This window comes from Excalfactoria chinensis, chromosome 2 (genome assembly GCF_039878825.1).
Source record: "Excalfactoria chinensis isolate bCotChi1 chromosome 2, bCotChi1.hap2, whole genome shotgun sequence".
NCBI lineage: Eukaryota > Metazoa > Chordata > Aves > Galliformes > Phasianidae > Excalfactoria > Excalfactoria chinensis.
The window spans coordinates 56,749,754-56,893,932 of record NC_092826.1 but is presented as its reverse complement, the minus strand read 5'-3'; the positions used below and the strand labels follow the sequence as shown (position 1 = coordinate 56,893,932).

Genomic DNA, 144,179 nt, shown 5'->3' with positions numbered 1-144,179 from the left:
GTATATTCAATAACTTCATATTTGTTCTTGCTTTGCCTTTTGTTTAAGTGGCTTCTGAAATCAAAAGCAGAATTCATAAATAAGACACAACTTCCCCTCAATAAAAAAGGGCAGACAGTCCCTTCTGATAAGACACTCCAAATTAAAAATAATTAATGTTCTTAATATTTTACTAACAATGCCAAGGCTACAAAATATAGCCCTCTACAACAACACATTATATAAACAGCTAATATAAAGTTGTCAGCGCAGCCGTGCTATCAATGTTGGAGGTGTAACAACTTAGTCTTTGAAGGAAAAAGCAGTATATTTTTTTTTCCAGAAAAAAAAATAAATTAAAATAAAATAATTTAAAAAAAAAATAATATATATATATATATATACACACACACACACATATATACACACATTTTTCTGCAAAACTCCTCCTGGAAGCCATTAATATATTTATGAAATCATTTAGCCCTCACCACGTGATCTCAATATAGCATCCACTCATCTCTAGCCAGCACAGCAGAGGAAAAGAACACAAGCTGTTCCATTTGCTTCTCACGCTGCTGCCACAGCACAGTCTAATAAGGATAGGAAATCTTACATTTTCACAGACTCATCCTTCTGCATTTCTAAGCAGACAGAGCAACTATATACATGCATGCCTCTTTACAGATATGTATGTATGTATGTATATGCATGTAGTAAAGGCATTTACTTAGAGCAAAAAGGTACAGAGGACAGCTTACACTATATTATGAAAGTCTCAGAGATTCTAAGAAACAGCTGGAGATAAATGAAACACTGAAAAGAGCTAACAATTTCTTCTTGGAGGGTAAATTCAGAGTGTGATGTGATTAAAAAGAACCTTTCTGCTATAAGAAGCAGTGTATGCAGGGGACAGTTTTTGGAAGATGACACCCGTATGTAGAATCACAGAATGGCCTGGGTTGAAAAGGACCACAATGATCATGTAGTTTCATCCCCCCTGCTGTGTGCAGGGTCACCACCAACCAGACCAGGCTGCCCAGAGCCACATCCATCCTGGCCTTGAATGCCCCCAGGGTTGGGGCATCCACAGCCTCCTTGGGCAACCTGTTTCAGTGTATCACCACCCTCTGTGTGAAAAGCTTGCTCCTAAAAACTTCCTACTTAAAACCTGCCCTTCCCTTTGTTTCCTTCAAGAACCAGAAATGTTTGAAGTGACCATCAGAGACACAGTATTTATCCCAGCATGATAGCAGAAGACAGTTCACAAGCTCTGTCTTGTGTGTGACTGACTGGGTACCAATAAATGGTGTAACCTAGAGGAAAAACATTTTCTTTTGTGCAGCACAGCTGGCTTCTGCACAGACCACAAAAAGGAGGTACTTCTGCAACATCTGAACTAATGAAGCCCATATCCCCACAGATCCACAGCTTGTAGCGCTGAACTTCAGCACAGGAAGGTGCCAGGGCAAAGATTAAAGCCTTTCCTAACATAAATGAATTTAAAAAGCCTAGCTCTTCTGCTCTTCATTAAGTGACAAGCTAGAGTGCTTAGGGGAACTCTAACAGTCTCCTTCCACTAGGTACCTAGTTCAGAGAACCCTCAAGAAGAGCATCTTTCAGCTTCTACTCATGGTAAATTTCACTGCAGTTGTCTGACATACAGTGCTACTGCTCAGGGAGGGAGAACAGGCTTATGTGGCACGGGCACATCCATGTATGACAGAGCCACATAAGCTCTACTTCCTTACAGTATCCTTTCTTATTACTTGAGAAGTAACTATGAGGTTGCAAATACTGTTTTTAGAAATTGAGAATATGATATTCTAGTACTTTATCATATCTCCTACAGAGATACAGGTTCAGAAAATCTGAGAGGACTTATCTGTATTGCTAGAGGAGACAAAGTAAAGATCTTTGTGGACCTAGTTCCTCCTGCAGCACTGAAGTAGACTATGAGGACATTCGTGACTTCAAACTCAACTCAGTCATAATTTTATTTCAATCCTATACTATTAGGGACCAAATTCACAGTTTTACTAATTTCTTGTTGTCTGGTATGAAGCTTTGCAAATAATTATACTTTTGTCTTTCCCCACTTATTACTAAAAGACACTCTAGTTTCCTGTATTACAGATAAGCTGCTATTTACCAGCACAGCCATAATTTAATCATCCAGGCTAAACAGAATTTCATGTTCATTATTAACCAATATTCTGGTAGGTCTTGGCAAACTGCCCTGCTGGGAAGTCAAATTCTTGATAGATACTGGTTGTAATAATCCACTACAGCTCATGCACATGGTATGTTTAAGTATCCAGGCATGACATACCTAATGCTTTCATACAAAGCATTGAAGTGATCATAAATTGAAAACATACAGAGAAATCTATCTTTATGATGTACAAGGAACACTGAGCAGCACTATCATTTCAGCTAAATGCATCCAACTAAGGTATAAATTTTATTATGAATTAAAGTAGAAATTCTTTAGCATCATCATAAGGCTCACAATTCCAAAATATAATGCCAAGAACGGGAGGGGAAGTTGTTTGTTCAGAACTAAAGATACTAGACTCCTTCACAGCATATGTAAACACATACAAGACAAGTCAGTCTAAGAGGTCAGTCTAAGAAACAGAACACTTCAGGACAGCACTGTTGAAGCAGTCAACATTTCTGTGCTCAGCTGAACAAAATGCAGGATTATACAGCAGCAACCCCCTGCTCCATACCCACTTTCTTCCAAGTTCACAGCTATCTGAAGACCAAGATACCAGATAAGCAAAAACACTGAAGGCTCTAAATAGAACTGACGTGGCAAAACAGCCTTTAAGGACCATAATTGCTTAAAAGACAATTATATCTTGATGATATAATCTAGCAGAGTAAAACAGAGGTTACCTACTTAGATACTACTATTATCTATTAGTTCTTTCCCTCGAGGTATCTGAAGAGTCCATTAATCCTCTCCCTTAAAGTACCAAAAACCAAGTAAGCAGCATAACCTGACCCCCTCCACCCCTACCCACTTTATTAAACTCAAATTTTGATTTAAAATCCACATTGGCTGTTTTTGTTTGTTGTTTTTTTTCCCCTCCAAAGGTTTTATTTCATTCAAAGACAACGGCAGCAATGAGGGAGATGGAGACTGTTGCTTTTTTCTTTCAAAGCATTTTCCTTCTTGCCTTAAATCAGTGGCCCTACAAATAATATTTTCTTGCTAGGCAAAGTATTTAAACAAGAGTTCCTTACCTTTGTCTTCTAAAGTAAGACAACTCCCATAATTCATCTTGTTTTCACTTCCCATCCACATGCATAGTGGTAAGCGATCTGTGGAATTTCCCCCTTTGACACACAATGTCTTGGACAGAATTCCCTGTTCCTTGACTCCCGTTCCCCCCAACACAAAACTCTTCCACCAATACATTTACTAAGAAAACCTCAGTTTCTGCTCTATGTCACCTATCTATACATTTCTAGTACATATTGACATAAGCACAGTGCAAAAGCTATCCTTATAGACCGCGTTCCTTATTCCTAAACCATTTCTTCATTTCAAATTAATACTACTTTAAGAACTGTTTTATAGGACAGTGGGTAGGGGTAATAGAGGCTGATTCCGCAACTTGTCAGCAGTTAATAATTACCATGGCTGTACGAGCTGATATTCAAAGAGATATTAAAACACCAATAACAGGCTAAAATAATTCCATCCAACTGCATGGAAAGGCCTGATCCAGTTATCCGAATCTCAAGACCATACCAGCAACAAGAAACAACACACCAATATGTTGCTTGTGTTTACAAACAAGAACTGCCTGACTGACCACATGGAAAACTAAATACAGCACCACAAGGAAAATGGACAGGGCATAAAGAGCCACTTAACCTGTTTCCATGTCCTGTTATTTAAAAAGCAGTCATTGCTTTCCCAGCCCTCCCATTCCATTTTGCAACTTAAGCCTCTTCAAAAGAGCCTATGCCTACAGAAGAAACATGTCTTTGACATCCACGCAGTTACTCTTTAAATCAGAGTATCTGTCTACGCCTTTCCTTAAGTGCAGTTTGAAAAACAAGCAAACTTTAAACTTATACTATAATCAGTATTGAGTGGCATAACTTACAATTAAAAACTAAAACCATCTGTTTTTTCTGGAGTTAATAGAAGAACACAACCAGCACAGTTCACGTGCCTCAACTTTGTTTTAACAACACATCTGTTAGCATCACTGTTTGCGCATCCTATGTTGCGTTCCTCATTCCCTAAAGGATTTCTTTTGTATGAAGTTATACAGCAATTTGCAGCATAAAGAACTGGTTTCAACTGTCAAATGACATTAACTCAGAGATAGCAATACACAGAAACCACAAGTACAGTATTTGAGTTACTGGTTGGAACAGGAGGAAAAACATTAAGACTACTTCAATTTCCATATACAAATTTTATTGCAATACCTGTATTCTAAACGTACAGATGCAATGACCCATTACAGACTTTAAAACCTGCCCGCATAGAAAACTGAGAAGCTTATTCTGTATTACAGCCAAAGTTGGTAGGACTTCAATAGGTGACAGGAGGCTTCCCCAGTCTCTCTCCAAGAACAACCAGGATCCACCATATTTTTGGTCCAAGATGTATGCTTTAAGTTGGCAGCTGAGTCTATGAACGAGTGTATTTACCCCAGATGTGCAGCATAAATACAGAAGCAATAAAAAGGAGACTCATGACCAAAACTGGAACAGGCCCACTAAAAATAAAGGAAAAAAAATAAATACATTAACACAAAGCCCCAAAAGGTCTGCTTTGTCCAAAGGCCGGTCACTACCAGCCAAGCAAACTCATCACTTCATATGCAATTGTAAGAGAAAACTCTTATTCCATTCCCATAGAAATATCATAAGATATACAGAAATGAGACAGTCACCTTTTATTTTACAAAAATACTGCTTCCGCTCTGTTTTTAGAGACAGTTCCATAACAATTAGGATATGTAAAACTCTAAATCACATCACATTAACAACTTCCACTTCTTCAAGCGGTAATTCATGGTTCGTTATTAGTCATCACTGTGAAACCAATCTGCAGAAAATGATTATCTGTATTTACTACTGAGCCGCCCGAGCAGAGATGTGGTAAGATACAAGAACCAACAGAGTCCTCTAGCGGCTACTCAAATTTTGGTGTGAAAATCACATTGGTTGTCTTTTTTTCCCCCAAAGGTTTTATTTCATTCAAAGGCAACGGTAGCAGTGAGGGAGATGGAGACTGCTGTGGTTTTGGTTTTTCAAGATCTACACGGTGTCAAAGTTAAGTCCATCATCAAATCATTACCCCAAGTGTACCCCAATTTAACAGATTTGTCAGCTTTTCCCCCTTCTCACACTACCTACTGTTCTCTCAAAGCTGCTCTGCACCCCTTACTTCACCCAACTATGCGTCAGATGTAGAACATTATATTGGGAGAAACACTTGACTTCTCTTAACCAGTCACACTTGAAAAATTACCCTTCTGTTCACCATTCACAAGCAGGTAAATATTACTTGAATACAGAGGGGAAAAAAAAACACTCAAATTTGATTACAATGGAAAGGTTCACTAACATTTTTCTAACAGATGCAAATTGCCCTCTGCCTTTGAATTTTAAGTCTCAGTCATTACTGATCACATTTAGTGGCCCTGAGTATGAAGAATCCTGCATACAGATGTAAACCACACTGGATATAAACCAATCACATAACATGCAAAATAGACTGCACACACAGAAAGCTAAGTAAGTATGCCCTATTACTCCTTTGTACATCTGGATCTTCTTAGCTCACTGTGTACACTTTAAATACATACTAAATCTGGTTTAAGCATCTCTAGAAATCTGGAGTTGTGCGTTCTCAGATGCACCTTTCAGGGGAATGCATACCACGCTTTAAGCCCAATTTCATTTCACCACGGTTCCACCACAAACACTGCCTATAGCTCTTCAAGTAATCAAGTTCAAGACAAGACAGAGGAACCACAGGTATGGGTGCTATAGCAAGCAAAGCAAGTTTGGCTTACTCTTCCTTTCAAAGCACAAAACGCTCATTCAAATATAATCCTTTCTTCAGATTTCCCTCAGCTCCTTTTGTGATAATTACTTTTAATGGTATTTTATAACATCTTGCATTTCAGAAAAAAGAACGTACTTTCCTGAGACAAAACTGGCTTGTTTATTATTTCTGATGCTGAGAACAGATGCCAGAACCTTAAAGCATCAGAGGTATCATTATGCACAATATAAAACATTTGTTCTGCAGTGGAGTTATCCTGATCACAGATAGCATGAAACAATCCTCACCCTAATAATAAAGAGCTCTTATTTGAAATTAGAAGAGAAAGAGCAGTCTTCCAACCCCACATCGCAGAAGACAGCCCAGGCTTGGATTTATACTACTTCAAGCAAAAGTAATCACAAATTATGCTAAAGCTTTCAACTGAGGCAACTGCAACCCATCTATAACCCATTTTCATTTGTTAAGTGTACTAAATGGTACAGATCGTATCAATGGGAAATCAATAAAGAAAGCAAAAAGAAAGAAGGAAGCTGCTCCCAAGCCAAGTTTAGGAAATCTTACAGCTCATTTACAAGCAATCTCTAAAATAAACTCTCATTTAAGATGTTTCACCCTTTAAAAACCTAGCCATACAGCTACCCATACTAGCCTGTAAAAGATACTTTCATCATTCTAAAACCTTAGAATTCAGAGCCACTGATTTAGAAGTAAATGGGAAGGTCTGCCTACAGACCTGCTTGCATTGAAGATTGGAACAGCGCACCATCTAAAAACTGACCACACAACAACTAAAGGATTCACAAGGAAACATGCTGAAGCTGATAATTCTACTTTGACAGCTTACATCACTGTTACATTTTAAAAGTTCTATCTATCAGAAGAATAACTATTTTCTTCTTCATTTTTAACCGATTTTTGATAGGCCACATGACACAGAAAACACTTGCCTTACCTATCAAAACAAGCATGCTCTAAAACACCACTACTGCTCATTTTCTTTCCATTGTCTCTGCCTTGCTTCCTTCTATGATTCTTCAGTAGCAGGACACCACTACTTTGGCAGCCTGCAGGAAGTTTGCTAAGAACTGTTAAGTTCATATAGAAAAGGGAACACGCAAGATAACTTCAGAGGAATGGCTGCTCTTGGAATAATCACCATCCAGAATATCACGAGCCCTTCTCCAAACCTTCATACAGACAGCTAAGGAACCCCAAAATAAAATACTTACTGATTCTAGGAAAAACAAAACACAAAACAATAAGCATAACCAAAGGCATCCCTGAGTACAGTTACTTCAGCCCAGTAACAAAACACTAGAGGCTGTAAACTCTACAAAAAGCATTAGCTCACACTTGATGGTATGACTTCACACATGCGTCTGTTAGCTGAAATACTCCTGACTTGGCTACTCATGCATAAGATTGAGTTTGGGAAACTGATCTGACTTAGACTGTCCCAGGACTAGAAAACACAGTGCCCCTCCTGCTGTGAAGAGAAGCTACCACCAGATTACTGATTGTAACCTGAGAGTGTTCCTCTCGTAGTAACAGAGACAGACAAGGTACAGGAAAGTTAGTTAGTTGGAAAGCTTTCCTGAAATAAGCTTTGGTGGTGGTGGTTGCTTTTAAATAAGAACACCTGAGACTATGTAAACATAGCAAATCTGTAGCGTTAGGTTTTCAAGAAAGTGTGAAATATCACAATCCACCAATTAGCAGGGAAAGACAAAAGTTTAACTAGGAGAAAACGACTTACGTCAGAATGACACTACTATTTTTGATGCCTGAATTCACTGAGACAAGTAACCTTTCCAGTTTCACAGTCGTAAAAGTCTGTACCTCCCTCCAGGTCTAAAGATTAAACATCAGGTTTCCTGCTGAACGCACCTAACCAGTCACCAACTCACCATACTTTCCTCTGCAGACGACAGCACTGATCTCTCAGCTCATAAACTGAACAACTAAACAGCTGAAATCCGTCACCCCACATTCAGACACCCAACTTACACTTTGAGCCCTGGGGAATCCTCAGTGTAGAACCGCCACATCCCACCAGTGCCTGTGGACGTGGCACGGCCTGCACTCCTCGTCCCACAGCTGGCATTCTTCCTTTAGGGTGGAACAGAACAAAGCAAAGGCCACAATCCGTTAGCTCTGTCAGCTTCCAACACAGAGCAGCCAACACACCGAACCAATGAGACAACCACATCAACCTGAGCAGTGCAACGTGCTGCGGGCACGATGCCCGCATTAAACGAGGGCCGAGCAGCTGGACCGACACCAGCCGGACAGACGGGCCCACTGACAGGTCCGCAGCGGGGCACGGCCCGGCCCAGCCCTCCCACAGCGTCGCTCCGGCAGTCACTCAGCAGGCCGTGAAGGACAAGGCAGTGCCAAGCCCGGGGCTGCCGCAACACCTACCTCTGCCGGACGGTAGAGCCGGCGGCGCGGGGAGCCACGGCCTTGCTGGGAGAGCGGCCGGACGTGCCGACGTTGGTGGCGCTGGGGCTCGGACCGGGCTGCGGGGGGAGGAGAGAAGCGGGGTTAGTGAGAAACGGCTGTAAGGAGGAAAACGGAGGGAAGAAGCGCAGAGCGGGGAGCTCCCCGCGCTGGAAGCAGCAGCACAGGAGCGTAGAACCTCACCATAACGGCGGCGCTAGCTGCAGTCGGTCAGTCAGCCGGCAGGCAATGCTCCCCACAGCCACGTCCCGCAATGGCGCCCCGCCCACTCAGGTCCTCGGGGCAGCCCGCGGCGGTGCCTGACGCAGCGCCTACCTCCTTTCCCTCCTCTCCTCGCGCTGCCGAGCCTCTTTGCTAACGAGACGTCTTCACACGAGTCTTCTTCCCCGCAGACGGCCAGGCTGAGTTGTCAGCTCCGAGAAGGCAACGGGACGTGCCGTCCGGCAGTGCGCGGGCAGCCCGACCGAGGAGATGGAAGGGAGGCCCGGCAGGACGGGCTGACGTGGCCTTAGAGCCTGTTGGCGACGCATGCGCGCTGCCGCTCGGCGCCATGGCGGAGCGGGAGGAGGAAAAGGAGGTAGCCGGCCCGTCTGTGCTGTTCCTGCACCCGGACCTGGGGCTGGGCGGCGCGGAGAGGCTGGTGGTAGACGCGGCGCTGGCGCTGCAGGCTCGGGGCTGCCGGGTGCAGGTGTGGACGGCACATTACGATCCCGAGCGCTGCTTCGCCGAGACGCGGCGGCTGGCGGTGCGCTGCACCGGGGACTGGCTGCCTCGCAGCCTGTGGGGCCGCGGGCACGCGGTGTGCGCCGCGCTGCGCATGGCCTTCGTGGCCCTCTACGTCCTGCTGCTCAGCGGGCAGCGCGCCGACGCCTTCATCTGCGACCAGGTGCGGGCGGCCGCCATTTTGGGGGGCAGGGCCATCACCTGAATGATTCACAAGTAATACGCGTCTTGTCCTTTCTCTCCTGGTTTGTGCTAGGTGTCTGCTTGCATTCCGATCCTCAGGCTGGCCAGAACACGGAAGAAGGTTCTGTTTTACTGTCACTTTCCTGATCAGCTCCTGACCAAGAGAGAATCTTTCCTGAAGCGCCTGTATAGAATGCCGCTGGACTGGCTGGAAGAGTACACCACTGGCATGGCGGACTGTATCGTTGTGAACAGCAAATTCACTGCCAGTGTGTTCAAGGAGACCTTTAAATCCTTGTCTCACATAAACCCAGATGTCCTTTATCCATCACTCAACACCGATAGCTTTGAGACAGTGGTTCCTGTGGATATAACTGAGTTGATTCCCAAAAAGACCAAGTTCTTGTTTCTATCTATCAATAGATATGAGAGAAAAAAGAACCTTGCATTGGCTCTTGAAGCTTTGCATGAGCTTCGAGGAAGACTTGATTCTCATCAGTGGAGTGAAGTTCACTTGGTGATGGCAGGTGGCTATGATAAACGAGTCCTGGAAAACGTGGAGCATTATGAAGAGCTAAGAAGAATTGCAACTAAGCTTAACGTTAGTGACCACGTCACTTTCTTGAGATCATTCACAGATGAACAGAAAGTCTCTCTTCTTAATAACTGTGTGTGCGTGCTGTACACACCAAGTAACGAACACTTTGGCATTGTTCCCCTGGAGGCAATGTATATGAGATGTCCAGTTATAGCAGTTAATTCGGGTGGTCCTTTGGAATCAGTCTTGAATAATGTTACGGGATTTTTGTGTGATCCTCTGCCAACTCAATTCTCTGAGGCCATGGAAAAAATCGTGAGAGATCCTCTCTTGAAGGACTCGATGGGAGCAGCTGGGAGAGTCAGGTTTATGGAAAAATTCTCCTCAGAAGCATTCTCAGAACAACTGTATCAATACGTTTGCAGACTAACACAATAAAATTGTATTTTTGTATAACATTTTATGGCTTTGTGTCTGTGACTTACATATGGGGCCAGTGTTCAGTGTGACTATGATGAAGGACCCAGGACTTGCGAACTTCCTTGTTATTCTGTATGTGCTGCCAATCTTGTTAGAAGGCTCAGATTTGTATATTACAGAAAGCACTCGTGGAACAGGCAGAAGGTTTTATTTTGCCTATTTTAGTTGCTTCTGTTAGTTATTCTGAATAGCTCAGCTTGGGGAACAGTTCCTGCATGCTCTTCTCTCAAGGCAGTGCTATCACATGACAGTACTTTTAATGGTTGGTTTTGTTTGTTGTCTTTTTAAAGTGCAATACTGGATTTTAGGCAAGGGATATCTTTTGTATCTACCTCTATTCAAGCACATCTTTATTGGTGGCTTGTTAGATTCATAATAACACACTTTTATGTAATCCATACAATTGAGTTTTGAATCTGAAAATAGACTGAGTATAATTCCCATGGCTACTGAAGTCCAGTTTTATCTGTAAAGTATCATTTTCTGTAGCCTGTAATATAAAAATTCAAGGATTTCCATGTTTAGTAAAAATCTCTACTGCAGAGACACGACACCACTCCTGTTGCTTAGGACTGCAACCAAGGTCTCTGTATAATGTTTTACTTACAGTAAAATTAAACAAAAATCAATGAAGAAATTCTTTCCTTGTCTTTAATATGAAACCTGAATTGCTCTAATGGTTACACATTGTGGCCGGTTAGTAGGTGCTGTGGAAGGTGCTGGTCCAAACATCTCTCAGTGTTACCTTCGTTGCCTATTCCTGCATTTATGCTCCTTTCTCCCCTTGAATCCTCTTAAAACAGATGGAAGTGTTCCTAAGCCTCTGTGTAATTTTTCAGGATGAATACTGTGGGCAGAAGCTGGCCCCTAAGGCTCCCTCTTAGATGCATGTTACCCTCAAAATCCTGCCGGTCAGCAGGTGGAGATGTGGAGCAACCCTTAAGGAGTCTTGAAAACCTCTTGTTTCTCAACCTGCAGTTCTGAAATGAACGATTCTGGAAGTGCTCAGCCAGCTCTTTGTTTTATGCTTACTCTTCTTCCTTTTTGGAAATCCAGTGATAATCTTGATTGTACAAGCAAAATGAACGCTGCTGTTGTCAGCGGTGAATCATCTGTCAACAGAAGCAGCTTCATCGTGGAATAGTTTAGTTTGGTAAAGATCTTTAAAAGTCATGGAGTTCAACCATCAGTTAATACTACTAAGTCCACCACTAAAATCACTGAGTGCTGCCTCCACATCTCTTGAATGCTGCTAGGGACAGGGGCTCTACCATGACACTAATTCCCCAGGCACCTTGTTCCAATGTCTGATCAGAGTTTCCATGAGGAAATACTTCCTAACATCAAATCTAACCCATGGCACAACTCAAGGCTGTTTCTTTGTGTTTTATCACTTGTTACCTGAGAAGAGAGTGACAAACATCTCACTTCAGCTTCCTTATGTAGAATCATAGAAACATTTGAGTCAGAAGGAGCCCTTAAAGGTCATCTAGTCCAACTCCCCTGCAATAAACAGGGACACCTACAGCTGCATCAGGTGCTCAGAGCCCTGTACAGCCAACCTCAAATGCCTCCAAGGGCAGAACATCTCCTCTTCTTAAAAATAAAACCACAAAATAAATACATACATTTTCTAAAAGTGTTATTTAAATGCAAACGCCTAGCATGATCTAGTGCCAGATGATAGATTAAGTTGTGGATGAGTACAATGAAATAGTCATTAGACTACTAGATAATGGAGGTTTGGGATTCATACCCAAAGGTTGTAGAATGGATGGTAAAACATAGAGAAAAGGGTTGTAAGGAGGAATTAATCTTCTGTCCAAAATAGGCAACAGAGTACGGTCAGAAAATATGAAGTGCATTCATGGGTACTAGGTGTGAACAAAGAGGCAAGAAGATTAGCCTTTAAAGATTCTTATTTTACAAGTAGTTTGGGCTGGGAAGTAGAAACTTGCAATTTCCTTATTCAGTTTATTTGTACTACTTATAAAATAATCTAAAAAGCCACAAGCAAATTATTTTATATGCATAATTTTTTCCACATTCCATATTCTAGATAGAAATCAGAATGTCAGCAGTGAGCTAGCCTGCTAATGTTGCCTTTCTCCACCCCCTTCCACCCTCCTTTTAACTATTTTTATTCTTTTTACTATATTACACAATATAAAAAATTTATAGATTTGAACATTTACATGGAGTCCATAAAAACTTCATGCTACATTATCATACTGTTAAACTTCATTCCTTTTTATTATGGCTTTTTTATTCTCTCTCATGGATGAAATGACTGTTTTTTATTTTGAATTATAGTTTATTATACAGTTGGTATCACAGGAGTATTTCTAAGGAAATAATAACTGCAGAATACTGACAAAATATAGGATTATGAAAGGAGGGTATTCAACGGCATGAATGCCAACACAAAGAGTAGAGAAGGAAACGGACATTTTAATTATAGTTGCCTTTATCTGCGTTTATGGTGAAGGTAGAATATGTGACGCAAGATATAAATAAATCAGAGGTTAGCCGATTGATTTATGGATGTGCATTTCTTCATTGCCAGCCAGTTACTTTAAGCACAAGATTAACAGAGTTTGTTCCAGATTTTTGTAACGTTTGTCACATGAGAAGACCAACGAGTTAACCTTATGAACGCTGAGACAAATCTGCTAATACCTTCATGACTAATTTCTGTGCTCTCAAAGAGAAGACAGACATAATGACTGGGAAAATCAAAGTAGAAATCATTTGGAGTTGTTTTACATGGAGAAAGGAAGCATAAGTCAATAAATGTTGAAATCCTTACGTAAGATAATCACAGAATGGTTTGGGCTGGAAGGGACCCCAAAGTCCACCCATCCCCACCCTGTGCCATGGGCAGGGCTGCCCCCCACCAGCTCAGCTGCCCAGGGCCCCATCCAACCTGGCCTTGAGCACCTTCACAGATGAGGCACCACAGCCCTCACTGCCCTCCGAGGAAAGAATTTCCTTCTAATATCCAATCTAAATCCCCTCTCTTTCAGTTTTAAACTGTTTCCCTTTGTCCAGTCATCATCTGTCCATGTAAAAACTCATTTTCCCTCCTATCTATAATCCTTCATCAATTACTGAAAGGCCACAGTGAGATCACCCTGAAGCTTTCTCATTGCTAGAAGGAAGAACTTCAGCTCCCTCAACCTTTCTTCATAGGAGAGATGCTCCAGCCCTCTTTGTGGCCCTCCTCTGGACCTGCAACCATGTCTTTCCTGTGCTGGGTGCCTCAAACCTGGACACAGTCCTCCAGATGGGACCTCAGAAGGGTATATAGTAGAGGGGCTGAGTCCCCTTTCCTTGCAGGCCACCCCTCTTTTGTTACAGCCAACAATACTGTTGGATACAACCTAGATGGCCTCCAACCTTCACCTCTTTAATGACCTTCTCTGCACTGATGAGTGCCAGGTCCAGTAACACTACACGTCTGTCTGGTTTGTGTAATACCTGGACCAAGTAAGTTACCCTGAACAGACCCCAGGAGCCTCTTGGATTGCTTGCAGCTTGTGTTGTTTTCCCAGCAGAAATCCAGGTGATTGGAATCCCCCATCAAGATGAAAGCCTGCAAGTGTGATGCATCTTGCAGCTCAAGCAAGAAGGCCTTGTCAGGTGGTCTGTAATAGACCACCAAATGTCTTTTAGTGGTCCAGTCTCTAATTTTAACCCACAAGCTCTCAAGCAGATCATGGCCATTTTTTGGACAGCTCTTTGGTAACTGCCCACTTCTTAACAGACAGGGCAACTACCCTTCTTTTCCTGCCCCCCACCTCTCTTCTAAAAAGAGCCCATAGCCCCTTTATCATAGTGTTCCAGTTGTGCTATTAATCCTACTGCCTTTCTGTGATTGCAGTAATGTCATAGTTTTCTAATTGCATCATAGTTTCCAACTCCTGCTAATTTCCCATGCTTTTCACTGGCGTAGAGGCACCTCAGCTGAACTATCAGCCACATTACCTTCTTGGAGGCCACCTGGCCATAAGCCTGGATGCCCTACTCTGGACAGTCCTGCTGGAGCTGGGCTGAGACCTGACATATGCAGCATTTAAAGAACATGACAGTAGGCAACTCCCTTCCTGAACCAGCACCACAGCTGAGAAAATCTGTGCCATTTCCCAGTAGAATAACACTTAGGGAGAATACTTTGTCATCTATTCCAGCAGCATCTCATTTTCTGAGTAAAAGTATTTTTCTAGCACTTAAATGTGTATTCAAGACGAGAACTGTTAAGTTAATCAACCAGTCTCCGACTTACAAAGCAAATAGTATTGCAAAACATCACTGATGAATTTTTGATCCCCAAAGCTGTTTGCAATGTTATCATAGAATCATGGAACTGTATGCTTCCAGTCTCACAGTGCCAAGGAGTGACTAATGGTTCTTCTAATCCTTACAAAAGAACAAGAGAAAGTAAGTCCCTGAAAGTACTATACACAAAAGTGCTGTAAGTTTCACAGAAAGATCCATTTTAAAGAAGCAGATCCACTCCACACAAAGCAGGCACAAGAATTATTAAATTGCTAACAGAAAAGAACTGAAAAGATATGGAATGGCCTAGAACGAAACATGGTTCCAGGATCATCTTCGTACTGAGACTCAGGAGAAAACAGAAGCTCCACAGGAGATCATAACAAAGGCAGGGTTCTCAGACATACGTGTGCCTTTCTCCATGGTAGGTAGCTCCTTCCATAAACCAGTCTTTTAAGGGGTGTTTTTCTCAACACACTCCTAACTACATTTGTTCCTTAAAGAAGAAACTCAAAGTTACAGCAGGGAGTAGAGTGATTTACATGCCATTTTCTTTTTAGTAATAGGAGTTAGAATTTATATAATGGATAGGCATGCACGTGATTTATTTTAGCGAACTGAAGGAGGGCATGGTCTCTTCACCTTGATTCCAACTGGATAAATACATTTTGATTTGAGAAGATAGCTTCTGTGAGATCTTATGAACTCAACTGGATACAGTAATATTCTTAATCTATCTTAATATATCTTAATCTAGAACCTGATAGAATGTCACTGGGCTGCCAACCATGTAATATTTTCTACACGCAGGCAATATCATCGGAAGTGCTTTGTGCCTGTTGAGGAGTGGTCCAGAAACACAGAAAAAAATACTTTAAAGATAAACTGTATTATGTTGCCAGGCACCCAGTCACTGCAGTATTGCTATTGCTTGGATGGAAACCCCTCTAGATTATTAGCTACAATAAACAGGCAGAAGATTGACTCCTCTGACAACTTAATTCAAACCTCCTTTCTTTTGCCTGCAGGACCTCTTCTTGGTTCCACCTTCCTTGTTTACAACCCTTTATAACACGTTCTCTTACTCTGGCAAAGAGCAAGGCCATTTACAATGGCAATAGAAAGTTGATTAGAACAAATGATAAAGGCTGTAGATTCAGCCAGTTAAAAAACTTAAAGACCATTAAACAGATGACTGAAATTCAGGCAGCATCTACTTTTGGTCAATAGACTCCCACAGTGGATTTCAAGACAAGCATTTCCTTTTCATAAGTGACTCTGTGTGTTTCCTCCACCACTGTGATCCTTGGCTCAAAGTTTACCACAGAACTGTGTAGTTAATGATTAAGACACAAAAGGAAAAATAGTCCATACCTAAGGGGACTGCAGAATGACAGGCTATACCATACTTATCCAGGGCACTGCAAGCTGAGCAAACTAACTAAGCTCAGATACAAAACTGTCACCTCCCCCAACAATTCAAATGACCATTTCTCTATGCTCAGTGTGGTGAGTGAGGACAGGAGGGATTAAAAAATGCTTTTCCTCTTAACAAGGCTGTTTGTACTCTCCCCATACCGGGCTCCCTTTGCCTATTGCAAAGGTTACTGCAACATCTACAGAAGGGAAGGGTGGGAGAAATAGAGGCAGGTGAGCTCACAGCCAGAAGTTATCCATGGACTTTTCAGATGATATGTTAGTTAAGCTCATAAAACTCACCTTCAGATGAGCTGTGACATAACAATGGCCGGAGGTGACAAACACCAAAATCTTGTCGAGGTAACAAAAGCTAAAGTCCTATTCCATCTTGCTTTTTCCTGTGGTGCTGACTCCCCTCAGCAGCTTCATTAGAACCCCACAAAGCATGCCTAAATTGCACTTCTGTTTAGAATAGATGCTACTATTTAAATTGAACTTCCAACAGGGGTGGGACAGCTTTCTAAATATCCCTCAGCAGTGGGAATTGAAGTTACTGGATCCTCTGCTGTTAGGACTAGCGTGTCCATGCACATGCTTGAGCTCAAGAAAAACAACTACTTTGTGTTTGTAAAGGAGCCCAAGGAATGGTTTTCTTAATGGGACAGATTAGCTCTTGTTCCCTTTTTCCAATGCTCTCATGATAGAGCAGTGTTTTAATGGAAGAGACCAATGGGAACAGACAGGGGCAGAGTGGACAGATATTGGTAAGAAATGGATATATTTGGATGTCACTAGGTCATAGTGCTCAGTTACAAATGGGGAAACTTCCATCAGATTCTTCCCCTTGACAATCACATAGTAAGGATACATTGGAGGGAACCTGCACTCACATCCTTCCAGTTACCTGACTTCTTGGAACTGTATGGGCAAGCTGCATCTGTAGCACCAGCAGCAGCCTCTGCTGCTACTTCCAGGGTAAGGGAAAGGGGAGAAAACCCACACTCACCTTGGTACAATCATCTGCTCAACAGAGTGAACATTCCCCTGCTGGTCTCAAAATCCACACCCATTTCTATAGGGCACGCTAGAACAAGGGGCCATTAGTAGTACATCTCCTACGTCGCAAAAGAAAAGGGACTGCTCCCTTCTACCTCCATTGTTTGTTCAGCTTTCCCTTTTCCTGGTAAATCCTTTCCACCCACCAGCTGTGCGACAGAGCAAGCAGTCTCCTCAGCACTCAGGCCAAGGTACACAGTGCAGAGAGATATGTAGTATGCACTGAGTAGGGACAGTGCAAAGGAAGGCTTGCTGGCAAGGGAAGCAGACGACAATTACCTTCCTGAGGAGAAAATGATGCTGGTATGATTGATGAAGGATCCTTTCCCAACTACTTTATGGCCCCTGGGTCCACAGAGGCTCTGAGTTGGAATCAACACAGGCCCACATCATCCTGCTCTCTTCATCCAAGTGAAAAAACACATAGATGTGTTCAGAATGATCCACCTAGGACTGCACAGCCTCCCTGCAGTAAACAGTTTGTCCAGTGGCTTATCCATAGCCACTGAAGGCAAGAGAAATCTCTCCATTATTTATTGTTAGTACCTCATGATCTGACATTTAATTTAAGTCTACTGTGTCTTGCCCAGCAGCCTCAGCATTATAAATAGGGAAGCACTTTCATTCCCATTTAAGAATTAGCCACAAGGATTCAGATCTACTTTGACGAACCTTTTTGTGAGGCTTGCATTATGTTGCCACATATAAGCAATATTCAGAAGTGTACGGGGACTTCTGTTGTGAAGCAAGTTATCTAACCAACAAAGAAACTATTGTTTCAGGGCATCTATCACGTTCAGGCTTCACAGGCAGGTGTGTTTCCAAGAAGTACTGAAGAGATGAGGAAGTATTTTCTTTAGCATGCGGTTTCAAAGATCTTTATCAAGAGCTTTTCTTGAGTAAAATAACATTTCCTCTGCGTTACAAAAGCTTTTGCAGTGCTTGGAACACTGGGCATTTTGTCACAGTGCAATCAGACACAGGCCAGGTATAATGTACCCTTGGCAAATTCATGTCAAGCACAGTTGAAACTAAAAGGGGAAATTTAGGTGAGATGTTAGGAAAAACATTTTTTTCTCAGAGGGCGGTGAGGCGCTGGCACAGCTGCCCACAGAAGCTGTGGTGCCCCATCCTTGGAGGCGCTCAAGGCCAGGTTGGATGGGGCCCTGGGCAGCTAAGCTGGTTGGGGGCAGCCCTGCACATGCCATGGGGTGGGGATGGGTGGGCTTTGAGGGCCCCTCCAGCCCAAACAATTCTGCTATTCTGTGATTCTATGATTCTATGAGTCCTGGTTGCTTTCTTGTCCTTCTCATGCTCAGAAATGGATTCTAAGAGGACATGCTCTGTGATCTTCCTGGGCAGGGCTTTCACTGCAGGCTTTTCTCACTTCTCTCCTAGGCACAACTGTACTGTGTCCTAACTCACGCTGCTATAACTGTTTGCTTTTTCTAATATTCTAGATGCCAGATTGCAGTTATATATAATAACGACAGTAAGCCAACTCACCAGGTTCAATCAGACTGTACACAATCTCCAGCGTAAGTCATATAAACACATAGCCTCGATTCTCAAAGCAGAAAAGATGGATGTCAAACACAATTATCTTTCAGATGCAAAAATGTACAAAGAAACATAAAACAGGAGATTTCTCCTCATTGAAACAGGCTGCAGTGATCTGTGAGAGGCAAAACAAGCCAGCCACTCTTACTCTAGTTCCAAGGAAAACTCTCAGTCCTTTGTAAGTGTGGCCTGAAGCTTACCTACACATCTTGCAGCTGGAGCTGAAAAGTAAATCAGGCCATCTGGTTTTCAGATCCTTTACCCACTGAACAGATTGGCCACTTCGTTATTAACAGCTTTTCAAATTGGCCATAAAAACACTTCCAGCACTTATGCTTTCATAAATACTCACTTGTATTAGCATTTGAAACCTCTTTATGTACATTAAATGTTTATACTGTGCTTATTATCAACATGCCTGAGCAGCATGATATATGCAGCTTCAGAAACCTGCCTCGGAGAGGAAAAAGAAGAAGGGATCCATATGTTTTCAGCTGCCTGTGCTTAGCTTTCATCTTCAGACAAGACTTGCCCTTCATTTCTGAAAACTGACTTTGCCATGGACCTTGCAGCACTGACCAGACACATAATCAGAGAGCACTCCTTGGACACGTGGAAAGGATATGAGGAAGAGAGCTGATTTAGTCCTCACTAAACCATGTCCCTCAATACAACATCTAAATATTCTTCTTTACTTTTACACCCATTTTCAGTCTCAAAGATAAATAATAAAAAACCAAACAGGCACGTTGCTGTCATTTATTTATCAGCTGAAGTAAGTTTCCATGCTTTGGAAAACAAGGCTATTAACCTTCAGGAAAGGATCTTTGAATGTAGGACTGGTGACTCGTTAAGTGTTATGGGAATTAAAAATGGCTTCACTAAGAGCACTGAGCACTGGCTATTTCACACCAGCATTCAGGCACCACTCCTCACAGGAGAAAACAGCAGCCTTGAGAGCCTTGATTTCAGTGCCTCAAAATCATGTGTGAGCTCAACATGAGATGTGACAGGACCAGCCAAAATAAAGAAATAATGAAAAATTCCTTGGAGAGAGAACAAATGAAAGAATATGCCTCCATTTGAGTGAATCCTCTGAACTTGGACTACTGCATTTTAAGGCAAGACTGCCTCCTCTTTGGCAGAGTCTGTTTTGAGCAGGGCCTTTTCTGATGTCCTTGGATTATGCTACAAAGCCCTGGAATAAGCTAGCCTACAACATGAAGATTGATTGTGCGCACAAACATATTACTAATGTTAAGACTGGAAATGTCACTGTGGTGTTGGGTCTGGACAGAGGAGCTCTGAGAAGTATAGTGTGAAATTCAGATGTGAGAGGTGAGCATCCATTAAGATTTTGCCATCCAATTGTATTTGATGTCTAAGCTTAAAGTGTCTTCAGGCCATTTACTCAAATGCTTTGTTTCTGGATTCTAGTAATAGAAATTGAAATGAGAGTGACTTGTCATAACCCTGAACGAGGCTGCCATATAGAACAACCAGACTTACCTTTAAAGCTCCTTTCTGATCTTGACTGTGAGGCTTCTAGCTCAATCACTTTGTGAGCTCTTCCTAGCTATAGCGTCTTTCATCAGTAGGAAAACCACCAAGTTAAGGGGAGTGACTGTTCCCTCCACCACACGCTCATGAGTACTCATCCTTACTTTAGACAGATAGATGGCCAGGGGGCTGGAGCACCTGCCCTATGAGGACAGGCTGAGGTAGCTGGGCTTGTTCAGCCTGGAGAAAAGAAGGCTATGGGGTGATCTCATTGCAGCCTTTCAGTACCTGAAGGGTACCTATAATCAGGAGGGGAGTAAACTCCTTGAAAGGGCCGATAATAGTAGGACAAGGGGAAATGGTTTTAAGTTGAAAGAGGGAAGATTTAGGTTGGATGTTAGGGGGAAGTTCTTTACTAGGAGAGTGGTGAGGTCCTGGAACAGGCTGCCCAGGGATGTTGTGGGTGCCCCATCCCTGGAGGTGTTCAAGGCCAGGTTGGATGGGGCTCTGGGCAACCTGATCTAGTAAACATGGAAGATTGGTGGCCCTGCCATGCAGGGGTTTGGAGCTTCATAATCCTTGAGGTCCTTCCAACCTGGGCCATTCTGTGATTCTGAGATGCTCAGAACTCAACCAGATCAGTTTCTGAGTTACAGGGTAAGTCCCTGGCTGGACCAGATGACCTCTGGAGGTTTCTTCCAACCTAAATTATTGTGTCTCTATGATTGTGGCTATATCAAAACCTCCCCCACATTTACAGGAGTCACATAGTGTCAGTATGTGACCTTGCATCAATCCCTCGTTGTCACAATATCAGCCTTGCGGAATTTTCTTTTTCTTCCTGTTTTATACTAAGTCAGCCCTGACAGAGACCACAGCTTTTTAAATCAGAACATTACATTGGCTGGCCTGCTGTCAACATGACCCCGATCACGTGATCCTATAGCAGCTCGATAATAGCGTTCCTGTTTTGTTGTGTGTGTGTCAAATGTAGCTCTATAGCAAATAAAATTACAGTCACCTGTATTGTGGAACATTTAAACTTATTTACTTACCTAGACAGTCTCTTATTCAAGTGGAACTACTTTGGAAGTGTCTTGGAATATGCGTATCAGCTATATGTGGCTCGTATGTATCTCTTCTCGGGTGAAATGAGAAATTTAATTATATGAAAAAAAAATGCAAATTGCTGCCAACTGTGTTAACTGTGAGAGAGTTGCATTATCTTCTAACATAAATTGTCAGTGAAGTGAAGAAAAGACGTTTTGGAAGCTGATCTGATTACTGTCAGGGAAAAGTGCTCAAACTCAATTGTTGGCAAATGTCCAGTACCCATCACTGAATGATCATCACCTCATCATTCAGCCTTCTCAACTGACATGCAAAACAACATCCAAATATTCATTGCACATCTGTGCTGGACAGATTATGCATTAGCAATTCAAATCAATTTGATGTACAGGCAGTTTCTGTAAAGGCGTCTGTTTGGGTGAGATGCCTTGTTGTCTGGGATAGATAATAAGGCAACTCTGTCTAATCTTGGAGAACAATCAACCCATCTTGAGAAGGTGACTGACTACGTATGCTCTTGCCCTGACAGCACAAGAACAATGGCCCCATAATGCACTTGACTCAGCTGGTAATAAAATCTACTTTTGATTAGCAGCCATGGCTTGTGTCAATCACCGCGTGATGTACCATTGTCCTCTGGTCCCGAACACAGTTTATTTACAGGGAAACAAAAGCTTTTTGGATATGGCTGCTGCCCAGAGATTGCAAAATAGATTGAGCTGTCAGCCTCACACACTAGATGAAGATTAATGAGTTGTGCAGACAATAAATATGAAGCAATGACCATAAATATGCTAATAGGTATTATCCATATACACTATAATTGCTACAAAAATTAAAAAGTAGTGTGAAGGAAATAGGTCACAGGGTGACAGATAGATAATCTTGGATGCTGAAGATCTTTGGTTCAGTCAGATTCTCTACAGGTTTATTTCCTTCAATTAGACCCTTCAAAAGAGTAATTGTTTAAAAGCTGTTTGAATAATCTCCTTTGAAACGGAGGTTTATGGGAAAATGTTTATGAAAAAGTGACTTGAATGAACATGTTATTAGAATGAAAAAGGTGACTACCGAAAGCAAGTTACGCAGAGATTAATGTCTGCCATCAGCTGCCCAGCTTCGCCATGAAGGAAACGTGTTTAAGTGGTACACTAGTGAGAACTTCAAGGGAGAGGGGCTGCAGTGGCACAGCAGGTTGTATCCAGAGACGTGAGAAAGTCACTTCACTCCGGGGTGAAAGACAGGAGACTTGAGTGCACATCTGTTTGACTGTATTGGTTTGTTTGATATTTTCATCTTCGCACACTTCTTTTCCTGAAGAAGGGAAGGATTCCCGTGACTCAAATTGTCAGAGTACTTCTGAGCCAGCTTCTGGTCTTCCAGTTACTTTGAATGAGCACCTGGTCCAGATAGCACATGATTTCTGGCACTTAAAGGTTTCATCTGAACCTGAAACTGAGACTTTAATATCAGACTGTGTTAGCTGAAATGTGTAAACGTTTCAGTACCTAAGGCTGATGAAACTGAGGCTGAAAATAGAGGTAATCCGACTCGATATTGGTGGCTTTGACTCCCTGTTCTCTGAGGCTCAGAAGTGCTGCTGAAAGCTTCTCAGGTCAGCTCACACCACCTACCTCCTCTCCTCCGATTTTCATCTTCTGAAGAAGGGAAGTTATCCACATACTCTCCCAGACCTTGGTGAGACTGGTTGTCAGGTTCGGTGATAAGGGCTGTTTTCGCTTTCCTTGCATCATTTTCCGTTTCATATTATCAGTGGCTGACAGCCCATAGACCTTTGTGTTTCTTGTGACAACAAACTCAGCTGGACAGCAAATATACTGGAGTAACAGCTTGAAAGTTACCCAAAACACTGGTTAAAGGAAGTAAAACAGGTAGGAAATCATTAAGGAAAGAATCTTATACAAAGTAAGCGGGTAAAAAGGAAGTATGTCCTTCTGGATGGCTGGTGAAGGGAGGAGAACTCTGGAAGCTGTGATCTTGGGGGCTGAGTTCTTGTTCCCAATCCCATTTCAACAATGGCACTGGATCTTTAAAGTGGATGCTGTGATGTCAGCCACGTCACATGCTGTCAGGGCATAGCAAGGGCTGGCTGTTCCCAAAGGGACAGGGAATTATGTATGACAGAAAGGCCAGGAGCACCACCAGATGCAGCCCTGCCCCACCATCCCAAGGAAGGTGAGTGGAGCAGGCTCAGAGATGACAACCAGAGGAAGCAAAGGCTCAAATTATCAAATGAGATTATGGTGATGAGGCAGATTCTATGTCAAGCCAGAAGCATGAGTCAGTGGATCAGGTTCAGATGCAGTGAGAACAATCAGGGTCAGTCACAGCTCGGAGACCACTGGGCAAGCCCAGCCATCATAACCAGGCAGGCCCAAGGAATTCAGGCTGCAGCTGAGAGTCTGGGTCAAGTAGGTATGGCTGTGATGGAGCTGCGGACAGGTGCATCTACAGCATTTCTGAGATAGGGACAGAGCCCACAGGCAGAGGACTAGGGTGGAGGGCCCCAGGGAGGCTACTCAGGGCTTTTAAGACCTGATGGGGAGCTTAGCCCTAACACATCCATGAGAGATTGACCACATTATGCTAAGCTGAACTATTTGCAAAGCAAAGTGTCAGAAGCTTACTAGGACTCAGCAAAGGTTGTTGTTGTTGTTGTTATTATTATTATTATTATATGTATAAGAAGAATATCCCAAATTTTCACAATAAGCTGAAAACATGTAAAACCAAATCCCTTCCAGGTCAGAACTTCATAACTTAACTTTCTGTACGAGCAGTCATAATGAACATGCAGGTAGGCAGAGGTCAGCTGTTTTTAGCACTGTGTCATCTATGCCTACTGATGTGTTCATCACCCAACTCACTGCAACTGCACACGAGGTATTATAGTCATCTCCCTGTGGACTGTTCTGCGGCATACTTAGAATCATAGAATCGTAGAATAATTTGAGTTGGAAGGGACCCTTATAGATCTTCTAGTCCAACTCCCCTGCAATGAACAGGGACACTTGCAGATAGATCAGGTTGCTCAGAGCCCCATCCAGCCTCACCTTGAGTATCTCCAGGGGTGGAGCATCCACCACCACTCTGGCCAACCTGTAAGCAAAGACTTTTCCTGAATCTCTTTAGTAGCTTCCCTCTTCTTATTACACTGAATTTCTTCACCTTTTCTTTAGGAGACTACTAGTAATTCTTCCTTTCCCTGCTTGATCACAATGTCTTTATCAATCATGAATTGCCTTGAGGCACTTCACTCGCAATTAAGCTTTTGTTTTATCTAATTTTTATTGGTTTTAGCTAAACAACTCTATGTGTATTCATTACGCATTGCTGTGTTTTAGAATTTGGTAAAAACTCATCATATGCAGTGTCTCTCTGCAACATCATGAAGTTTTAATTCCCAATTGCTCTGACAGATTTTATCATCATTTCTTGTTGAGGTGTTTTGAATATTAAATAAGCGGTATTAAACAAACATGAAAAGATTTTAGCAGTTCTGAAGGAAGTATATGCAGCAATACTTATAAAGAGTCGTTTTTGTTATATTGTGAATTGAAGTGGGCCTTCAACTTAATTATCCTTTTCTTACATTAAATTTTACTTGCATTTAAGCTGTAACTTTAGATATTCAATTACATTAAACAATTCAAAATGATAAATGAGAGATGAGATAAAGAGAGATTTGGGAGGATGAAGATGCATCGTGACAGAAGGTATAATGCAAGCAAGCTGGTTAATAAAAGCAACAATAATGGAATTAAATAAGACAAACACATCTGAATTAAAGAATAAAAATGAATAAAAGAGATGATCAAAGATACAGAGAGCAGTATTGCTCAGGGGGGATGGGGCAAGCATAGACTTTGTGTCCTCTGTTCCACAACTCAACATGTACAAGATAAGGGCACTACCCAACAGTGAAAATGCTTGATCTTCTTTCTGTATTATTTACCCTGTGAGAGCCTTTCCTGTGGTACTTTGACTTAACCAGATAGTCCTCTTTACCTAAGGAAGACCTATGGATTTTTAAACTGTCTAATCTAAACTACTGGCTAAGAAGTGCTGCAATGAAAGGAGCATATGCCATGTCCCGTTCAGTAAAGATGGAGCTTTAACAGGATTTGCACAAGGAAGAACTAAACAGCTGTGTCAATCTGCTCTCATGACACAAAGTCCTCCAACAGTTCCTTCCATAATGAAATTAATTTCAATCATCCTATTCTAATTGTATTCTGATTTACAACTCTCTGTAAACAATTTTTAGGGGGGTGGGAGGTTGGGGGAGAGAGGGGGGGCGAATAACTGCATCTCTGTTGAACTCTGGGCACTGTAACAAACTCAGCTTGCAGTTTCTACATCAGCACTTCTTTGCTGCCTTTTTGTCTATTATCTTTTTCTTTCAGAGTCACATTAACGCTTAAAATGAAGAAATACCCTTATTAAAATTGCTTTTGATAAGCTCTGTTTGTTTTTTATCTAGCATGTTCATAAAGGTCAGTTTCATTTCCTGAGTGACTGCAGGCTTCAGATGCTTTCCATTTTCAGTTTCGTTTCTTTGCTGTTAGCTGGATAGGGTATAAAGGGGATGGCTGTGAACTACTTTCTGCACCTTCAGCAGGCAAAATGTCTGACCAGAACGTCCACAAAGCCGGTTTCACTTCCTCCGGGATTGCAAGAGATTCTCTTGCCTCATCGATCATGTCTGGTGAGGCAAGAGCCTTTGGGGGAGGCGTTCCTTCTGGAGGGGCTACTGCTACTCTACAAGAAATGGGTAAGAAAAACTGTTTTGTATTTTTCCTTTGCAGTTCTTGTTTTGTTTTGTTTAGTGAATAGAGCCCAACAGAATTATATCCTTGAAAATGAGCTTGTCACATAATCACTTCTCTCCTACATTGCACTGAAGACAGAAGATTCACATATAAAACTGCATGTTATGAGTGGGATGCTGTTGAGGAGGTTTTCTGTGAATGTACATATGCATGAGTATATACGTACATAGGTAGTATACATGAGATTTGGGATGGTGTTTGTGCAAAGTTTGTGCTGTCTTTTCAATCCTCTAAGGAATCATCAATAATACAAAAAAATCATGCTAGCAGTAAGCATCCAGACATGTATGCAAGAACATGATCTGTGTACCAGCATTTCATATAAATTATCAGATTCCCCTTGCTCTTTGCTCTTACACACCCATGTGTATCACAGATACAGGGAGAAAGCATGAAATCTTATGCAGACTCCATAACAGAGGGTAACTAGCTGCAGTTTGAGAGCTAAATACACAAAGGAATATACACATCCACGCAGCATGCATCCAAGTACTAAAAATAGGCATAGCTGGCCTTCATGCAAGCTAACCCTGTAGGTACTTGCTTTTCTGTTCCATACACAGAGCAATACTGACCTAACAGTGGAAGCAACTTGGCACTTGTTTAACCCCGTGTCCCACAGGATGCACACACAGGGCATCCTGTCTGCTGGATCTGGTTCAGCAGGTACCTTCTGAGTATGCATAACTCCCCAGAGGAGAGAGCCCCATGAGATTCCAATTTACCCAGCAGCACAGTGGTTCACAGGCTGACCTTGAGTAAAGGCTTCAAACCCTGTACTACTTTGGGGGGTTTTGGACTCACAACACTCACATGCCAGGAACACATTTACCAACAGTCTGTGAGGTGTCAACAAGTGGGGATCTCTGCTATATCGGCAGCTCCTAGTCTACATGCCAACTGCTGGTCAACTGCTGGAAAATTCCTAGTCAGCTGGTCACAGGACTCTCAAGAAGTACTGTTTAAATTTTACTTGGTATAATTTGATCAGTGAGTTTAGGTTACAGAATAAAATAGCAAAGAGCTTAGGGGATGGTAGCAGCAGGACAGAACATGTGAGACTGACAGGAGGAGGACCAAGGGATTAAAAAGCAGGAAGTGCTATTTTAAGACACACCCCGCTCCATTTGATAACGATAATTTGACCATCACAGAACCCACTACACAAGAACCACCACTAATATCGTAATAAAGCAGACAGCTGCAGAACCCTGCCTTCTGTTACAGATAACAGTGGTACAGCAGTAGCATGCAGGCCCTTAACCAGTGGCGTCCTACAGAAAGCATGAAGTTGCACTTCAGTTCGAGTGCTGGGAATATTTAGAAGAGAGAGAAAGTAAACATTTGACAGCACCTTACTTTGTTCTTGCAACATCTGTACTGATTGTATGCTTTCAGGAAAAAACATTGGTTTTGGTGAAGATAAATCTACAAGACTAGAGGAAACTTTAGCCATGCCTACAGGACACGCTCCAGAAGAGCTTTTATCCCTGTGAAAAATACTTGCTCTGTAACATTGCCAAGACAGGTGTGAGCTTTGGCTCCCTGCAGCAGGAGAGCTTGCCACACGTTCTTTGCCTGATTGAGAGATAAAAGGGCCTGATTTCATTTCCGCAGGTGCTCCTCAAATCTCTTGCTCTTCAAACTCATCTTCTTAACCTTTCCATTCAGGCTGGAAGCCCTCCCCCACATGCAGCAGAGCATGAGCATTGTTCAATATCCCTTTACAGACAACATTATAACAAGCTCATCACCAAAATATTTGAGCATCCTCAAGGAATGTTTTAAGGGTCGTCCCTAGCATTTGTCATTGGTAACGCTTTACTCTTGTCCCAGGAAAAGAAGGGATACCTCGCCCAGGGCCCCATCCAACCTTGAACACCTCCAGGGATGGGGCATCCAAAACCTCTCTGGGCAGCCTGTTCCAGCACCTCACCACTCTGTGAAGCTCTTCCCCTGTCATCTAGTCTAACAACTGTCCACCTACCACTGATATTTTCCCACTAAACCATGTCCCCCAGGCAGCTCCTCAGAAAACTGCAATTCCAGCAGAGACAAACTTTGCACAAACTGTTTTGGACAACCAAATTAATCAAAGCAGTCTTTGTGACTGAATTGTAGATTTTCTTTATACTCCAGCAACACCCACAACATACCGTAGACGTCCTTTCACCAGGATGCCATCTACAAGGCAGTGCATTGATGAAAGAGGTCAAGTAATTAGCAGTCATTGTCTTCTGACTCATTTACCAGCCTTGTTCTTTTTTTTTTTTTCTTTCTTTCTTTTTAAGAAAAGAATGGTAGTTTACAGTTATCCTGAGAAGCCTTCTCATGTCTTTTGTAACTTCTCCAGGTGCCAAAGGCTCAACACACTCCTCAGGCTTTACCAGCAGTGGGATCTCCGGTGGCTCCAGGGCCTCCCAGATGATGTCCAGTGAGGCCACCTCTAGTGGAGGCGGAGTCCCCAAGGGTGGCACAACTTCCACTATCCAGTCTATCTGTAAGTCAGAGTCCTCGTAGTACAAAGGAGGCTTGGTAGAGAACTGGAAAAAGAGTTGAAGCTTTTCATTTTGAAAAGTGTATTTCAAAGTGTAATACAAATCTTTGGTTTCTTCTGTCCTGAGAACCCTTGTAAGCCATGCTTGGATATTCCATATGTTACCCTGTACTGCAACATTGCTTTAAATTGCTCTTGTGTTTCTTTGTGTTTGTCTTTAGCAATGGGTGGCAAAGGAGGAAGGCACTGAATAGAAAGAAGCAATGGTCCTGGAGCATGTCCTGCAAACGGTTCATCCTTTACAGACAGATTCATTTGACACTTTCTTCCCTTCTTCGCTCTCCCTGTACCTGACACGAAAGTCAAAGCATTTTTCACTCTCCAAAATAAAAGTTCTGTTAAAATCATGGACGTTTGCATGAGATCAATGGCGACAAGGTTGGTGATGGGAATAAGGGTCAGGTTCTTCATTGGTTAACTGTGTTCTGAAGCACAGACAAATGTAAACACAAGATAACAAACATAAAAGCATTAAAATTCTGGATTTTTGGCATAGCCTCAGTGTTTATGTGCAAAGATGAAACCATTAGTTTGATGTGGTGAAACATCTTAAAGCCTGGGCTGGTACGTGGCTCTGCTCAGGCCATCCCACATTCTCATCCCAAGGTCTGGTAGAGCAACCTGAGACTACTAAATTACAACTGTGTGTAAACTGCAGGCTCTCATTCCCTTCTGCATGAAGTGGAGCAAGGAACCCGATCACAGCTGATTCCCAGTCAGAGACTCCCTCATGTGCAAATGCTGTCAGTGAGCAGCAAGGATCTAGATCCCCACAAACAAATCTTCAAGCATCTGCTTTAACGCTGATGATACTGAAGTGAGGTGTAATAATGAGACTAATGTAAGAATGAAAGACAATTAGAAAAGATCAGGCACATAACTCATCAGACAAACACAGTTTTCACAGAATCATACAGTCTTAAGGTTGGAAAAGACCACTAAGACCATCTAGTCCAACTACCAACCCATCCCCGCCATGCCCACCAACTACATCCTTCAGTGCCACATCCACACGGCTCCTGAACACCCCCAGTGACAGTGATTCCCCTCCCTCCCTGGGCAGCCTGTGCTACACAACAATCCTTAATCCCCTATCAGTTCCCCTCAACAGCTGCATGATTCCGGCATTATGAGTTAGGACAGCCCTACAGTCCTCAGTGCTCCTACAGGAGAACAAAGGTAAATGCTTCCTCCCAACCACGTCACTCAAGACCACTTAAGCAAGTTCACATGTGCATTATTAGAAAGGAAATATTCATGTTTTTAACAGAAAAATAATTGAAACGGTCCATAGCAGCAAATACGGCAATATAAATCCCTCGTGTCTCTCAATCAATCTTTCACAACAAATAGACAGAAAGGGAGAGAAAGGAAAAGAGGCAGCAGCATGTGATTACCAGAGCAGTAGCAGCAAAACAATATGCTGCAGAAAGAACATAGCTCTCTGCACAGAAATCAATTTCTCCCATGGGATGGGGTCGATAGTTGTCTGACAGGACAGTATACAGGCAATTTAATAGCATTTTATCTAAATGAATCTATTCCTCCACTCCACTGGCCTCATAGTGCCGGAGCAGGATCTCTAAGTAAAATAGATTTATTTCTTTTTTATCATATAACAGGAAAGCATTTATCATGCTGAAGCCACTACCACTGTCTATTAAAAATCATTTATCCCTGTTAGTTACTCATTACCATCAACTCCTTCCCAACATTGCTATTCTAATTAGTGAACTTATGCATGCAGTCCATAAAAATCACTCTCAGTTAATTCTGGAAACATTTTTCTCACTCATATAGTTCCTCAGTCAAATAATTCCTAAACTACAGGTCACCTTTTTGGGAAAAATAAGCCCACGAACCAGGCAAAGTCGATAGACTCAAAGGAATATTTCTGAATATATCTGAAATGACGGTTTTATGCAATAAAAAGCTTAATTTTTGAGCAATGCTTTATGCACAGAGATTGGTTGTCCAGCATATCTGTTTTAATAGCACTTTAATAAATAAAGCTGATCTGATCTTATTAGAGAATATCTGCGTGAAGTAAATGGTAATGAATAAGAACCCCTAATAAGCATCATTCCAGGGATGGATCTTCAGCTCTCTGGGAGTTTGGTATTGTGCCCCAAAGGCTCTTGTAAATCCAGCTGCAGTTCTTGCTCATCATTTAGAAGATTAGGGCTGATAAGCGACATCAAGCCTTATTAGAACGGGCCAAGGCAACAGGAAACATTAATTGGGTAATTTAATGCACAAGGAGACAATAAATGCCTGCATTGTGGTTCAGATCCTGTTTCTCTATTGATTTGTTCGTGTCTTATTTTGTGAAATTCTCACAGATCTTTAGCTGAGAGACCACATCACAAAGTCTATGTTTAAAAATACCGGATTAATTCTGCTATTTCCTGCAACTTTGCTTCACATCCTGTGTTACAGGGGTACCTTTCAGCAGCCCTGTCCTTGGCAAGCTGAAGAATGATGTTCCCCTGCCTTGAGGACTCCTCAAAACCAGGTAGGGAGAGACTCAGGGCACATCAGTTACCCTCAGTGAAATGGTATCTCACCACCTCACTTGTGTTATGATTTCATCTCTTAGAAGAAAATGAGTATATTCCATATCCATGTGGATCAGACAGGGAAGAGCACACAGCAGGAGCACAGAGACTTGGAGGAAACCCCAAGTGTCTTTTCCTTCTGAGAGCTGGGAGCACTTGATAAAGTGCCCGTGTCTTTCACTGTTCTGAAGGAGATGCTGCTGGATTAATGTGCCTCCAGAAGTACAGAAGATGAGAAGAAACTCCTACATGGGTATTTTTCTCCTGTCTAATTTACCCACTGCTAGTGGTAAATTACCCATAATTTACCCGCTGCTCGTGGAGTCACAGTCAACTCATGGTGGATTTTAATGTCATGAATGTCAAAATCTCAATACCAGCTCCCCATCTGGATCCCAGGTTGAGATTTCCTTCATAGAATCATAGAATCATTTGAGTTGGAAGGGACCCTTAAAGGTCACCTGGTCCAACTCCCCTGCAATGAGCAGGGACACCCACAGCTACATAAAGTTATTGAGAGACCCATCCAGCCTGACTTTGAATGTCTCTAAAGACGGGCATCTACAGGGTCTCTGGGCATCCTGTTTCAGTGCCTCATCACCCTATTTACAAAAATCTTCTCCTTTATATCCAATCTAAATCTTCCCTCTTTTATTTGAAACCATCTCCCCTTGTTCCACCACTACGGACCCTGCTAAAGAAGAGGCAGGATCCGCCAGCATAACTTCTCTTCACCACCACACGAACCATTTCCTTAGGGCCTCACATATTGAAGAGTCACAATTAATAATTCAATTTAAGAACACAGCAATTCAAAAGTAATTACATTCCTGTATGAAAAAAAAAATCACAATTAATGATTATAAAAATTAAAATAATAGTTCCCCATCTCTCTCCATAACACTTCTGGGGAAATATAATCCACTGTATTGCTCATCTACTATGGGTGATATTTCATCTCAGGTATCATATTTTTACCTGGGGTTTATTTATTTCTTTAAATGCTTGACTTTGTATGTAAAAATAAATAAAGAAGTGGATTTCCCTTGATGCCATAAAATTTCATAGAAAATAATGGCCCTATGGAAACAAAAAGCATCATCTACAGAAGCATTTCTTAACATTCAGGTGTTGCTTTTTGCAATCTCTTTGCAATTGGAATTTCCACCCAGCCAAGATTTTTACTGGCTAGTTTGAGGCTAGCTCTGCAATTTATGTTTATACATAAACAGCCCTGATTTTAATTGCTATCAACTTCTTAGACTTGATAGATGGTTGCAAACATTTTTTTCTCTCCGGAGACTATTTACTTTGCCATGTATTGACACATTTTTAAGATTTATACTCCACTAAGGAGTGGAGTTTACAATAAAAAGTAATGTATTCCGTGGCTGTGAATGGTAATGTTGCTAAATAATCCAAAGACATTTCACATCTGATAGTTATTTCCCTTTTACTCCCACCCCTAAACTGGTTTAGTTTTACTATAGATTTGGGATTTTAAGGAAAACAGAGAGTTTAGAGATATAATATTTCTTAAATTTCCTTCTGCTAGAGAAGTTATTGGATTCATGACCACACTTCCCTTTTTCCCAGTAGTTACTTTAAAAGGGTAGCTCCTACGGAAAGGTTTTGCTCATCCCTGAGACAAGATTAACCCCTTATTTTCACAGAATCATAGAAATGTAGAATGGTTTGGGTTGGGAGGGACCTTTCAGATCATCTAGTTCCAACCCCCCTGCTATAGGTATAGAGGAGGTTGATCAGAGCCCCGTCCAGCCTGGGACCAGTTTGAACTTTTACGGAGCTCAAACCAACCCATAAAGCACTGCAGCCAAAAGCAAAGGTGTGAAGTACACCATAAAACATACAAGTAGTCAGTAGTGCTTATGCAAACGTAACTCAGCAGATGAATAAAGTAACGTGTGGATCACTATGTCTGAAGCCTGTGTGCAGGTAACAAGCACAGGCCATGCTGCCCAGATAACACCCAAAGGGCAAGGAAGGATTCTTAGGAATTCCTTACTTATTTATTTTCAGTCATTTCAGCTTTTTGGTGTGTCTTTATTTATTTATCCCTTTTGTGAAAAGGTAACTACCGGTCACGTGGCTCTTTTGCAGAGAGCGGGGAAAGATAGCTCTCAGTTTCTCTCTTTTTACCCTATTATTACCATTTCTCAAAGATCAGAGCGTGCTGAAACAGTGAAAGGAAACGTGTCCCACATGGCGCATAACCTCTTCTTTTGCAGTGATCAGGAAATGGACGGGATGGGACACATGGGGGTCTGCAATTTCTCTGGGCTAAGTGATGGTGCACCTGTACAAAAATGATGACTATCAGTGTTTAAATTTACATGGAATCATAGAACCATAGGATCATTATGGTTGGAAAAGTCCTCTAAGATCATCTAGTTCAACCCCAACCCATCCCCCCCATGCCCACTGACCACATCCCTCAGTGCCACATTCACACGGGTTCTTGAACACCTCCAGGGATGGTGACTCCACCACCTCCCTGGGCAGCTTCTGACGCTGCCTCACTGCTCTTTACAAGAAGAAATGTTTCCTAATATTCAACCTGAAGCTGTCCAGCACGTATCACAATATTGTTCTGCGTCTCAAACTCCAGCTTACTTGGCTTTTGCCATTGAGTTAGAGGATGTTTTCACGTTTATTTCATCTGTAGCATAAGTAGGTTACAAAAATGCTGTTTGGTGACTGGTTCTTTTCTGATGGATTTTAAATTACACACGGGATATTCTTAAGAAGTAAGTTGCATACACATATATTATACACATATTATGAACTTGTCTCCCGTTGCCTCCAGTGTTTAGAAATGTTGTACACACAAAGAGGTTAATGCTCTGATTTTCAGATAATTCACTTTTGAACGGCTCGCTCAGAGATTAATAGCTCTGAAAACATCCAAACGTAATGGGATTACAGTATGCTACTAACTGGCTCCTGGGGGTGGGCTGTAGCGGTGCCTCGCTGCTGCACTGCAGCGCAGTGATTAGGTTGCAGTGGCATACAGCGGTGACACATGGAAACTGCAGCTCTTTCCCAACACAACATGGGTTTTTCGCGCAGGTTACTAGTTTCTATTCATGACATCGGTCATAAACTGGCACGGGGCGTGCTTGCAGTGCTCTGCTCTGAGCTTATTAGGAAGAGACCTCTTCTCCAAGGACACTGTACTGACCCAGGTGTGCAGGAGAAGCTCTGTTTGCTGTTCTCCCACACAGAAGAATTGAAGACTCGCATCTGCTGTACCATAGGGCTGGCTGTGTTGCAGACTCCTTAGGGAAACTGTTGCAGGCAAGAATGGTCAGAGGGGTTGGGCACTCTTCAAATTTTCATCCATTTTTACCCAGTAATTTTGATTGATTTGGAGGAAAAAAAAGGTAATGACCCCAAAGAGAGAAAATCTATAGCAAACCTACTGATAAAAGATGAAAAATACTGACTGGGGACTAGCCAAAAAATTTCTTAGTTTCAAGAACTTTCAAGTGCAGCAAAACCCCTTTGATTAGTAGATGTGAGAACAGGTTACATTCACAGTAACCTTGTGAGACAGGAATGATTGTCTGGGAGAAAATGAGCTCAGAAGGAAACCAAGGATGCTGCCCATACAGCTGAGAAGGAACCCAGACGTTCCTAGGTAGCCCAGGTACAGACTGACTGGGTTTTTTGTTTGCTTGTTTCCCCCTTAAGAGCTGCAGAAGCTCAAAATATGACTTGTTAAGTCACTCACATGACAAAACTCACTGACTACCCTCACTTACCTCCCGTCTGCTAGTCTGCCAAAACCAAATACCAACAGTATGATGCGGAGAAGAGATGAAAGGGAAGGTGGGATTCAAGTTTATGAGAGAAAAGCAGTAGCAGTGAATCTCTGTGATGAAGGAAAAGGACCTCCTGAACAAGGAGCAGATGTAAGTATCTTTAGCTGAGAGAGTAAGGAGAACACACAGTCCCTCCATACAACCACTTCTTAACAACCAGGGATGCTCAAAATGCTGTCCAGAAACTGCATCTCGGGGGTATCTGCCACTCAAAGTGTGACTATTGCCTACACTAAAGGATGTCAGCTTTGTCCAGGTGAGTCTTCAAGAATCCAGGAATCCATATTTTCATGTTTGTCCTTGTCAGTGATTTCAACAGAATTTGGAAGTTTAAAGACATATAGAAACCTTCACTGAAGCCGATGCTTCTCAAATCTATGAAAGTTAAGCTTAGATTATCTTTATTACAGGGGTACGAGCTTATCTCATGCAGGCTAGACTATTCCTTCTTCAGGTGTGAGCAGTGGAAGCTTCTGTAGGTGCACCCATGCATCCATCCTGTCCCTTGTAAGCAACAGAAGAATGGTGATAGGAGAGCAGCCATTGCATGCTCATCGTGCTTTGACTGTAACGGTGTATCCGCAGTGCACGAATGTGTTTAAATGGATCCCTTCTTATGATGCTTGCAAAAGCAGGCAAGCAGTTCATTCGCTTCCTATGGAGACATGTTTAGCCCACCCAGGAGTTGTTTTTGAACATTGCTACTGATCGTTACCTGTAGCGAGCTAGCTAGAAAAAGTATTAAACATTCATGTAGTTCAGCTGTGCCTATTGACTCTGCATTTTAAATAGACTCTGCTGCGCTCTCCCAGTGGAAAGATTTATTTTGCTTTAAGAATATATAGGAGTGTTCTTTCAGTACTTTTTCTTTGTTTAACAAGAAGCTCCGTTGCCGTAAACCCAGCAGACAATAAAACCAGTCAGGAGCTTTTATCGAGGATGTCTGACCCATCGCCTGGCAATAATTAGTTCAGGTTAATTACAGCAAATCTGTAGATTTGCAGCCTGGAATCATCTCATCCCCTAAGCTGAACCCTCCAGAGGTTTCTTTTATGAGCTCTGCATCCTAAGGGTGGACTTAAAGTAATGAATTTGTCTCTAATAAGATTCATAGGTTTGTTCCCTAAGCAATGGTGTCAATTATAGAATGTAACGCTGATGGCTTATTTTGCTGAAAATTGAGAAATTGAGAGTTTTTAATGAAGCATGCAGGACTTCTAACACTTTTCTTTAACTCTTTGCATTGATGAAAAGCACAAAAATACAATTATGTGAAATATTGTACCACTTTCTATGTATTTCTCTGTGTGCCAGTAGCTAATTTCCTTCTGCTCTGTAATGGAAAAGGTTAATGTAATGACTCTGAGATTTCATTTGGAAATGTTCCAGAAGAGTGTCTGAGTATTTGCTGCACTTAATGGCAGGAAGTAATAAGTGAGGTTATGTATTGGTGAAAAATGTTTCATGTACTGAGAAGATTAATACTGGAGAGAGGCACAGGGGACACAAGCCTGAGGCTTCCTCCTCAATTCTGACACAATATAATATGTCCATACTTGATACGTGCCCTTCTGTAGTTAGTTCTTAATCATTAACAAAGCAGACAGGAAGCCTCTGGGGGACATGGTCTCAGAGAAAGAGAAGGAACTGGTTTTAGGATCGTCTTCCATAAATGAGAAGCAGGCACACCCAGCTGGGAGCACTGGACCAGGCGCTACTGGTACCAGTATCTACACAGCAATACCATGACAAAACTGCTTCAAGGGTTCGGTTCCATCACAAGTATTTCAATGTGTGAAGAGATTGTACTTAAAGCTTCTGGAGGATCGTAGAACATCCCCAGTTGGAAAGGACCCACAGGGACCATAGAGTCCAACTCCCAGCTCCATTACGGCTCCACCCCAAAATCAGACCATTTGTCACCCAAGGAAACCAAATAATGACAAGGAATAGGAACAAAAGAAGGTTTCTGTAGTGTAGTGGTTATCACGTTCGCCTAACACGCGAAAGGTCCCTGGTTCGAAACCAGGCAGAAACACCACCTCCTTTTGATGGCTCAGACTACCTCAGCTCCACCTGCCACTGTCACAAATGCTGGGCACAAACATGGGACCAGTGGGAGAAGGGACAGGAGGAGACCCATGCCAAAGCCTCCAAGGGGCTGCTTGGAGGACCTTGACCATGTCTGCTTGGGATCTCTAATGCTTCTGCTCTCCTACCTGGACACACTGGCACCTTGATGGCCTCACAGATCCTTCTGACTCCACTTTTCTCCACTCCCCAACATACACTGTGGCTTTAGAGAAAGCCTAGGTGTGGTTATGTATAGCCAAGAAGGGGTTCATTCCTGTGGCAAATCACTGCATAGGGCTATCCATCACGTATATTTCTTCTGTATAGAATAACATAACATCCCAAGTTGGAAGGAACCCACCAGGATTATCGAGTCCAACTCCTGGCTCTACACAGTGCCACACAAAAATCAGACCCTATGTCTGAGAGTGGTGTCCAAACACTCCTTGAACTTCAGCACTTGGAGCCACACACCAGGCAGGACAGATTGCTGCTTTCACTGGAAGTCCATCTCACGCAAGGAGCAGGAACTGAGGGCTGACTATCTCTCTTCGTACCCTAAATCAGTAAGTTCATCAGATTCTCCCTTTTTGTTTGAGCGGCACACATCATTTCCCCCAAGATATCTGAAGGCTGCTTATCTAATGAAGTCTATTTCAGTGCTCATTTGAAGTAATGCAGGCATCCATCAGGCAGAATAATGTTCAGAAAATAGGTAAAAATGCACTAGAGGTGCCAGTTTGGTGATGCTTAAACACTGCTCCAATGCTTCCTTTGTTTGTTTGTTTTTGTACGCTTTTTTGTTTGTTTTTTAAGCAAGAAACTACCGATACACCAAGACATATTACATTTAATGGAAAATATATATGTATTTGATATTTGATTTCTTGTTTTCCCATCAGGGTCCAGGATTGTATTTCTAGAGAAGAAAACCTGCACCTTAAAAAAGCGAAGGGATAGATCACTCCTCTCAGACGGCAAATGATTCAGTGTCCCATGCTGTTTCCTCTGTTTTAGGGCAGAGATCTAGACCTGCAAGCCCACTCTATGAAGAGAAGGTGAGCATCAGCTGGTCAACAGATCTCCCTTCCTCATGCATGCAAGCACGATCAGCTTCAGAACAGCCTGGCAGCTACAGCACTTGTCTCAAACATGTGAGGACCAAACCTGGGCCTAAGAAACCTGTCTTGGCCACTTGTCTGAGTATCCTTCAGTTACAAAGTCATCAGGCAGGGGGTGGCTAGGATGGGCACCTACAGACATGCTGCTATTAACCCTGTTAACCTGGCACTGCGACGTATTGTGCTGTGTAACAAGAAGGACTGCAGAAAGGTTCAGCTGCCCAGAATATTCACCCAGTAATCCTGTATTGCAGTCTGAACTCCCCTCACTTGGAACCTGTAACCTGCTAATTGCCTTATCCTCATTTATATGATAAGTGGTTCATTTCCTTTATTGTGATTGAATCCCCTCCCTACATTACAAGAAAACTGGAGCTGCAGAGAGTGCTTGATTGGATTTCATTGCTGTAGGCCATTTCTTAAACAGGTTACGGGTTGACAAACATAGAAGGAGGATCAATATCCATTCTTTGCCTCATTGACAAGCTAATCTTTTCAGTAAACATTTCATCAGTACCTGCCATTTGTATACACACCTGCCTCACGAGGATGGAGAAAGCTCTGCTTTATAAGGTTTGGGTAACTAATAAACCAAAAGACAAGAACGTAAGTGGAGCAAATCATCAAGATAGCATTTTTAGGAAAATAGTCTCTTGTTGTCTACAGAATCTAACCAAGCACATTTTCAACTGCTCTTAATTGTAATTAGGTTGCGTTACATGCAGGCCCAGTGCCAGCTTCTGGTTCTGTAATCCTCTGATTCTCCTCTCTCATCAGAGGTAAAAGGACTATTTGAATCGGGGTAGCAATGAAGCTACGGCTCTGCTAAATACTTAGAAATCATGAGTCACACTCCAGAAGAAAGCAAGAGGGTTTTGTTCAGTGTGTTTGGAGACATCTTTCTTGTTTGCTTTTGTGTCACACGCTGAAGTCTCCTTCCCCCACAAGCGTGTGGGTTGGAAACTGGCATTGTCTCTTACAGAAACGAGGGCCAAGATTATTGCTATATTTAGGTTTCTCTTACATTCCCCTGTATTAGAATTACACAGTTGAATGATGAAGGCTGCAGAAATTAGCAGTGCTGAATTTCAGTCCATCCTGAGAGTGCGAAAGCATTCACGGCATTCCTACTGAAGGAAAGTCGACAGCAAACATGAAACGTTGGGGACACAAGAAAAGAAATGATATCGCTGTTGATACTTCCGCAATACATTTGTTAACATCTTCCTATCTTCAACACTGAGAAACTATAAACTTTCCTGGTTCTTTTCTTCCATGACGTGTAGAGAACTCGCACAGAGGGCATAGCAATATTGACCAGTCAAATCAACTTTGCAGGCAGGAGTAAACATCAGAGGTAAAGATTACTCCAGGTGTAACTTTGCTGACATAAGAAATATTTCAGTTCTGCATCTTGCTAGAGAAAACTGAGGTCATACAATTATTCAGTGTTTGAAGAGACAGAATAAAGAAGGGTAGTGTGAACATTAGGGAACACGTATGTGTTTCCTTTTCTTTTCAAGGAGATCTTTTAATAAGAAGTCTTTTAAAATGAACATCAACCAACTGGAACACACCTCCCATGTCTGTTCTCTCATCTACATTAGTTCAGGAAGAGCAAGTGGAAAGGAAGAGTTAATACTCAGCAATCTCAGAAAGGACTCGGCGTAATGTGTTTTCAGTGTGTCAGGTGCCCTCTTTTCTCCTATCAAGCCAGTCCATTGTAGGTCCAAGAACTTTTGTTTCACAGTCTTTTCAATTAGCAAAAGCAGTGCTAGGATACATCTTTCATTTGATGCGCAGGCTAGAATAGAAATTTAATAGGGAAAAATATTCCCATAACCATAGGTTAATTGCTAGTAAATGTTGCTCAAGCATCTTGGTTACGTTGATTAATGGCCCCCAGTGAGCAGCTGAAAAATGGCCGGGCTGTTGGACAGATTGTTAGCAATTTTAACTCTTCAGCTATTGTGATGGGCACAGAGAAACAATTGCTAACATTTATAATGTGCTTCACTGAGTACAACAGCATACCGCAATGCAAGTTGCGGTTAGATAGAAACAATCACCGATTTGTTCTTGCATTCAATTATATGGAAGTTTACAAGACAGAAAAAGGTGAGGGCTTTGTTTGGCTTGGTTTGCTTTGGTGTTCTTTTTGCAAAGCATTTGGACACATCCTTGATAAATGCATGGGAGATTTTATATGTAAATACAATATATTCACTTCTGTTCATTACTCCCATTATTATAAAGAGGAGAAGAACAGAGATCATGTCCTAGAACGTATTTCATTTCATAAAGGCAAAGCAATATTAAGCTGTGCTTTGCAACAGGACAAGGCTTGCAGTCCAAAAGCTGAAGGAAAGAATGATGAGGTTTCAGGCCACCTCTGGTCTGCCACAAATGTAATTGCCACAGTTTCCCTGAGAGCACCTGGTAGACCCCAATACTTGTGATCATTCACGACAGTTCCTCTTAATACCTGGACTGACTCAGACCCTGCTAGGACTACGCTGCCTATTGCAGTTTCGGGGGGAGAATCCCTCAGCTGTCAGAGGAGGGGATTTTAACACTCTGGTGTTTGTGAGTGTTTATACCGTGTAAAAACAGGCCACAAGCACCACACTGGGAGGGCGGGAGGGTGAGCAGCAGATTCACTAAGGCAGAAGTTCCTGGTAACAGCCCTACAGCTGTGTGGAGTTGGTCCAGGTCCACCTTCTTTCTGAGTCTCCACGACCCACCTTAGTATTTAAATCCCAGGAAGGGGAAATAAAACAATCCTGGACTGCGAGAGAAGGTAGCAAGAAGCTGAAGGGGATATCTGGCCGATAATGAGACAAATTCACTTGCAGCAGGCTCCTGCAAAGCTCATCAAGAACGACCCGTCACACTGTTTCAGAACATATGCAACAGGAAATTACAGCCTGAAGGCACTTTGTTCGCTGGCAATTTGCAACCAAGAAAGGGAGATGGAGGACAAACCAAAATAATTGAATAAAACTCTTTGAGCTTTATATGTAAGCTCTGCATTTTCCAAGGGAAGTGGGCAAGCAGCCAAGGGGACGTGATATGGCACTAATTATCAAATAGAGGAGAGAAATAATAGCTCTCTTGTTGGTTAAACATGACATGCAAAGCTTTGTCTGTACTTTCTAGGGTAGGTACTGCTGACATGGACAGTGTTGGGCAAAAATACATTTTCACACTGTAACTGACCAGAGTGAGGCATTTGGTAATGGACCTGGGGTGGAAGAAAGAGGAAATCGTCTCTATGCTTCTTGCACTTGGATGCCTTTTCTGATGACACTTCTGAGATTCAGAATGTGCACAACAGGACATAAAGAATGCTAGGTAGTGTAAATAACTATTTTTATAGGGTTACAAGGATGGGGAAGGATCTGGAGAGAAAAATGTATAAGGAGAGGCTGAGGTCCCTGTGTCGTCTCGGCACAAAGCAGAGGAGCTGAGGGGAGGCCTGATGGCGGCTGCAGCTCCTCACAGGGAGCGGAGGGGCAGCGTTGAGCTCTGCTCTGTGTGACAGCGACAGGGCCCGAGGGAACGGCATGGAGCTGTGCCAGGGGAGGGGCAGCTGGGGGTCAGGGACAGGGTCTGCACCACAGGGTGGTGGGCATGGAACGGGATGCACAGGGCAGTGGGCATGGCCCTGAGTGTCAGAGTTCAAGGAGCGTTTGGACACCACTCCCAGATGCAGGCTTTGAATTTGGGCGTTTTCCTGCATGGAGCTACAAGTTGGACTGGATGGTCCTTGGGAGTCCCTTTGAGCAAGGGATAATGTATGATTCTATACAGAATGAATATATGTGACAGGTTGCCCTGTGCAGTGATTTGCTTGGCCTTATCCCATCACCAGCCAGCTCACTCCTACAGAGCATTTTTTCCTTCTCTACTTTCTCTAAAGCCACAGTGTATGTTGGGGAGTGGAGAAAAGTGGAGTCAGAAGGATCTGTGAGGCCATCAAGGTGCCAGTGTGTCCAGGTAGGAGAGCAGAAGCATTAGAGATCCCAAGCAGACATGGTCAAGGTCCTCCAAGCAGCCCCTTGGAGGCTTTGGCATGGGTCTCCTCCTGTCCCTTCTCCTACTGGTCCCATGTTTGTGCCCAGCTTTGTGACAGTGGCAGGTGGAGCTGAGATAGTCCGAGCCATCAAAAGGAGGTGGTGTTTCTGCCTGGTTTCGAACCAGGGACCTTTCGCGTGTTAGGCGAACGTGATAACCACTACACTACAGAAACCTTCTTTTGTTCCTATTCCTTGTTATTGTTTGGCTTCCTAGAGCGAACATCTGCTTTGGGTGCAGGTGTGGGTAAAGCTGCAGCCCCAGCGCTGCTCTGTTTGAGGAACAGCAGGCGTCAATTCTGGGACCACTGAGGAAAGACAGCACCCAATAGAAACTGGCTCACTTTACCCTACTCTACATTAAAAGTTGCACAGGCTCGGTTAAATCCCTTCCAAATTGCATTTTTCAGTCAAATTCATGCAACTGAAAAACAAAACAAAACAAAACAACAACAAAGAGGAAAAGCTTGCGCCGCATAAATCGCAATCCCTCGCATCCCAGCCCAGGAAAGATGCTGTGCTGCTGCCTGCCCTCCTCAACCCGCCTCAGAGAGCGAAGCGAGCTGCTAATCGAAGAGCAACGCCGCCCCCTGGCGATCTTTATGGTTCCTTTCCAGCTCAGGATATTCTATAACCCTATCAGAGAACCGTAGAATGACCGAGGTTGCAAAAGACCTCTAAGATCATCCAGTCCAATCATTCACAAATCCCCCACTTTCCCCTATGTTCTCCCTAGCAGTGCAGCTTTCTGCAGCTTCTAGTGCTAGGTTCAAAAAGGGAAGGAAGTGGCCTAGATCTAGTGGCTTCCTTTGTGCCATCTCTTTTTGCTCCCTCTCCACTCTGTCCGGGGTCAAAAACCCCTCAAGTGCCATCCCACAAGGCCCTTCCCTCAGCTAGCCTCTGGATTATAGCGCTGTCATCTGTCGCAAGCACGAAACACAGAATGACCTATGTGTACGGCTACTATGAAATAATTAATTGCATTATGCCTAAAATTCTAGTTTTGAACAGAAAAGCTATAAAATGATTCAGATCTTAAAACTCTTCAGACAGTTCTAATACAATAAAAATGCACTCACAAAGTGGAATTGGCGTGCATGGTTCCAGCTCTTACTCTGGAGGAGATATGAAACCTCCACTGATCGCTTGGCTTCCTCAGCTAGGAAATGACATCATTTCGCCTGTTTCAGACGGTTAAACAATGGTTACATCCTTGCAGAGCCCAAGCCAGGTTACAAAGAAGTTGATAGGAACACATGCTATGAGCAAGGCAGGTTTCACTGCTTCCAGCAGCCCGTGAGGCCTTTCAGAGTGGGATGCAAACAAGAATATGCCAGCCAAGCCTCCCCCAAATGCCTCTCCTGTGGCCTGGTGCTGTTCCAGAGCCCTCTTGCTACCAGCACCTCAGGGCCTGCTCCTCTTGAACTCTTGCTTACCCCCAAAATCTACTGTTTCAGTTTCAAGTCCTCCTCCTCCCCTTCCTCTGGGAGGTTTACATCATCCTTATTACCCATGTTCGTAGAAGTGATCTTCCGGGGAATTACTTTGTACCATAAAAAGCCACTGCTGGCTTCAGGTAAAAACATATCTATGTATTTCTCCAACTTCACAAGGTCAGCTTCCAGATTTTGGTGAGGTCTGGGGAAGATGAAGGAGTGAAGATGGTGAGTAAGGCTAACGCTGGGCACTTTTTAAAGACCATTCTCAATTCTTACCTACATGCTTTGTTATTATTTAAACCAGCAGACTGGAAATAAAGCCTCAGACAAGGTAAGACTCCTCTTCCTCTTTTTCCTTCTGCAAAAAAGAAACCATCTCCAGGCCTCTCAAGCCAGATATTTTTCACTTATATCAGAGCTGTCAGATCAGGCCGTCTCTTTATTTCCAGAGCAAAAGTGTCTTCTTGTGTGTTCTCAAACATCATGTTCTGCACTTACTTACCCCACAGGAGATAACCTTTCTCGCCACTTCTCTGTCATCACAACTCACCAAGATGTGGCGGAGGTGACAGAGAAACACAGATGGCTGGGAAGTGAGGTTTCCATGTGCATTTCCCCAAATCCTATGGCTTCTGGGTGAGCCACAAAAACAATGTTACCTTCCTCTATGCATTTGGCCCTTTACCTATGCCATAGTTTACTGCGCAGACAGTATGTTTGCAGAAGGCATCAATGTTGTGAGCTTGGGTCATTAAGAACTAGATTGAGTGGGTTGTTTTAATTTTAAATTGCTACTTACTTGCATGGAAACTCTGTAGGGTGTACAAAGCTTGTACTGGGTCTACTTGAGTGGCTTTGAGTTCCTTCCACGTCAGATGATCAGACACCACCTCAAGATGTTCCTTTTAAAAAGCTCTGGAAATTCAATTGCCACTAACGTTCTAAATAAAGGTAACAACCAGGTTGGTTTTGTTTTGTCCTCTCTTCACCAAGATCTTCCCAATTCTGACATAAAAAGCATTATCAGGTGGCAGCACTGAAACACTCCGACTTCATTCACTCAATTGAACATATACGACAACCATTCACAGAGTTATAGGGCCAACAGCAGCAAGTAATTACAACAAAAGACTATCTGAATACCAGATTTATTTGACGTTTCTTAAATGAAAGTTGAAGACGGGAAGGCCCCGAAACTGCAGTTACTAAACGGACAGGTCTGAGTGGGAGCCAAGTGGCTGTTCTTCACTGAGAACACGTCAACTGAGAGAGGGAGCAGCAGAAATTCGAACACAAAGCAGGAGTTCAGCAGAGAATGACATATGGCTGTTCAGCATCGAACCCAAGGCTTAGTTCAAAGTTTGTATAAAGAGGTGATGGTCATCTCTTGCCTATGTTATGATTTATCATTTCTTAGAAGGTCTCCTGGCTTATCTAGGCTAGATTACTTGCTGGTTTTGTTTTGTTTTTTGCACTTGATTACTTCAGTAATACTGTCCTATGTTAATGCCTTGGAAATAAAATTTAAAGATTATTCAACAAAGATTCAGGTAACAGCAAAGACTTCAGTGATTCATATTCAAAAATATATAATTTTCAGAGGTTCGTTGTATGTATTAAATTCTTGGTTACAGCAAAAGGATTGTAACACGCAGCATCACAGTGACATAACCTCAAGCCGTAACAGCGCAGTTTATTACAACTGTGTAAACAAAAGTATGTCTTTCTGCAATGGCACCCTTCATGAGCCAAATCTCAGCAGAAGTCAAAAGGAACCTTTACATAGAAAAGAATTGAAGCACAGTACATGAGCTTGACCAAAGTGCAAACCCACATTTTATAAGAGAAAAAAGAAAATGTCCTCAGAGGCGTCTTTCCAGCACACGATGTATTTCTGTTTCAAATGGTATGAACTGAGAGTAAACATCTCTCAGTTATGATTTGGGAAAGTTAATGTCTACAGAAGATATTCCCTAGGAAATCAAAATAAGTTATCATGGAATGAAATTCATGATGATTTCCCAGAGAAGCTTATTTTGTGTGTTAGATATCAAAGAGAAATGGCAATACCTTGCTGGAAGGGAAGTAATCGATTTGATTATATGACAATGTATATTCTGTAAACAGTAAGATAGTGTTGAGTTTTTAAATATTAGCACCTAAAATGTAAAGCTAAGATTTAAGCATTTCTCGTAGCTTTTTGGTCATGCATGAGTTATAGCTTGCTTGACAGATACAACTTTGCCAGTGTAGTCTTAGTGTCCTGTGAGATCCTTTTAATGAAAGCATGTATGTCAGGATTACACCACACTTTATACGTGTAACTTTCATACAGGAGGCTTTGCATATGTTCAAGCTGTAGGGATGAGACCTCACAGTAGCAAAAGGTACAGAGCAAAGAAGTTGCACTTAATAGCAAAAAATTGGAAAACTTGGAATATGGGATATAGATACAAGCCGGTATCTTCAGTGTACACAGAGCTACAAATCTGCTTGTTTAGAAAGAGACATCCAACATGTGCATACTCACATGCTGACACAGAGTTCATGCGAGCTATTACCAAAAAAAAGAACAAGTTAGAAAACTTTTACCCCTCAGAAATGCTGCATATACTTCATCCTCGGATACACTGAAGTCTCCTCAGAAACAACAGGGACCTAATGCGCAGATTGACTCAAGCAACGTGTAATTGCTTCTTCTGCAATGAGAAGTGGGCAGCAGTATCCAACAGGAAATGCCATTGAATTGTACTCCATTTCAAACACTGTTAAGTCCAAACCTCGGTTCATTTGTCACTAAGCAATAAGACTGCCTCTAAAGAAAGGTTATTTTCTTGGAGGAAGGACGTTTTCTTCATAGTAGCCTGGATTTACTACATTTCCAGCTGGATCGTACCTAGCTACCACAAATGTAGAACCATCACTAGCAGACGCTTTTCCAACTCCCATTCTCTTTGTGTTCTTCCAAACCATTGCTGTGAAATGACCTGAAGAAAGGGAGAGAAACATATGCAGATGCTTTAGGTACTGAATCTATGTTATTCCTTCAAACATGTTGAGGAGGATGGGGAGAAAGAGGCATACAAGACTGTTTTTTTCTCTAACAGGAGAGATCACTAAAGGTATGGAAAAAGACTACATCTAGCATTTAGTCTTGAACAAGCCTGCTCTGACCTGATTCCACATTAGCGTTCCCTGCTCTATATCCTATTCCCAAATAAGAATATCTAGTAGGAGAACCATGAGGAAAGACTTTGATGAATAACTGACAAAAAAGAAATGCCACAAAGACATTACAGTACTTACTTCCTGCAGTAAGAATAGCAGTCCTACCATTTAATCCTTCCCTATTATGCCTTTGTGGGCAACAATTCAAGATAATTTGTTTTTTTGTTGGTTGCTTTGTTTGTTTTTGTGGCTGTTTCTGCTTAATGGCCACCCCTAAGCTGTGTTATCGGTTGTTTCCCCTATGCACAAACAAGCACCATGGGAGAAAAACAAGATTTTCTTCATCTCATACAAGCTTAGTTGTATCTCTTGCTCAATTATTATTCAAGGAACAATGTTCACTGGAGCACTGGGCTGATAACATGTAGTCAATGACCCGTGGCTGATCTCCAAATTACAGCTGAAGTAATCTCTGCACTTGTAGTGATACATCTTGGCAGAAGATGCATGTAGACCACATGTAAACCATGGCACACTGTATTTAGTGAGACACCTCTATCATTTCAATTCAGTGTTTATTTACAAATTAATTTGCCTTCAGAATAAGGTGCCTTCTAAAAACTTTGGAGCTGCAGAAAAAAACAACAAACCCAAGATACCAAAAAGAAAAACCATACCAATATTGCCTACTTCCTTATTTCTCACAGAATCACAGAATCATAGGGTTGGAAAGGACCTCCAGAGATCATTGAGTCCAATCCCCCTGCCAAAGCAGGTTCCCTACACCAGGTCACACAGGTAGGCATCCAGGCGGGTCTTGAATATCTCCAGAGAAGGAGACTCCACAACCCCCCTGGGTAGATTATTCTGTCAGTTTCTAACATAAAAGTTTGGGGAAATTCTGATATAGTTCTCCTAAGAACAAGGTAGATTTTTGAAAAACATCAAAACAAATACAGCAGGCAATTTCTTAAAAGAAAAGCTTCGTTTTTGAAGAGAAGGAGATCGGTCTGAACTTACCTGTCCCTGAAGAAAACCCTGGGTTTTGAAAGCTGTAATTCTTTATTTCGCTGTACCATCTATCAGCAACGTCCTTTCCTGAAACACAGAAGAAATGTGGTATCAGGACAGGTAACACAAACACAAGAGCATTGTTCGCTTACAGTCTGACCAGCAGGATCTTCAGGTCAGGTGTCTGGCAAGATTTCTTCTTTGAAGGATTGGTCAGGAATAGGGATGCTCAGGGATGTAGCTGAGTCACCCTCTCTGGAGGTGTTCAGGAAATGTTTAGATGTTGCACTAAGAAACATGGTTCGGAGGGGAAATATTCATTATATATGAATGGTTGGACTACATGATCTTGGAGGTCCTTTCCAACTTTGGTGATTCAATAATCTTCAGTTAACAGCTGGCAAAACCTGTACAACCCGAGGCACAACTTCCAGGCACATGAAGGAGCACTCTTACTGAATAAGAGTTTTTGAAATGTAGGTAACACGATATAGCACATTACATATCAAGTATTTATTGTTTTGCAACAGCTGTTGCTACCCAGTTACTAATCAGTCTAACATTTTTTGTTAACCATCTCATGCCATCAGTTTTTGGAGTTTTCAGCTCCCTGATACAACCACAATCCATCAGTTTCTTTACTGAGATGCAGGGGACATGGCCATGGTTGGCACAGCCTGGTTGAAATCTAGGGCAGCAATGCACTGAACAGATACAGAAACAGGACCTCTGTAGAGAGGTGCTTTTTGGGTAAGATGGACCTGAAAAGGAGCAGAATTCTGACACCAACAGCTCAGTAAACAGGACCACAAGCCAATTCTCAGATGCTCTTAAAACTCTGCAGAGCTGAAGTTAGAAAAGCTCTCAGACAAAAGAGGTCAGTGTGGCACAGCACTTGGATCTGCATGAGCAGAGGTCCATGCAGTCCTTAACCGCCTGGCAATTTAACACATTGAGTCCATGGTTTGTGTCCTCTCAGAATCTTCTATAATTGTAAGCCTGGAAGGTAGTTAAAGATGCATATCCCTCATCTTGGATGAGTGTTCCTGTCATTAGCTTTCTCCACATCACTTCCAGCAGCTCCTCCATCTTCCAACAAGTTTGAAAAGACTTCAGGGAGCCGTGCTGGGTTTTCTGGCAACAGAGCACAGGAGCCTTTTCTACAGTGAGCCCTCCCACCTGTGGATCCAAGAGTATGAAGATGCTCCTTCACAGCTCCCAACAAACAAAAGTAAAATGACACTCCTGACATCCCGTGGCTTTATGCATTCTCATCAGCATTTCATGCTTCAAACTGCACCTGAGCCACTGTGAATTTCCACTCTGAGCTCTCTAGCTCAGGGTACTACATATCCAGGAGCTGGTATTATACAGGAATCCATGTCCACCACTGGCTCATTTCATCAGAGGTGTTCACTGATCACAGCTATACACAGATCACAACTGCAGCCAGTGGCATAGCACTACATGTCTGTAGGTCTCTAACAGCGACATGTGCCAAAGAAACAACCCTATCTGCTTTTGTTGAGCTGTTTAGGAACCGAACCTGATAGACAAGAGCAGATTCTGACAGTCTGCAATGAATCTGACTGAACAGACAGCACAGAGGGCAGGAGCTCAGAGCAGAACTTGCAGATGCACTCAAATATTACGTCTTTTCCATTACTGTTTCTTAGGAAATTCTTGTCTCAGAGAGGGAGGGGGGAGGAGGAGGCAGGCTTTCCCCCGTGCTACATCAGTAATGAAATTTCTGCTTGGCATTCCAGGAAGTATAACGCAAGGCCAGTTGATCCCAGAGCAAGCTGCCAAAGCTGTCAAGACTACCGTCATGAAGAACGCCGGTCCCTGGCGGACCGTTGGCTGCAGAACCACGGGTGACTCACGGTTTGCTATTTCGCAGCAAAAAGTCTCAAGCTTGCGCTGTTCCTGAAGTCAGACGCTGAGCTGTTAACCTCTTTAGACTTATGAGTGCAATCTGCTCAACCGATGGCGTTGTTAGCCTGGCAGCCTGGCTGTCAGAGCTGTCACTGGAAAGAAAATACCGAGTGAACTGCCATCTCTGAGAGCTTAGTGAACTGGAAGTTCTAGGAACTGATCCACAGCACACTGCTTGTTAGGAACGAGGCTCGCTTAGTGAGTTTATTTATATTTTCTACATAAAGACGTAGTAAACACATCTTGATTCCCAAAGTAAATGTTCTGGGACTAACAACAGCTTCCTTCTTTCCCTGCTTGCCCAGTGACAAATAACAAGCCCAGCAGACTCATATAATGGCTAGAGTCTCTAAAGCAAATACAATACCTGCTCATTTGCTACTTGAAGCAAAGCTAAAAGACTAAAAAACGTGCCAAGAGCAATCTGTGTGTAAATCAAAGGAAAAACAAAAACCATACAGTACAAAAGCTAAACAAAACGTTGTTGAGCAGAAGCACAGAGTGTTTCAGCAGACATGTCAGACCTTATAGAGCATATGCACTTTGTATATACAAGCGCTTAAGTGACTACACAATGTTAATGAACTACAAATGTAGGACTGCACTCTCACTGCTATGAGCACTTCACTCTCCCCTGCAGTGTGACGTAACATGAAGAGTAGTCCAAGAGAAAATCAACACCGTCAAGAGGTGCTGCATCTCCTCTTCTGGTGCTCCATTAGCAGAACCAGTTACTATATTACTTTTCTTTTTTTTTTATACATCCTTCCTGTTTGCGTTGCTGTAAACCACATTTACAGTTTCAACACTTTATAGTTCAGCTCCACCCTTCTCCTACCAGCAGCTGATTGATGACCTGCTTGGTTCACTTCCAATCAGGCTGAATCTCACTCTCACGGGCTGCATCAGCACTAAGGGAGAAGGGGAGCCCAGAGAGCTGGCTGCACATGGGTGAGAAAGTCTTTACCAGCAGTTGAAGTGGAACCGCAGCTCCATAGACTTGTACATCCAGCTGCCAGCAACTGGAAAGACTGGGATCCAGGGGCAGCTACTGGGCAGACCAGATGTCTGAGCCCAACAGCTGAAGGCACCCAAATTCCCATTACTGGGAGAAGAATATATGTATATATATATATATATATTTATTGCCAATAATATTTTATGATATATATATTTTAAGAATCCATTGTTGGAAATAAATGCATCTATATCTTTTATATGTATTCCAAAGATAGATATTCATCCTGATGGGCCACAAAGGGACACAGGATAAGGCCATTGATGCTGTTCATGTAAGTACTGGCTGCACTGTATCCACGTTAATCTCTATGGCCACCTGCACATACATATGTGTACATACACGCTGTCTATGCATGCATGTACATGCATCCTGGGCTCCGTCAGTAGAAGGATCCCTTCCACTTTCTGAGGGGAAAGCAGGAGAAGTGAATTTCAGTTTCCATCAGAAGTTATCTCAGAGGGTGTAATCCTCTATTTTCAACATTTCTCATGAAGGTCCTTTTTCACAGAATGATAGAATCACAGAATGGTTGGAAGGACCCTCAAAGCCCAGCCATCCCCACCCCATGCCATGGGCAGGGCTTCCCCCCAGCAGCTCAGATGCCCAGGGCCCCATCCAACCTGGCCTTGAGCGCCTCCAGGGATGGGGGGATTTCTAGCAGTACTGTGAAAATCTGGTATTGGAGAGAAATAGAGAGCCACAGATGCCTCAAGGAATCATGTTTGTGAGACAGAGTGTGCTCTTTCAGGCATGGGGCAGAATGTGCCTGTGCTGCTCTCGAAACTAGACCAGATTCTGTAGACAAACCCTACAAAATTCCTCCCATAACAGATTTGGGTAATAACATGCAGTGAATTTCTTACAAACTCCTCGAAGTTCATCGGCTGCAGTGTTCTCAGGGACAACACACCCATTCTTCATGACAGCATTCATCCCAACCGGAACGGAATCATTCAGTGCTTGCCTCGGGCCTCCCCATACACGAGAAATGACACGAGGCGTCCTAAGAAGCCTGACACAGTGCAGCTGCCCAGGCAGGCTGTGGTCTCTGTTGTAGCAGTGGCAGATGACAGCTCACTTACATGAACAGAGACAAAGAGAAGTCTGCCACAGAGCAGCTCCTGAAGGACTGGAGGGAGGAAGCAGCTGTCAGCTATTTCTTGGATTACAGGGATAAATATATTTCCAGCTACAGCTTCAGGCTGTGCAACTCCAAAATCCTGAATACAATGTAAGGGATTCCTGGGCCAGGAGAGGGGTAAAACTAAAAGGCTCTTATAATTTAAAGCTTAAATCATCTCTGAAACAAGAGATTTATCTTCTCACATTATCACAGAACCCCATAAGAGTCAAAATAAACAATAGCATCACTTTTTCTAGAGAGCAAACACACTAAGCTGGAGGTCTATTGAGTTTTGCTTTATCTGGGGAGGAAGACAGACTCCCTTTATTAAGCACTTGAATAGATGCCTAATACAAAATTCAGCCTCACTGAGCAGGCTACAAATTAACTATCCAGAGGGAACTGTATGAGAAAAAGAAGAAGTAACCAGCTCCACAGAGATGAAAACCAAGCCTGGACAAAACAGCTTTCTCTGAACAAGGAGTTTTCTTACTCTGATACTCTGACTCATCCTGACACATAGGAAATGTAGCACAGAACAAAAGATGCAGCTTATTTTTCTCAGGAAAGCAGTCAATCCTATGAATAAAAAAAAAATAGCAATAAAAAACTGCTCAAAACTGGAAAGTTATGCATGGAAACAGTGCATAGAAGAAAACAAGTGTGATCCAAAAAAGCACTAGCATTATATAATTTATGGAAGGATCCATGTGTGTTTTTTCCAGCTCTCTGAATGAGAATCCTGTTTCTTTAACCTCGGGGGAAGAGCATAGGCCATCGGCACAAACAGAAAGGAAGAAGTAAGCTCAGTCAGTGAGTCATAGCACTGTGCAAATTTTGCCATACATCTGTGTGTTCCCATGCTGCTCTGAAGTCTTACCTCAGACTCTTGCAATGGACAGAACGTCAAGTATTAGTAGATCCAATTAGACCACCCTGCGTTTCTTTTTCAATATAAAAAAGTACCCAAGAGGGGCTACAGCTGGCGCTTGCAAAGGAATCCAGCAGTACCCCTGGGGCTCAAACTCAGTTACTAAAATTTCCGGGTCCTTAAAACAGGACCTACAGTCCATAGAAATGAGCCCCTGTCTCCTCTAGGCTGCATTGGGAATTCCAGGAGTGGATGGAAAAGCAGAAAGCAAGTGGTCACTTATAATACAAACCACCTGCTCTCTCAGCAGGCGGAGGCATTAACTCTGCGTGCTGGAGGAGGAAGGAGGGAAGAGCCTGCTGAGCATAGCTCTGAGTGCTCACTGCAGGCTCTCAGCATGGCCAAAATTCAGCTCCTTGGGTATCCAAACGGTAGGCTGCCAATTACGTGCTACATTTATGATCAGAAAATATGCAGAGAACTTTTATCTTCAGAAATGAAGGCGGGGAAAATGGCTCAAAGCCTCTGTTTACTGACAAAGCAGAAGAGATCAGACATTGCCTAACACACTTGCCTCGGTCACTTTGGTTTCCCACCATCCTTTTGACCTCCAAAACAGGAACTGCTGCGTAATATGCAATTGCCATTTTTCCACCTTCCTCACCACAGCTGGCCTGTGGTCAGCCCATACTCAGGCTAGGGCAAACTAAGGATAAAGGTGAAGAACAGGGCATTGACACCCTCCTTCCCCTGAAATAGAATTCAGAGTAGGTACACAGCTGGGACATATGGAGCAGCCTAGCCACCAAATCCTATATTTAAGGGGACATAACCTGCTGCCACAGCGCATTACCCCTTCAATGCATATCTGTGCTTCTTGCTCTCATCATATGTAGGTGTCCGCATACCAGAAGCCTGTACCCATGGAACATGGGTTAGACTGCAGTGGCCACGTTTTGGAAGTGAAGGCAATGGCAGTACTCTTGCAATCAGCCGTGACATCCAGCTCACTCATGCTCTGAGCCCAAGGAAAATGAAACCAGCTATTTGTATGGTGTCTGTGAGACAGCAAGAGAAGAAAGTTTACCTGGTTGATCATAGGATGCCCAGGCCAAGTTTTCTCCACATTTTCCATTAGCAGACTCAGAGCTGTGTTTGAGGACCCTCGAGGCCGCCAGTTCTTCTGCATACCTAGCAAAGGGATGCACACATTGTGTTACAAACCACAGCTAAAGTGGATAGAGAGGTGAAGGAAGAGAAAGAGGGAATGCAAACAAGGATTGTTAGAATTATGGAATTGCTAGAGTTGGAAGAGAACTCTAAAGGTCATCTAGTCCAGCTCCCCTGCAATGAACAGGGACGCCTACAGCTACATCAGGTTGCTCGGAGCCCCATCCAGCCTGACTTTGAATGTCCCCAGGGATGGGGTATCCACCACCTCTCTCGGTAACCTGTGCCAGTGCCTCTACACTCTCATTGTAAAAAACCTTTTTCTTATAGCCAATCTAAATCTCCCCTCTTTTAATTTGGCAGCTGGGAAATGGCAAACCACTTCCCTTTGTCCTGTTAGAAGATGGCAGTTTAAGTGAAGTTACTCAGTTGCAAATCTCTAATGCCAGGGATGCTTTAAGCCTATATAGATCTAGGACTCAGGAAAAAGCAAAGTCCAGAGACCATTTTGCATGGTCTTTCATGAGCACTTGTGCCGTGACTGAGAAAGGTCTAAAAGACAGAATGCAGATCTCCCTTCATCCTGTCTGCCCAGCATCTGGAAATCCACAGACGACCCTTAGCTGCAACTTTTAATGAGGAAATTAAAGCATTTGTAAGCATTGCTACAAATGTAAACTCCTGACAATTCCAGGCCCCCTCACTGGAGTAACTGGCATAAGCGATAATGTAGCTTCAAAAAATCAGCATGCAGACAATTCATAAATCAGGCGTACATATGGGAAAGGGGGAAGAATCCAAGTCCCCTTCAAACAGAGAGTAGCCAACGACTCACTGTAACACTAGATGGAGATTTCCAGCATATATTTGCAGTAGTACTGGGGCCTCATCAATGCTTTGCTAGTGTTTCACTATTAGAAAACAAAAAGGGTGCTTAAACCAGCTCTAACTGATAAGCAGAGAACAGTTCCAAAAACTTCAGCATTAACTTCTCCATGAAACAGAAAAATAGACTGAAGCTGGGATTTAGTCAGAGTGAAAAGAGAAAGAGATCACCGGGAGAATTTGAAGCAACAAATGTGTACGCCAGCATAGGGATAAGGAGCATTGTTTCTATGGGAGTTAACACATGAGAGTGTGGGAGGTATTTCAATTGTCTTATTACAATGGGATTAAAAATAACTTCATGTGTAAAAGGATTATTCTCTTTTGTCAACATTGGAAAGGCTTCAGTACAGAGACATTCAAATTCAAAAGACCATTTGTCATTTCTCATGGCACCAGAAATCATCGGGTAGATTTAGAAGTCGAGTAAGACAAAACAATTGTTCCATAGTGTGCTACAAAACTTATCACCAATGAGGCAGATGCCAAAGCACACGGGGATCTGAAAAGAGCTAGAGAAACTCACAGAGCATGTATTCAGGCATTATTAGACAACTATAACAAAAAAGAAGAAAAGAAAATGAAGATACAACCTAATACTTAGGAAAACCATAATTTCCTAGATAATTCTGTACTTCCCAGGAGAAGATAACAGAGAAAGGATCACTATGTATGTCTTGTTCTGCTGCTTCTTCCCAAAGCTTGGATTACTGGCATCTGCCAGACACAGAATTGCTTAACTGAATGTTCTGACACAAGCTAGTACTTCAGTCATTAGGTCCTGATTTCCTTTTGCCCTATTCCTCTAATGAAAGAAATCAAACAAAAATACCACACTGAGCTGCCTCCAGTAGTTCAGAAATAATGAAAGCTTGCCAGTTGTGAGTCTGCTAGATCCTGAACTAGAGGATCACAGAATCACAGAATGACCTGGGTTGGAAGGGACCTCAAGGATCATGAAGCTCCAACCCCTCTTCCTGGCAGGGCCACCAAACTTCCATGTTTACTAGATCAGGTTTCCCAGGGTGCCATCCAACCTGGCCTTGAACACCTCCAGGGATGGGGCATCCACAACATCCCTGGGCAGCCTGTTCCAGGACCTCACCACTCTCCTAGTAAAGAACTTCCCCCTGACATCCAACCTAAATCTTCCCTCTTTCAAGGATCTCTTGATACTTCTTCATGTCCTCTATCACCATAGTCTTGTACTGCTTCTCTTCAAGGATTTGCACATTCCAAGCAAGAGGTAAGACTGGGACAAAGCTGACATGAATTTGAGACAAAGGGTGATTAATTCCCTCCTGCTCAAGCAGCTGAAAACATGAGATTTGTATTTGAGATCATCACCCTGTGCTTCATTACAGTCAGATATAAACAGACACCTGCTGAGGGTGACTCACTCATGCTAAAGAAGGGATCCAATAGTCAATTCAGTTAGCCTGTCTCAGTTCTTGGGACTGAAAATAGTAGAAAGCACACCATTTTCAAAACAGACAGAGAAGAAGAGCTAAGTAGGCAAAGATATATCAGACGATTTCAACAAAGATACCAGATATACTGAAAAGAAACAGTGAAGCTCTTTGAAGCTCTGGAATTTTAGATTATGCATCCTCTACCTTGACAAAAATAAGATTTCTCAAATTTCAAGCCTGCTATTCAGAACAAAGCATTTCTGGTTCTCGCTACCGAACAATTACACCAGTTTCTAAACACATCTTTAATACTTAGAAGTTAAGTTACCAAAGGCTTCCAACTGCTGTTCACCACAGTGAAGAAAGTCAGCCGAGAACAGAGAGGATTGTGAGGAATTCCAGAAGGACCTAAATATACCCAGGAAGGGCAATAGAGCACTTAGAGATAAATGTGGAGCGATGTCTATTTGACAGAATAATCTCAACTATTCATGCAAATTGATTTGTTCAACCCAACTGTAAAAGCTGGAAGAGAAAAGAAGTGCAACTGACAAGGCAATGAAATCTCCTCCTCATTGCGAGGCATCAGATGACGCAGAAAAACCCCGAACCTTTGAAGAACAGGAAGAAAAACCAAGATTGCATAGGCATGCAGATGTGTCACTGGCATCACAGAAATACTTTCTCTAGTTATCATGGTGTCTCAAAAAAGAAGTGGAAAGAAGACAGACAAAACTAATGTGGATTGCTGCCAGAGGGCACATCTACATGCCATGTATGTGGTATACTGTATGGCACAACACCTCACTGAGATCTCTGTTCTAGGCTGAGAGAACTGTAACAGTCTCCATGGCAGAGTGCAGCATGATGCTGAGAACAAATTGGGTTTTGGAAACACCACAGCCTCTCTGGTTCTGAGCCAGCTGGAATGGAGAAACCTGCATGGTTATGGTAGAAAGTGTAATAGGAGGTGAGATCTCAGGTTTGCTAGGATCAAACTGGCCACCATTTAGCTATTATGGGAAGACGTTTATTTTTGGAAGAGTTTAGTTACCATTTTTTCCTTCAAGCATTTTCTTTTTACTACAAAGATCTATTCTAAAATAAATGAAAGACCAAATGACCTCTAGAGGTCCCTTCCAACCTCAATCATTCTATGATTTTGGTGAAAACTACTTTGAAAAAGGTCATTACAAAGAGAAAGGAAACAGTCTGGTTGTCATGTATGCAGCAAAGGGGAAAAGCAATAATGGTCTAAAGATACTGTATGAAAGACTTAAATCAGGCAGTAGGAAGATCAGTCATCACTTCCTACCATGAAAAAGTTATTTTCTGCCCTCTTTCAGCAGCAGCAGATGTTCTCATGCAGCTGACAATACATCATCTCATGGAGATGAGAGCGAAGTATGCTTTAGGCAATTAACTTCTGTAAAAGAGATACACAAGAATAGACAGATGCAGCCCATGTCTCAAAGAAAATGCAAGAAAGATTTACACTACTGTGACCAGAGAAATGCACGTATGATTAGGTGGTGCTATTTGATGGAGAAAGAAGGGAGGAGTTGGGCAGGGAGACAAAAAGAGTAGAGTCCTTCACTTTCCATCCAGCAAGTCTTCACTGAATACCAGAATGTTAAAAGGAGTATTTTTGCAGTGTGCACAGTCAAACCTAGCCAATAAAAATGACAGAAATCTCATCAGAGAAAAGAAAGGAGTGAACTCACTGTTGGGCTCCTCTGTTTAACTTCTTGCAGAGTTTTAATGGGGGGACTCCGTGTTTCTTCCTGTAGTCATTGTGTGCTTTCAAGACCTCTTCAGCAAATTGTTTGGAAGCTGAAATCACATCAAAAAGATTGGAAAAGTCTGTCAAATACAGACATCAGTGAAGACAGGAAAACATACCCTGCAAACTAAGATGCTGGAGAAGACAGGACTGGAAAACAGGAGTACGCCACTCTCACTACTTACAAGTAGGATGATAAGAACCATTAACGCCTCTTGTCCAGGATGGTACAGTGGGATGGTACAATCTCACTAAAGACTGAAGAGAAAAGTGAACCTCATTCTCTTTCTCATTAAGGAGGTGATTTAAGGTTAGTTTGACTGATTTGCATTTCAAGACTTCTATATTCCACATGACCACTGCAAAGAAATTGAAGTAAGTGAGAACTGGGTCCTCTTCAGAGTTCTCTCTTCTTTGCCCTGATGAAGCTTCAAAGGGGGAAAAAGGACAACAACAACAAAACACCCAGCTCTTCCTTGCAGTTGGTTACCTAATGGAATTTCCTGCTTTGAGAGAAATCTGAAACCTGAAATAGGGTATTGGAACAGTTAGAGAAGCATGGATAGCATCTTTAAAACAGAAAGACAGTTTTCACTTTCTCTGTACTACAGAAGCTTCTGGACAGACAGACCAAGAAATATTTAGTACTTGCTCCATTACGGCAACACATATTTACATTTATTAATGCAATTTGTGACATAATTACGGACATACGCCAGCATTATGATTCTATATTCTATTCTATAATTCTAAATATTCTAATTAGAAAGACTCCCATCATTTTCCATTTAAGATTCTTTCAAAGCCCAAGTACATCTCATGACCAGAAAGTTTTTCCTGTTGTTAATCTTAGATTTCTCAAGTTCCTCTCATTGCTTGATTTTAACAACTATAATCACTCATCTCCTCCTTTATTAGCACGTACACTCTTCTGCTGTTTGTAATGATGCATTCTCCCACAGTATAGCTGTCAGTTTGCATATACTGTTCTTGCAACTTTTTTCTAAGGTAATTACCCAACCCACACTCGTGCTTTTAGCTGTTGTCAGAGTTTTCACTGGTTCCAACAACAGCCTTAAGATAATATAGTGACATAAAATTGTCTCCATGTCCAAATGAACATAAGACACCATTCACTCAGTGCTTTATAAAATTTCAAATAGAATATGGAGTTGAGCTAGTTCAATTCCAATTCACTTCCACCAAAGCATTTTTGTGGGCACATACCAAATATATTCTCCAACAACATGCTTTCAGGCTAAATTTATTACTATTATTATTATTATTTTCTATATAAAATTGTTGTCATAAGACAGCTGCGAATTCACCAACAGAAATCCTGTTGAAATGGGATCTGCCCATCACATTTCTACTCTTAGGTTTTTCTTCAGCTTTGTGCCACATGTTGCAAACCATCAAAGAAACCAGGCATCTCTACTTCAGTGTTTAAGCACCCACTCACTCTTTGCAAACAACAGTTTCATCCTTCTTATTGTCACTAATTGATTCCACTGAGCCAGGATCTTAAAACTCTCATCTGCTGTGTGGCCTGTAAGTCATGGCCTATTTCTAAGGCACCTGTCACAGGTTACTGAGGAAGGCAAGCCTACAGCCAACTGACTTAACTTTGCTGATGTAGGGGTCCAAGATTCCAGCAGAGATATTTTAAGATAGTTTTCTAATCAAAAAAAGTTGAAATGCACAGCTTTGGATGTTGCATCACATACTCCAGGCTGCATTGTTCTGCACAGGAGTTTATGGCTGCTGTCACCTAGGCTTAATTTCTCATCAGCTCAGCATTAAAAAGGACATATACAAATCTGATCTGCAAAAGTGAAAGTTTCAATTTAAACAATTTGTTCTTACTTACAATAACAAACGAAAACTCTAGGAAACAAAAGCTTGAACTTGACTGAAATGCAGGCCTTGTCAATCCACCCACTAACAGACATAAAGCACAACCCAGCTCTGTACTAAGAACTTGAATTACAAAGATCAACAAGACGTGGACGCGGCTTCTTCTAGCCATGGAGACACCCCTCTACCACACTTAGAGAACCCTCCCATCCTTCTCCTTTCCCTTCCTTTCCCAAGGTGCCTGCTACAGAACCACTTCTCTACAGTGACTCAAGCTCATGTGCTAAACACCACCCTCTCTCCACTTGTTCTCCTCTGCACTCTGAAGCGTGGAGAGGGACGCCCAACTGCCAAAGACATTTCAGATTTGTTTTGGAATACCTGTTACGTTTTTCCATTTTAATCAACCTTCCATACTCCAAGAAGCCAGATATTAAAAGTGAGAGTTAATGGGAGTTCTCAGGCTCCCACTCAAATGAGAACAGCTTCCCAAATAGCTTTGGAGATGTATTTTTTTTTTCCCTTCACATAAGCTGCTTAAGTGTCTAGAAAAAAATTATTTCCTACTGCAAGGAAGTTGGTTTTGGACATGAATCATCACACAGTTTAATAAATGAAACAACGTTATTATCTACAGTTGCCTGTTTCTCATTATTCAAATATTTACCTCTGCTGTGGATTCTTCTGGAACATTGTCTTAAGATATGATAGAATGCAACAATGAATTTACAAGCCATGATGTGGTTGTAGATTTCTTCAAACTTCTTCAGTTTTATTCAACTGGTGTGAGCATGGAAAAGTAAGCAGAGGCATCTAGGCTGACTTTTCCTATCAGATTTTCTCCTACTCTCTTCTTCCTTTACACTGGCCATCACAATTGAAGTGAGTTATCCAAACACCTTTGCAGTCACCAGCAGAACCTTGCAAGATGGTGCAACAAGAACTGGACCTCACATAGAATCCTACACAGAAATATACTGTTAAAACTGCCTCAGTTCATCTTCAAACAATGATGCAGACCTCACCTTTTCACTCTGTGCGTACATTGCCTGAACTAAATAAGAAGAGATGTACTCATGGAACAGCTAGAATCACATTTCTGAATACAGATGCTAAGTATGTTTCAAAGAACCCACCAATCTGGCAAGAAATGAATGCTGAAAACTGATACCAACTACTCTGGTAATGTGACTCATTTTTACCCAGGATACTGCACATTATTTCTACACTCTTTTCTGCCCAGAACACAGGGAAAAACATTCACTCTCCAGGCAAAAAGAAGAATATTAGAATGTACAGAGAGGACACAAATGCAAACTGTATAGAACACGCATGTAAAGGTAACTGAAGACCAAGTGCAGCTCTACTTTAATACTAAGATCTTCACAGTCTCCCTTGACTCTGAATTGTTCTATTTTGGCAGTACTAATGGAGTGTAGAAAGATGATGCAGCAAATACAGTTCTTAACATGTCCAACAACTTTGTGAGAAAATTCATTAGAATCTTTTGGAACTGCAAAGTAAATAAGTCAAGAAGTCCTTCATTCCCTTCCCAGATAACTAAGGATACCCTTATTTTGACAGGCTTCTCAAACTTTACATAGAGATTGGAAACGAAACTCTTAAGTAAAAGCAACTTCAGCTAATGACCATGTTCTCACCTAAGACCAAAGATACTTGCCATGTATATTATCAGCAACTTTTATTTTCACTTGAAATGATTCTCTAGAAACTAGCTACATCTTTCACATGTGAGAATACAGTTTCTTCCATGGAGAAATGGCTGATATTTAGCTTACAGAGAAAGCTTCAATAAAGGCAGGTACACCTCTGTTACATTTTGACTCTGAGTTTTGGTCTGAGGACATAAACATTCCACAGTGATCTCGTGCTGGGTGGCCTCTGCAATGCCACAAAGATCGATTACTTCATTTTTCTTATTCCACGTACTAAACTGCTCCTTACTGCTCCTCATCTGGGATAACAGTTTCTTCAAAGACTGGCCCTTAATGTGATTTCTAGAAATGTCATTTGGAAACATGGATTAGGCATTCGAATTCATGCATCACTTCCAAGCACAAAACCTGATCTCCTTCAGTGCCAAACTCCCTGTGCTCATCATAGCTGTTGCTAGACTACTTCCTTTCCAACCTGAATTTTCCTGCTTAGTTAGCAGAAAGTATTGCTTAAAAGTGTTAAAGGAATTGGTGTATGGATTTGGGGTATGGAGTTAGATACAAGCTTGAATGGGAGAAATTTCCTGGAACTTTCTTGCTTTTAAGCAGAAACAGAATGATTTTCCCTTCAGATCAGGAGATCTCTCTTCAGGGAGAAGATGATTCTCTGATGCTCTTCAGTTATGCCTTAACTTTTCCTACACTCACTACCACTGGGATGAGCTTCAGGACAACAGTAAGATGCTCAATTTAATTGAATTGGATGGACACACTCCCTACTCATTTTATTACCCAAGTTTCCTCTACAGGAAACTGGCAGCTTAATAACCTCCCATTACCTGCTTCATGTGACGTAACATGTTATTTCCCCCCATTTCCAATTTGAAGCATAGTGCCTGAGAATATAGAACCACTGGTGTAATAATGTTTCAATGATATTACTCATGTCACTGTTTGATTGCAAATTCTATTCTTGCCATAACAGACAGTGTTGATTACTTCCTCACTTAAGGCCTTTTATAAACTGTAAGGCAATTGACTCCCCTGATTAAAAAGGAACACCTGCTAACCTGGAAACTGCACAGCTCAGAAAAACAGCAGAACCTTCTGACATATAAGCTCGAAAGAAAAAATAAGGAAAGAAAAGCTAATCAGAAGTTACTGACAAAGTTCTTGCTTTCATTTTGGGGGGGAAAAGGGTGTGTGAGAGGAAAAAGAGCTTTGCTTGGAGCCCTCCAAACAGTGAGACTATCAAACCCCTTCAACAATTAGTTGCTATCATGGAGTGGTCATCACAAATAAGACTGGAAATGACAGCTCATCAAATCTAGAGAAGTCGGTGTTGTCTCCGCACATAAGAGACAATCAAAAAGTGTTATTTTTATCACTATTCTGCTAAGGAGGACAATCCAATATAGCAATGATGACACACATGCACATTCTCGATAGACAGTGAAGAAGCTGATAACCTTTTTAAAAAGGAAAGCCTCTCGCTAGTAAGGCCTTACATTCTTAGATATAACTGGACATAATTCCTAGGGTACATATGATATGAAAAGCAAAGTCCCAAGTGACCTACTGACCACACTACGCAGGAGGAGAAAGTGAATAATGTTTTCCTTTTCTTCTCTTCCTCCCTCCCTGACGCTGTATTTACTGAGGTCCTTCACCAGAAGGTGGTGGAACCATGGAACAGGCTCCCTAGGGCAGTGTGCACGGCCTCAAGCTGCCAGAGTTCAAGCAGCATTTAGACACTGCTCTCAGATACAGAGTTTGAATTTTGGGTGGTCCTGTGTAGAGCCAGGGATTGGACTCCATGATCTTCGTGGGTCTGTTCCAACTCCATAAGTGCTGGGTATCTCCAGTTCTATGATGCGCAGGAACAGCCAACACGTTCAAACTTAGAAGGATGGTTTCCAAATCCTGCTGCTACTCCAATGGCATTGCAAACCTTCAGAAGGACAGCTAACGTCATCATTCCCTGCAGCTATGTAACAAGCATACTTGCAGCTGAGAGCATGCAAAGTCCACATGATTTCTGTTCAAAACCAGGTTTCACCCTGATAACTTCAGCACAGAAAGATATTAATGTTTGCAGTGATCTTAAATAGGCCTATAGTGTCTTCCTCCAAAACACCCAAGACTTTGCCATTTCTTACAGGCTCAAACCTACAGTACACGAGCCAGTTCTAGAGAAGTATTATTAGCCACAGCCTTGGCCTTGCTTCCTCCTCCTCAGCAAGGCCACACAGTGACTCAGAGATAGTTTCTGTTCATACTGGGCAGAACTTGCTCACATCTGCCTGTAAAAACATAATATAGATAAACTTCAGCTAATCTTTTGGAGAACAGAGTGGCCTTAGCTAAAATAGCTATGTGAAATATTCTTCTGGCCTGGGGAGATATGCAACGAACAACTCCGTACTTACAGTCAAGTAACTTATTTTACTCACACTTTCCATTCCTTTACATAGCACAGCAACCAAGGCAAATCCAAATCCAAACAAGACAGAAACTACCAAATGTATCAATTATACTGATAGAAAGCAAAGCTTTGTTGAATGTTTTCACTGACTTTCAGGAATAAATGTTCTTCATGCTTAATTATCTTTTTCACAATGATTTCCCAGGGGATGCAGAAAGGAGAGCTGATGTTGTTGGACATGAAGCTATATGGCATGAGAAACTTTTCAAGGTATCTTGGTTAATAAAGACCATCACATTGCATCTCATTCTTTGTGAGCCACTTCACGCTGTTGTGATACTTGTCTGCCTTGCTGCTAAGGCTTCTAATATAACAAACAGGAGCAACCACTGTTACAAAGGATGATGGCTTCTGCATTCTCCTCCACTCCCCTTCACCCAAAGCATGATTTTATTCAACAGACAAGTAAAAATTAGGCATCAAATATTGCCTGCCAAAGCCCGATGTCTTTCTGGAGGATTTTCCATTATTTCTCATGTATTGAACTTGAACTGAGTAATTAGCATCATTCACACATAAAGGCTGGAGAAATGCAGGGTTTTCAATTGAATTAGTTATATTTATTTAAAGGTTCTTTTCCTACCCCTCCTCAGATTCAGTTCTGGTGTAGAAAGAAACGGCAAGTAACTTCTATTAAGTTCTGCACGTGCCCCATTGTTGCCAAACATGAATGCCTGGTTACTAGCAGCTTAGATTCATGCATTTCCTCTATCCCCTAGGTCCTGTAAAACCAGACAATGCATAATGTGCTGTCAGTTTGGCAGCTTGTATCACATTTCTCAGAAAGCAGACAGGTCATTTTTCTTGTATACCTGCACTTCTGTTAAGAGCTGCTACAGTTGCCTCCTCCTGAGATGCTGCAGTACAAGCTCTCACCTCTCATCAGCTGGAGATACAGATCATTCTGAAGAAAGCACTATAGTCCTTTATACCACGCACCAAGGATGCACCTTCAGAGCTAAAAGCAGCATGTAGTTCTAAGGGAGATTAAAAGCAGTAAGAAAAACAGCACTGCGTTCCTATCCCTTTTCTCTTTGTTAAAGCTCTTTCTTGGCCCTTATTTATTTTTGCACTGACTCAACAGGCAGCAGTGGGTAACTCCCAGCCACTACTTTGGAGTTCCACCCACATTTGCAGGGGGCAGGGATGGTGGGAAGAAAGAAAATAAGGAAAGCAAGCGCTGTAAAAAGATTCTCAGTATTTATTGAGCTCATTCTTCTCTGTCTGAGAGCATTTTGCACTCACCATCCAGAAGTCAAAGAGCAAATGATTCCCTCTCCACCTCCTCCTCTTAGTTTTTAGTAAGCAAAGAGAGCAAGGTCCCTTCCCCAACACAGAGTTGGAGGGAGATTGGGAGAAATGATGCTTTCCTTTCTCTGCCACCTTCCCAGCCCCTGGCAACTGCTGTTGTGGATATCCCCTCTGGGATGCTGCTGCTCCGGGACCCCGGCCCCTGTGCACAGCTGCATGGGGTCAGAGCCATGTGGTGACGGCAGCCCTAGCAACACAGCAACAAAGAGCAGCCAGCTCACCATCAGTTCATTTCCTGCTGAAATACTCCCTGATGGTTTTTGGCTTTTTTTTTTTTGCTTTGGGCTCTCTGGGAAGAGGAGACTGCACCACCTGCTAATCTGCATGCTGTACAAAAGGAGAAGGCTAGTGGGAGGATACGGGGGTCCCCACATTTGGCTGCAGTGTTTGCAGCAGTTACAGCCAGGGGAAGCATTTCTCTATGTTTGATAGGGGAGTTTCAGCGTGCATTTGGTTTTAGCAGCCTGCAGCACCCAAGGAAAAAAGCTGTCAGAGGTACCGATGTCTCACTGTGCTCAGTTCTACTAAGTGAAGCAAAACCAGTGCAAAGTCTTTAGTAATAATACTTGCGAAGAATACAGCTTTAAGTGTAATCCAACAGCTAGAAACAATACATTAGTAGGGAGCTCCAATCAAAATCAATCAGCTGGTTTTCCAAGGGGATACTTATACCTCAAGATAAATTCAATGAAGATAAAGAGTGAAATAAACAGCTTTGAAGACATTTCTTCTAAAATAGAGAGTTCCCAGATTGCATGAATTACAGTATCCCTACATGAATCACAGAATGGCCTGAGTAGAAAAGGACCACAATGATCACATAGTTTCAACCCCCCTGCTGCGTGCAGGGTCACCAACCAGCAGACCAGGCTGTCCAGGGCCACATCCAGCCTGGCCTTGAATGCCTCCAGGGATGGGGCATCCACAGCCTCCCTGGGCAACCTGTTCCAGTGAGTCACCACCCTCTGAGTGAAAAACTTCCTCCTCGTATCTAACCTAAACCTCCCCTGTCTTAATTTAGAACCATACTCCCTTGTCCTATCACTTGTCCCCCCTTGTGAACGGCCATTCCTCCTCCTTTTTATATGCTCCCTTCAAGTATTGGAAGGCCACAATGAGGTTGCCCCGGAGCCTCCTCTTTTCCAGGCTAAACAAGCCAACGTGTATACCTTCAGGCAAACTCTTCCTTCATTCTTCTGATCCATTCTTCTGATCCAGGAAAGGAGCATGTGCTCTGGATGTCACCGAGAGGTTGGGCAGATCCCTACCCATTACATTTCTACTACATGTCCCAGCAGAGGTAAATCTCTGTGCATCTCCTGTGCCTGCTACGTGTCCTCAAAAGCAGGAAATACCTCACACAAGACACAAAGTTGTGCTCTTCAGAATAGCTGCTCTCACCCACGCAAAGGCAAGCATCAATCTCAGACTGGAATTTAAAGACTTCAGCTTGGTATAAAGGGCAGATGGGACTTAGTCAATGAATTGATTGTTAGGACAGAATCTCAACTTAATGTACAGCAATACTCAAACCTTCATGAAAGGATTTCTGGCCTGTCATTGCTCCTAGTTTTGGAACAAAGAACTGATGTGCTTTAACAAATGTGCAGGAAATAACAGCTAAGGACAGTAATTGCCTTATGAATGCATCAGCAATCTGCAAACAGAGATTGTACGTGTATTAAAACAAGAGATTTATATCAGTTTGGGGTTGGGAGTGGCACATTGAAACCTCTGCTGCTTCTGCCCAGTTAACCTTGCCAACGTAGCACACAGATGCAAGGCTCATCTGGCATTCATACTTCTTATGCTGTTAGCAACGAACTGCTGAACTGGCTACTTCCAAACGATTACAGTAATTTAAGTGGTTGTAAGATCATTTATTAAATCCTAACTTATCCGAAAGCAAGCAGCTTCCAGGAAATGGGCCAAGCCCACACACTGGCAGCTAGGTGGTGCTAAGCCTGGGCTGGGTATCAGCCTGCTGCCACATACTGTGGAGTCAGAGCAAGCCCTTAATCACATTCTCAAAGGGCTCAGGCCTCAGCTGGGATGCTGATCTTAAAAAAGGGAAAAAAAAGAAGAAAAAAGGGAAGCAGGCTTCCATGCTGAGGCCCATTCAAGTGTTAGCCTTGAGTTTTAAATGTTTTTAAGTGAACAAAGGACTGAATTGCACTGAGCACGTCCTATATATGCTACTGACGGATAGGACAGACAGATACTGTGCTACCAGGCTCTGATTAGTTACAGAAACAACATCCCAACCACAAGAACAAGCTGTCTGGTTTCACTGCAGTTTCAAAAGATGAGCGTGGATTTTCAGACTCCAGGCACATTTCTGTCTGCAGGAAATTCCTTGTGGCACTAGTGGGACAAAGATGGACCGATCCCAGCGTGATCAATCCTCTTAAAGTCTTCATCTTCCAGGCAGCTTCAGTGGGGTTTTCTTCTACTCAGAAGATCAAACCCAAGCACACAGGAAATGAACAGAGACCAACAAGGCATCTGGCAGCCACAGGAACAAGGAGCTTGACAAAAATCTGCACAGCTGAGGAAAAACTTATGAGCTCAGACAGCACTTGGTTAAACTGTAACCAGATCTTGCATCTAAATCCTTCTAAAAGCAGGGGCAGTAAAAAACCTTCCCTCTCCAAGCAGCTTGTCCATGACTTGCAATGTAAAGAAGCTTTGCCAGACAGCGATACACAGCGTAATTTTAAAGCTACTAGATTTAAAACGATCCTTTCTCTGAATGTCATCAAACTCTTCCATGCAGCAGCACACAACTGTTAGCAGCAGCCAAATGAAAACCATACAGGATAAAACTACTACCTCTATGGTGAGCAGGCTTGGGAGGGGATGAGGGGGGATTCTTTTTCTTTTGCTTTTTTTCTGGCTTTTTTAATCAAACAGACTCATTTTCACTGTGTCAGAGAGAATGCTCCTCCCAGCCAGCAACACGCACAAATGAAAGCAGCCTGCTCATAGCAAAGCCACTGAGGCTTCAGTAACGCTTTTGGAGCGCAAAACCGAGCGGTGCCATTGTAAAGATATACAGCCAACTGCATGAACGCATTTGCTCACCTGATTTCCCCATGATCGGGTTGTGATTTTTTATTTCTTGTTTTCAGTTTCACCCGATGCCAGCTCTCTTGCCTCAATCCCTCCACTCAGACGAAGGGCTTTGCAATTTCAGTGCAACTTCTTCACTCTGCCGCGACTGCTGCCGGAGAAACTCCGCTGAAATAACCCGTTACCGCCCCTTTCTTAGTGCTCAGGGAAGCCTGCCCATGCCTTATAAGGAATAGGGGCACTGCTTTTTTTGTGTCTTAAAAAGATTCTGTTTGGGGTCAGGAGATCCATAGCCTCCACAGTAACCAAGCAGCTGAAAACCACCGCGTGTTTTTACATACCAATTTAGTTCAGTAATTGCAACTACTTCCTGATAAGAGCATGCTATGAAAAACAATTCTGCTGACAAATAGCTATGCTGCAATGCACAGCAGGGATAACCCATGGGGTTAACTCATACAGCTGCGTACGTGTTAAAGTTTTACTGAATTGCTGTATGTACAGTTAAAGCAGGCAAGCGGTAAGATAGCTAAACCGCATTTCATGAGTACAAAAAGGACTTTCTCTATGGTTAAAATAACCTGCAGGAGGTATTAGTAACATGCAGCAGAGGATCCTTTGGGTTCAACAGGATCTGTGCTGATGGTTTACTTTTGTGTGTAGACCTTACTTCAGTCTCTGAAGGGTGGTTAGGCTGCCTTCATGTTATATCTGAATATACCACGCTAACATGACAGAAATTAACCAGTACTTCAGCTGCTGGGCATGGGCACTGGGCTGCTGGGCACACTTTGAAGTTTTTAACTTCAGAAGCGCCGCACCTCTCCAAATAATAAGGAGATCTCCAAATTACTCAGTTACCTCCTACTTCCTTCTTTTTTTCATCACAAAAAATCATCTGGGCTTAATACTTCCCATTCTTTTTTATGATACTCTTCAAGGACCAAAGGTTGTACATGGTTTTGTGCCAAGTCCACTGGCTCAGCCCCACCCTTGGCATGTGCACAGCTCTCCCCGTGGGATGCATATGCAGCAACCACTGAAGCTCCTCCATCTACTAGTGTGCCAGGAGACATTAGAATTGTAGAACAGAAAGATTCAGGTTGGAAAAGACCACTAAGACCATCTGGTCTGACCCCTAAAGCCATCCCCCTCATGCCCGCTGACCACATCCCTCAGTGCCACATCCACCCAGCTCCTGAACACCTCCAGGGATGGTGACCCCACCACCTCCCTGAGCAGCCTGTGCCACTGCAGCACCACTCTGTATGAGAAGGAAGTTTTCCTAATATCCAACCTGAACCTCCTCTGGTGCAACTTGAGGCCATTGCCTCTCATCTTAAGAGGACCAAAGCAGGGAACAAGGGATGGGGAAGGGCAAGTTTTAACTATCTACAGCCAACCTCTGGAGGCCGAGTTCCACAACAAGAAAAAAAAGAAGAGGAATAAAACTGATTTACTTCTAAAAAAAAACCCCAAACAAATAGCAGGAGCAGGTAAGGAGGATAACATCTGTGCACCAACGTACTACTTTGAGATTGCTTCACTTGCAACGCTGCAACACATGCTGAGTTCATATCATTATCTGATAGCTGATCTGATCACTAAGAAGAGGAGCAGGGTAAGCGATCACCAGGTGGAGGAGGAAACCACAGGGTGTGAGATCAAACAGCCTCACAACTGCATGACACTTCCCACAGCTGGTAGCAAGCCTGGGCAGGATAAAGAGGTCAGAGAAGGTAAAGATGAGAAACTTGTTCACTTCCTCTACCATGAGAGCTGGCTGTCACTGGCTACACAGCGTGAAGAGCTGAATGTGGTACTGACAGTGTATTTTGTAATGAGGTGATAGCAGCTGTTTTATTTGTAGGAGTTAGCAAACTGTGGGCCCATGTGAACCCTTGCCTCTAAAAAAGCTCTCCTACATCTGAAGTGCTGGGTAGTCTTACCTCTAGGATTTACATCAACACTCAGTAACTATCCTGTACCACTCTACGGCCTTGACAAACAATACAGCTGAATTCAATTTTGCATAGCTGGGCGTTGCTGGGATTTAAAATTTTCATTTCCTCATAGTTGACTGTTATATTTTATTCCATTCATGTTTTAGATCTTAATAACATTCAGCTAGTAGAAGCAACAGCCCCATATCACCTTAAGTGATGCTGACACCACTGAATAAAGATCTTCAAAAGTTGGTAGAAGTGCCTGCATGTGATTCTCATAGAATCATAGAATATCCTGAGTTGGAAGGGACCCTCAAGGACCACCGAGTCCAACTCCTGGCTCCATATGGCACTATCCAAAAAAGCAGACCTTACGTCTGAGAGCGTTGTCCGCACACTTTGTGAATTCCAGCAGGACTGATGCCATGACCACTTCCTTGTCGAGCCTGTTATGGTGCCCAGCCAAGCTGCTGGTGAAGAACTTTTTTCCTGGTATCTAATCTTACAGATCTTTTGTTGTGGGAATACAAGGAAAGCTGTTCAGAGCAGCAGCTGTGGAGCAAGATAAACAGCATGAGAAACAAGGACACCTCTGGAAGGAGAAGAAGGGTCTCACAGCTCTGATTGGATATGTGCCTGCATGGACAGTTGAAAAGTGTTTGTATAATGCTTTGTTGACATGTAAAGGTGGTTGGGAAAGTTGAAAGGGCGGATGGGAAAGTTAGAAAACAAAAACTTGTGAAGGTATATAAGGGATGTGAGAACTTGTAATAAATGATTTGGATCGTCCACATCTGAGTCCGTGCCTCAAACACTGCATTTTGTATCTTGGAAAGCAGGGTGTCTCCATTCTGATACAATCCCAGATTAACTAGAGGAAAAACTGATGCTTTTTCTGATCAGGAAACACAGAAATCAAAATCACAGCCTGGAGGTGAAAAGGATCAGTACAGGTTAATTGCAGTGACTCCTCAGAGACTAGAAAGCAGTGTAAGTTCAGATACAAGAGAAAAAAAAATAAAAAAAGGAAGTGTGGAGCGGAACTTCTTTAGCATTTTAAGGTGAACTGGTGAAGTTTCCAGACTAAAAAGTAGTGCTGACATTATTAGATGGCAATTTGGAGCAAGCCTGTACTCCAAGAATGCAATCAAGCCTTTGGAAATAAAGACAATGATTAAATAAAAGCCAATGCTAGGGAAACTTGGAGAAAAAATGTGGAAATACTGCTGTGCAAAAGAGTGTAGCCCAAGTGCTGCTTTCTTTAGAGGCCCGGCACCCTCCCAGCGCAAGTACAAATCCAGTCAGATCAAGGCAGTGAAATGCCCACTTCAGCCATTCAAAAGAATGACGTGGCACAACCTCCGTAAGAAGTGTCACTTCCCACCTTGGGGGATACTGAGGGTCCTTCCACTGCAAACTGCCATGCAGAAAGTCACAGAGTCCTCCTGCTGTCCAAGAGCAGAGCTTATCCTTGGGGAGGGAGATAAAAAGGGGTTAAAGTGAAGAGGGGGTGGGGATGACACCCCGGAAGAGCTTTTGGCACACAGAATGTTCTGAGGAGTTCAGAAGGAAGAGGGTTTCTTGTCAGTGCTACAAAGTGTTCTAACTTCCTCCTCCAAAGCTGAGGTCACAGTGCCTGAAGGTTGCTTTATGGGCTTTGTGCTTCGTCACTGTGCTTTGAGCTGCATTGAACTGAACGCATTTTTAGGACAGCTGCTCTGTGTCTGCGATGAGGAAAGTCCAGTGACAGCCCAGGTGAGCACAAATACACGTAGGAATCAGATGGCTTGGACTCCCATAACAAGTCAATTACTTGTGAATGAGATCACACAATTATGATGGGTCCTGAAAATCTCAGTTTAAATGTTCAGAAGCAGACAAGAAAGCACATACAGCACTTCCTCATCTCTAAAATGATAGAGAAGAAGTGAAAAAAAGACCAGAGAAGGGCAACAAAGGCCATGAGAGCTTCATACACAACACCACCAAAATAGGCTTCTTCAGCTAAGGGAATAGATAAGGAAAAGAGAAGTTACAGACATCTACAAGATCAAGAATGTAGATGGGTACTGACAGTTGACTGTGTCCTCCACTACAGGACAGGAGGATACTGAAACAATTGTTAAGTAGATATAGATATGTATGGGATGCAACCACGATGCCAAAAGCCTACACAGGTCTCAGAGAATGGAAACAAATGTAGATAAGAAAGTCACTGAAAACTACTGAATACACAGAAATCACATTTAGTTTAGGAAATCCCTGAGCTGAAAGTAGTTGAAAGCTAGGAGTACTACCAGAAGTTATCACCTTCAAGGAGGGGGAGGTGGAGCAGGATGCCCAAGACTATGGCAGGAAGCACATTTTCCCTGTGAGGATGACCAAGCATTGGCAAAGGCTACTCAGAGACTGTGGAATCTCCTCCTTGGAGACCTTCACATGCTGTCTGGCTGTGGGCCTAGGCACTCTGCTCTGGCTGACCCTGTTGGAGCAGGGCTGAGACCTGATGGACCTGTCAACTTCAGCCAAGCTGTGATTCGGTGACCTGTTGTCTCCACAGACAGGAGAATCCACAGCCTCTTTGTCAGTGTCTGATCAGGTCTTGCATCTGTTCCCTCCTGTCACTCCTCCACTACCTCCTCCCCAGCGGCTTTCCTTTACATCAGGCTCTTCAATTTCCCTGCAGGAATTTCATTTCCTTATTAATGACCCATTCGGTTCCTCAAATGTATGTTCTAGCACCACCAAGTCTTCACTCACCATGCAACTTCGGTTCAGTCCTTCTCCATAACAATGCACATCACCCATGTGGGACTATGGCTGCACCAGCAAGTGGTTAATCACAGCAAGGCCAGATTTGCAGTGAGAAACCTGATGCTTGTGCTACACGCTTCGGTGAGGTTCACCTTGAACAGCCTGGCTTGAGGCTGGTATGAGGAAGAAACACCCAGCAGCAGTTGTTACAGGCTGGATAAAGCTCTGGAGTGGCTCCCTGGCTAAATCTGATCCATACCCAATGGTGGAAGGTGACAAGTGCCAGACTGGACCACTATCTAGTCCTACTTCCCCTGGCCTCCATCTGCTGCCAAATCTGCCACCTCCTAAGGTCGCCCCCATTCATTCAGCAAAGCTCTAATGAGTTTGCAGCTGCGCTGTTCCCCCACTACACAGCATCCACACCACAGCCCATTTTCTCACCGCATTCCTGCTCTGTGCTCTCCTTCCCTTGACTACAGCAACCCAACTAAGACCAGGAAAAGCCAAGTTAACAACTCCAGAAGGAAAACCCAACACAAGCTGTACTTTCCCTCCACCTACTGCTCCCTCTCTTTCATACTGACTCACGTTCAGAGGATTTCAGGCGCCCATTGCTGCTACCGCAAGCTGTTTTACAGTTGTAGTATTTCATTACTCATTTTAATATATTGGTTGCAATGCTTAATTTGAATAGTACTTACAGTTTCTTATTGCAAAATCATCATACTTACTAGTATGTTTGTGAGTGGATATCTGCAAACAAGAAGAAAACACCCCAAACCTCCCAGCTGGGCGGGGGCTGGAGGCTGTGCCACCACCCCTATGCTGTACTACCACCCACTGGCTTCAGGCTGAATTAGCAGCAGCGCTGACATCGCTTGTGCTCGGCTGCTGCAGTACAGCCTACCAGTCACCCAACTTCTCATTCCTCTCTGCATTTCTGTAAGCCTGTGGATGCCAGCAGCTGGAGGCTTCTCATACCTGATGTTCAGCTGCCGGTTGAAGAGATCACCAGCTACGATAACATTATCTTCATCCACAGCCAAACCCAGAAGGAATTTGGGTTTTCCAGAGCTTCTGTCAGGGAATATGAGAAATCCTTGGTAGCTGAATGCAGTTTTTTCTTTGCTCCACAGATGTAGTTATCTGGATTTTCCCTCTAATTCTTATAAGTGTTCTCACACGTGATCGCTCTCTAAATCTCAAGATGGAAGTCTTTGGGAACAGTTCCTGTAAGTGACAGAATCCAAGTTAAGCTTGCTACCCACTTCTTAGCACTTAAACTACTTAAGACTGCAGGTTCTTGTCAGTAGAAGTAATGAACTGCCCAGTTCAGATAACATCAGTGCAACCTAACAAATCCTCAAACCTTAAAATGCAGTTTGTCATTTGGTTGGATAAATCATCATACCTGCTTCTTTTCATGTCAGTAATGTGTATCCTCCTATTATTTCCCTAGGTTTTATGGCATCTTCAAGTAGCCTAGCATTTGGATGTGTAGGTCCAAAGGTAACTAATTGCAAGTAGCAGCCTATCTGTCCATTTCAGGCATAGCTTATCAGGTAAGTATGTATTTAGCTAAGACACTTTGCGTTTTTCTCCAAGAGCTATGGAAAATAAGGAGATCTAAGATTCAGTCCATCCTTCCTCTCATGTAAATACAGCTTTTATTATATATAAACATGTTGCTTGCATTATGCAAATATAATCCTGGGTTGGTGGTTTTTTTATGCTATTCCTGCTTGGTGAGACTCAGTGGGAACAAGGAAACAGCCAAGGTAGCACTTAGCAGCTCACTTGAGCGTATCACTTGCCTGTGATACGGGATTACACATTTTAGACTCCCTCTGTTCAATTTCAGGTAATCGTCTTGCATTAAAGCTTCTTTTGGAGCCTAATGACTTGGACTTCACAAGCTTCACAATTTTTAGGTAACGGCACCTCAGATGTTCAGACTCAGAATCTGGTCTCAGCTGCTGCTGGGAGACAAGACCGCATGGTTTTGAAAGCCGTATCTATTAACATACAACCCTCACTCTACAACTGCTTACCTTTTTCTTTGCTTGCAACATAAAACCAACAAGAATGATGTACTTTCCTGATGTATGTCTTATTCCTCTGAATTTTGTCTATCTGCAGTGAGTTCTTACAGCAATAAAACAGCAGTAAAATTGATTTTCAAGAGGAGTAACAACTGCTAGATATTATAGGAAGCTGTAGGCAAAAAGGTTCTCAGCAGTAACCACGCAGTTCAGTATTGTGAGGTGAAACGCAATACTTCAGGTGTTATATAAGCCACTCGTTTATTGATAATTTACTCACATTCCAGGCAGCAAAGACAGTCCAGACAGCATTCGGTCAGGTGAAGTGTCCAATACAGGCTCAGCCTAAAGATGGCTCTGCCTCAACTTACATCCCTTTTCTTTCTGACAGCAGATCATATATATATGCCCACCTGGTTATACATCACATGATAACAATGTTGCAATAATCAGAAGCTCTGGTCACAGCGACCTGATGACCATCAGGAGGGGCAGGATGTTTACATCATGAGCTTGGACTACACTGCCCAAACCAAGTCATGTCCTCGACTCCTCACCAATCTTCCCAGTCCTCCCCTGGCCACCTGCACATCCTGAGGTGGTGCAATTCTCCACACGGACTGCAGGGACCAAGTTCCAAAGCTTACCGTGATTTTATGCATAGAGCTTTTCTTTCACCCCAGTATGTTTCAATAAAAAAAGAACAAACAAAAGTAACAGCCTCGTGGTACAGCAGCCCTGATTTAAGTGTTAAAAGAGATGCAGTATAAAAGTATGTTTCCTATTATTTCTCTTAAAAAAAAAAACAAACACAAAAAGAACAACAACAAAAAAAACAAGCCCCAAACCCTAATGAAGGAAGGTTTTAAAGTTCCTTCCTCATTATAAACTGAAAATATACACTGTGTTTTTGGAAGACTTTTCAAATAACATACCCAAAAAGAGATAACCTGAAAACGCTGCCTGTAGGAAGACAGTGGCAATCAGAATGGCAATACGCCATTAATAACACTAAGAAATGCAGCTATTTTGAGGCTGTCATTTCTTTTGTTTACTTGGCTTGTCCTGTTTTGGCTGATTCACACCAACTCCAAAACCAAAATCGTCAATAAGGTGCTTCATTAGGACATGGAAAATAGTCTTCAGTCTTGAAGAGGACAGGAGGCTCATAGGCAGTCTGCTGTCGTGAGGAAGACGATTTCTGCAAAGCAGATTAAAGTTTAGTTTTTGCTTACATAAAAAAATCAAGTTTCAGAATAAAACCTACAGAACTAAAACAGAAAACAAAAGGAGTTTTAAAGACATATTCCCTCACTGAGGTGAACTTTAAATTGCAGCTCAGATGGATCTGACTCATTCTTCGTGTTACTTTGACTTTTGCCCTTTTAACACTAAAACAAACTCAGTCTTGAAAAGTGTAAAGCACGCCAGCCTTTGCAGGAGCCAAATGGGAAATGGCCAACTCACGGTAACCTCCCTCCTTTTGCTCCACAAACCTTTACCTTTCCTCATCCAGCCTTCTGACTTCTCCTCAGCTGCTTCCTTTGAGTTGACCTTAGCCTGTATTCTCACTTGTTTAGTTAAAACAGTCCTCTTTATAGAAACAAACCTAGCAGATGTTTCTTTCAGGTTCGCTGCTCCTGCTGAGCTTCTTCATCAAGCATATATTAGAATATACATACTATGAACTACTGTTAAAACAATACGGTAGTGAACTGGGAAAGAGTTGTTATGCTGCTTTTCAGAACAAGTGTCCACATTCATTTTAAATATTCACTATACATCATGTAATTATTGTCATTCTGGGTTGTTTACTATAACAAACAGCTCAAGCAAACTACAGCAAGGACCACTACTGACTATTCTGACAGCCTTCTTGTATGTAAATAATGCTGCATGGCAACACAGAGCCAGGCTACATTTTCTACATACGGCCTATATTTAAAATGTGTTTAACTTTACAGTGCCACTGATTTCCCTGAAATGAACTCTGTTTTGCCATCCTTACGTCACCTTTTGAGAGTGCCTACATCCTTAGCGACATTAGAAGTCTTACAGTAGCATACTTTACATTGTCTGGTAATCACAAGGGAAGAAGCTGGGACAAAATCTGAAAGTGAGACTACAGATACACAGCTTATGAAATACAAAACATACCCCTCATGTAAAGAAACAGACACACTTAGATGGGAAGAGAGTGAAGGGACCTGACTTCAGTTTTTTGTAGGAAAACACGTACCAAGAGCTACAGTGAAAACCACGACATTGGTACAGCATTCTTTTCTAAAGGGCTGAAATATAGCATGAGTTTTAAACAAAAGGCACGGGGAGAAATCTCTACATGCATCTCTTCAGCGGTCACATCTCCCTCTGCCTCTGAACAAGCCAACTTTATTTAAACATTCTCACTAGTACAAGATAGAGACTTGGGCCAGTATGGGATGAATATAGGAAAGGATAAAGGAAAGACTGGGTGCTGAGAAAGTGCAGAGAGAAGCACTTAAACATGGTATACATTACATTATAGCAGACGGTGACAAGAAGTTTAAGGTGTTCATACTGGGGCCTTTCTATCTGCTTTGCATACTGTCAGAGATCAGGGATGCTTCAATACAGGCTTGCTCATTATACATTCTTATTGGGCCCTTCACGTTCCCTGCTTCGTATACTCACTTTCCCTGGAGCATAACTCAAAACCTTATCAGAACTTGCGAGATTTTTTGGGTCTTTTTTGGATTAAGACTGAGAACTCTGCAAATGCATCAATAAAATAGACGAGGCCGATGTTGAAATTCATTTCTGCGTGTAACAAACTTACTATTCATTATTCCAGGCGACCACTGATAAGCAGAGAAACTAAGCCGGACTCAGGAGAACTGAAGCATACTTACGTTACGGAAGGACGGTATGCTGATCGTGTGCAAGAGCTTCTTGAATGTGCTTGGAAAAGCTCCAAGGTCTGTTTCTGCCTTTACAACCCGTTCTTCCATTCCTGCCACGTGGTTTGCGACCATCTTCACAAAAGCCTACGGGAAGAGAAGAAAAAGAACAAAGCAAGGCAAGTTTTTCACTAATACATTAAAACAGGGTTTGTATTACACAAGAGCAGTGAAAGAAAGTATCGTTAATAAAACAAAAAGTAGAAAACTGCTCATGCTCTATTTCCTTTCCATCCGTGAGTCCAATTCATTGCCGCAAATCACTTATGAGATACTCAAGACTGCAAAAACAGGTCACATCTAACGAAACAATCAGTCTGAACCTTCTCATCTACTTTTGAAGAAACTAATTTAGGTTTCATAGCATCATAGAATGGCCTGGGTTGAAAAGGACCACAATGATCACATAGTTTCAACCCCCAATATATCAATGACCGACACGGGGGGGGGGCCTTTTGAGAACGGGAACACAGGCAGAGGATGCCATCACATACCTCCAGCTTGTCGATTCTCCTGTATATCTGCCTCATCTCTGTGGCTTTGGTGTAAATTTCAGGTATGCTCTCATTGACAACTTGGGACGAATCGCTTCGAATCTATAAAGAGGGCGCGTTGAAGAGATAACACAGAAACTGATGAATGGAGCCAAGTGTTAAATACTAGATTTCATTCGTGAAACTACAGCTATGTTCCCATTAAGCGGATTACAACAAAGGGATTAAAATACTCGGGACAAAGAAACACAAACAGCCCCAAACCCCAAGGTTAAAAGCAGTAAGTTGGATAACGCTCGGTACCTCCCACATACCATGTCCAGCATCCCCACAAACTCATCCACTCTGGTCAGCAGCTCTTCCAGGCTCTTCTCTAAGCTTTCCACCTGCAAAACGCGTTTAAGTGCTTTCAGGATGCACAAAGTCCAAGCGCAGATCGTTGCGCACAACTGAGGGGCAGCCCGCCCGCGCCGCTCACCTGCTCGCTGAAGGCGCTACGCTCGACCAGCAGGTACGTGCTATAAGCGGCGGCGGTTGCTCTGAGAGACGCGTCCAGCGCGTCCCCTTCCTCGTCCTCCTGCCCTCCCAGCCCGGAGGCGTTGCTGTGGCTCTGCGAGACGTTCCCGCTGTCCCGGCCGGAGCACTCACCCCCCGCTTCGGCCCCCGGAGCCGCCATACCGCCGCCCGGCCCCCTGTCAGGCGGCGCCTCCATCACGTGAGCGGAGCGTCGGCGCAGGCGCGGTGCCGCCGGGATGGATGGGGCCGGGCCTCACGCCCCGCCCCGCGGCCATCGGGGGCGGGCCCCGGTCCTCCCAGCTCCCCGCAGGCCTAAAGACCCTTCGGAAGTACCGTGTCCTTCGGGATAAGGGAAAGGATGCAGCGCAGAAGCAAGCTTAGTGCACATTTTATTGCAGACAGGTCACAATGCCATCAGTTAGATAAGGCAAAACGAGTAACCTTCAGCCAGGCAAAACAGCTCATTCAAAGGCGGCGTAACAAAACCCTCCTGATAAGATGGTCTGACTGACTGAAGCACATCCAGCTACTCAGTTTTTTTTACTGCACCAGTATAATCAGATTTTTATTATTATTATTTTTAATGAAAACCTTTGGTAAAGTACAAACATGTATTTAAGACATAGGATCAATGTGCTATTCTTACCGTGCTGGGAAAAATAAGTACAGCTCTATAACTGCTGTGACACCTAGAAGAGGTTCAATTAAAGAGATGTTTTAAAATAAACTTTTAAAGCAAACCTAAAAGAAACATACTAAGTTCAATGTCCCAAACATTACGATGAGCAGAAGACCGGTTGTTCCACAGGCATTCTAAATCAGCAATAATTAATTAGTCCACGTATCCTTTGTCCAGCCGTTACAGATTCCAAAATGGAATGTAATATTAATTTTTGTTTTCAAACCAAGACTTCTGAATTTCCATATTCATACAATAGTTAAGAAATGTCTATTCCACCATATATAAAAAAAAAACAAAACACCTTTAATGTACTACAAAGTTAAAAACAAAAAGAGAACGACAAGCTAAAAGTAGAAAAATACAATGCAAAACATATTTTGCTCCTTATGCTGATTGAGATGTAACAAAATACTTTAGATTTGACCACTTCCATCAATTCATGGCATTTCTGAAGCGAACAATTATCGACCCAGCAGTCACTGGTTACCCCTTAACTAGCATCCAGTAGGGTTGTCTGGCCATCGCCAACATCCAGCATACTTTAAGTTTCTAGAAGTGTAGACATAAAGCTTTATGATTACCAGAAGAGTTCAAAAACAATAGAACTATTCTAAGTTAGGTTTGACAGACAGTCAGCATCCCTCCTTTGTACGGTAATTGGCCAAACTTCTTCTAAGGAAGGACCCTGAGGATTTAGGCTGCCCTAAACATACAGCAAGAGCCTATCTTAGTGGGGAAGGAGACAGTCCTAGCCACTCTTCCATTTCTTTTCGCATGTAATGTATCCCTAGAATTAACACGAACCTTGATACTGAAAAAGCAGAGATGATGAGAAGATTTGGAAAAGAGGTATTATCTAATAAATATCAAAAGCAATACGTTTTATGCATAATGAACAGTTTTAAGCTCTCGTTGGTAGGATTTTGTTCTCCCGTACTGCACAAATCCGTGTCGTGGGCAGACCTGCCTCTGACCAGCAGGTGGTGCTGATCTCAAAGCAATAACATCATCCTCTGACCTCCCCACCCTACGCTTTAAAAAACACATCTTTTTTCATTTGGGAAATGTATTTGCAGCATCTCCCTACCATTGTTACCACCAGGGCAGGAAACTACTTCTACAGAGCTTGTCTGGTTTAGACATAACACTGCGTATGTGGTATAAACAAATCAGTGGAAGGTCTGTATGTAATGCTATCGAGAAGAGCTCTTTTAAAACTTGTATTAGAGGAAAAACAGATTCCACTTCAAATAGACATCTGTTATTACTATTAAAACCTAATTCATATACATGCGTGTATAAATACATCCACCCATGCATTCAAACCCAAGCATGTAGCGCTGCCAGTGGTAACTTGTAAAACTCCTTAGATTTATACAACCTACAACTAATTTGCCTTCTCACTTTAGGACTGAGATATAAACCAGCTTTTACACTCTGGCATTCTCCTGGACAATTCTGCAGTGCATGACAAGTCTTCTGCCTAACTCCAGATGCCACGTTTCCTAGACAGCAACAATGTTCTGCACTTGTGAGGTCTATGAGAGTATCAGCTCTGTTTTGCGCATAGTAAGTTCTAAGAGTCAGTTGACCCCATTGGCACTTAAGACTGAAAAGAGTTGCAGGAATTGCTACTAAAGTGTAATGACTGTCCCGTCCTCCTCAATTCCTCCCCGAGGAATAACCAGGCTGTGTCGGGGATCAGTTTTTAAGGAACTGAGTAATTTGTGGATGCTGCCGTTGCTTTCTCGGCCAGAGTTGTTGTTGAGCACCAGGTCCCTTTGAAGTCTGTGGCTAAGGCTGCTGCCATTGATTCGAGAGAGGCTACTGGAAGTAAGGCTGTGCAGTTTGGGAATGTGCTGTGGCTCCAGACCGCCCTCGATGACAATGTCAGCCTCTTCGTCACTCTCCATTTCATCAGGGTGGAAGTTCTGCAGTACGTGGGATGTAGGCAAGCTGTGGTGACTAGCGGTGCTGTCTGTAGACTGGCCAGAGCTGCCAGACATCCTACTGCTCCGAATAATATTGTTCCTCTGGTTCGCTGGCTTGACCGTGATAATAAGGTTATGGCTGTTGGCAATCATCATGTCTGTGACTTGGTCGAGAGTCTTTCCTGCTACTTCAATGCCGTTAACTTCCAGGACTTCATCATTTACAGCCAACAAGCCCGTGCTCTCCGCTAAGCCTCCAGGAACCATACGAGAGATGAAGATACCAGGTACTTTTTCCAGTCCGTGAGGAGTAACCCTTACGCTGGTGCCATCGCGTATGTAAAATCCTAAAGGTTTCTCACACCCGTGTCGATACAGCCTCACTCTCCTGTGTGTTTCAGGAAGAATGTCCACATCGATTATGGAAGACACAGGCCTAAAGTCGTGAGGCATGCTAATATTAATGTGAGGACGCCGGCGGAGGTTGTCGTTGCGGAGCGTCACCAGAGCCTTCTTCTTCCTTGACAGTGTGTTGGTCCCAAAATTACTGTAGTCCACTTCATCTGAAAGATAAAACATACCACTGTTACCAATTATTCAAACTGCAGGGAGTTTTCCCTCCTAACTCTGGTTCAGTGAAGCTGTACTCCTAATAATACCTAATAATATGGAAGAAATTGAATTCTTCTGCTTACCCTAACCTTTGTTTCAGTTTAAGTCCATCAACACATCATTCAGAATGAATTAGCTGTTTCCAATGCCTTATCCATATTTCTTCCACATTTTGAGGAAGGAGACTTCTGATTCTGTACTCTTGTATGCAATGCAACTACTTGCAGCTGCAAGCCCGATATACCTTCTTATATGAGACCATATTTTCAGAGTTAGATAGTAACTTTATACATGTCACATGGGGAAAAATGTGTACACAATTCCTAATCTAAAAGACTGAATGAAAGAATATTTTAATATCCATCACAGCATTAACTGACAGCAGACCTCAAGCACGAACGCAAAAGCAGGCTATGAGAGAGTAGCTGGATGCGTATTTTTAGCCTAGACTTTTTCACTGAGGGATTTACGCTAATACGCATCTATCAGGGCTGCACTCTTCTCTTTGGACTATTTTAATTTCTGAAGAATTTGACAGCAACAGAGAATGCTGAAGTGTCAAATTCCAAAGTATTTACTTATTTATTTATTATATTTATTTCCACAAGATATAAGCAGAACACAAGAGGGGAGAGAGAAACTGCCCTGTTGCACAGTCCATAGGCTGAGGAGCACAGAACACACATGGGCTTGCACAAACCCTCCCACCTTAAGAAAAACCCAGAGGCAAGCATCCTTTGTCAGATCTACTGCAGAAGTTGAAATATTTTGGTCTCTGTTAGTGTATTCCATGTATCTCCAGGGCACATGCAAAGTGATCTAGTTTAAACTAGCTGAACTATATGCAAATGCCCGCTGACACATTATACCATATAAGAAACTCATTTCATGCTTCACAAAAAATACCTAAATAATCGTGAATTATCTAGTGTAAAAAAAATGTGCCATTGCAGTTCACATTAAAAATACTGTGCATATTTTAAACATGAAGCACATCCTAACTGGAAAAGCATTTCACCAGGGGTTTAAACACGCTAACACTATTCGGATAAAAACCAACTGACTTTCAGTTTACTGTTGAAGATGAGCAGTAGAATACTGAAGGACAATTAGTTTACCGAAGTGTGGTGACGCTTTTGCTCTTGTAAGTTAACCCTGCATAACAACACTTGAGGCAGCAAAATAATATCCCTAGTCAAAAAAAGTGAAAAAAAGCATGCTAGGAAAACAAGCTTTTAATCATGTTTTTATTTCTTGCAAGCTCTCATTTTCAAGTCAGCATTCAAGGTATATCACCAGAGCCGCCTTCTTCCTTGACAGTATATCTAAGGGGCATGAGGTTACACAATTCTGAAAGAACGATACAAGTGCTAGACTGCAACCTGATAACCCAGCTTGCTTTGAGCAGGGTGTTAGATTAGCCAGTCACCCAAGGTTCCTTTGGCCTAAATCATTCTCCAATCCTACAGTAGTCCTTTGGGCTGGAAACATAATTTAAAGGCTGCAGAAAGACCATCCCTGCATACTCCTGTGACTTATCTGCATTGGCTATATCAACACTGAAGACATCACAAGGTCTATAGGTCATTCTGAATGAAAGGCTTCTTGGATGAGTTTGCAGTCCTCAGCATCACGCTCACATCTGCTCTCAGGTTGTTCAGAGCTCTACCAACTGCTTATGCCCGGCTGTGGTCCAATAAAGGGTTCACATACCAGTAAAAGCACAACGTACTGGGAGTCCTTAGGATTAGCGAGACAGAAAAAGCTCTCAGCTTCTCAGAAGTGCACTCATTGCCCAGACAATGACTGCGTGAGGAGGACAACTCCTCATCTCCATGGGCATTCAGGAGTACCAATTCTTTCAAATTGAAGAGCCACCCAAAGCCAGGCATTAGTCCTACTCCCCCACCAACAGGATAGCTATCTGCATTCAGCTAGAGGTGGAGCCCAGATTAAGGTGGATGGATGATTGATTTTGAAGGCTAGCAACAAGCTTCTTTTTTCTTAAGAAGCAAGGGCCCACATAAGTTTTCTTTCAATTCAACACCACGACCTCCAACACTGTGCCCTACCCACTCTCACAATCCACTGACAAGTTCCTGCGTAAGGGCTATGAAAACCATTTAGAACTTCAGTTCTAAATCTGAATCCCCTTCTCTCTTGAAATATATAGCACGGTACCTTGAAAACCAAGGCAAACTTTAAGCCAGATTTTAAGATGAAGTTAAAATTACATACAAGCTTGTGTTTGAGACTGTCTTTTGTACCACTGGAAATCTAAACTCAAACCAAAAGCTGCATGTCATTAAGACTCAGAAGATCAGTCTAGTGACTGCAGTTCACTACGCTGCAGGTAAAATGAAACACATGCCCCAGTCATCCCTCTCTCTGCTGACAGTACCCAGGTAGCTTTTCTCTGCCCCTCTGTATATGATTACTAAGACTGAATGAGTAAGACTGGCTTACAAGCATTTTACCAGATCAGATGATTTCCTGTCAAGAGTTTTCTCCCCCTTAAAATAGCAAGAACAACCTGGAGTTAGTTCTCACAACATTCAAGCTTGTCTCAATTAACGTCACAGTTAAATCAGAGATGCACAATGGCCCACATGACACGTACAGGTGGGACACGTCTGAAGTAGCTTCTTTTGGCTGAACAAAGAAGGACAAAAAAAGTCCTTATTTTGCTTTTATGACCTCCTTGCCTGTTCTGAGCACACTAATCTGTCTCCTTAGATGGCTGCCAGCATTCCTGACCTCTGAGCAACTTCCAAACAACCACCTCCGCTAATAAGAAAGAGCCCACTTTGCCACAAAAATGCACATTTTCCTCCAAACATGAACCAGGCAGAAGGGGAGATGACAAGCTGCACAGCCTACGCTGTGTTGGATTATTGACCATTTCTTAAATGCAAGTATTTCAGGGTTGGAAAAGGTTAAAAAATGAAGTCGGTGCCCTGTTGACTGGGTTTGTTTTTATGACAGCATCAGGCATCAGTGTTTGATTCTGATCCTCAATGGGATCACATCTGAGAAAGATGAAGACCCAACTTTAAAAGGTAAAGCTGTTAAAACCTATTGCAGGCTGGAGAAAGGGATTTCACTTGGAGAGCTTTTAAGGAAAAAGAAAACACCACACAATTAACTATTTTCTTGAAGAAGTTCAAGTATGAAATACAAATTCCCTGACAATACAGGGATTATTGCATTGCTTGTATTCAAGACGACCTGCTAGAACAAAACAGCTTCCCACGCTATTCCAAGCTTCTACTTTTGCAGCAGGAATAAAGCCAGGTATCCATACGGAAAGTTTAACATCAGTTGTTGCTGGGACAGCAGAAAGTCAATCTCAAGAAGAATTTCCTTCCTCACCAGAACTGGGAGAAGTCAGCCAACATCACCACCTTTTAGCAGCTACAGGGTGGTCAAACAGTGGCCTGTTACCCCTTTCCAGTTATGAACTGTTCAGGTGGTATGTGTGTCAGACCAGAATGAAAACTATCTATCATTGCATAATTTACAACAACACACTTTGAATGAAGGTCAGTTACTGGGTTTTGAATTTCTTCACCATGCAGGATTCCAAGCAAGAATGCTGTTTTAGCTAACAAAACTGACTGTGCCTGAATCCTGATCCCAAGGAAGACAAGTAAGCGGTATATAAACCAGACAGAGCTTGTATTTCACGTCTCTCCTGCTGCAATATCAAGTCCTCCTTTTGCAGAATGAAGTCTACATAAATCTGTATGCATACTGGCAGGACAAGTGCCATCGAGTGACACATCCAAGCAATACTTAATGTCTTGTATTTTACAGTGTGTCGTGTTTTTCCATGTCTTGAATGTGGTCAGAGTGAAATGTGATGCACAGATGACAAGAGAACTAACTTTTAGGTGCTGAGTACGGCCTCTATTCTTTACAATGTGACAGACCACACTGAACATTCTCCTGTACAAAATACAGTGCGATTCCAGACACAGATATGCTGTGAACTGGATAATCATGCATAACCACTGAACTCTGGAAGGCTTAGATCTCAATTTTACTAGAGCCCATTACCTTCAATAGGAAGCAAATTATCTTGTTCACCTTTTCCTACAGAAAGAAAAAACCCACCACAGCTGGGAAAGGAATCATCAGCTCTCCAGTTCTGCCTTTCATGTAAGGACAGCCCCCTGAAAAGCTCCATTAATTTTTTCCTGTAGGCACTGAATGTTACAGCACCAATCCTTCACACAAAATACACTTTCCAGAACATTTTGCTATCCGGCAGTGACTTACGTAAAACATTAAGTACTTTGGATGGCTGCATCCTTCCTGTTAATGTTTGTGACATTTTTATTTATTTATTTATTTATTTTGTCCATCTCCTTTCTTTGAAATAGTTGTCACTATCTACCTGCCCATTGGAACCTTTCTGTTAGGGAATATGTGTGCTACAGCTCTCTTCATATAGAAATACACTTGTGGTAAATTTTCTTTATGCCAGTGTTTTCTCGCTTCAATTGGTAGAACTACCTCTACTTGTCCAGCAGCAGTAAAACCAATAAAGGAGGTTTTTGCTTTCAAGTATGGATATTTTACTACAAGAATTGCTTTTAAAACACATCTACAAAATTACAGATGCCCACATCTTTGAGGTATTTACTCCTCCAACAATTCTGTTGTCAACCCATGACTTACAGAATATATCATATCTTCCCGGTTGCCATCACGAATCCTATTCCGAAGTCACAGACTACACCACAGCACAGCATATTTACAGAGCTATCTATAAGGGTAAGAAAACTGCTCAGAGCATCTGGTCGTAGCCAAAAGAGTATTGTATTTCTTTAATTTACATGAAGGAAGAAATTATAGACCTTCTGAAAAAGCCACCAGGAGCACCACTCCCATTGCTTGGACAGCTGCTTTTCATAGGAGCTGCCTGCCAGATGAAATACCAAAGCTTAGCCAGATAAGATTGTATAAACAAGCTGAATTCCACAGAGAAGCAGACTGCCAGGCTCCTATAGGAACAGTTCACTTCAGACTCAGCTTTTTCACTGTACATACACTCATGGCTTATTATTTCCTCTGGGAACTGTGGAACATTAGTTGACAGCTCTGGAAAGTACTTCAAAGACAAAATTACTTCCACTACGGAGAGCAGCACTTCAGGCAGCTTGGGAAGGAGGCCAATGAGTCATTAATAGTGAAGGGTAACCCCTCAATCCAACAGATCTCTATTACCGAACATTCAAATTTGCAGCCGTCATAAAACTATTTCAAGGGAACATGTCATAGTTAACCCTTCTGCCTTTCCACATCCCTGCTATAGACGCTGTCTGTGCTTTATATGAGTTGTATTCGGTGTCTATTTTCTCAGACCAAAGTCTGCCACGTTTGTGAAAGCAATCAGACAACAAATAAGCTGGCAGTCTCTCATTGGTGACCTGCACGCTGACCACATGCAAAGGGATTTAAAGAGGAAACAGATACAAAATGAACTATGGCTCAGGGAGGCAGGTGTCCTGTACCAATATCACTCATCAAGGAGCATTTAATGGGGAAAAAATAAGGCTATCTAAATGCTAACGTAGCATTCCACATTACAGGAATATTAAAATCATCTATCTGCTGCCAGCAACGTCCGGAATACTGATCCAAAACAAACACAGAAGGTAGAGCAGCTGTAGAAGCTACTCCATGACAAGGTCAAGTAACACACTCAAGGTGCACAGGCACACACGCTTAACTCCTTTCTTCCATCACATTGCCACATCAGTTCCTTCTGATACAACCTCATCAGCCTTTGGAAGACTACCTAAGCATTATGGCTTAGATATGACATTCAGTGGGGCTTCTGAAGCACCAAAACCAAACAGGACAAGCTCAAACTAACATGAGAGCGGGTTATTTTCCACTGTCTTAATTCTCAATTCATTTGTTTCCAAAGTGATTCTTTCCCCTCACTTTTTGTAAGCTGTAAACACAGTGACACTTTTGAAAACAAATTTCACCAAGTAACTGAGAAATAAAACCTGAGAACACCACCCTACTCTAGCCTAAACCCTATTAAACCCACTGTTCTTTGAGAGGCAACCTCCTACAGTGATTCAATATTAAAAAGGTAAATTCCCACTTAGACACCTCCCTATCTAGCAAGCACTCATTATCTGATTAGGATTAAAATCAAAGGAATACAAATGCATGTCTCTACTCTCGACATGTTTATCAACTCAAAATATTCTGCTCTCTTTCAAGACAGTGAACATTATTTTGTTCCTTAGCCTCGCATGTTACAGCACGCCAAAGTATAATTGCATTAGGTGCAGGCTCTCTTTGCAGTGGCAGACACGCATAACAGATATTTCAAGGCTACCAGCATCAAGAATGGGGACAGTCACTCTGGAATTCAATTAGCAGCCTCCTGCACTTCTCTCTACTTGTCATCAGAGGCCACTGTTCCCTTGCTGAACCTCTTCCCTGCTCCCTTCTTTATGCTGGAATAGCTGTGCTGCTCCAAAGAAGTAGAAGCTCTTGCTTGACCTGCAGGTTTGCTCTGAGATACACAAGGCTTCAGGAGGAAGAGGATGCTACCAAATGTAAGCAAGCATCCAGGCCCAAAGTGATCCTCACCTCACACAGCCCCCCTTAGCTGGCCAAAAAGCAACTCACATTCTTTGTTTTATAGTGAAGTTGTGGGCTCTTGCTTGTTTGAGAGGCTTTTCAGTTGTTTTGCCAAGTCTGCTGTCATTATATCTGAGGTAGGTTCTCCTTAGATAATACCTTTATCTCTACCAGAATGGTTTTTGTTTGGGTTTCTTTCTCTCCCTGGGGCAACACTGCCAAGACAATCTTCATTTAAAGGAAAAAGATTATCAAGGTCCTCTTCCTATTTAATTTTCATGCACAATGACCCCTCTCTCCCTTTGCTTCCTTGCACAAACCACATTATGCCAAGGATACAATATTGCAGCAATTGAAAGCCGCAGGTTTTGAGTTTTGGCTTAATCATTTTATTTAACTCATTTTCTGACCTGCAACGAAGACTTGGGACTTCTTCAGTTCCAGCAAAAGATCAGGCCGTTATTGTTGTTGATTACTTGCTCCCCATACATTGGCAAAGGAAATATATTTTATTTCCAAAATAAAATGCCTACAGCCAACGCAAAGCAAAAAATAACCAAGCAAAAATGAAGAGGCCAAGCTAAAGTAACTTCTACCAAACTAAGAAGACAACAGAATCCACTGCTTTAAAAGATTCTTACTGCCTGAGTACTGAATGTGACTGCTTCCCACTCAGTACCCAAAAAAATAGTTACTTTTGCACCCGTTTGAAGTTTGGAAGATAAGAAAGGTAAACAAGAGACTGACCCACTGAGCAAATCTGGGAGAATACCCTTCTATTTGTCATAGCTATGATACTTGAAAAAACACAAAGTAACGAAAAAGAATCATCTAAGGGTCACATTCATACAAAACATACATCAGACAAGAAGAAAAAAAGAAATCTCACAGGAGCCTCTGAAGAAACTGCAAATGAAGCTTGGAAAGGCACCATGGTAGGGAGCATAAAATAAAGGCAGTCTGTAGGTCCAATGAGGAGCTGCAATACTGAACCTGGTCAGAATACCACACTGAAGACACAGACCCTAATAAACAGAACCTTTCCCTAATTTCAGGAATAGCTTTACCATCAGTGAAGACCACCTCTGGGCTCTGCTGAACAGGAGGCAGAGGAGAGACACTGGGCAGACAGGATCCGTGTCACTCTGCAGCTTGTCCAAGGGAAACAAGATGTAGCGTGCTCTTAGGCTCTCCCTCATGCTGCTTTCTGCCACCTGCCATGGTGCTCTATGCATCCCAGAGTCATCTTCCTTTCATGGCTCCAGGCAAAACTGACAGCATTGTCTATTATTCCCATATGCAGGTAACAGCTAATCAAGTTTCTGCAGCACATTTAACTTGTTTTCCTGTTTGGAAGGAAAAGACATCTGGGGACATCACCTTTGGAGGCAGTGTACCTACAGACCTTCCTGGTGTCTGTGGCTCAGCTACTAAGTTCACTGGGTTTCATCTCCTTCCCTGCCCCACTATGACTCTTGCCTACCTAAGATGAAGTAGACAAAAAAGACAAAACCCCACCATAATGCCAGAACAAGCTCCTTTTAGAAGACTGAAACAGCTCACAACCACAGCAGCGTGGTCATTCAACTGTTGCAAACATGAGATCTGTGAAATACAAGGGTGCTATCAAGAAGAATTACTGCAGTATAGAAAACAGTGTCTTTCTCATGCATTCTTTTGCTGACTAACACCTTATTCATCCCAGGCTAGTACGGACAGGCATGCTAGGAAGCACCTTCTTCTTATACTTCTGAATTCCCATAAAAAATAACTGGAAATAAAAAACAAATCAGTACCCAAACTGTGGAGAGAAACTGATATTTCATGAAGATTTAAGACTTGAAGGAAAAAATGGCACTCTCTTCTACACTCATTGTCCTGGATGAGCCTAAAAAGTCACTACCTCATTTTATCAGAGAAGGGTAAGTTTTCACACAGTTTAAATTCTTCTATGACTCATTTTCTCTCCCTAAAAAAAAGAAGCAAAAGGACACCATCATGTTTTTATAGCTTAACTGTCAAGATGTGTTAATACCACATACACTCAGTACTGGAGGGGAGGCAGGAAAAGCACGTACATTGCTTTACAAAGCACTTTGCTGGTTCCTGCCTCCAAGTCATCAGATCGTAAACACAATCCAGATTCTGCCTCTTATCATGGAATTAAAAAGGTTTCAAAACAAGCGTGGCACAAGACATTTATTACAGCACTTGCCTGTCGAGTCACGACCTCTGAACACCCTGCAGGTCAGCCAGCAGGCCGCGTGCTCCCTGCCTGCCCAGCTTGGGCCTCCAAGGCAATGCCCTCCTGGCCTTGCCTCTGGGGCACCTCAAAGTACTGCTGGTATGAAGCAAAGAGCTGCAAACATGTTTTGTTTTTAACACGGAGGAGAAGCATAGTCAAGAATTTAGCTGTTACAACTGGAATATTGTTTGTAACATCTGATGACCCCATACTGTTGTTCTAGCATCTCTCCCCTTCAGAAGAATAGGTCTACTTGTCCTACAGAAGAAAGTATTTGCTACTGCTGCAAAGAGAGCCAGTCCAGGCCATCCTCTTGGTACCGAGTATCACTTCTGAAGCTGACCAGCCAGCTGCTGAAGTGTGAAGGCCCTCAGCCCCAGACCACAGAACTGCTAAAACAAAACAGCCTTAGGAACAAGAGGTCCTCCCCTCTTCATGTAGGGAGTGACCCGGAGGTACCCAGAGCTGCAACCCCCCTTGCCACAGGCAGGGTTGCCAACCACAGTATATAGCTTGCATATCTTTTTCAGCTGAAGGCAAAATAAATTTGGTACTTTTAAAGTTTTACCAACTGTCTGCTTAAAGGATGAGGGAAATTCCAGCAGAAGGACCATGGAGTTCTTTACTGAATGATTGCTCCAGTATTATTTTTACAACACTGTATTCCTTCCTCTGTAACAGGCTAGGGCTCCAAGCCCAACTGTGTAGACAAACTAACCAAAGGCTGCAGTTCGGACAAATTCACACCAGAGAGGGCTCTTGCAAAGCAAGGCAGAACAGAGTATTGCTCAATTGCCCCAGCGTCAGCAGGTATTAGCAGAACTGGTGTGCTCGAGGGGTACGGCCCTGAGGCCACCACTATCCCAACTTAGAAGCTTTTCTTTTACAATATCAAGCACTGTTTGATAACACTGAAGCAAGTAAGGGAGAAAAAAAATGACACAAATACACAAGTGTTTTATAAGTAGTGCAAATTTGGCTTCTCCCTTTCAGCCGTTTTTGAGACGCCCCATCATTATTTAGGTGTGGTAAACTAGTGGCTGCCGTACTTTTTTCCTTAAAACACGGTTTCTCCCTATGAGCACATGATACAAACAAGGGAGTGGCAGACAGGAAGCGATTGTTCAGAAATTAAAGGATTAGATCAGGCTCCATGATATCAGAACACAACATGAAACACGGCAAGCAAAGCTGACATTTACTGGTTCAGATGTAAGAAAGCATTTTCTCTAGTTACCACACCAAGCCCTGGGCCTCCTGCAACTACTCTGTCACCTTAACAAACATCAATGCTGGCAGCTGCTAGCATCGATACACCTCCCAGGGAGCACAGGTTATTCCTCGCATTCCATCAGTGATGCCATACCACACACTGCAGCACAGACCGCCTGCTTCTAGCCAAGCAAGTTTTCTGAATGGGAGTGCAGCCATGCCAGCAGCAGCAAGTTTCTCACGATCTGCCTTTGCACGGAGGCACCAACACCACTCTGTGCTAGCAGTGCTATCATCCTGTTGCTACAAACAGAGCAGAGATTGCCAGTGCCACTCTTGGTATAGCATCCGTTATTCCTGACGCTGGGAATTCCCTTCACAACCTCAGTTTTCCTGTTACACAGGAGATAACACTGAGTCATTGCCATGCTTGCTTGTTAAATTATATCATTAGGGTGGGGGTGCAGTCATGTACCTAAAAGAGGATACAGCATTCATAGCCTGATCTCTCCTTCAGGTGAAGGGTACAGGCTATGCTGGCTTTCCCCATGCCAGAAAAAAACCTGAGCTGCGGCCAGACCAGACATGCAGCTCTTCAGCGCACACAAAGTGATTTAGAGCCCTGTAAATTCCAGAAGAGTCACCCTATAGTAAAGGCTTCCTGCATGAGAAGTCAAATCACAAGGAGCAATTCTAATCGGTGGATCCTGAAGGGCTAAAAATAAAGATGCGCTGTTCACAAGAGACTCTGCTCCCATTCCATTAAGCTAAAAACCTGGAGAACAACATCAGATGTTACGCAAAGCCCAGCAGCTCTAAGGAAGGAGAAGGGATCTGTACTGTTCAAAGGCAGGAAAGAACAGATGCAGTATGTTAGATCTTATTTTCATTACAGTGCATAGCTTGCTTCCAAGAATGCTTTCAACAGAAGTGTTCTCCCATGCAACCAACTGATTCGGACAGGCTTCAATACGAGCTGCGTCCTTGCCAAGAGACACTGAACTGCTCCTATTAACTTCAGCTCACCACTTCTCACCTCTAATCCCAACAACTTCCTCTGCCTTCAGCCTCCTTCTGGGTTACAACCACAGAAGGACAGCTCACATCCCCACCCCCTGAACAGAACAAAAATGACTACAACCCCTTCACTTTCTTTTGACAAGAGCCCAGTGTTCCTTTTCAAGCGTTTCCTCGCCTCATTCTCTTAAATTACTAGACAGCATCAGGAATTGGCAAGCCCTTTAATAGTAAGATCAGGCAGTTATTACTAAATCCATACTAAATTCCCACAGCAGGAGCCAAATGGTGACCAAGGCAATTTTTATTTGATGATGCATCCCATCTTCAGGAAGAAACAGTTCCAAGGATATAGAAAGTGGAGGCAAATAGTTACATGAAGACAAAGAGTTACATACAATAAAAACACTGGCTCACAGGTTAATGCCTTCAATGTATGTTTTTGCTAAGAGGCTCCAGGGTAGGCAGATGGGAAGAAATACGAACGCTCAGCACTAAGTTTTGCACACTAGCTAAATGAAGCAGCTTATTTGAAAGCCCACCAGCTCTGCAATGTTTTGTGGCTGCACCGTGTAGATCACCACTAGGAACCGGTATTTGCACCGAGCACATGTTCAGCCCAACAAATGTTGGAGAAATGACAGCCAGAAACGCATAATGCAGAACCACTGCGTCTTGTACACGACTCTCAGACACCTCCTGCACAAACCAAAAACACCTGAGCGGTTCCTCCCATTCCGAGCAGATAGAGCACCAGGAGACAGGCTTAACAGGTTTCAAAGTTAACGACACCTACCCTTGGCTCAGCAGATAACACCATGTTTGCACAGGGTGCTGCACAAGCAACAGGAGGAGGGTGAGGGGGGCAGAAGTAGGAAAGAGATAACTGGGCTTTTTTTTACCTTTACCCATCCAGATCATGCCTATCATCTGCACTGCTCCAGGTTTTCATTCCAGGTTTTCATTCCAGGCATTTTAACATCCAGATCAACACACAAACTACACAAGGGAACTCATCTGGCATTGTCCGTATCGTTTTACAGGAGTCAGGCCCTTGGCCACACCAAGTCAAATGATAGCTTAAGCTGCAAGGAATAATCCCGATCCTTTAGTCTCCATCTTTTAATACACAAATACAGTGCTGGAAGTTTAAGAAAGAGAATTGGGGAAAAAGAATAAGGCTGTGGCTATGAATCACCTGCTTGTCTGGGCAAGAAAGAAATCTAGAAAATCCTGATCTTCAGAGTAACCAAAAAGCACTGAAAGAGTAATGAGGCACTGAAGAGCAGCCAGGCATTGTGGATATCAAAAAGCCAGTCCACAAAAGTAGGGGTCTGGCTTGTAGCATACATTTCTCCTAGGAAAGCGCCACTGCGCTATTTGTTTTTATGCCTCTCATGTCAGATCAGTCAAAGGCCGACACAAAGTAAACATGCCAGATTTCACATCAGCTGCTTGCCCAAACAACCGAGGAAGCTGTTTTAGCTGAGCTCTGCTCTTTAGCTAGCTTCAGATTGCTGCGTTAATTAAAAAGTCCTGCTCTTGTGCTACGCAGCCCACAGGAAGAGAGGAGGAGATGCCGAACTATGTAATAATGTCAGTCAACAGCTCCCAGCACTCTCACCACTGCCTCACAGGGTGCAAGCACGGCATAGCTGGCTTGGAAGGCTGTGGGAGGACGCTGTGTAGGAGACTGGTTGCGTCGTGCAGCGTCAGCATGAGCTCCTTCACAATGGAAGCTTTCTGTGGGAGCACAACAAAGCCTTCCCCAAAACTGCTGAACCCTCCAAGTGAAGTTCCCTCACCAAGAGAGAGCCCTGCAGAAATGATTCCAGCTGCTAGCTGGGGTGTTGCAAAGGATGGATGTGTCACCTTTGGGCTCACCTCAACACAGACAAATGCCGAACTGAGCGAGAAGGCAAAAACATCCCAATTGTCATCTCCAAGCTCAGATTTAAAGAGCTTCCATCTTGGAAGCACTACAAGAAGTGAGTCACTCTATATACTTTGGCAGTGGTTTGCAAGGCAACAGGGAATATCCAGAAGGAAATAATGTCACCAACTGGTGAGGTAGCAGCTATATTTACCAGCTTAAACAAGTTTGTGTCTTGGTACTTCTAGTTAAGTATGGCCAACAGCAAATCCCCAATTCAGAAGTCATAAAGCCTCCAATTCGGAAACCATTTACAACTTAATATACCTGAAGACATCTTCAAAAGTCTCCCCAGCTGCTGAAGAAGAATACAAGATGTTAGGATCACACACAGTAATGAGCATATTATTGCCCATGCCTCAACTCTGCAAGGTCTCTGGCAGAGGGAGACTCAGACAACAGGGAAGTGTTCAGGGACAAGGTGAGGTGGCTGCCACCTTGGACTCTGTGCATCAGGAAAGAAGTGGGGAAGAGCTGGCCTGAGGGATCCTGAACAAACAGGAGCAAGGCGTGGTGGTATGGGGCACGTGTGGGATAGGAACCTCACGCAAGAGAAACACCCCAGCTCCTTCTCAGTACTGGTCAAAACCCAAACCAAACTAAGTTTGGAGGAGACATTGATAAATGAAACGGTGAATAATAAAAGAGAACTGCTTATGTGACAGGCGAGATGTTTACTGCTGTGCCAGATGACAGCTCCTCACTAGCTAGAGCTAAGAACAGAGAGCTAAGGGCTTTCAACATATCCCTTTAATGCATAACCTCTAGCAATTGGCTTATTTGCTGCCTGTTTGATGAGAAGTACTAAAAGAATACAACACACTTAAAGAAGCCTTCCTTAGTCCACTTCAAAGAAAAACCCTAATATGCCTTACTCACGTTTTGAGCTAGAAGTTTACTTTCCAGAATGTCTAATAGAGTGCATTAACTCCACCCTTCAAGCAGACACTAATGGAAGCAGCACAGAATCAGACTTAGGGAACAGCAGAGATAGGACAAATGTCAGACAAAAGGCTGGCTAAGAAGCACTGGGAATAATACTAAGAACACCAGCCACTTGAGAACAAGTATATTAATTGAGCGAGGTCCTTAAGCTTCTTTCCCTCTCTCCCTGCTTCTAACAGATGTATTATTCCCAGTCAGTCTATACTCTCCAAAGTTATGCAAACTACCTTCATTACCAAAAATACTACAAAAAGGATAAAAGCTGGACGTCTGTATAAGCAAGGATCACATGCAACAACTGCATGTCTTTCAAGCAAGTGCCTTGCAAAAAACAAGGACGCAAACCCTTTCTACTACATTCATTCAGAAAGCAGGAGGAACAGTTTGTCTCTTTCTCCCTGTCTTAAGTAGCCTGCCTGCAGACAGTTTCAAAACTACATAAGTATCCTTTCAAACCTTTTTAATTCTATTATTCAGAGTTTCTGGGATGCTTTCCTTAGGGCCTCAAATGGAAGAAGATAACCATCAGCACATAATCTTCCCTTTCTCCCCTGGAAATTATAGATGGCTCAGATATCCATTAAAATAAAGTAGAACATTTTCACTAAGACACTTCTATCCTCATGTTTTATCCTTCTCCTTCACAGCATACAGTCTGTGCCCTATCAGCTGATGATGGTTGTATAGCAGAAATAACAACAGCATATATTTTTAACACTGCAAAACCCCAAAATACAAAATAAAAGCCTTGCAAGAGTCTCATTTAATGTTAATAAAACGCCAGGTATCTGCATTGTCAGTCACTGAAAAAGTCATTTTCTCTTAGCAGATAGAAAATACATCTCTGGAAAGAAGACATCATTCTGTGTTTGTTCCCATCCCAACAGTTATCTTAAGCGTGCTTTAAAGTTCTCATTTTTAAGGTCTTAGTGCACAGGGCAGCACACGGATACCATCCCTACTGGTGTTCCCACTTACTGTACATTGTATCATTTGCCCATGCAGATATTGCAGTTGTCAGCATACACATCACCAACCACAACTAGTGGCAGACTTCTCAAAAAAAGCCCGTTCTTGCATGACAGTGCTGTCACTACATCAAGAAATCATTCCCATTACAACAAAGACAAACTAATTTCACGGAGCATCTCACTAAAAAGTATTTCCAGAAGTAACTCAGAAGTTGGAGAACTTTTGCCCAGCCAAGTTCAGATTTCACGTTCTGAAGATTCAGGACAAAGGAGGAAAGTTTCTTTTCATTCTACTGATTTTCTTAAGCAGAATATAGATATCTAAATATATTTGTGGTGAGGCACTGGCACAGGTTTCCCAGAGAGGTGGTGAAGCACAACCTTTGTAGACATCCATGGCAAGGCTGTATCAGGCCCTGGGTAACCTGATGTAGCTGTAGGTGTCCCTGTTCATTGCACAGAGTTGGAGTAGATGGTCTTTAATGGTCTCTTCCAACTCTAAGGATTCTATGATTTAATCAGTTGCTGCTGTAGGAAAAAGCTACTGATCATGTAAAAGAAAAGGCCTGTATCAGGCTCCTTCCCTCCTCCAACATTTGTTGTTTGTTTTTTTTCCCAACCTTCCCATCTCCAGAGGACTGTTGTTGCATCCCATGTGCTGTCACACTCTGAGCCAGCACCATGGTCATGAGACTCCAGCCCTAAAATTTACAGGCTATGTCAGAACCTGTCAGCATCTCTGATGTGAAAAACAAAACAAAACAAGAAAACAGAAACATGCTGGATTGCACCCTTCAGGTAATTTCCATCAGAAGAAGTCATGCTGTCAGTAGGGTGGGGAGAAAATGGATGAATTCCTGTTTACTTTGAGACTTGACAACTTACTTGGGAGGGAACTTCCAATTAAAAGCTAACACCTGAAACACCACACCAACTTTTGAGTCACTAACATGCATTTATCTAGAAGACCAACCTGAAGTTTGTTCATTAAGAACCACTGCAGAAGCCGAGTAGCAACTAATGGGAGAAGAATGGGGCAGGCAGGAAGACGTTGCTCAACATTTGTATAAGGTAGGAATTGAGACTAGAAGGAAGATGTGGTCTGGTCCTCTCATTGGACACCCATGCAGAAACATGTATGTATGGCTACTGCACTCATAAACGTCATGCTCGGGATCCAACTGCTATGCAGGTTCTGATACTGAGCAAGAGAGATCATTGCATCTACTCACACTACCACCATGCCTCTCACAAGCAAGGACTGTAAAGCCCTCAGAACAGTAATTGGCTCATTAGAGAGCTGTAACAAACACACACACACCAGATATGAATTCTGTTTGCTCATCAGCTGCCATTTCATCCAGATAACAAAGCTTTGCCAAACCCACCCAACAGGCTCAGTCTGAACCATTTAACAACGCAGCTCCTCATGGACTTTAATGGATCTTTGCCAACTGAACCACAGCCCATCATCCTGACAAGAGACTAACCTGTCCAATAAAAATTTGCTTATTAGCCTACAGCATTTTATTATTGCTGATAATACCAATACAAGCAGCGCTTCAGAAGCTGGCTCCACACAACACAGAAAGGTTGAGGGAAAAAATAAAACACCAATAAAACACAGGACTATGGATGGCTGAACCACCTGGGGAACCAGATACTTAGCCAGCTAGCGATCTGATTCATGCTGGTTATATAGCAACTCTTGCTGTTCTGTCTCATCCCGCAGACATCCTATTTCACCCAGTTTTGTGGGGGTTTTTTTTGTACACTGTCTTCAAATTCTTAACACAATATAGAGATCATTCAAGTCTGTGGAAGGGAGAATGCCTGCAAAGAACTGGTATGCGTATGTCCAGATTTGTACATTGATATACACATTGATACGTACACAACCACACACAGTATGCATCTCACAATTTTCAAAGGCCAGGATACAAATCAGATTCAGGATAAAACACCTTTTTAAAGACATTCAGCAAAAATAAAAAGGAATCTCTTTGGTTCTCATTTCAAAAACAACAACAAAAAAATGCAACCAACTACAAACAGATTATTTAAATTAACAGAATCCCAGAACCATTTAAGTTGGAAGGGCCCTTTAAAGGTCACCTAGCCCAACTCCCCTGCTTTGAACAGGGACACCTACAGCTACATCAAGTTTAGATGTCCCATCTAAATCTCCTCTCTTTTAGTCTGAAACCATTTCCTCTTATTCTATCACAACAGCCCCCGCTAAAGACTCTGTTCTCTTCTTTCCTACAGCCCCCTTTAGAAACCAAAAGTCCACTCGCATGTATCCCCAGAACCTTCTCCAGGGTGAGGAGCCCCAGCTCTCCCCCCCTTGCAAGGGAGGTGTTCCAACCCTTCCCATGGGTAGAAAAGCAGCACAAGTGAAAACACACTTGAAACACAGCAGTAAAAAGCTACTGATATTTTTAAGTTCAAAGGAAGGGCTGCAAAAGAGACACGAATTACAAGGACTGCATCCAGACTGTTGGTAGCTTTGTTGAAGGACAGGTTCTATCCATGAGAAATTCAGTCACGCATCTCCATGCTATGTGCTACAAATTTGGCTTTCAAATGCCTTGTAAAAATGCAAAAAACCTGACAGCCTTATACATCCAGTTACCTGGTGTACTGAAGCTTGAATTTGGGTAGACTTCTTACCAATTCTTCCAGATAGTCTTTGTGGCTAAAGTCAGTCCCTGACACTACCTACTCAGGCTACAGTGAGCTGTGCATGACCCTAGCTTGATCTCAGGACTGTTGTAGCAATTTAAACCCACTGCTTTATCTTTTCCCAGCACAGCTAGTGGCTTTTGTGGCCAATTAAAATCCTCTCCGAGAGCCTCTGAGCAACTGGAAGTCACTGCTGTTTCCTGCAGGTCAATGACTGCGGCTTTGTGCCTCCCTTTGTGGTAGTTTACAAGTTTGGGATTCATCAGGTTAACAAAATAATGGTAAGGCTACCAGCAGTTCCACAGACCAATATTAACAAAATTACTTCCATCTTCACCTTTAACTGTGGGATATCAAACACACTAACAGGCACTTCTTTTTCTGTTCTCCGTGCTAAACAAGAAGTTTCAAGGCCAAACCCAGCCAGTTCTGTCTCAAAATCACTAACACCATGTTAAAGCACCGTAGTTCAACAGTCTGAGCTTTTGCTTGAGAACCCAGTTCTGCAGATGTAACTTTGGAAAAGGTTCTGTTCAAGTCAAGCGAGGCCTGCTGAATAAGGTCAAACACGGGATTGCTCTATATCAACTATTAGTATTTTGTATATCTCTACAGTAATCAACAATCTCGTGGATGTTATCATCTGACAATATGGGCACTACATCTAAAGCACCTACTGAGGGAAGCAGACAGGAAATAAAGTCACAGCTTCTGCTTTGGAGATAAGGGAGCCAAGAAGAAACACTTGAAGGATCATTAACAAAAATCCTGCCCATCTGCCCTGGCTTTAGAATAAACCTTTTAAACTTCTCCTGCAATCCCAGAGAAGCACACGATCAAAAGGACAGTGAAGAATCTTTGCTCTCATCAAGCTCCTTCTAGGAAAATAAACATACTTCTACATACACACACGTTATGGCACAGACAATGAAAAGCTCTGCAGAGACTTGAAGCCAGGCCACATGGCTAACATCAGAGGGACGGTAAGCCATATGAACACAGCTGCACTGAAAAAATGCTTTAACAGTAAAACTGCTGACTGCATGATGTGCACTGCTTCTACTGCTGCTGAACAGCAACTTGCTTCAGAAGGACATCTGCTGAATATACGACTGCTCAGAGCCTTCTAGCTTAGGGTGAAAGAGAAGCAGGCCTGTGGATTTAGCGCTCACAGATGTAACCTCAAGAATCCATGCACACAATTACTGCACAGGCTCTGCTCTAACTGTGGTAGACACTTCCCAGCCCCATCTGCAGAGATATGAAAGCCAGTTACCTCAATGTGAGCAGAAGGACCTAGAGAGGGGACAGTACCCAGCTCACTTGGACAACCTTGTCACGTTTCTGCCTGAAGAAAGAAAAGGTTCACATCTGACAGTGTGATATTTGGAACAAGAACAGATAAAGAACAGCACTGTTTGTCCTAGGAGGTTCTGACAGGAGCTTAAAGCACTGTCCTGGTCAGCATCACTGACAGAGGCCAGCAGAGTCATGGTGACGTGCCAGCAGATGAAAGCAGTGTTAAGTGCTCCTGTGGAGGGAGCGAAAAGCATCTGCTGATCCCACTAAACCTGTGGCTACTTAAACAAAAGTCTTCCAGAAAGCCAGATGCAAGAACAGCTTGCTCTTAGATGTCAAACTCATAGATCTCTACTCAAAGAGTATGGACTTCACAGCAGATATGTAGAAGGCTGCCCAGTGTGTACACACACAAAACCAAAGACCGTCATGGACACTGAGTCAGAGTAGTACAAAGGGGAAAAAAAATCAAAACGCACAGGAAAAAGAGGGGAAAAACTGACAGAGCTAGGCTAGAAGAAAACAAGAACAGCAGATCATAATGCAGTAGAGATGCACCGTGACCTGCACTGAGGGAAGCTGAAATTCACTTTTCCAGGGAGGAAGGAGTTGAAAGCATTGCTGAGAACTGAGAGAACCTCTCTAAATAGCCTTGAGTAAGATTTCTCAGTCAGTCCGATTTCTCTCTGTCAGCCCAAGAAGTGCTTTTCTTGGTGCAGATTCTAGGAAGCAGATCAAGTTCACAATTCCCAGTACTTAGATAGGATTTTCTGACTATTATCTGACACCAAAATCTTATTTTTCTCCCCTAGGAAAAAAATAAATAAATAAAAATCAGCTTCAGTTTTCATCTTCAAATATAAGACAAGACCTAGTTTGGAAGGCATCTGTTTGCTGCAACTTGAGTTACAGGGCCACATCAGCTGTCACACCTCACAGTGCACTGAAGCCAGCAGAGCTGCTCCATGAGTTTCATAGTTCAAAAGGTAAGCCTGATGCATTGTCAAGGTGCAGAGAAATAAATCTTCTATTTCAGAGATTTATCAATTTTTTTTTTTCAAAACAGTGAATGATGACATTTGTGGTCAAGCCTTCAGTGTCAGGGCCTGATCTCTTCTGATGTTTCTAGTTTGTCTAATTAATTCAGCAATTTGCAGGACTTAGATTAATCCAGGTTTCAACTACAGTACTTGGATTCATAGAAGAACTGCACTGGACTGCAGTTTGAGCCCAGTGACTATGGTGAGACTCCACAATGTTATGTACCTCACCGGACTTAAGGATTCCTACTCCCACCATCAGCTTCTTAAATGTAAGAGGCATTTACTTCCAAGTAACACTGAACTATCTCTGCTCCCTGACGATGGGTTGAGGTAACCAGGAAGGCCCAAACTCTTCAAGCTATCTTCCTTTTTACATTTAGGTACAGTACCTCAGGGGTCCATAAACATATAGAGATAAATTATATAATACATATAATCCATAGACACCACAGAGACAGAAGACTGGCTACACTCAGCAGAGGTCTGTCAAAGGCAGCAAGAAATGAAACCACAGAGCAAAAGAAAAACTTCAAAAGTCTACACAGTAATGCTAGGTGTTGGGAGGAGGCATGAGGGGGGTGGTGCTGGTAAAAGATGATCTCACGCAGTTACCAAGCAAAACATGAGGGAGGGAGAGGAATGACAGCACACCTGACAGACACGTTCAGAGGTGTCTGAACATGAACAGGGCTAGCCCAAAACCACACTGCAGTCTCCAGAGCAGAGGAGGTAGAAGCAGTTCTGCAACTGGAGACATTTGACTTATCAATTGCTCATGCACACTACTGAGCCCATGAAGACAAAGATCTGAAAGACAAGAATCAAAAGGATGATTTGAACAGGCTCTGATTCAGGAAGGACTGTTATGGATAGAAGACAACACAGCCAAGAGTGCTAACTCTATGTTTGGGAAAAGCTAAGACATGGTCAAATGCCCATATGCTAAACTAGTGCCTGGAGTGATTCTTATCTCCCTTCCCTTTGGATAGCCATTGCCATGTTGCTGGCTTCATTTATATTTCTGCTTTCATTAGAACCTCCCAAGGTTCTTCTCCCAAGGAGAGATTTCTCCTTCAGCCGCGGTGACCACTGGGATACAACCTACAGAACAAGCAGCTGCCAAAAGGACACAACGAGCCTTCAGTAGATTTATAAGACCCACAACCCAGCCCAAACTGAACACTTCACAGTGCCATCTTTCTGTGGACAGGAGACCAAGAATTAGAAGCATACAGATACGCTGAACTACTACATTATTTTACCATGCACGTTTAGATTTCCTTAGTCAACAACTGTAACAGTCCAGAGTAAGAGATCAACTTATTTCCTCAGAACGAAAGCAAGCCTAACACTAGGTTACAGACTTGATCCTGAAAAAAAAAAAAAGCATAAAAAAAACAACACCTCCATACAAAAACGTATTCTAGCCTAAGCTTGTTTAGGTAGTTAAGACAGAAGATCTTCCACCCTACCTCCACTATAAGGTATTGTAGCGCAAGTGTACCCAACACTCAGCCTCAAAACATGCCCGTTCAAGTCTGGCTTCAACCCACTTAAAAATTCTTTTGCATCATTTGAAAAATTGAAGGTACACTTCATTAACAGCTGGCTGATCAGCAGAAAGCAGCCATTTCACTCCTCCCCCACCATCCCTGTAGCCAAGGGCTACGAGCACTCACTACAGAAGTCTCTCAATTTCTCAAATGTTGTCACCCAACAAATACAGTGATGACTTTGGATTCTAAATGGGTGTTTCCTGAGTCAGCACCACCAGACTGACCCACCTCCTGCAGCCACGTTACTCCATGAGTACGCACTCCAGCTTTTATTTCTGGCCCAAACTGCTGTGCCCTCACCAAAGCACCATTTCCTGCAACTTAAAAAAAAACAATGCTCACATGTCTCTAAAGATGTGCTTTAGATCAGTATTCAGAAAGCACAGAGTAAGGTTTTTGCAAGCCTTCAGGTCTGAAAGGAATGCCACCGAGTCTGTGTGCCCAGTCCCCTACTACCAATTCTGGTCAATTCACAGACATTCATTTTCATGCCAAAAAACAAGTCTTCAGCTTCTTCACTTCCTTTCCTTTCCACAGTTTCACCCATCCGTACAACTCACCGTTACACAGCTCTCTCAACAGGAGCCAGATCTTTGGACTGGTTCAGCCAGGCCTTTGCCATCTTACGAGCTCCCAGCTTCTATTTTTGAGGTTCTGCGCGAGAAAACCATGCAGAACAGAGAATCTCAATGCATCTGCCTGCAAGAGGATGCATTTAGGAGGCGCCATCCCATTATTTCAGGCAGGAGTTTACAAGAAGAATAAGAATAGGCATGTGCATCTTGGCAAGTTGGAGCTTGAAAATGCATGAACAGAGGCAATGGCAAATAGATAAAGAATAACAATACAGAAGAAGTCTCAGTTATAGTCACAACTTCATCTTTCACTTTCGCAGGACTTAATGGAAGGTAATGAAGTCCTTTACTGTGTCTGCTTACAACCTTTCCTGGAGATGGAGGAGGGAGAGGGGAGTAAATAAAAACAGCCAGGCCTTATCATCTGTTCCCTCCCCTTGGCTTTCCCGATATTCCCTGGCATGCCATACCCAGGCACGAAAGACTCCAACACACTGCTTAAGCAGTTCCAAGTACACCAAGGTCAGCATTACCACCCCTCACCCAGTCAACCCTCCCACAGCCGAGGTGAAAATACTGTACAAACAACAACACCTGGTAAAGGAGTAGAGCTCATGCAACCCTTGATTTTCAGAAGTTAGTAAGAGCTCCCATCCAAACACTTCCCGGTAGATCCAGCAATAAAGGACCTGCTGCCACTCCAGGCACAAGTGGAACGTGACACACAGCTACACATACCTGCAGGTCAGAGGGGATGGCTCTCTGAAGGCTTTCAGGAAGCCCCTTACTCCTTGGGGAAGGGGGGAAGAAGTCAGTTTTCCCACATAAATCTGGCTCCCAATGGAAGAGTTGCCACAGTCAGCTTGCTTCTTGCCAACAAAGAAACAACAATTGCTTGTGAAGACCACTACATAGCTGTACACACACCTATGGAAGTCACAGGTTGACTGAACACGTTGAGGAGACCCACGTAATGCCGCAAAGAGGTAGCCAAAGCCAGCAAACTCAAGTAGCACTAATGTCAGAGGGAAAGCAGTGGAAATATCTGCTGCTCTAAGTCAGACCTGCAAGCAAGCAAGGTTCCAGCAAACAGCTGCTCAAAGGAGCATCCAGGATGTAACCAAGTCCTACACCAAGGTCAGGATTCCAGTCACTTGGGATACTTCAGGTACCCAAACCTGTTCAGGCTGCAAAGGCACATTCAGTGCAGCCAGAAATAAGAAAAACAAAAATTTTTCTCCTCCTCACACTTGTAAGATAAGTGAAAGTTGCTCTCCTTGTTAGGAAGGCCTGGTCAACTCCTGCCAGTTGGCAAAGCAGCTGCCCCCTTTGCTGTGGGGCAAGAGCCATTGTCCAACCAATTGAAACAGAGATGAACACTGGTGATAGATTACTTGAGGGATCTCGTTTACTAGAGCCTGACCTCCTCCCCTTTGCTACAAAGCTGAAAATTCATTATTAAACTCCTCCTGCAAGAATTTTCTGATAGGCTGGGAGAAGGATGCAATAACAAAACATAACAGGAAGGGCCTCCCTAGACCCCATTAAAAAGTCAATAAAGCTTATGTTTTCATTAAAAAACAATACAAAACAAAACTCAGTCATGCCTTTAATAAAAACTCAAGCCTTATTTGCTTTGGAGGAAGAGAAGGCAGATCAGTGAGCTGCTCCGCTCCCCTTGCCTCCCCACTTCTGGATCCATCTCACTGCTCCTGACAGCAATGAACAAAGTTTTTAGCTCATCCCTGAGCCAGGTTTGGTCCCTTTAGCGAGTGGGAAACCCAGGCACGTGCTGGGTGGAGAGAGGAAAACCATCTGGAGATTCTTGCACTGCTTCAAAGATTCATCTAATGTTTTAAGTTTAGACCAGAAGCAGCCCAGCAAGATAGGGATTTTGTTTTTAAAGGGCAATTAATGCCTTCCTCCTCCATTTCTTTCTTCTTTAGAAGAAGCTGTCTATTGTCTTGACATTTTGGAAAGGAAAAACCCCACTGTGATTGTTCTATGGCAGTTTTGAAACACAGAAGCTACAAAACATTCAGCCCTGGGTTTGTGGTGGTGGTTCTCTGCTAGGTGCTCAGCCTGGGCTGTGCAGCCATGAAGTTATTTACCTGACAGCTCAGCTAGTGGTCACTTATCTCAGAACAAAATCAATGCAAACTGCCAACCAAGACAAACACCGCTGTGTGCACAATGCAAGAACTTTTAAAAACAATATGCTCTTTTAAAGACAGCCCACACATTAATGACCCATTCCTTTTCCACCTTAGTCACTGCCTCTACCACGGTCACACCTTGGCATCAGCCCATCTGAGCTCATTTTATTCATAATCAGGATGTAAAAACACTTTGCTTATAGAGCATACACAACTTAAGAACGCGTTACCCTGAAAAGCACAATACTAGATGTGTAGTCTAAAAGCATGTAGACAGACAACTGCTACCTACTCTGCTGAAATGCCATCCAAGAGTGATCTTAAAAGTCCTTTAGTAGCCCCAGTCAAGACATACCAGGAGAGAAGCCCACTCACTGCATCTGTCAAGGTTGCATCTTCACCTATCCCACAGATATCCCCACCAAAAAAGAAAACAAAGAACCCCCAAGATTTTAGCCTCAGTTTTGAGAAAATAATTTGTAAAAAAGCAGTTTGACTCTGGATTTCCCACAGTGATTAAAAAGGTTAAGGGAAAAAAAAAGCTCCTGGTAAGACACGAGAGCTGTACTTATCCAATTGATTTCACACCACGTCACAGACGGTAAAGCAGCCTTCATGCTAACAGCCGGCTCTCTCTAATCCTTCCATCCAACCTGCTGCAACACGATTTTGCACCCAAGGCCACATGCAAAAACCTCTGGCTCAGAAGCAGAAAGGGATGCTGTTAAACAGGATGAGCTGCACACCTTTCCTTTCCATCCCCATAAGTGAACACAAACAAGGTCTGACGCTAGATCCCACAGGCTTGAAGATATAGGCAACAACCGGGAAGTGCTTCTTTAAAAGCAGGGGTTTAGAATCATATGCTATAAAATTAGGTACAACCCAATGCAGACGGCTACAAGGTTGTAATGCAAAGCAACCCAAATTTCTGATTAAATTAATCCTAAACGTAGAGATTCATAATACGTTGGTGAAGTCTCCCCTGCTTACTGAAGTTGTGAGCCTGCTGCAAATTCCATAAGCCTTATGATCACTGATTTAGAGCCCAAGACCATTTTAAGAAGTTAATATTACATGGGCCAGACAACTCAGAGTCTGAAACCAAGCAGGTTCAAGGCACCAGAGCCCTTTCATGCTATAAAGTTGCACATTTAATGGAATAAAGTTTTTATGCTTCGATCCAAAGAGGATTTTCTCTCCTAGGATGGAGCAGCACACTCTCTCCTTCCCTGAAATAAGGGCAGCAAAATGAGGTCTTCTGAACTTAACCTGATCCAGCAATGCTGGCACAGAGCACTGGTCAAGCAGCTAGAGAGAAATGAACGTTAAAAGAAGTGTAACATGATAGTTCAGTCAGATTACCTTTATGCTGGGACTCAGGAAATGGATGACAGAAGCTTTATTATAACTAGAGGGGGAGCATTTTTCTTTAATAATCTCCACAACCAAAGTTACTCAGGTGTGTCTCCAACAGACCTGGTCTCAGACACATCACACAGTCAGAAGATTAAGTCATCATCAGTGGCAAAAACCAGTCCAGCCACCACAGATGTTTTCCTCCAACTCAGCTATTCCACAAGTCCCGAACAAAGCAGAGAGTGGCCAACAAGCAGCAAGATCCCCAGGAAGAGGAAAATAAAGGAAATTAAGAATTCAGCAGCAGAGAGCCCTAGACTGCACCATGCCACCAACAACGCCAAGGGTTGAAGGAACACGGTCACACATCCATCCACCTTGGAGCTGCCAAACAAGATGACGAGCAAGCTTTTAATGCGTTGCTCTCTGCTGTGTCAGGAATGTCTGTGCATCCCAAACCACACGGACACAGACAATTAGTGACTGGTTAATTGAACTGCTTCCTAAGCAGGCCAAGAAGGGAAAGCACACAATATATATGATAAACATGTGTGAGATGCAAGCCACTTAGTACCCATAATTCTGGGTAGCTTTTAAATATTGATTATTTAAAGAGGTCAAAAATGCACCCTCCTCTCCCATCTAATGGAATTTCAAACAAGAGTGGGTGGAAGGGGAAGTAGTAATATGCTCTCCTTTCTTCCAATTAAGAAAAGCCACCAGCAATCCAAGCATTTTCAATGCTGAGGCTGCAATTTTAGCAGTAAGCAAATAGTTACAGGGATGGCAATGGGAACTGCATCTGGAACACCATAATCTAAGTGCAACAGCACTGCACAAATTTCCTTGCATTTTCCAATTTGCCAATCATTTGTTACATGGAAAAATCTTTTTTAATTATTTTTTTAAGCTGTTCTCTATCACTGACAACATTGGACAAGACTCCTGACTTGAACATCGGCTTCTAGAGATGCTTTTTAAGTGACCTCCCTGTGTGTAAAAGGGAGTATGCAGAAGCTCAGCCTGCGAGCAGTGAAGAGGAAGGCCCTGCATGGAGAAGTCCATCACCATAGGGATGGCCTGGAGAGAGGGAGTAGGTGGCCAGGAAGCAGGAACTGCTGTGAGGATGCGGGCACCAAGGGCTCAGCTGAGGCTGCTTCCCAGTCAGACATGAAGGCATAAGGCTGCTCAGCCGCCACGTTCCCAAAACATGGAGCTTCCCCCAGAAAATAGACCTTTCTGCCAGCTTCCACCTGACCATGGGGACACAGGACAAGAAAAGCTGGATGCTTTGCTGGGTCTCAAAGAACAATTTGGTCCTTTATGGTAAACTCCCTTTTAAAAAGGGATTGCAACTTGTGGGAAGCTTTGGCAAAGAATGTAAATTCCTCCTCCTCCTCCTCTCCCTTTTATATGCCTCTAAGAGCTGGGAGGATTAATCAAAACACTCCCAACTCTTCCAGCTGCTGCCTCAGCTTAATACAGGACCATATACCTCTTCCCTCCCCAGTTTTTGTAAGACCCACCTTTGCCAGCATGAAGACAGGCACAGGCTACACTTGGCAGCAAGGGGAAACAGGCTGCACAAATGACAGCACGAACAGATCTGCAGCATTCCTCATAGCACAGAAGAGTGGCTGGCAAAGGGGAGAGCAACACACAAGGAGAACTGTGTGCTTTCCTCCAGATTGAAAATACCGAGTGGGAGTGTTTTTGTTCATTTCAAGGGCACAAAAACAATAAATTCTTATTAGCATGCATGCTGTAATTCAGCCTTATGAGACTTAGTGTAACAATGATTTGAAAGACTTGGCCAGGCAAAGAACTACTCTGTTGCAGAAAGCTGGGCTATTAGAAAAGCTCCCTCTCTCTCTCAAAAATGAAAAAGAAAAACCAAAAAACACCCTAAATTTACTTTTCAGTTTTCTTTTTTTGTCTCAACACAGCATAGGCATTTCACCTTCTCCCCTCCATCAACCCCAATCACTGATGCTCTTCTGAACTACCCATCTCACAGTCACAAGGTGGTTCAAGAAGCTACATGCATACATGGACTGAAATCAAGCTAAGAAAACACCACTAACAAAGCTTCTAGGAGAGCTGGCTTCCCTGCCCTCAAGCAGAATCCTCCTTCAACCTCCCTCTTCCCAGCACCAAATTTCTAGCAAGGCCATCCTTCTTTCTAGTCCCCAGTCATGACTCACCACTGGAGGCCTGAGGTTAGACTTTGGAAACCACCATTTTCTTCCTTCCTGTAAGGTTAGGTGGTAAACTCCATGTGAAGTTTTAAAGGAAAACCCGACCCTGGAGGGCATGTGTTTGCTAGCTGTCACCTTACAACCCCTTATAGTCCAAGGATACCTGTACTAGTACCAATAAAGAACCGTTTCCAGAACATATGCTAGAGAACTCCAGGTGTAGTGCAGAGGAGTATTTGCTTACAGTGTGGTGAACATCTGATGCTAGCCACATGTATATAACCACTTCCACTTCCTCCTCCTAAAAAGGGCACAGCATGGGAAGAGAAAAGTTAAGAATATATATTTACACACACAGCTCTGTTGATTTACCCCTGGAGCACCAATGCCAAGGGCACTGCTGTCCCATCCATTGCAGATGCACCCACCCAGCTCCAGACATGAGGCACAGGAATCCAAGCTTGGCACTGCGCTAACCCAACTATGTGGCTTCTGGAGCAAAAGTGGTTCATATCCTGCCAAGAGACACAGAGGGAGCCAAAAGGCAATTGCCTGGTATCTGTGTAGCTAGGCCTGCAGATACTCCACTCATGTTTACAGGTCAAGGACTTTCCTCAGTAAAGAAGAGGTGCAGGAGCACCTCAGCAGCCAACCAAAGGCTTTAGAAACAAGGTCCTTGCAAATAAAAGCGGCCAGCATTGCCAAAGCTAAATAAAGTAGCTGAAGTTTACCTAACTGCTAGCTATAGCTATAGCTAACTATAGCATGCTTTTTTGGGAATCACTGCTTTGTTCTTTGAAGCTGCAAGCAACATGTGCCACAGTGCTGTCTCCCAGAGCCTAGCTGAAGGGTACATCCCCTGCTACTTCCATCTGCTACTCCTTGAATGTTTCCTTGAAAGTCTCCACTCCTGAGGCTGCGTTCCCATCCATGCACACCCAAGCGCTCAGACTAAATTAAGCAAAAATTAAAAAACAAAATCAAAGCTAGCTGATTATTTCTTAAACAAACAGGATGCATTCTGTCTTTGGTGGGATTGAGCACTACTAATAGCTGAAGACTTTAAACTTTTCTTTAGGGGGTGGGGAGGGAAGGAAGGAAGCAGAGTTTCACTTTAGAAGAGCACACCAAGAACTTATTTCACCTAAAAGCCATCTGACTATGAAATGGAACTGTACATTCACGCAAGACTTAGTTAACAAGCTACAAACAAGCATCAAGAACAACGCTCATATTTCAGTGACACCAGCAGGCTTTGATCACATTTCGTAAGGCTGCCATCTCCTTGGAACAATTTTCAATGCTCTCAACTGCGGTCAAAGCCATCTCCTACGTCTGTCAGTTAAAGGAAGAGACAGAAATGGGAGTGAATAGGGGTGCAGATAGGGACCACGGGCACTTTGTTTCTGTGCCAAATGTTCTAACGGCATGCAGAGAGGTCCCCAGCAAACAGGGGCCAGTAACACGTGCCAACAAAAGGATGCCACAGTTATGTACACAGAAAGGCATTCCTCATTTTTTCCAGAGAAGTTCTGAATACTTTGTGGGGGAAAAAAACAAAACAGCAAACCAAGTATTTGCCTAAAGATCCCCTAAACAGGAAACAGCCAAGCCAGGTATTTCTAGAATGCTAATGAATGTACAAAGCAGAACGGCCATTATCTGCTGTCTGCCACAGCTGGCATCACTGACTTCAGCATCTGAACTCCCTCCTGCTTTTATTCAATCTGGAGGCAGAGCTTTTGCATAAAAATAAAACAATGCACAAAGTCAGTTCCCAAGTGGATACAGAAAGCCACATGTGGAGCTACAGGAAGACAGAGCTTAGAAGCCACTTGCACCAGGGATTGTTTTCTTCTTCTGATTGGACAAAAGAGAAAACATATCCAGGACAAGAATGTGCAATAAAATCAGATTAAGGAATGTTAGTCACTCCTGGCTTCCCATCAAAACAGAAGTCAAAGACTTTCTGCCATTCATTCATAAGATGTCTAAACACTGAGTCTTGCTGAAAGAGGACAGGAGGAAAAAAAAAAGGATAAGGGTGAGGGACAGAAAAAGAACTGCTCTTCTAAGTCTACTAATAAACTCCTAAAAGTGTTTTTCCTTCATCCATACGCTAAAAGCCAAAGCAATCCCTGCAGCATCAGCAGGCGCTGCGGTCAGGGCTGGGTCCCAGCCAGTCAAACACACTATTAAATGCATTCATACTTTCCCACTGAGACAAAGACTCAAAAGCCTAACCACTGCTCCATCTTCTGCGCTACCTCTTCCCAGCTAACCCTCCTGATATTGCTCCTAAACAAAAATATCCTGACTGCTTACATCCATGTTTACACAAGGAAGTGGCTCTCAGGGTCACGGGCTGGAATAGCAGAGAAGAGCGGGCTCATTGCTGCAAACGTGTCTCCACTATTCTTCAGATTTGGCTCAGGTACATGGTGGCTTTGCTTTCGCAACTCAGCATCCATTTACACAAACACCAGTGCGGTTGTCAAAGAAAGGAGGATTGTAATTGAAACCACCAAAAATAACCATTGGCATACAACACTTGTTATTTAGCATAGATCCCCCCCCTTTAGCAGTTTTCATGGTCATGATCCAGCAGACACAGTGGCATCACTCCAATATAAGGCCTCTTTATCCTCTTTCTGAAGAAGGACCACAGAACCACGCAGGGCAGTTTAGGAGAGAACCCCAAACCCCGAGCTTAACCAATTTACCACCCCACTACATGTCAGCCACCAGAGAAAATACAGACTAATGGTGATCCAGTGAACTGTATTAAGCCTTCCTAAGGTCTCACCTAGGGAGCCTTTTCCACACAAGTAAAATGGATCTAGGCTGCTATTCCCATCTGCTCATGAGTCAAGTAACTGTTGTGAAATGCTTGCTTAAGACCTGAGTTGTTGCTTAAAGAGCTGGTATCTCACCTGCTTCACAGAGATAATGAAGGTACCTAAGACGACACCCCCAGAACTCAGCTCCTTTCTTCAACTAAACCATGACATTGTCCAAAGCAGCTTTTCTTAGACTGTTTTAAATGCAGACAACTCCTGTAGTAGCCTGACACACATCTTCTGCTAAGATAATAAAGCCAGACATGCAACACATCCCTAAGTTTCCTAAATTAGGGAACATGCAAAAAGTTTGGAGTTCTGTTGTTTTGTGTACAAATGAAGATCATTTAGAATAAAAGTCCTTCATCTCAAAGATGGCCTGGCTGAAAAACTTACTGAATGGCTCTGGGCAGTGATATAGTGACCAGTTCTACCACAGAAAGCAACAGAGAATAACACAGCTGCACTAGATTTCATCTAAGTATTTCACTATGAAAGAAGATGGGAAGAGACACAGTTTCAAAAGAGCCAAAATAAAGTAATTTTCCTTCCTATAAGGTAGCATATTGAGGTGTCTATTTCCCTTTACATACCTTTTTCCTTGGAAAGGCACACAACCACACTGTCTGGTGGTAGTGACTGTGGCAGACACAGCACTTGTGTCAACTGTCTGGTAATCACCAGCCTCTCGCCTTCCATTTCTGAAATAAACATCATTTTGAACCGGTAAAAGAAAAACTCTCCCACAGCAGCATTACCAAGCAAGCAAATTCAGGGATTGTGTTTAAGCAGCTCTATTCTTCCACACCCTACTTCAGAACTTGTCTTGTTTTACTGATATCCAAGCACGTGAAGTGTTGATGCCCAGACTCAGATAATCTAACACTGCATGTGTAGGTTGATACCACACACCGCCATTCTGCTCCTTCCAAGTGCCCGTATTCTTCATGCTATTGACACAGATAAAAAGTTTGAGCTGAATTCAGTACTTCCAAAACTAAGCATCCAGCTTCCTTGGGATGACCTCCTCAGTATGGTCTCCAGAACCAGTTCTAGCCAGGTGAAGTTATCAAGTGATAACAAGACGTAAAGGCCTCAAATTGTGTCAGGGAAAGTTCAGACTGGGTATTAGGAAAACATTTATCCCCAGAAAGAGCAGTAATGTATTGGCACAGGCTGCCCAAGGAGGTGGCAATCACCATCCTTGGAGGTTTTCGTGAACAGGGTTGATGTGGCACTGAGGTACATGGTCAGTGTGCATAGTGGGGGTGAGTTGGGAGTTGGACTAGATGATCACTAAGATCTATTCCAATATTATGCTGCATCAGCTTTCTCAGAGCCCACCTATACGCACTGCAGCTGATCAGCAGCTTCAAGAGGAGATGGATGCCTTCACCACATCAAACAACAAATACTCCTGACATTTTAGGCAGTGTGAAAGCGAAAAAATGTAGGGTTTGTTTATGTTTGTCCTGAAACATCATATATGCTGTCAACCAGGTGCCATGTCCCCATGAGAAGGCAGGAACCAAAATCTGACCAACAGACTTTGCAACCACACAGCACAAAACATGAATATGCTCGGCTGCATGAGCCACTTAAGTCTGCATGAGCTGACACAGCTTCACTATACAAAAGGGATGTGAGACTACTACATAGCCACTGTGCACCACGCAGATTTGAGAGCACAGGAAGCTGTCTGTGTGGACCTGTGGAGTCAGTGCACCCCCAGAAATACCTCTGACAGCAATTCTTGCAGCAGCGAGTCCTTCCTCAGCCGGGATGTCACTTCCCCCTTGTTATTTCTATGTACAAGCAGCTTTCCAGCAGCATGCACTGTCAACACAGACAGCCCTTAAGGTGTCAGGAGGCCTGTATGCAAGGGTGATCTGCTTTGCTGGAACTAATCCATACATATCACTTACAAGAAAGCCACCACAGAAGGGTTCCATACAGTGAGTGCTGGTGCACAAGCTAGCTAACCAGGTTTATGCTAGCAAGGAAACATTTCCTCTCAGCTGCTGCTGATATAGAAGCACCATCTTCACACCTCTTTCAGCTCCCTCATTAGCATGGAACTGATGGAAAGGCTGAAACAGGCGATAACATCTCCCAAGACAGATGGAGCTAGGGACTCCGATCTTCCAAGATAAGCACACACACCCATAAACCAGACCGACAGGACTCAAGCATGCTACCCACACATCGTAAGACACTCATCAGGGCAGAAAGGTACCCACAGCATGCCGTAGCACTTCCTTGTGAGGCAACGTGGCTCTGGGAACTCAGGATGCAACTGGTGAGAGGAAGGGTGTGGGACACAGGCACCACTCACCAACTGAGGTATAGCAATGGGAAAAAATAAAAACAGCAACAACAAAGAAACAACCCACACACTTGAGGAAACATCCAGCTTTACTCCAGTCATCCAGAGGCAGGACTTGCAAGTTAGCTGCAGAGATGCTCAAACACCACCTCTCCATATTGCCTGGGGTTTGATGCTCATGGAAGCCTGCCGTAAGACAGGGCTTTGCACACACCAGAAACATCCCCTTCTTGCTTGCCAACATTATCACAGTTCCCAGAGACAATGCAGGTGTACCCTTACTGAGGGTCATCCGAGCAAAGGAAGACACTTTTGTTGCAGCAAGCTGTTTCCTGTGATCTGCAACCCATGAGCTGGCTTCTGTAGCCAGATGCTTCTGGGAATAATTCAGGGAGGGGAGGTGGGTTTTGAGATGCTGCCAAACCAGTCTGCCCTCAGCAGCAGATGTAAAGCCACAAAGGATATCCAGCCAGCAGCTTCTCTCAGAGCTCCCAGCTTCCTCTCTGCCCCCTCTGGACATGGCATGCCTGAGATGGGCAGCTCCCTCACCTCTGATTGTTCAACAGCTCAGGTACAACAGATCACCATACAGCAAACTATGGCTACAGCCTCCAGAACAGAATCTGTATTAAGCCCCCATTATCACATTTCTTCATAACACTGTACATACCCCATCAAGTGAAAAACAAGTGTGCAGAAGAAGCATGCTATGGCACAGTAGGAAAGCACAAGAGGGTGGATGTGGGGTTTTTTGTGTGCATTTAAGGGTTTTTTTTGCTTAACCTAATCAGTTGTCTACATGTTCCCTATAACCAGTGGAAGGTAGACAAATAGATCAGGGAAGGAGAAAGTAAATCCTGAGTAGAGCAAATTACAGCACAGGTCAGCACTTTTCTAGGGGCAGGCTGGAAACCCTCAGGACAGCCCAAAAATAGTACCTCTACCAAAGAAGTTAAGGCTCCAAACTCCACATTGTGACAAGAGCTACGTGGTAATGCTGTCACACAGCCTTTGAAGCCCTCTTTGTTTTCTGAAATCTGCAAAGATCAGGAAGGGGACATTCTGCAGTACTTCACCAGCACCTTTGCTTTCACCAGCAGAAAGCAAGAGACTAGAACAGAAGACTGATGTTAAATGTTTCCTGGTTTTGATAGCCATGGCCCAGTACAGGGTCAGATACCTCGAAGAGGCCACAAAGGCACCTTCAACTACAATAAAATCTGGCATGGCTGTGGGCTTGGCCTGTTTACCCAAGTAGAGGTGTCAACCAGACCTAGCAAAAATCAAGATCAGAATTAGCTCAATTGCCTTCGCAAACACAAAGCTCACAAGCAGATCATCAGTGCTGTTTGTGCTTCAGTTGTTATCTAGGGGGAACCCTTAGGACACAACCTTTCAGGTACAGCAGCCTGATGAAAGGAGACGTGGTTAGCCACATGGAAAAGTAACTCCCACATGAAGCAACCCAACAGCTGAAGAAACAGCTTTGAGAACTCAGCTTTTCCTTTGTTGCTAGTGACAAAGACACACTTCTGCAAACTCACCTGTGGGATCTATTAGAAAGCATCCATTCAGACTCTTACAGTTTGGGGAAGAACTTCTGAAACCTTAAGAGATTTCTGGTTTAAAACATTATGCTTTCACCCCTTTACTCATGCCAGCTGCACTTAAAACTTGACTGCAGTAAGTATAGAAAAACAAGGACTTGAAGATGGCATTATTTTGTAAATAAAGCCACTGCAACTGCTCATAGCAAACTGCCTGACAGAACAAACAAAAAAAGGCAGTAAGGCACCAACCAGGCTAACAAAGCGAACGAACCAGTTGCCATCAGTGAGGTGTCAGAACTGATATGCCTGTGGTATCCATGGATGAGTAAAAGAGCTTAAAACCTTTTCCAGCCCTCAGCTGGTACCTCATCTTTAAAAGAATCAGCAGTGGTCATCTGCAGTGGCCGAGGAGGCAACAATACAGCCATGGAGCCCACTGCTATCAGAGGCTGGGACATACCTGTGCTGCTCCCTGCCCAGACACTGGGTTCCATCAGCTCAGCAGGACAGTACCTCTCCAGGCACCACAGCAGACAGGCACTACATAATTTCTTATTCATTGGTAAAAATCGACTTAATCAATTGTTCTCCTTCAAACTTGCATACAGAAGCAGAGAATAAAGTTAACTGAAGATGCCTGGAACAAGCTGCTGAAAGAAAGGTGGGTCACTGTCCCTTGTGTTCAGGAACCATGCTGACAAGGCACTGAGGGACATGATCAGTGGGCATGGTGGGGGTGGGTTGATGGTTGGACTAGATGATCTTAGTGGTCCTTTCCAACCCTAATGACTCTGTGATTCTATTAATTGCAAGCATTTGTTCCTCGCTAATTATTTCCTTACCTGCTCTGTCACTGCTACTCCACCTCTATTTAATGCTCCCTGAGCTTCCTTCCAGCACCTGCAATCAAGTAGGCACCAGCAGCTGCATGCTTTCACCCAAACTCCCGCCTTGCAAAACAACTCAAAACCTATCACAAGGAGCAGAAAGCTGAAAGAAATAAAAAACCACAGAGGGGAGAAATCAGTAAGATAGAAAAACATGGGAAAATGAAGGGGGGAGAAGGAAGGAGATGAGTGGTGTGAATGTTCTATGCACGAAGCTTCTAGAAGTTACTTAGTGTCAGTGTATCTCTGGGGACAGAAGAGCAAGAACAACAGTGAAGTTTTCTAGGTTAATAGTTTCCTTAATATTCCCAGGGGGTTCTTCCTTACTCTAAACATAGCACAGAGGAAAAAACAAGACTTGAGCAGATCATCATTAGGAGCAGGATCAAGAAGGAGGCTTTCAGCTGCCCCCAAACCACTTTCACCCTCGCAACTGGAAAACATCACGAGTGCTTATGCAGTATTAAAGCTGATGCTCACATTTAAATCTGGAGTGTGCTATCCCAACAATGCAAGCATAAGTCAGAAGAGGAGCTTTCACTTTTAAAAACAAATATTGTCTGTGTTATGGCTTTTTGAGTTATATCTTCAGTCATTTGAGCTACTTTTTCAGTGCCTACTCCAGCTAGCAGAAGCATCAAGCATCGCTCACTTGCTTTCAGTGCAAGAGTGCACCCATTAACTTGTCATAAGCCCTTTAGAGTACTTAAGAGAATGAGCAGAAAGCCAGCTCCCGAAGGCCTGAACACTGAGTTCATGCGTGCATTTGTACTGGGTATCTATCCTCCCTCACCACATGAAAGCCTCTTTGAGCTTGCAAGGTCTCTTGAGGTAAAATCCAGAACACGTGTCAAGAGGAGATCATCAGGTGCATTTCATTATCTGCACATTGTACTTCTTTCCATCAAGAGAGGAAATGACAGCTCTGCAGAACAGGAAAAAACCTGAGCCATGCACAGGAAACTGAATCTCATGTTTTGACTGCTAAGGTAAGGAAATATAAATAGTGGAAAATTCCCTCACACAGGCCTCAGCACCAGTGGATCATCTGACAAACCTTCCTCTCCAGTTTTAATACAGTTGGGCCACCTGTTACAGTGGTCAGACCACGGAAGAAAACAAGGAATAATTTTCAACAGAGGCTGCCTTATCGTGGACACGATTCGGCATAACTGGGGGAGTTACTTTTCTTTAAAGTAACATCTCAGCATCAAATTGCAATCATAAGACAACAAATATGAGTGTGGAGTATAAGAAGATTACAGTTATCTACACTGTCACATATGGGTCATCAGTGAAAGCCAAGCAAGGAGCTGAAGAGAGGTTCCCACTGAAGGCTGCATGATGAGCTCCTTTAGCCTAAATTCAGCTGAAGCTGTGTCTAGGTGCAATTTAAGAAGCATTACCTGTAGCAATTAAACTTCAGTTTAAAAATTTAATCAGTTAAACTTCAATTATTAATCATTTTCTTCAAAAGTTTCTGTGTTTTGAAACCAAAAGCAAATCCCACATAGCTTTAACACAAAAAGCACCACAAGTCTATTCAGCCAATTATAGAGCAGCAGTGTTTTCACAAGGCTTTGTCTCCATCCCTAGCATACACTACAGCCACTAATATTGATGCAGCACTCAGCGTTGTTTAAACAAGTTTCAGATTTACTCCAGAAACCCAATTTGTAAGCAATACAATTTCCAGGCACTTTCCTAACACCTAAAATTCTTGCTTACCAGCTATTCTAGCTGCAATTTAATTAACTGGAGATGAAAAAACAAAAAGAATCTTCATATTCTAAACATGAAGTTTTCAAGGAGAAAAGCAATCTCGCTGGCTCTGCTCAGCCAGCAGGTATCATTAACCATGCCAACAACAAAATCCAAGGCTGTTTTGTGTTTATGTCTGATGAGCTAGATAAAACAACGTTTTCAAGGATGCTTAATAAAGTAGTTGAAAGGTTACCCAGTCTCATCATTTGCACATGAAAGGTGGAGCAAAGAAGCTACAGTAATTTGTTGCCAGACTTTGTTAGAACAAACAACTGCATTTTAACTTATCTTCAGATATCAAAGAACTTGAGTGGGACAAAGATCACTTGGCTTGACAAGCATTCAAAGACCCCTCCAGCTTAAACAGAGAGATGTTTCTAAAGAAAATCATGAAAGGATTTAATTTAAACCTAGCAGCAATTCCCATTATATTAGCATGGTCTGCCACCATCCCCTAATCTTATCAAAAGCTCAGGCAAGATGCTTTTCCTCCTTTTTCAATACAACAGTGCTGTCCATTCCCAAAGGCTGAAAGCAGACTAGTGCTTCCACCTATGAAGTTGATGTTTCACAGCAACATCCACTGGATCACACCAGTGTCAAGGCAGAAGAGCCCCGGTAGCAACCCTAAGATGGTGTGGATAGCAGAAAGGCTGCATCTCCTGCTGAACCAACTGTACCCCGTGCCAGAACAGTTGCTTTTCCTCTCTCATCTTCTACAAGAGCATATAAGCCTCAAGTCATCATCTCTGCAACCCAAACTTTAATTTTAACGCCTCTGATTCGTAGAAAGGTATTTTGAAAATCTGCACAGCTCAACCAAGACCAGAAACAGTTCATAGCCTCAACACGCACTGCTACCTGCTGTATTTAATATACCAGATGCCTTTAATGAGAGCTGTAAAATCGTATCGCCCTTTTTCCAAAGCACATTTTGAGATGATAAAGTCAGCGCCTGCATTGTAAAATAAACAGGAAGGTTACTGAAGAAACAAAATCTGCTTGAGACTTCAACTCTTAAACGTTTCCTCTAGAAGTCTCAGCAGAGCATTGAAGATTTTAGATAGCTGAAAATAGGTTCTAGTTGCTGCCTCGAAGCCAGTTCTCACGTTTAACACACACGGTTAGACAGCCGATCACCATTCCTGAGGATTATCTGCTTAGAGTATGAAAGACAATAAAACAACACACCATCAGTTTTTCAGTCAGACCTGGGCATGATTCCCATTAGCACATTTTTTATTTTAAAACTGTGATTGCTATGATTTTATGAAAGAAGAAAGCTAAACACAGATGTCGGTTCTTTAAACAAAGCAGAACTTCACCAGGTAAATAAACTGTAGAGTTATGAACTACATCTGCACATCAAGAAAAGACTTTGCACTGCACAGCACTGCAGTTCAGCCACATTGGTAACTGCATGCTGCTCAGGAAAAAACAGCATCTTACAAATTGGTTAAAACAATCAATGCTCAACACCAGGTCCAAAGGCCTGCCTGGTAAACGCACATTTCTCACTGCTGATTTTGGATTAAGTTTTAAGTGAAAACTGATGGTAGATTGCAGCTCTGGACACACTTAGAGAAAAATCAAGTTGTGGTGTTCAATGTACTGGTTTACTGTTACCATAACAGACTATTAAAATACAAGTACAGAAGAACAGGCACTGAACAATGAGTTTCTGAAGATGATACTTAATAGCTTTCTGCGCGCTATCAGGTTTGATGTCTGCAAAATACAAAACAAAGGTACTACAAGACATCAGCCTTCTCTTGCTTCAGGCCACCTCAATTAAAAGCTGCAGTTTGTTTGTGGCATTAACTATTATGTTATGCCCTGTTCTGGTTAGCTTTATAGAGCGTCTTAGGGTTAGTTGCTCTGTTAGAAAGTTCTTCAGCTTCTTAAGGTTTTTTTCTGTTTCTTTTATGAGCCTGTAGGGAGTCCAATATTTGGTATAACATACAGACATGCCGATCCAGCATCTGACAGGTCAGAACTTCAGCTGCCTTCCATCTATAGGAAACCATTCAAACTTCTAGAAAGTTTCAAAATTAACTCAATTAATGGAAAGACTGTAAATTTGATCTGTAGCACACCACAGGCTTAATAAAGGTCCCCAACATTCATTAGTTTGCTGTTATTTTTACAGAAGTTGCTTAAGAGCTGTAGCAGCACACTTGCTGATTCATACAAACAGCAGCCGTACTCATACAACAGCCACATTTTCGGTTCCTGCTGACACTCCACACATCTCCTCAAGACTGCCTCAACATTTAAACAAGCTTGGTTTTTGTTTTTTTTCCTCTCCAAACCCCAACTCCTTCAGGTATTCTTTGAGAACTGCTCTGCCAAGAGAGATGCTTCTATGCCTGTACTACCACCTCAGAACAACAGCGATGCTTACAGAAACTCAAGCAAAGAAAGCAGAGGTCTAAAACCTCAAGCCATCATCAGAATGCACCTCTATCAGTGATGGGGACAAACCAAAACAGTCTCAATAAACAGTAGTTAATGTGACCTCAGTCTGGGATCAAGCTGAGGACAAGCTGCTTACAGCCCTCTCACCTGCTTTGCTACTTCAGTTGCAGTAGTTCTTATGTTACTGCCCATGCAGTCCTATAGACTAGTAGGAAGTGAAAGTCTGGTCATCATCAGTTTCCTTCACTTCCCCCAGAAGCCAGCCTGGAATTACAACAGCATGCCCAACCAGAATTAGAATCAAATATCACTCCATTCACTAAACCTGTTGTTCATTAGCACCACAGACTGGGACCTACCTCTACTGCTTGGGGAAAAAATAATGCTGCAGAGTATGCACAGGGCAATCAGCATCTTCATCCTGCAATACTTCTCAGCAATTTCTATCCTTATTAGGTTAAACACACCATATCTGACATATCCAAACAAACAAGGGTAAATCCTGGATTCTCATATTTCACAGACCTTCACTAATATCCTTGTGTCCCACTCAAGGAGCTGTCTCAAAGCAGGTTTATGAGAGACACTATATTTCTTATTTTTCCATTCTACTTAAAGGCCTCCAAACCAACCTAGTTTGCACACACGCTAACTCTGGGAGACAGGCATTACAAACAAGAACTGACAGTATTGTCATTCCATTTAATCAAACAAGGAGAAAAGCAATGCATTCACAGTACGTAATACCAATCCCTTTCAGTTTTTCAGTCGTTTCTGTTTGAACTTGCAGCTTCAACATGTTTTCAGCATTCAGAAGACTGCACCTCTCCAGAGCTGTAGTTTAAGCCAGACACAGACCAAATGAGGTCTTGAAAAAGTGATGAACAACCATATCTTCAGATAAGCTCTTCATTCACACAGGTTTTGGCTCAAGTACGAAAGTTCAGTTATTGTGGATTAAGTCAAACACATCCATCGTTCCTTGCATTGCTCTAGAGCCTTTGGTATATCCATTCTTTCCTCCAACAGCAGGCATCTTCCATGGAGTTCTGGATATGTCTGATATCAATCACAGCCAAGTAGATAAATTCCTGGGCTGGAAGCATCAGCTGATGATATAAATTGCTATTGTGCTAATGAAGTCAAGAGCCAGATCAGTTTACAGCAGCTGAGGACACAACCCATACTGTAGCCTGGGAAAGCAAGTCAAAGAAAAACTGGCTTTTCTTTTTATAGTCTGGTTGTCTAACTGGGATTTTTATCTGCACTGCAATTTGGAAGGAAGAGCAACACATTTTCAGCAGATGGATCACTCTGAGCTGAGCTCACTCAGATCTAACCAACAGATGTCCTTGTGGCTCGAAGATCCCCAAAAGCATCCAGAGTAATTGTTGCAGGCACACTGGGAATTGCAAACCAGTTCTTAGTAAAAAGGCTGGCTAACAAGCACTAACATCCTCTGCCTGGAAGAGGGAACAGCTGCTATGATCCTGAAAACTTTGGGTCTCTGGAGACACAGAGGACACAGAATAAAACAGCTATCTCACACCTAGGCATCGATCTGACATGTGAGAATCAATCCATGTGGCTAGCCTCTGGGGACAAGCTGGGAAAGTGTTTTTGAATTAAAGGACTGCAAGACAAAGCTCAGATTCAGAAGAAAATATAAACAAGGCAAACAAAAAGAGCTAGCAAATCGTCGCTTGATTTTTATGCGAAGAGTAAGCCATCTGCTTTGTCACTCTGCTAACAAACAGTTAAAACTCATTTAACATGACTTAATTTACTTGACAAGAAAAGGGATAACCCAGCTATAATCTGTGAAAATAGAATGATTAATCAAGCAGTTGATAAACAGTCCACTCTACTACAAAAAGACCTGATGCTCAACTCATTCCATACCTACATGCTTCTGCTCACCAAATCCCCCTACTCCATAACACTGCAGGAACAGCCTTTGGCAGCCAGCTCCTGGGATTTCTCCCACCAACGGATAGCAATCTGTGACCCAGCAGGCTTAAGAGTCTGTGCTCTGTGGACTCCTTCAAAGTCACAGAAGAGAACCGGCTTCATATTTTACTGGCATCCTTGTCAACTTAATTTCCCACCTCCGCAGCCAGAGTTTAGGGTGTGAGCCCAAGCACTGCAGACACACCACATTCCCCTGGATGGCACAATGGTTTCCTGCTGCCTGGGAAAGGTGCCTAGCACTTGTTCCTCAGCACAGCTCTCCAGCAGAAGGGACAGCAATGCTTCAGGGAAAGCAGGAGGCGGGAGGTCTGATGGAGAAAAGGAGGAAGAGAAACAAGATTTCAGGAATCCCTGTTATTTCTGAAGGGAACAATTTCTCAAGGTTGTTTCCCATAAAAGGAAAAGTGGATGCTTCCAAACCACCTTGGATAAGTATGCGTCTCAAGTGTTAACCACAGGAGTCCCATATTAAAAGGTGCCATTAATCAAAGGGACAGACCAGAATTCATTTTGGCTTTAGAGGGAGCGCAGGAGAATGCTCATTGGGAAAGCTTTCAGGCATTGCTGCATGCAGAGAGGCACTGATTTGTCTTCCCTCTTATATAAGCCTCCTTTTTGAGTCCGTGTAATTCTTTCCACTGAATAATAAGTTTTAAAAAAGTTTTAAAAAAACCCGAAATGCTGCATTTTTCCACTCTGGTTAGAAGTTAAAAAGCTTTACCAATAGCATATTATCTCCTACTGAATAACAGGAGAGAGCACCTTCCCCACACCCAGCTAAGTTTTCCTTCATTTGCCTCCTTGTGTGATCAGCAGTCCTGTTTCAACTCCTCTCTCAGCACAGCTAGGGATACTCAGCTTCCAGCTGTCTGCACAGAGCGAGAACAGCCGCATTTTGAATGGGATTGATCCAGAGACACATGAATAAACTTGAACTGAAGCAGGCATGACAAAGTCATGCAAGCAGTTTTTTATGACCTGACCCACCATGAACATTCAAGCCCTAACAGGCATTGCAGGAAGGAGATATAAGAGGGTTTGTCATCTAACTTGGCATTTCCTGTATGAGAAAGGAGAGACAGCAACTCAAGTCCTCTTGCATAGACATTCCCACTCATACAACAGACATATAAACAAACAAAACTTGTCTAGGTTTAGATCTAAAAAGGAGGTGGATAACACGCTCTGAATGGGGAGGGACACAGAGATCTCTGTATCTGACGACACCAAATTAAACCACACACTAAATCAGCTCCTATCAGTGAGCAGGCTGGAGCCTCTTGCCAAATCCTAGTCAGTACAAAACCCAAGCAGCGGAGAGTCCAGCCCCAAGAAAAGTGTTCCAAGTCACAGACGAAGTCCCATTTCTGCCTCTGCTAATGACATGAGTTTAATTCCTGACCCTGTGCTAGAAATCAGTGTGCCTGAAAACACTGTGGAGGCAGTGTGAACATGGCATCAGGTTCCTGTGGGATTTAATGAGTTCTGTAGGAAGACGCCTTGTCTGAAGCAACTGTCAAACACAGCCTTTGGGGGGAATGTAGGGAATAGGTTCAGTTATGTCCAATAAAAGCTTTACAAGAATAACACAGAGCCACTAAAACCTGAAGTCATTTTGACATTCAAGCAATTCCGCCCAACACTTGCTTGATTTAAAAATAAGGAAGAAAAAAAAAAACAACCACAACAGTAATTTACACAAGAACAGAGGGGAGATCAGCTGTTTGCCTGCAGATCAGTGTCAAACAAGACTTCATTTGCAACATAACCTTTCCCCCCCCCTTAAATACCTAAATATCTTAGAATTTATACACTACCCAGGCTTAAATACTCGAGTATGATGTTACTATCACAATGGATCATAGAATGGTCTGGGTTGAAAAGGACCAGAATGATCATCTAGTTTCAAACCCCCTGCCATGGGCAGGGTCAGTAACCATTAGACCAGGATTTCTAAATGAGTTGCAGTAGTACAACACTACAATTCCCTGTCCACAATTAGACAGGGCAAAACTGTTGGCATGTTCCAGTGATAACAGAGCCTGGGCAGCACAAGGCACGTCCCCCTTGGAAAAGAAGGGCCTTGGAGTGACACTCAGATGCCATACCACTACTCTCCCTGACGCCCAACTACATCTGCACATCAGAACCAAGAACCTGAAAGAATGGCTTGTGACCCCAAGAGGAGATCCTAAGCTCCTCTTACATCACCCGAACCTTTAAATGAGGGCCATCTTGCCCCAGCATTGAAATGAGAATCACATCTTACCTTGTCTTTGTATAAAAACCCTGAGCAGCGGATGAGCGCTTGAAACAGCCTTGAAAAAGTTGTCATCATTATTAATAGGGAGAAGGTCTCCATGCACATCAGCATATCCAATCATCACTTCCAGGTTGGCTATGTGATGAATATGAAGAATTAGTTTATAGAAGTCTTCAAACTTTCCTGGCTTGTAGCGGTCCAGAGAGAACCTTCTGAACTCTGCCCCAAACTGCAAGAGAAAACAAAGAATATCTGCTTTCAACATCACCAAAGCACAATGTTTTAGCTTGGCACTTAAACACGGTGTCTTATCACCTCTCCTATGTATCAGTGCTTTCAGGTCTACAAACACACTATTAATCCCTCCTATTAGAATATAACCACAGCTACCAAACACCACCCTGCTTGACAATAGGTATGCCTTCACATGCCACCTTAATACCTGAAAATACAAAGCAGGTTTTCGTTACAATGGTAGGATTCCATTCTGAAGTGCCATCATTGTTGTCATGATCTCAGACATCCACGGAACCAGGCTTCTCTGAAGCAGAAGTGCTCACTCTACTGCTTTCAAATGAAGTTCCTCAACTACTCAAACAACCTTAATAAAAATTCTTCACATGCTTTCCGTCGATACCACTGGGATCCCAACCACAACACTTCTTAGTGCAGTATGCAAGCACACAGCCTGCTATTAGGAAATGACACTGACTCCACATGCTCCCAAAACTTCCTGGCATCCATATAGAATTAGCAAAGCCCTTCAAGTGAGTTTCTACAGGTTTAATTTTTCTGTCACTCCATCAGTTTCTAGTTTTGACGCTTTACAAGTGACTTAAAAATAAATAAATAAACAAAAATCCAGGAGAGATTGTTTGGCACAAAACAGTTTATTGTGTTTTAAATACATGAAGTTATTTTAAGTCAAAAAGTGATTGTGGAAATGACTTTATTAAATAGCCTTACTTCTGATATAAGAAAGCAAGTATGCTATTAAGAACAGGAGGAAACTATCAGATCCTCCAGTCTTGGAAATGAATGGCGTGAAAAATCAGGCATCTAGCTAAACCGATAAGTCAACTGTCTGGTATGTTTCTTTCCCTAACTTAGATTGTTTAGTACTACTGTTTATCAACTGAACCTCTTCATCACACTCATTCCTGAAAACACGGAAGTATCAATCCAGGACTAAGGCTGTAACTGGGATCTCATGGAAGTTCTCATTTGTGAAGGCAGTCAATGCCAGGCAAGAGACCACAGACAAAAGGAGAAAAAAAAAAAAAAAAAAAAAAATCAAAGAAAATGGAGAGCTTTTTGTAAGTTCTTTCTCAAAGCAGAGGCTCTCAGTCGTTAAATCAACTTATACATGCAAGCTACTCTTTTGCTGAGGCTAACAAAAGCGTGAATCATCACCAGAACCATATTTATTCGAGGGGGGGGCAGGGGGGGAGAATACAAAACAGCCCCACTAGCTTTTGGGTGCAAGCATGTTCTCAAATTACTTCCGCAGTTATGAAAATCCCACTCTTCAGCATCAAAGCCTAGTTGTGATCATCTGAAAACTCGTTTAGTCAAATTAAGCTGCTTGTTTGTATTATTAACTGCTAGTTCCAGTTTGGATTTCAATTCAGAGTGTCCATCATAATGCACAAAAGCCAAACAAACCACAGCTGGTTCCAATGGAAGAAAAACAGTCTCTCTTTGCCCTCCACCCACCCCTGCTCCTCTATGGAGAAATATCCAAGTGACAGCTTACTCTTTCAGTTTAAAGTATGTCAATAGGAAAGTCAACATCTTCATTCGAACCATATCTAAAAGTTTTCCTTTATGTACAAAAGAAAAGAAGTCACATTTACCTGACAAGTTCAGCACTTAGAGTAAGCTCAAGAGGCAGCAATGAGATCTCTTATAGGTCCTGTTTAGAACTGTGCTTCTCAGCACACCTGAACACAGGACTCCTTTAGCCAAAGCAACATCCCTTGGGTACCAGTCCCAGCAAATACCCGGTTACTGAGCAGGCCCACTTACTTAGCCCCACAAGCAGACATGGTGCTCACTTACCCCAGCCTACAAACACCCTGATGCCTGTCCTGGTGAATCTGTGGGTCCTGATGTTCCCAGCACTAGGACAGTGTGTTCAGGGGAAAAGTGACAAGGGAAAGGAGAAAAGAAGCAAGGACAGCAATAACAACCCCAGGCTGAGCTTAGGCTGCTACAGGAGTGGTGGCCATCAGTGAGGAGACCAGGCTTCCCAGCCTAGGCCCTGCAGGAGACATGTTCTGAGGCACATCAGGTACCCGTGGAAAGCAACATGGGGTATCAGCACACCATGGGGATCCTACTGCAGACCTGGAACACTGAGGGCCGATACTAACAATGCATAGACGAATCAACTCGTTCAGCCTTGGGAGAGCCAAGAGTCAACTTCCCTCACGAAGGATAATGACAGCAATAAACCAGTGTATGAGATTTCACATGTCTCTGCATGAAGCAGCCCTTCAAGGCAAGGGAGCTGGAAGGCGACTCTGCAGAGGGGAAGGAAGTCCCTTCAAAAGGGATTTAAGCGGAAACGCAGATGATGTTTTGTTGTTTAAAGACTAGCACTGCAGTAGTCGTAGCTTAGCTGATTAATATACCCTGGGCACATGCACAGGCAGCAACCATTGTCAGCAGGCCCTTTCAGAAGAGGGAAAAAATGCTTCAGCAGTGACCGCTCATTCATCATCCCTAATGAGGCTGATAGAGAGTATCACAGTAATAATAGGTTTTGCAGTACCACACAGCTTGGAGACCGGGTGCTCTGCATTGTATTCAGCCAGGATTTCAAGATAACACCCACAGCGTATCTTCCAGAAACTTCAAATTCTGAGGGCTTTTCAAAGACTGTCACGATGGGTATCTGCTTTTCTAAGCAACAAAGTTCATCTTTAGTCTGTCAGTCCAATGAAAGAGACACAAGGACTCGTGTTTGCTAGCAGTCTCTGCCAGAACAATACTGTATTACGCTGTTTGACAAACTAACAGTTTTAACAAGCAGATTAGTTTTCTATAATGAAGTAAATGATTCTGACCTTTTTATCTAATGCAAATACAGCGTCTACCATTGCAAAAGTCAGAGGGCAGGGGAGCCCAAGGGAACTTAAATGAATTTAGTCTAACAGAGCTAATTATGTTGGGGGGGGGGGGAAGGGAGAAGGAAAAAAAACTAGAAAGAATTGTAAATTTAGCTTCGCAAAGAATACGCTCTGGCCCAAGTTCCTCCCAAGTATCTGCCAGCCACTGTACTTGCTATCTGCAACTAGATGACCAAAAGGATCCAAAATAAATGCCATGCAGTACGCAGGAGCCCTGAGCAAAAACAGAGGCCAAGAAAAATAATTACAAGAATAGGGAAAAAAAGTGTTCCGATGGAAGTTACGGTAAAGAAGAAAGTCACAGCCAGCTGACCAAAATTTACACAGGCTCAACAACAGCAATCAAGTTCTTCTTTAAAAACTGCTCTTAAAAAGGGTGGGGTGCAGCAGTGAGGGCAGAAAGCAGCAGGATTTTGAGGCCTGCTTCCTCAGAGGGCTGCGATTTTGTGAAATAAAACAGAGGAGTTTTCTGCAAGCCTCATTTTTTTTAGAATAGGTAAGTTTCAAAAATGTTACGGGGTTATAAGAGAAAGTGCTGTGCTTATGAGGTCCCATCCCTCTGGCTTATTGCTAGCTTTGAGTTTAAGCTATTGTAATAAGAGAACATCAGAGAGCGACATTTAGCAATAAACATGAATTACACTAACCACCTACTTCTCCCATGAAGTATCAGGGACAGAAAGAAAAACAAACACTCCCACCTATGCATACACTGTAATTTCTGCTTACCCATGAGATTTTCAAAATGAAGACAACCTGACCAGGGCCGCTTTATCAGTGAGAAGGAGGGAAGACATAAGGTAAATGGTTTTGTACCGGGTGGCTTCAACTGGGCCTTGAGCTCAGCTGTCATCCTTCTGTCTTCCCATTTCTCCCACAGCCATGTCTTCCTCGACTCACTCAACGCTCTTTCACACTGCTCTCCATCTCACCACAGCCATCTCTAGCAGCAAGATGCCACCAACCAAGCAGATGCTCTCTGCAACAAATTCTCATCTTGCCTTCTGCCATCTGCCTCAAAGCAGCTCTGCTCCATCCCAGTCATCAAGCAAGTGGGAAACTGGGCATTTTGAATACCGCTCAGTCCCCGGCTCACCGTTTGCCATTTCTCCACAGAGGAGGCCAGGAGAACAAAACTGCCTCTCTGTATTTGATCCCCACATGAACTCCATACATTTTTTACTACTTTAGCCTCAAAGTTGGGTTTTTTTTTTCCTGGTTGGCATTATGCTGTTACCCTTCTCCCCCTTATAGCCTCCCCTGTCACTCCCCAATAAATCACAGCTCTACGACCTTCAGTTCTTATCCTCCCCCATCCTCAATGATTTCCCTTCACTTCCATAGTACTTCAACACAACAATTTCTGCCTCTCTGCCTCTCATTTGCAAGGCAGTCTTCACCCCTCCAACCTTCACCCATCCCTGATGATCTTTTTCTCCCCACAGCTTGGCAGCCAAGTTCACCTCCTGCCTAACCATGTCTCTGAGACCAACTCCTCTCCACGAGACGTGCCACCCTAGTCATCTCTTACAGATCTCCTCTTCAGAGAACCTCAACCATCAGCACAAGGGTAAATTGAGCCACACTGTGCTCACTCTTTTCCATTCCTCACCTAAATTCTTCATCACTGAACACAAGAACCTTACATAGCTTCCCCCAGCACCTGTAACTTCTGTACCACCCTTCATGGAGGAACCACAGATCTATGCTAGCTACCTTCAGATCTTTCCTGACCAGTATCTAAAACCCACAAACACCACTCACACATCTGCACAGTTAGACTCTTGCTTGACTACTGGTCCGTGTTTTTCAGTGGCTTTTTTAAGTACCATTTTCCACATCACCATACAACAAAAGATATTTTTTTTCCCAGCCTGTTCCTTTGAAGTAACCCTCTTTATCACCCGTCCCCCCCTGCTCCAGCGGCTTTCTCAATTAGGGTCACCAGCACAACCACCCTCTCTGCTTCAGCTCATGATAAATATCTTCAAATCCACAGAGCTGTCCCTACTTCATGCAGCGGCTGTTCACAACAAACACTTTAAAAGAAAGAAAGATTTGCCTTACGTGGCTGTTCTCCCCCTCCAGAAAGGAATTGCTTCCAGTCTCCTAGTTCCAGGGATGAACCAAATCTTGCTTGCAAAGGATGCGGAGCAAACTGGTCCTGTGTTTTCAAGAGCACTGCACAACACACACCACGCACCGCCAAGCCTTAGCACTAATACAGCATGGGAATCACACATCCATGGCATGCCACCATCAGCACAAGGAGAAAAGGAGCAGCTGGCCCCTTGCCATCCACAGGACAAAGCAGCACTGAGTCAGGAGACCTGGTATTACACACTGCCAGCAGCACACAAGCCTGCGGGCAGACAGGCAGCCCATGCACCAGTGCAGGTCTCCAGCCAGAGCAAACTACTTTCCCACCATTTTCTAAGTGACATAACCAGTAAGGGCTCTGGCTGGCAGCAAACGCATTTAAGACCCTTTTAGTTTTTGCCAGAGCTCTCCACAGCCACCAGCAGCAGCAGAGAAGCAACTTGACACACAGGCACACCTTACCAGACCTGACAGGGAAGCAGGAGGATGGCCCCAGGCTGGGTGGCCCGGGGCTGGTACACCACACCCTGCCCCAGACATCCCTGCCTCAATTAACTGCAGGAATTTCCAATGGGAACGGCACTAACTGCTGCTGGGAGACCTTGCCTTCAATTCCAGGGAGGGAATGTCTCAGAAGGTACATTTCATCCTTAACTTCTGGCTGCATTGTAAATGTAATTAGGGGCAAGCAATCAATCTTTAGTAGAGTGTTTCTCAGTTACTAAAAGCACAGTTTAAGCGCAGACAAAGGCATGATAAGGCACTACTGAGGAAAGCACTATTAATTGCAGCCCTGAAAAACTCCTTAGAGGTGGCTGGTCCTGCAGGCTGCCAGACAGAGCCTCCACAAGGTATTCTAGCCTCCAACAGGAGACATTCCTTTCTGACTCCGGCTGTAAACAGCTCTTCAACATTAAAGAGCACCCCAGCAAATTAAAGGTCCGTTGTTCTGTGGCCTTTAGGACAGTTTCAGTGTGGCGAGACTGAAATCTAGAAGGCGACTCCATAAGACAGACTTGTTGGATGGAATTTCAAGCAGATCAGGAATTCCTAAGGCCCTAGGATAAAAGTGACCACAAAAGCAAGGGTGAGAACCTGGAGGTGGATGAAGCACAGGAGAGTATGGGAAATGCCAAAACACAAGGTAGCAGAACAGTTCTCTTCAACGTTTTCAAGCTCAAAACCAGCAATTCAAACATCTGGTCATGGGACTTTTTGCTGCACTTATTTTCGTTGTGTTCTAGGTACGATAAATACGATCCTAACTTGGAAGAACCTAAAGTACTACTTAAAAACACGAAGCTTTTTAAACCTACAGGGTTTTCTGCTTTTTCATCATTTTTGAAGCATCCCTCGAACTCCAACAGGCCTGTACAACTCTCAGAGTTAGAGTGAGATCATTAAAAGTACACAAGGCTGGGAAACATGATCTGTAGACCTCTCTCACTTAGCTAACTTGAGAGAGAAGCAGCAGAACTTCACAATCTCTTTGCAGAGGAATGGCGTTAAGTTCGATACAGATTGCGAAGGTATCTGAACTCTACCAGCAACTGTTGGTGGAAAAAGAAAGGATGCTGAAGGTTAAACCAGGTGTTTTTATGTAACAGGTACACATAGGTTTCGCACAAGAGGAGATGACACATAGGCAGGACGAGGCACCCCAGAGGCGTTAGGCTGCTACACCCAACCAGCAGCTGGGAGAAGAGCCGCTGAAGCACTATCTAGCTCATGCACATGGCCAACTTGAAGACACCATTCAAAGCTCAGAGCACAGCTGACCACAAGCATGCCCTGTTCTCAAAGCCCACATCAACGTCACACTCATACTGTGGATGCAACAGAATATAGCTGAAAGTTTATTAAAAATCCAGTGGGGACATTCAGCTGAACACCAACACCCACTGGAACAAAGCAGAAATTAGGTGGGAGAAGAGAGTAAAGGGAATACAGTTATGGTTAACTGGCATGTTTATCTTAACGGGCTTGTTTACAGTAGAAGGATGTTAGTCACGTTGTTAATTTGTCTATCAGTTTGTTGTACAAGAAAACATGACGCTATTAACATGGCAGCAGTGTCAAGGTCTACCACCAAGCATCCAAAACAGCACCTGAGTCAGCCAGCTGTACTTCCGTAGTCCTCAACTACCGCTCAGAGTTTTCACTCTTCAACAGCAGCTAAACAAGGTGGCTTTTGTAAAGGATTATGTTTTTCAGGCATCTAAGAGTGAGTTTTAAAACCTGAAAAAGAATTCTTATCGGTATATACAGCTTACAGAAAATAAAGTAGTTTTTCAATCGGAGGAGGGTGAAAGAAGATGGACTACACGGAGCTGTAATTAAAGAGGAAGTCTCAGCATTAATGCAGGAATTCCTATTTTATAAGTTCTGGTTCTTCTGTAGGCTTACGTTCACAAAGAGAGGGGCCTTCAACCTCTCAGTAAAGCTAGAGAGAAACGAAGAATAGAAGAATAGGTTTGTGATCTAGTGCCAACAGGAAGGATTCTTAATAAAACAAGAATCCCCACGCGTTGTTTGCTCTGGAAATCTTGGTAAATGGGAGAGAAAGAGTCATCTGGAAACCTTTTTTTAGAGATTAGAGGTAATTTCTTCAAAGGGAGCAGCCACACCACTTGTCACCAGACTGGGCAAGTACGAGACACAGGAGAATACACAGCTCTTTCAGGCCTGCAAGATAAAGTGGCTTCAGATCCTGTCTAAAAGGGCTGAAACATTTATTTTGAGCGACAGGGACAACACCTAGATAACAACTGAGCTTCTAATTTACACTGTTGAGAAACACTCGAGAAGAGAAAAGGGAGAAGATATAATTATAATTCAATTATTATTTTCCTTTGACATGTGCCAATTTCTAAGCAGGTTTCTCCTTCTTCCTCTCCCACCCAGCAGTAAGCTTGCAAGTGCTTTGATTATAAGGCCGGCTTCAGGGGTGGAGATGGGGGCAGGACAGGCCTGAAGGAAGACGGCTCCCTAAAGCACAAGACTCTGCAATTGCAATTACAGTTACTGCCATGTTTGAGAGCAGACACATGCACAGGGCTCATATTCCCTCCTCCCCTTTGGGACCTACTGCAATTCAGTGACCAGGAGACTTCTAAAGCACCTTCCATCTGCCCAGAGAAAAAAGCTGGTCTGATGCACAGCAGGACATGTAATGTTGTGCCACAAAGCTATGGTGAGAGACCAGTAGGCAGAGAGTATATCGCTCCCAATGCTCCTGCTGCAAAAACTGCACGGCATCAGAACACAGTGCCAAGGATCTGATAAACTCTCCCATTCCAACAACTACGGGCACAAACTGACTTCCAAAGTCTCTCTTACGGAGAGCAGAAATAACATTCAGGTATAGCCAATCCTCAACTAATCCAGAAAGCGTTCTGTTCGCTTTCACAGGAGCCATTTCCACATGGCGGCCTAACGCATTACACACTTAGCTGGGTGTAGGCAGGAAATCACCTGGCTATCACACCATAGGCTAAATAAATAAATAAATACAACTTAAAAGTCAAGTTTGCAGCCTGTATGACTCTTCCAGGTCTGACTCAACCCACAAGGAAAGGAATGCCCCGCTCCACGTGCCGAAGTAGTGCTCCCACTGAGCCCCTCCACCACAAAGCCCACCCCAGCCCTATGAAGCCACCCAAGCCCCCCAGCTGGTGGCTGCAACACGGTGCCCAGCAGCACCCAGCCAAGGCCCAGCGCTGCTGCCCGACAGGCACCAACCAACAGTACGCAGACTCAACTTTCTGGTTTTCTGGCAGGCTGGGGCAGGCCTCGTGCTTGCAAAACAGAGGCAAGTGAGTACGTAGGAGCTCCCAACAGCAGCTTTATCCGGTCCTGCGCAGCCCCTCATGTAGCACCACCGACCAAGAGCTTTGTGCTGGCTCTGTCCCTACCAAAGGACAGTGCCGTAAGAGGGACCCCATGGGCTTTATGCACAGCAGGACACCGCTCAGTGAGCACCAAGCAGCTCCTTCTCACTGCCCACACAATATGTGCTCACAGCCCCCTAACACCCTGCACCTACACAGGGCTCGCTTACGGATCGCTGCAGCTGTAAACAGAGCTCTGAGCCTTTGTTATAGGACTCTTTTAAAGCTGTTATTAAGGGAACGAGCTCACGCTATGGATACGTTAAGTTGAAGGAAGAGTGCACACGTCCATTCTCGCCACTGGCCAGTGCTCCAGACTGGAGCTTATGTGTTTAGAGCACCACTCAGCACTCACAGAACAGGACCACAACTCGCCATGAGCGCAGGGGCCACATCCCACCCCGGGAGCAGCACAAACAGCCCTGCTGTGGAAGCAGGACGGCCATCAGTAACCCCGCATCATTTCGGTGGCGGTGAGGAGGCAAGGAGCCAGGCGCCCCTCGGGCAGCAGCCATCCCGCCGCCGGGCAGGTGACGAGGACCGGGCAGCTTTCCTGCGCTTCCACGCGCGTTTCTCCACGCGGAGGCGTACCGGCTGAAGCCTCGGCAGCCGCAGCACCCCGCGAGCGGCCGGGGACACCGAGGCGCGGCCGGCCGGCGGCGGGGCGAGACGGAACGGAATCGCGCTGGCGGCGCTCCCCGCACCGCCCCGCCGAGAGAGCGGCCGGCGGCGAAACAAAAGATCGAGCGGCGGCGACGGGCACGGGGCCCCTCGCGCCCGCCCGCACCGCCGGGAGCGGAGACCTCTCCTGCCCGCCCTCGCTACCCTGGGCCGTACGGCCGGCGGCGAGGCCGCGCTCACCTTACTCTTCACTTCCACTGCGCTGCATTCCAGATACCGCAGAGTCTGAGATTTGTTGAAGCTCCGGTTCATCTTCTCGGCGCCGCTGCCGCCCCCCCCCCGCTCTCCTCCTCCTCCTCCCCCCGCCGCCCCGCGCGCGGCCGGCGGCACGCGGCGCCCAACTCCGCTCAGCTCCCCGCCGCTCCGGCCACTTTGTCCCGGCGCGCCAATGAGAGCGGCCGCTCCACCGCGCTCGCGCTACAGCTGCCGACAGCCGCGCGCCCCCGCTCCGCGGCGGGGGGACGGTAGGCCACGCCCCCTAACCGCGTGACCACGCCCCCTTAACCGCGTGACCACGCCCACTCGGCCGTGTGTTCCCGCCCTGAAGCCTGAGCGTGTCAGTAGCTGCGGGGTGTGCGGCTGGTTGGTGCAGTTGGTACCTACTGCAGTGATAGGATTTCTCTGAGTTTGGAACCATTTCACCTGTCCTCTCACGGTAGACACTGCTGAAGAATCCGTCCCCTTCTTTCTCACTGCTTTCCCCCCTCCTCAGATACTAAAAGGCAGCTCTCGGGTCTCACCTGATTCATTGCCACAGAGCATTGGAGTTAACACAACCTTCAAGTTCCTATACCTCAGATAGCACGGCAGAGTTTCCCTGGCCATTGTATGATCTATGGCTTGATATTAGGATCAATAGATTGACTATTTCTCTGAAGAGTTTAAGCTGATCAGATCTTCATTAAATTAAGGAAATTGGAAGAAAAGTGCTTGAATTTCCAAGAAATTGGAAGGAAAGAAGTAAAACTGCTAATTTTAAAACATGACGTCAACATGAGAAAGCTGCTATAGATGTAATTCCTTCTGTTTATGGTCCAAGTACTTACCTGACTTGCCTAGTGAACAGAAGAACTGTCCTGTGGCAGCCTTCTGCAATACTCCTTAACCACCGACTGTGTCTGTTCTCTCTTAGGTAACTAACACACAGGAACACCATCTTTTTTAGAGCTGGAAGCTGAAATGTGGGTTTTGGTAGCAATTTATAGTATAACTCTTGCTCAGTCTCAGTTTCTCATATAAATACTCGAGAGGTTTCCAGCCTGGTGTGGGATGCAGTTAACTGGAATGAACAACCTGAGGCCATTCCCTCTCATTCTATCACTATTACCAGGGATAAGAGGCTGAACCCCCTATCTAGCTATTAGGTTGGAAAAAGGTTATCAGATGACTTCTTAAGTCTGTTCTTTGCAGGATTTCTCTGGCAGATCCACTAAAGCAGTTACCATATTAAGATAAAGACAGATTGAAAGATGTGGCTCCTGATTAATAGTGATGATAAAGAACAGTCGGAGGGAGAGCTCACAGTTATTCACGCAGCAAAATCCCTCCCATGTTAGCCAGCCCACTGCACATAGCTGTACCAGGCGGGGGTCACCTGATCCCATCAGAATTAGTCCATGGACAGGCACTGTGCAGCTCTTAATCAGTAGGAATGGATGTAATCTCTTCCTCACCCACTTGATCTACGAAGAGCTTTGCCAAGAAGCTGCTTATTGCATTACATATTTGTTTCCAGGCTGCATTCACGCCCTGTAAAACACTGAAGTTTTGGAATGCTTGTGCACAATCGATCCTTTCCAGAGCTTTCAGCTAGGGCACAAGTTCCCAGAGTCCTTCAAAGCAGCTGCTCAGAACTGCACGGAGCATGAGATGCATTAAATCCTCCTTCCCACAGGCTTAGGGCCAGATGCTCAGCGGGTGCAAAGCAGCAGAGCCTCACTGCAGCTCTTTGGGGGCCCTAAGCCTGTCAGCAGTGCGACTTCCCCTGGCCTCTGTGGATGAGGGGCCTATATTTGTAACCTCTGGCCTAGCCTCCATCCTGCACTGCCGTCCTCAGTGACTTGAAAGGGGAAGTGAGACATTAAGGACTGCTGTGTCAAGGTGCTGGAGAGAGACAATTTGACAGAATAGTCCTGAAAGTGTTTCTGCATCCCAGCGTGCTGAAATCACCGCAGGCTGTCTGCTTTGTGGCAATAAAACAGTGTCCTTCCCCTATTTCTGCTGTTAGCAGAAACAAGATCCTTATATATCTGCTTTCTTCCCTTTGCACCTTCTTAATATCAAGAAGTAAGAATACTTCCCTGCAAAAATGATGTCTCTATGCTTCTTTTCCTTCGTAATTCGTGTCTTCCTCAAGCATATGTGAGGATTCCATGTGGGACTGTGGATTTCAGAGCCCGGCCTTTTGGCCATTTTGATAATGTCATGGGAGGAAAACTCTTTCCCAGAACCAAACAATTTTATTGCATTCCAGGATCATGTGCAAAACAGTGATCCCATCTGTTCAACAGCATTCCCCCTAAGTACAGGGCTGCCTCTCGCTCACCAGTCCGGGCAGTTCAACAAAGCAGCCTCAGCTTTCAATGACAAGTTCTTCTTCTAAATACAAAACACCAGTAAGGACAGATTGATAATAATTCATGTATTTGTCAAGGTGTAACTTCTTATGTACTATTTTGACTGGTATGGACCCTGCAGAGCGGTACGGCACAAGAGCACTTCCTCCTAAATTTAGGCATCTTTGAGATCAGTTTTACCAGTTCCTCTAAATACATAATAAATGAATAAACAATAACAACGTTAACCTCAAATTCAAGAGATTAAAACTGGAATTCCTAGTTTTTATCTTTTTTTTCCCTGGGTCACCTTCAAGACCTTTTAATGATCTCTTTACCTGACTGCTCAAGATTCCCTCAATAGCTCTGGAAAATCTAAAGTGCTTTTCTTGTGCTTTTCCTTTCAGATTGTGATCTGCAAAACAAAAATGTGATTTCGGCAGATGCTTGCCAGTGGAAATAGATCATTATTTGGCTGGAAAGTTACTGTATGTTTCTCTGGCTTTGCTGGTGTACATGCTGTACCTGCAAGCAGGGGGCAAATGCCCACCCAACCTGTTTTGCCCCAGCTCATTCCCAGTCCTTTCTCCGCAGTTAGAGCAGCTGGGGAATATTGATGTCTCTTGAAGGACCCAGTCTATGGGTGGGTAGCAAGAGGATTGGAGGGGAGATGTCTTTCATGAAGATGAAATGCCTCACATTTTTGATCTTTATAAGAAAAGTTCCCTAAGATTTGGCAGGAGAATGGGTTGTGCTTCGTTGATTTTATCAGCAATAGGCAAAAACGTGCTGATTTTTCACAAGGTGGAAGGCACCCAGTGGTTGAGACAAAGGACCCAGAGAGGGTTTGGACTTCAGGAATGAGTAGTAGGCATGAACTAGTCACTCAGCTTTTTCATTTGTAAACCAGAATGAAAAAAACACTTGTATCTCTGCATCATAGGGCTAGCACGGGGCTTAATTACCTTGTATTTATGACACCCTGCCAGAAAGGTGTTAAGACAATTAGAAACGTAGCACTTACATCTGTTCAGGCCTACTCCAGTGGGGCCACAACCCATAATTAAGATCTCCAGCAGATGTCATAATGCAAATGATGACTCCTGAAAAGTGCAAGTGCAGTAATCAGGTGCACAACTGGCTCTCCTCCCTTCCAGATAATGCATTCTCCAGTCCTCGTGGCTATCCATACACCCTCACATCTCATGCTAACTTCAAGGGACAGTGCTGCTCGTCTCGGTATTGAAGGGGAAGGAATTTTTACTGAAACATGATGTTATATGATGGATAAACATCTATCCCCTGTGAAGCACACTAATCCGATCCATGCTTGTGCCCTCACTGCAGGCAACTGCAGAAAGAAGCACTTGCCATTGGGAGGGATATTTTATTGGTGCTGTTAAGGAGAAGAGTGATATCACTTACATTTTTTTTGGAACAATGGCCTTTTTCCCATAACTCCTTTCCTTGGCTTTTGTTCACTTTGTACTGGCGCCACATGACTGGCTAGGATCTGACGTTATTCTTGATGTTGAGTGCCAAAACAAAACAGTCTCTGGAGACGGGGTGGTTGTGAAGAGTCAGCAAAATGCCAACTGGTTTAGGTTGTTGGGTTTTGTGAGTGTGTTGGCAGGGAAGGGATGGTGTATACTTTTGGCCTGCTCCATATTTCTGACTTGTAAGTGATTAAGAAGACTCCTACCTGCAGAACAGGGAAGCAGTTCATTAGCATCCAAGGAGGTGTAGGGAGTAAGGCAAGAAGGCAGCAGAGGGACAGATTTGGGTATACTCTGTGAGGGCTGCAAGCTCACTTAGCTGAAGCCGGACACTAATGAGCTCAGGTTATACTGAAGAACAGAACTGAAATAGGATCCTGTAAGTAACAGCTTCCCTCATCGGCTTGTTATCTCTCCTCATACAAACTGGGACTCCTCACAGGCAAAGGGTTTGGAAAAAAATCAGATGCATGACAGTGGGGATGCCAGAAGTTTCCTTCTCGACAAAATAATGTACAAATATATTCTGCCCAACTACAGACTTTTTCTCCAATCCCACTGTCACTAGTAATTTCCAAATGAAAAGACACAATTTATTTCCATCAAATATGGATAAGAGGAAAATTCCCTAGCCTCCTACTTGGCAATGGTAAAGCTGTTTTGCCTGAGACAAACAATAAAAAAGAAAAAAAATTACCAAACAACCCCCTCCAAACCACAAAAATCCACAAATGAAATAAACTCCCAGCAAGACTAAACTAGCCTGATGTAAGCAGATGGGGAATATTTCAGCTTGAACACTTCTGGCAATGCCATAAGACAGTGAAGACAAGATCTTATGCTAGGAAGGGCTAGAAACCTGAACACAAGGCAGGCTGCCCACTGCAGCCACCCTGGACTCAGTGCCCTGTTCTGGGTTCATTGGCTGTATCTAGCAGGTGATCCCTATTTAGGAGACCCTGTTGGCAACTTTGCACTTTAATAATAAAAGCACTTTTTTTCCTCCTTTTTATTTTATTTTTAATGCAACACAATGTGAAATATGTGAAGCTGTAAGGACTACACAAGGCAATTTGGGTAATCACTCCACAGAGACATAGTGCCTGATTTCTAAGTCATCTCCTGGGACATTATTTCAGCACTCAGTAGGAGCTGAGAAGACAAACTGACTCACGGGTTTATTAGGAAGGGAAGAAGCAAAGCTTCATCAATGCCATTCTATAAACCCACAGTTTATATAATGCTCCACATTCTATCTGGAACATCTGGTGCATGATACTAGTCCCATCTCTCAAAGACGGCGTGGCAGAATAAGAAACAATGCAGAAAGGGGCACCAAAGATGTCTGGAGATATGTTACAACTTCTGTACCACAGTTTGGGAGGAAAAAAAAGAGGACTGAGATGAGAAGCTAGAGAGGTTATAAAATTGTTAAGTGAGTCAAGAAGGTGAACAAGAACTAATTATTAACACTTTATCATAAAGTGAGAATGGAAAGCATCAGGTGGAATTATCACGCGTATTTGTTTAAAGTAAAGAAGAGGAAGTATTTTTCTCCTATGATACACCATTTAACAGTGGGATGCCACAGGATGCTGTGAAGGCAAAAGACTGTAGTTCAAATGCACTTACATTCATGGAGGAAAGGATGTTAGGGATGATAAGCACAGAGCAGCAGATACATTTCTGGGTTCTGGAAACCCTTGTGCTGCCAACTTCTGGAAATCAAAAGAGTATACTGGAAAGAATAACACCATAGATTGTAGTCCTGGATATTTTCTCTTGTGCTTCATTCCTAACCTGTTACAAAGACAGCAGGCTGGGTGACATTTCAGGTACAGCTGTTCTACTTAACAGTGCAATAGCAGTAGAAATGAATCGTCTGTCATTTGAGGGAAATCAGAAAGAAACAAGGCCGAAACAAGGTTCTCTGGGCTGGAGAAGAGCTACAGCAGGGATCCATTTTTACTGTCTGTTTTGAACTGCGTATAACTGCTTGGAATGCCAGCCCTTCCCAGATAGGTTTGGTTGGTTGTGCTTCCTAAGAAGTCTGCACTCTATAATTGATTGTGCTTCTTAAGAGAGGTTGGAGTCTATAAAATAGCCATAAATAATGCAAGTACAAAATATGCTTTAGTTGGATGCTAGTTTTCGCTTTTCATTACAAGTATAAAATTTGGAGTCATGTTCAGCATGTTTTTGAGTTATATTGTAAAGTTGCCTCAAAACCACTTCTTAGGTGAACAGCTTCCAGGTGGATGACTGAAGAATGTTCCTAAACAACAACAACAAAAAGTTTAAAAAGCTCCAGAAGTACCTTTTCCCTTTAGTATCCTGCCAAGGGTTTACTTAGAAGAGTTAGTTCACATAGACTTTTAAGCCAGGATTTGGGCCTCAGACGCAGTAACAGCAAAGTTAAAATGCATGAAATTACACTGCTAACAAGCCTAACATGATTGTTGAGTCATTATCTCCTGTCAGAGAAGCTGGAAAAGCACTGTGAAGCAGACAAGACTCTACTGCCTGCAGGACAGTTCTGACTGCTAATGAACATGAATGCAGAAAGAACATCAAATTCAGGCCAAAAGTTCTTAATTTTTGTTTTGTTGGTTTACTGTTTTGCCTTTTTTTTGTTTTTCCTTGTAGGAATTTGTCTGAAGCTACTTTGTACTTTCCTTCCTGACTGTTCTAGATTTCGCCCAGTATCAGCCCAACTTTGAAAGTACCTCAGGTCTGCTCCCAGTGAGGATGGAAGGTTTCCACAGCTGCACCTTCCAGCTGCTCCGCATTTTGACTTCTTTGTCAGCAACCATTGCTTTTCAAGGCTGCTAACAGCACTCAGATGGCCTTCGTGGGCAGGTACCGTCTGGCACAGCACCAGCATAGTTCCTTGTGTTTTCCTTGGCATTCCCCAGCATTACTCTTCTCCACATTCAACGTGGCCAATTTCAACTCACCTCATTCTTTCCCCTGATAGGAATAACCCACTGACTTTGTGGTATGAGCACACTACCTTCTAGGAAAGGAACCCACACATATTTCCCCTTTTCATTCATGATATGTGCTCACTACTGTTGGATTGATGGCTTCCAGTTTTAAATGTAACTTTTCTGTTCCTAGTAGCAAATCTGTGCTGGTATTTTATTTGTGACTAACTGCAACCTGTTTGTTGTTCAGCTCTTTCAATTCACACTCAGCATCGGTGGTAGGATATTTCTCATCCAAATAAAATATACAGGAATAGTATAATTTTCCTAAAAGAAACTGATATGAAATGTTATAATTGCTGGAGTATGGGAAAATTCCTGCCTTCTCATCTCAGCTTGCTTTCAGCAGATGGACAGAGCTGAAGCTGCCTTGCTTGGCAGAATGAATGCCCAAAGTGAGTGGAGGCCCAGATTGGGCTGATGGTAGTCAGAGTTTTGGTCAGATTATTTGAAAGACAGAGCATGAGGATGACGCTTATGCTGTTCATGGACAACATCAAGTCTGTGCTGTCTGGCTATGAAAATCCAATTCCAGGACCAAACAACATGATGCCAAACTCTGGACAGGACACACAGACTGAGCTTCATCAAGCTACAGGAAGAGGAGTCACGTGTGGATGCTAATTTTCTAATGTAGGCACACAACCGTTAATGATGCCAGGGACAATTCTCAGGAGACAGAGCTTGATTGTTCTGTTGTTAAACAGTTTTGTTCAGATTACAAAGCGTTACTAAACTGTTCACATTGCCCCTGGCATGGTTTGGATGGGGCCAAAGAGAATCTTCCTCAGAGGTCCTAGGCCAGGGGCCATTCCCAGAAGGTGGTTTGGGTATGGGGCACACTCTTTTGTGAGCGAGAGAGGTTAATTATATAGACGTGGGGTGCTTAGCACCAGGAATAGTTCTGGACACAATTAATTTACTCAAACAAGCAGCTAAAACTTGCACAGGGGAAAGGATAACAGGGCTTCTTTGCTCCTGAGCACCCTGG

At 43.3% G+C, this 144,179-nt stretch overlaps 5 protein-coding genes and 2 non-coding genes across 8 annotated transcripts; 2 read left to right on the top strand and 5 right to left on the bottom strand.

Moving 5' to 3' along the window:
- Positions 1-4,409: 4,409 nt before the first annotated feature.
- SEC61B (SEC61 translocon subunit beta) lies at positions 4,410-8,816 on the bottom strand. The gene is made up of 4 exons (XM_072328616.1): positions 8,675-8,816; positions 8,453-8,550; positions 8,039-8,140; positions 4,410-4,730 (listed from the first exon to the last, which is right to left on the bottom strand). The coding sequence occupies exons 1-4, from the start codon at positions 8,675-8,677 to the stop codon at positions 4,643-4,645; spliced, it is 291 nt and encodes a 96-aa protein (XP_072184717.1). The 5' UTR covers positions 8,678-8,816; the 3' UTR covers positions 4,410-4,642.
- Positions 8,817-8,903: 87 nt separating this feature from the next.
- ALG2 (ALG2 alpha-1,3/1,6-mannosyltransferase) lies at positions 8,904-10,393 on the top strand. The gene is made up of 2 exons (XM_072328615.1): positions 8,904-9,377; positions 9,471-10,393. The coding sequence occupies exons 1-2, from the start codon at positions 9,042-9,044 to the stop codon at positions 10,371-10,373; spliced, it is 1,239 nt and encodes a 412-aa protein (XP_072184716.1). The 5' UTR covers positions 8,904-9,041; the 3' UTR covers positions 10,374-10,393.
- A 26,684-nt stretch (positions 10,394-37,077) lies between these two features.
- Positions 37,078-37,150, top strand: TRNAV-AAC (transfer RNA valine (anticodon AAC)). The gene has a single exon. It is a non-coding gene; the product is annotated as a tRNA-Val (tRNA).
- Positions 37,151-42,485: 5,335 nt separating this feature from the next.
- On the bottom strand, positions 42,486-42,558 carry TRNAV-AAC (transfer RNA valine (anticodon AAC)). The gene has a single exon. It is a non-coding gene; the product is annotated as a tRNA-Val (tRNA).
- Positions 42,559-45,390: 2,832 nt separating this feature from the next.
- Positions 45,391-68,775, bottom strand: GLIPR2 (GLI pathogenesis related 2). The gene is made up of 5 exons (XM_072328921.1): positions 68,614-68,775; positions 58,142-58,250; positions 54,038-54,141; positions 48,010-48,087; positions 45,391-46,808 (listed from the first exon to the last, which is right to left on the bottom strand). Exons 1-5 carry the CDS (start codon positions 68,624-68,626, stop codon positions 46,648-46,650), a joined length of 465 nt encoding a protein of 154 aa, XP_072185022.1. The 5' UTR covers positions 68,627-68,775; the 3' UTR covers positions 45,391-46,647.
- A 6,817-nt stretch (positions 68,776-75,592) lies between these two features.
- On the bottom strand, positions 75,593-79,502 carry BLOC1S4 (biogenesis of lysosomal organelles complex 1 subunit 4). Its single transcript, XM_072328945.1, has 5 exons — positions 79,258-79,502; positions 79,094-79,165; positions 78,780-78,881; positions 78,238-78,372; positions 75,593-76,547 (listed from the first exon to the last, which is right to left on the bottom strand). Exons 1-5 carry the CDS (start codon positions 79,489-79,491, stop codon positions 76,452-76,454), a joined length of 639 nt encoding a protein of 212 aa, XP_072185046.1. The 5' UTR covers positions 79,492-79,502; the 3' UTR covers positions 75,593-76,451.
- Positions 79,503-79,667: 165 nt separating this feature from the next.
- PARD6G (par-6 family cell polarity regulator gamma) lies at positions 79,668-136,445 on the bottom strand. 2 transcript variants are annotated; one of them, XM_072328734.1, is made up of 3 exons: positions 136,331-136,445; positions 126,352-126,574; positions 79,668-82,471 (listed from the first exon to the last, which is right to left on the bottom strand). In XM_072328734.1, exons 1-3 carry the CDS (start codon positions 136,400-136,402, stop codon positions 81,612-81,614), a joined length of 1,155 nt encoding a protein of 384 aa, XP_072184835.1. In that variant the 5' UTR covers positions 136,403-136,445; the 3' UTR covers positions 79,668-81,611. The 2 variants fall into 2 exon arrangements, with proteins under 2 accessions (XP_072184835.1, XP_072184836.1); XM_072328735.1 differs by having other exon boundaries at positions 79,674-82,471; positions 126,352-126,480; positions 136,336-136,434.
- Between the last annotated feature and the right edge of the window lie 7,734 nt (positions 136,446-144,179).

Coding starts and splice junctions, on each gene's coding strand:
- BLOC1S4 (XM_072328945.1), bottom strand. CDS start 79,491: ATGGAGGCGCCGCCTGACAGGGGGCCGGGCGGCGGTATGGCGGCTCCG. Junction 79,166..79,257: donor GTAGCGCCTTCAGCGAGCAG/GTGAGCGGCGCG, acceptor CGCGTTTTGCAG/GTGGAAAGCTTAGAGAAGAG. Junction 76,548..78,237: donor GCATACCGTCCTTCCGTAAC/GTAAGTATGCTT, acceptor TCTGCTTTGCAG/AAATCGTCTTCCTCACGACA.
- ALG2 (XM_072328615.1), top strand. CDS start 9,042: ATGGCGGAGCGGGAGGAGGAAAAGGAGGTAGCCGGCCCGTCTGTGCTG. Junction 9,378..9,470: donor ACGCCTTCATCTGCGACCAG/GTGCGGGCGGCC, acceptor GGTTTGTGCTAG/GTGTCTGCTTGCATTCCGAT.
- GLIPR2 (XM_072328921.1), bottom strand. Junction 48,088..54,037: donor GGCATCCTATGATCAACCAG/GTAAACTTTCTT, acceptor TCTGTGTTTCAG/GAAAGGACGTTGCTGATAGA. Junction 46,809..48,009: donor AGGGTTTTCTTCAGGGACAG/GTAAGTTCAGAC, acceptor CCCTTTCTTCAG/GTCATTTCACAGCAATGGTT.
- SEC61B (XM_072328616.1), bottom strand. Junction 8,141..8,452: donor GGCTCTACCGTCCGGCAGAG/GTAGGTGTTGCG, acceptor TCCACCCTAAAG/GAAGAATGCCAGCTGTGGGA. Junction 4,731..8,038: donor GATTCCCCAGGGCTCAAAGT/GTAAGTTGGGTG, acceptor CTTTATTTTTAG/TGGGCCTGTTCCAGTTTTGG.
- PARD6G (XM_072328734.1), bottom strand. CDS start 136,402: ATGAACCGGAGCTTCAACAAATCTCAGACTCTGCGGTATCTGGAATGC. Junction 126,575..136,330: donor CAGTGGAAGTGAAGAGTAAG/GTGAGCGCGGCC, acceptor TTTCTCTTGCAG/TTTGGGGCAGAGTTCAGAAG. Junction 82,472..126,351: donor GGTTTTTATACAAAGACAAG/GTAAGATGTGAT, acceptor TTTATCTTTCAG/ATGAAGTGGACTACAGTAAT.